We start from the raw sequence: 144,179 nt of genomic DNA, 5'->3' as shown, positions 1-144,179 counted from the left end.
TAAAAATATACTCAGACATTGCCAAGTGGTCCCTTGAGGAGAAAAATCACCCCCAGCTGAGAACCACCACCTTACACAGTACTGCCTAGAATAGCACATGGCACATTTCCCTTACATAGCATTTGCATATACTGTCCCCTCTTCCTGGCTTGGTCTTCTTCAGATACACAGACACATGCACACACACACACACATAAATGTTTCTTTCAGAACAATTTTTTAAATGGGAAATGTTAAAATTTGAAGGTTATATTTTCTTATTTTAATATAAAAATCATTTACTAAGTACTTATTACATGCAGAGCAATGTGCAATACATTAAATAAGTTCTAAAGATAAAAGAGGAACACTTCCTTCCAAAAAAAGTTTGTAATCTGTAAAGAGAGATCCAAATTATTAGAACACATTGCAGAGTAAATTAACACCATTAGAGAGGACAAATGGTGAGGAAATTAAAAGAAGATATGACACCTAGGCATATTGGTCAAATAAATTTCTTAAGGCTCTTTGCAAGAAACAGCCTTGCTCTCTTTCTTGAAGACATGTTTAAAAGTCCCTGAATTTAAATTTGTCCCCTAAAACCTCCTTCTCCTTTCTAGGAATGTTAGGAGACTTTAGTTAGAAGAACCATGAATTTCTCTCAAGTGATGTTAAATTTCAAGGCACTTAATCAGAGGTGTCTGTTTATTCATCAGACACCTGAGAGAATTACTAGCTTCATTTTGTAGGGAGAAATTAAAGACCCAGAAAATCTCACTGAGTTTTCAAAATTACTCTGAGAAATAACTTTATATCCTTATTTTAAAATGTGCTATTGTTAGCTTTAATGTGGTTTAAGTTATATCCTACTGAGCTTGAATTACAGCTGACAGTAGCTTGAAGCAGAACCTGGTTTGGCTATGAGCTAAAAAGTCATGTAACATTATTATTAAGAGAACTGGGACAGAAAAGTTTCATGCATAAACCTTGTCTATAAATATCTTTAGTAACCGAAGTTTTAATTTCAAAAGCAAAGCTCTGTATCAGAAAATTGATAATTAGAAAAAGCGCTTAATTATTTCTTCCATTTTTCTAATAGGAAGAGCAAAGAAGTTAGGTAGAACATATAAGAAATCTGCTAGCTGATCTTCGAAACTAGGAATGTCAATGAGGTAAACCACATCATTTCTTTAGCTAATAGACTAAGCAAGAAGAACAGAAAAGCAAACAAATTGTCATATTTTGCAAGTATGCCACAAAAAACTTCTGAAACATGATAAAGATCCACAATTGGTTTATATACTGTACCTCACAGTTGCTGACATGGTAAATTCTAGACTAGTAATATTCATTATAGCCACTTAAGCCTAGATATAGACAATGCTAAGACTAATCAAAGGTGAATAATAAAGGATGGCTAATGTTTAAATAAATCTCTTAATCTGGTAGTCTGTTTAAGCTAATGATGGCATTAATGTTTATTATTAGAGGTTTTAATTAAAGATTATTAATTTTTTACTAATGTTTTATTACTAATGTGAAGCCCCACCTGTTGGTTCAGATCACAAGGCAGTAATCATCTTGTCACTGTACACATTAATTTAAAGGTGGGGTAAATATGCAGGAGAAATGAAATAGTTCCCAACATGTTGACATTATACCAGGTCATAAAGTGTCAGTAAGTAAAGTATTCTAATAGAAAAATCGTCAAAAAAGACAAGGCCCACATCTATGTAATTACCATGGAAAATGAGATCTGGGGCAGTGGATAACCCTAGGTTGTTTTGGTACCATGATAGCAACAATGAAGGTATTTAAAAGATTTTTTTAATTTTTGAAATAATTTTAGACTTACAGAAAGTTGGAAAAACACTACAGAGAATTCTCACTTCACCCAGTATGCCCTAATGTTAACATTTCATATAATTATGAATAATTTTATAAATAATATTGATACAATACTATTAAGCTGCAGACATTGTAGCTCATTAACTTTCTCTCTATTGTTCTTTTTCTGGACCAGGAGCCTACATTTCATTTGGCTGTTATGTCTTCCCAATATCCTCCAACCTGTGACAGTTCCTTCGTCTTTCTTTGTCTTTCATGACCTTCACACATTTGAGGAGCATTTGTTAGCTATTTTGTCCCTTAAAAATCCTTTAATTTGGGGTTGTCTCATGTTTGCTTATGATTATATTGAGGTCGCTTTTTTGGCAAGAATACTATAAAACTGATGTTATATCTTTCTCTGAGCATTGTATTAGGAAATAAATGAATAAATGATAATGTATCTCATTACTAGTGATACTAAATTTGGTCACTTGGTCAACAGTATGTTTGCCAGATTTGTCCACTATGAAGGTACAAGAACCTTCAGAAGGAACACTGCTCTACTGACACGTTAGTTTTAGCCCAGTGAATACCTTTTGAACTTCTTACATCCATAACCAGAAGGAAATAAACTTGGTGTTTTTAAACCACTGAGTTTGTGGTAATTTGTTACAGTAGCAATAGGAAACTAATACAGCACCCATTTTATTATTTAAAATAAAAACATTCAATTTGTCAGATATTTCTGAAAGAAAAGCGTTTGCATTAATCAGGATTTATATCTTGCAAAAAATAATTTGACTTGCTACTCTTGAAAATGAGGAAGGCTTAATTTCATAGACCACAATTGGTTGGAAACAGGAGATTTTGATTCAAAAATACCAGCTTTATATTTGCTTTCAATTCCAGGTCTAGTGTCTAGTGTACTCTAGGATCAGCAGAACCACTGTACTTCTTCAAAGAGATAAAACTCAGGAAAATTCTTTCAAGTAGGTTGGGTATATGAGTGAAATGGAGAGTACATCAAGTAACACCCAGAGTTCAAATCAACTATTTAATTTTAGTTAGATAAAATATTATCTAACTAAATATTTTGACTTGGTATTTTACTAAATATAATCTGTGTACGTTTGGCTTTTCTGTAATCAAATATGTGTGGTTGCATGCGTGTATGTGCCTATGTATTCACATGTCCCTCTTCATAGTGGATTAACCATAGAATTAATAATTTTATTTCATTGAAATTACAGGTATTCCACAAGTATTTTCTATTGTTCATGGGGAACACGATGTTGATAATGATGAGAAAAATATTTACACTATTTTTTTTTCTTAGACCACTGCAAGCATTTTTTAAAGTCAGTTTGATTTTCCCTGGGTTAATTCTTCAGAAAGATTGACTTATTTTCCCCAGCTTTACTGATGTATAATAGACTTGTAACATTGTGTATGTTAAGTTATACAAAGGGATGATTTAATATAGGTATATAATGAAAATGATTATCACAAGGGTAGTTAACATATGTACAGCTCACATAGTTATTATATTAATTTGTGGTGAGAACATTTAAGATTTACTTTCTTAGAAATTTTAAAGTATACAACATAGTATTATTAACTATAATCACCATTCAATATATAACACCCCCAGAACTTATTCAATTTATAACTGAAAATCTGTACACTTTGATCAACATCTCCCTATTTCCTCCACACCCCAGCCCCTAGCAACCACCAATCTACCTCCTGTTTGGCTTTTTTGGATTCCACGTGCAGGTGAGATCATACAGCATTTGTCTTTATCTGACTTATTTCACTTAGCATAATACTTTCATTGTTCATCCATGATGTTGCAAATAGCAGGAGTTCTTTATTTTTTTTTTAAAATTTTATTGGAGTATAGTTGATTTACAATGTTGTGATAGTTTCAGGTCTGCAACAAAATGATTCAGTTATACATATATATATCTATTCTTTTTTAAATTTTTTTATTTCATATTGGAGTATAGTTGATTAACAATGTTGTGCTAGTTTCAGGTGTACAGCAAAGTGATTCAGTTATACATATACATGTATCTATTCTTTTTCAAATTATTTTCCCACTTAAATCTTCCTTTTCATGTACGAATAACTTCCATTATACATATGTATTACACACTTTTTTAATCCATTAATTCATTGATGGACACTTAGGTTGTTTCCATGCCTTGGCTATTATGAATAATGCTGCAATAAACATAGAGGTACAGATATCTCTTCAAGATGGTGTTTTCATTTCTTCTGGATATACACCTAGAAGTGGAATTGCTGGATGATGTGATAATTCTATTTTTAATTTCTTGGGAAACTTCCATACTGATTTCTATAGTGGTTGAACCAATTTAAATTCCCACCAACAGTTCATAAGGGTTCCCTTTTCTCCATCACATTATTCTTAAACATGCATACACTTTTGTAGCTTTTCTTGGATATTACCTGAAAAAGCCACATACTGCTCTTGTGGTCACAGGAGCAGTATTTTCACCTTGACTGGACACATTTCTTCTTATTTCAATTTTGCTCTCCTACTTAATTGGGGAATGAAATCAAAGTTTGATTTTTTTTTATTGACCACTTCTGATAAAAGAACCATTACTCTTCCAAGTTTAATTTTTTTGAATTGTTGTTATTGTCTAAATTGTCTAAATTCTGAAAGTACTCCCAAGTAGTTAAGTCATTTTAGTAAAATAAATTTGATTTCTATAATACTGTTTAAATTTAGAAAATTCTAAATGGTGTCTATGACATTTGAACTACATATAGTTTCTTCATATGACTTGATTTGTTTCAATTTATTTCTTTAAAAAAAATCTACAGTGCAGAACAGAAGTTAAAATGAAATCAGATGATAAAAGTGATGATTCAGATAAATCTTATAAGTCCTACTTCATATGGGAATATTATCAAATCAAGAAACACTCTTATTTTTCATCAGTTCCTAAGACTCAATTAAAAAACAAGAATTTTTAAAATAATTTTCTAGAATTTAAACAAATCTTCTTTATTTGAAAAACTTACTTTGTTTCTCAGAACACAGTGCAAGAAAGATTAGTTTTTAAGGTTTATATTATTTTATACAAAAAAGATCATGATAAATCTATACTAATTTTTCTTATCATTCACTGGAAAGAACATTTCTGAGCACCTACTGTGTGCATGACATTGTGCTGTAGTGATAAACATAACTAATATTTTAAAATAAACAATAGAATACTGAGAAGCTAACTGGAAGTATTATTAAGCTTTGGCTAGATTTTGCTTGGGGCAACTCGGGCCAAGAATGGGAATAATAAAACTATATTGAGGCAGCCCAGGATGTCAGGCTGAAGCCTGATGAATGAGATGGAAACATGGGGCATTAATGATTGGTTTTGCTTTCACTGATTTAAGTGTAAGAGATGAAACTTGGAAAAGTAAAAGTATTCCTTAGGCAGGGAAAGAGATGCATGAGTGCTTCTCCAGGGGATGGGCAGCTGCCAGTCTATAGAACAAGCTAAGCAGTGTACAAGTCACAGCCAAGAGAGCCAGGAAGATCTGCCAGGCAGGCAAGAATGATTAATATTCAACCGTTTATCCCCCCACCGGGACACTTTCACACTTCAGACAGCAAAGGTCGAGCACAAAAAGCAATTTCTCCCCTTGAAGGATTTTGTGATGGCTTGATTGCTAACTAGCTGTCTTAGTGGTCACTGTGATTAAATTACCCATATGGTCGACATTTTCTTTATCCTAACATTCTGGAAATATGCAGTTATTGTTGGTGATTTGTTTCCTGCTAAATATTCTGTATTGCATACTGAAGATTTTAGAACCCTGTAGTGCCTTCACATGTTTCTTGTTATAAATTAACTTAGAAAACTAACTGGAAGCACAACTCTCTTAGAAGCTCAGGAACAACACCTTTGTTTTTCCCAACACTAATGATAAAACTGGGATCCAAAATGACAGCAACACATTCAGAGCTCAATCAAAGGTGATTGGGGACCTTCACTTATTTATTATGCTACCTTTCCTGTGTCCTATTTGTTTAATGTTGCTCTATTTTTACTAGGGCCCCTGCAGTTGGGTAAAAAGAAGTCATAACTAGTATTAATAAGTTCCCTTTTGGGTAAGAGGACTCATAGGTGAGTCTATCACAGATTAAGCCTTCCAAAAGAGTCTAATTTGAGTGTTATTTATTCTGTCACTACTCCTTATCAATTATTTAACATAATCTTTGATCACCAGCTTATTTCAACATCTAAAAATATTAAGATACAGTTAGGAGAGGTCTTTTTGAAATTAGCTCCTATACTTTCTGGAAACAAGTATGCTTCTAGGGAACTAAAGGAAGAAAAAGCCAAGATTATCTTGCTCATATAATTTGGAACTTAAAATGCCTATCTCTATTCCTGTAGCATAATTCATTCACTGAAGTTCATGACATAATAAGGCTCACAAGACTACAGCAGAGACAAGAGGGGTAACCAGGGCTTTCTACTCTCCAGACACCATGTTGCGAGGGAAGGAGATGGTGGAGATTACAAAGGGGCCAGTGAATAACACCTTTCTTTTCCTTAATCAGTCTCTGAATCTGTCAAAAATAAGACAGAAGAATCAGTACATGGAAGCAAAAAATTGTCCTTACAACTGGTAAACTGCATAGGAGTATGTAGCAAGATAGTGGGCTTCCTAATACTACATCATAGAATTAGACCAACTTGCCCATGCATTAACAACCAGGGCTGGAAATTTGCAGACCTCCCAATGGAGAGGCACACCTTGTAAAATTTAATAAAATCCAAGGGCAGACCAGAGCCCATCTTTCTTACAGGTACCTTGGCTCCCAAGAGGAAAGAGTGGCTTAGCCATGCATGCCTTCTTCATGCAAACATCAAGCAAAACTCATCCCAGCTATTCTCATTTCCAAAGGTGGTGGGGAAAAAGTGGTAGTCAGGTCTACTTAGGGAAAATGTCTTATTGGTAAAAGTTAAAGAATTGAAGACTAAGCATCCTTTTCAAGTGAGTTTCTACTCCTGTCTGAATGGAGTGGGCTCTGCCAATAGAAATGTAATCAGGTCTTAGAAGAAAGACCAAAGTCCTCAGATGAACCCAGCCTCATCCCAGCTCTCCCTCTACACCTTAGAAACTCCTGCCCTCAGGAAAATGAATAGAAAGGAGTGGTGATTTGGAAAGGGAAAGGCAAATTAGTCCCAGATAAGATGGGTATCAATAGGACATTGCTCACATTTCATCAGAGCAAATACAAAGTTTGGACAAATATGCCTGTATCTGAGAGATAAATGAACAGTAATGCCATGGCAATTTTGCAAACATACGATAAACGCATTTGAAAGAATGAACAAAGGAATAAAAACAACAAATGAGATGTACAGAAGGGAGACAAAGAGCTCAGTATGGGAGAAAATATCACCTAAGAAATAAAAGCAACACTATACAAGTGCTACAGAAGAATGTAAAAAAAATCGACACAACATAAAAAGAGCTCACAATTACATAATTAAAAAATTAGAATGAGATGAAAACATACTGTAACATTAAGAGAACAGATGTAGGAATAAATAACTCCAATACAGACATATTGCTTAAGTGAAAAAATAGTGAGGGACAGAATAGAGGTGGATTAATAAGAAAAAAATTTGACACATTCATAATGAGTAAAAAAAAGGCAAGAATAGGAATAACTAGTGAGGAGATGAAATTATATAGAACAGGAAAAAATGATCCAAAATAAAGATAGTATCTTTGAGATAATGAATATAAAATATGAAGCATAAAAATATTCAGAATATAGGAAAATGGGTTTGAAATGTAGAAAGACATGACTTGTCAGATTAAGTATGTATAATATCTCATGGAAAAGTGATCAAAACAAGTATATCAAGATAAATTTTGACCTATTGAACTATAAAGAAAAAGGAAGGCTTTTGACATCGTTACAAAAAGTAAATCACTTACAGTATGAAAGATTAAATCTAGACTGATCTCATACTGCACAGCAACATCAATGCCAGAAGATATGGAATACATTCTAAAAAAATTCTAGGAAAGATATTTTCACTCAGCAACATACCTACACAAATTCTCCTTCAAGTTAGATGAAACTAGGAAAAAAAACACTGAAAACCTGAACTAATTCAGGTAATAAAGTAAATATTAAAACAATTCTAAATGATAGAAATCTATCTATATTTATCAAGAAATAAATCATAATCGAATGATAACATGGAAAAAAATGGGTGGTATGGTTTGGGATGATATGCTGAAACATTATTTTCTTCTGCTTTTTATGGTTTCAGTTTAATCAAGCATGGATCATTTTAATAAAAATCATTGTCTGTACTTTTCAAGAACAAGTAATATAATTCCATTTAGGTAAAATTTTTTAAACAGTCAAAATTAATTTATAGTACAGAAATAAATCAACATTTGACTGGATCCAAGAGTAGGAGATTTACCTAGGAAGGCACATGGGGGGACATTTCTGTAATGTAAATGTCTACATCTTGACTGTTGTCCTGCTTACACAGGTGCATAAATTTATCAAAATTCATATAATGTTTTACTGAAAATAAGAGTGTCTTATCATAATTAAATTATACTTCAATAAACTTGATTTAAAATGCAATATGAGTAACTGATGACAAATAATCTGGTGGCATGGTGATTATTAGTCATATACAAAATACACACACACACACACACACACACATACTTTATACTGAGTGGCTATGATTACTTTCCTATTAAATGTGATCAAACAATAGAATTTTTATCCTAGAATTTAGGTAAAGAGGTTAAACGAAACTCCAAGACCCTTAAATTAGTGGTCCTTTGTGAGGTCCACAAAGATCCCCATAAGAGGCTGCTCTCTCTAATGTTGTTTGCCCTGCCCAGTCATCTAATGCATGTCCTCATCCATCCACAGTGATTTTATACTTTTCAGAAAAAATATCCAAAATTATTTACCAATTTTCCCATTAGACTCTGGATTCAACATATTGTGATACAGAACACGCTATCTCCAATTCAATCTACAATCCAATTTGATTTCTTTCATTCTGAAATACAATTTCAGTGAAATATAAATTGGTCATTATTTTTAACAGTTAATTATATATTTAACAGCTGTTCAGAACATTTTAATCCTAAATGCAAGCTATTTTAATGCTCCATGAATTATGATACATATGACTTTTACATTAATAAATATTTATGTTTTACTCCATACATCTATGTATATAAGTACGTTTAGATAGATGAGATGTTAGAAATAGATGATGGATTGATGGATGATAGATGGGTAGATAGATACATAGATAGATAGGGAACTAGGTAGATAGATATTAGATTGACTTTTTTTTTTCTATACATCTCCCAAATCCACATACCCTTTCCAATTTGGGGAAACCATTCTCAGGGTAAGATTGAGTGTGAAACCAGTGAAGCTCCAGCTCTGTGCACCATGACTCACAGGAACCTCTATGAGTGCTAGAAGTTGTCACGGGGTTACCTTAGTTTACTGCTTTGAGATTTTTCAGGTAGCAGCACAGAGATGTGGAGCCCTGGTGGAACTCAGTGTACTTCCTTAGTTGAGGAGACAGAGCTGAGAGTGTGAGGACACCAAGGCAGAAGAGATCACAGGGCAGAGTACCAAAGAAGGAAAAGCTACACAGAGAGAAAACGCAGAAGGTCTGTACTGGATCCACCTCAAATATTCAGCAGAGTACGGATCAACATATGTCTGTGAGGAAACTACACAAAGCTGAGGAAAGGGCCATCCTAAATGAATAGAGGGGCAGTCACCAATGCTCAAGGAAGGCCAGGAATAATTCCACTTCTCAGCAGCCAGATTTGAAAACCTTATGATCATAGGACACTATGAATGGAGTACTCAGAAGTGTCCTGCACTATTAGTGGGGAATAATTAGCCCTAGACTAAATATTGCCCTTATCCAGTGCAACAAATCATAAAAGGATCAAACTGTTTCTAAGAAACTTGACTGTATCCTACAACAAAGCTCAAAAATTTTCGTAGAAATAAAATACAACTAGAACTCAACAAATAAAAATTAATAATGCTTGGCATCCAAACAAATGTTATGATGTATGCAAAGAAGCAGGAAAACATGATTCTACTGAGGGAAAAAAAAATCTAGCACTATGTTAAACATATACTGAAAGCTCAATAAATGTTTGCTGAATGAGTGACTGACTGAATGAATCATAGAAAACAAATTTGTCTCAATGTTCTTGCCCAGTAAGAATATTTGTTTTCCCAAGTATTTTTCTTCAGCTAAAATTCTTGTCATATTATTTCTTATGTGTCTTTCAAAAGGTAAAACTCCCTATGAGATGCTGGACAGATGTTTCAGCATTGATCACAGATCTGGACCAAATTGAACAGAAAATATTTATTAAATGAGCAAATGAAGGAAGGAGAAAAATACGGAACAAAACATAAAATATTTTAAATGCTGGGGTTCACAACAAATTATCGATTCACCTTTATTATATACAACCTTTTCATCACTTCAACAGCATTTTCTTCTCTAACTGAAGATGAGTTCTGGGATTTAAATGATACCTGAGTTTGTGCATTTTGGACCAAAAATAATAGAGCTTTAGACTAATGATCTTGACAATCTAGAAAAGGATATAATTTTCTTTCTCACTGTTTCCAAACTTTCACTGCATATCATTTTTTTTAACTACATGTCAAATTATAACTCCATCTTACAAGTAACTATTTAGTTAATTACTAATAAAAATAACAGTTTTTCTGGAGTCATTAGGATTTAAATAATTTACCAACATATTAATTTAAGCTTGCTTTTTTTAAAAAAGTTTAGCTGTTGTTACTTTAGTTCCAGGATTGAAACACAATTCTTTTTTTTTTTTTTTTTTGAATTTTTGAATTTTATTTAATTTATTTTTTTATACAGCAGGATCTTATTAGTCATCAATTTTATACACATCAGTGTATACACGTCGATCCCAATCGCCCAATTCATCACACCACCCCTACCACCCTCCCGCTGCTTTCCCCCCTTGGTGTCCATACGTTTGTTCTCTACATCTATGTCTCAATTTCTGCCCTGCAAACCGGTTCATCTGTACAAGTTTTAGAGGTTCCACATATATGCGTTAATATATGATATTTGTTTTTCTTTTTCTGACTTACTTCACTCTGTATGACAGTCTCTAGATCCATCCACTTCTCTACAAATGACCCAATTTCGTTCCTTTTTATGGCTGAGTAATATTCCATTGTATATATGTACCACAACTTCTTTATCCATTCATCTGATGATGGGCACTTAGGTTGCTTCCATGACCTGGCTATTGTAAATAGTGCTGCAATGAACATTGGGGTGCATGTGTCTTTTTGAATTATGGTTTTCTCTGGGTATATGCCCAGTAGTGAGATTGCTGGATCATATGGTAATTTTATTTTTAGTTTTTTAAGGAACCTCCATACTGTTCTCCAGAGTGGCTGTATCAATTTACATTCTCACCAACAGTGCAAGAGGGTTCCCTTTTCTCCACACCCTCTCCAGCATTTGTTGTTTGTAGATTTTCTGATGACACCCATTCTAACTGGTGTGTGGTGGTACCTCATTGTAGTTTTGATTTGCATTTCTCTAATAATTAAGGATGTTGAGCAGCTTTTCATCTGCATCTTGGCCATCTGTATGTCTTCTTTGGAGAAATGTCTATTTAGGTCTTCTGCCCATTTTTGGATTGGGTTGTTTGTTTTTTTTATTATTGAGCTGCGTGAGCTGTTTATATATTTTGGAGATTAATTCTTTGTCCGTCGATTCGCTTGAAAATATTTTCTCCCATTCTGAGGGTTGTCTTTTTGTCTTGTTTATGGTTTCCTTTGCTGTGCAAAAGCTTTGAAGTTTCATTAGGTCCCATTTGTTTATTTTTGTTTTTATTTCCATTACTCTAGGAGGTGGATCAAATAAGATCTTGCTGTGATATATGTCAAAGAGTGTTCTTCCTATGTTTTCCTCTAAGAGTTTTATAGTGTCCGGTCTTACATTTAGGTCTCTAATCCATTTTGAGTTTATTTTTGTGTATGGTGTTAGGGAGTGTTCTAATTTCATTCTTTTACATATAGCTGTCCAGTATTCCCAGCACCACTTATTGAAGAGACTGTCTTTTCTCCATTGTATATCCTTGCCTCCTTTGTCATAGATTAGTTGACCATAGGTGCATGGGTTTACCTCTGGGCTTTCTATCTTGTTGCATTGATCTATGTTTCTGGTTTTGTGCCCGTACCATATGGTCTTGATTACTGCAGCTTTGTAGTATAGTCTGAAGTCAGGGAGTCTGATTCCTCCAGCTCCATTTTTTTGCCTCAAGACTGCTTTGGCTATTCAGGGTATTTTGTGTCTCCATGCAAATTTTAAGATTTTTTTTTTCTAGTTCCATAAAAAATGCCATTGGTAAATTGATAGGGATTGCATTGAATCTGTAGATTGCTTTGGGTAGTATAGTCATTTTCACAATATTGATTCTTCCAATCCAAGAACAGGGTATGTCTCTCTATCTGTTGGTATCATCTTTAATTACTTTCATCAGTGTCTTATAGTTTTCTGCCTACAGGTCTTTTGTCTCCCTAGGTAGATTTATTGCTAGGTATTTTATTCTTTTTGTTGCAGTAAATGGGAGTAAATGGGAGTGTTTCCTTCATTTCTCTTTCAGATTTTTAATCATTAGTGTATAGGAATGCAAGAGATTTCTGTGCATTAATTTTGTATCCTGCAACTTTACCAAATTCATTGATTAGCTCTATAGCTTTCTGGTGGCATATTTAGGATTCTCTATGTATAATATCATGTCATCTGTAAACAGTGAGAGTTTTACTTCTTTTCCAATTTTTCTTGTTTTATTTCTTTTTCTTCTCTGATTGCCATGGCTAGGATTTCCAAAACTATGTGTAATAATAGTGGTGAGAGTGGACATCCTTGTCTCATTCCTGATCTTGGAGGAAATGCTTTCAGTTTTTGACCATTGAAAATGATGTTTGCTGTTGGTTTGTCGTATATTCCCTTTATTATGTTGAGGTAGCTTCCCTCTATGCCCACTTTCTGAAGAGTTTTTATCATAAATGGGTGTTGAATTTTGTCAAAAGCTTTTCCTGCATCTATTGAGAAGATCATATGGTTTTATTCTTCAATTTGTTAATAAGGTGTATCACATTGATTGATTTACATATATTGAAGAAACCTTGCATCCCTGGGATAAATCTCACTTGATCATGGTGTATGATCCTTTTAATGTGTTGTTGGATTCTGTTTGGTAGTATTTTGTTGAGGATTTTTGTGTCTATATTCATCAGATATATGGCCTGTAATTTTCTATTTTTGTAGTATCTTTGTCTGGTTTTGGTATCAGGGTGATGCTGGCCTCATAGAATGAGTTTGGGAGTGTTCCTTCCTCCACAATTTTTTGGAAGAGTTTGAGAAGGATGGGTGTTAGCTCTTCTCTAAATGTTTGAAAGAATTCACCTGTGAAGCCATCTGGTCCTGGACTTTTGTTTGTTGGCAGATTTTTAATCTCAGTATCAATTTCATTACTTGTGATTGGTCTGTTCATATTTTCTACTTCTTCCTGATTCAGTCTTGGAAGATTATACCTTTCTAAGAATTTTGTCCAGTTCTTCCAGGTTGTCCATTTTATTGGCATAGAATTGCTTGTAGTAGTCTCTTATGATGCTTTGTATTTCTGCGGTGTCCATTGTAACTTCTTTTTCATTTCTAATTTTATTGATTTGAGTCCTCTCCCTCTTTTTCTTGATGAGTCTGCCTAATGGTTTATCAATTTTGTTTATCTTCTGAAAGAACCAGCTTTTAGTTTTAATGATCTTTGCTATTGCTTTCTCTGTTTCTATTTCATTTATTTCTGCTATGATCTTTATGATTTCTTTCCTTCTGCTAACTTTAGGTTTTGTTTGTTCTTCTTTCTCTGGTTCTTTCAGGTTTAAGGTTAGATTGTTTATTTGAGATTTTTCTTGTTTCTTGAGGTAGGTATGTATAGCTATAAACTTCCCTCTTAGAACTGCTTTTGCTGCATCCCATAGGTTTTGGATCATCGTGTTTTCATTGTCATTTGTCTCCAGTTATTTTTTGAACTCCTCTTTGATTTCTTCAGTGATCTCTTGGTTTTTTAGTAAATTATTGTTTAGCCTCCATGTGTTTCTGTTTTTTATGTGTTTTTCCCTGTCATTGATAGCTAATCTCTGTTTTTTATGTGCTTTTCCCTGTCATTGATAGCTAATCTCATAGCATTGTGGTCAGAAATGATACTTGATACGATTTCAATTTTCTTAAATTTACTGCAGCTAGATTTGTGACCTAAGATGTGATCTATCCTGGAGAATGTTCCATGTGCACTTTAGAAGAAAGTGCAATCTGCTGTTTTTGGATGGAATGTCCTATAAATATCAATTAAATCTCTCTGGTCTATTGTGTCATTTAAAGCTTCTGTTTCCTTATTAATTTTTGGTCTGGATGATCTGTCTATTAGTGTAAGTGAGGTGTTAAAGTCCCTCACTATTATTGTGTTACTGTCAATTTCCCCTTTTATAGCTGTTACCAGTTGCCTTATGTATTGAGGTGTTCCCATATTGGGTGCATATATACTTATAATTGTTATATCTTCTTCTTGGATTGATCCCTTGATCATTATGTAGTGTCCTTCCTTGTCTCTTATAACAATCTTTATTTTAAAGTCTATTTTATCTGATATGAATATTGTTACTCCAGCTTTCTTTTGATTTCCATTTGCATGGAATATCTCTTTCCATCCTCTCACTTTCAGTCTGTATGTGTCCCTAGATCTGAAGTGAATATCTTGTAGACAACATGTATATGGGTCTTGGTTTTGTATCCCTTCAGCAACCCTTTGTCTTTTCATTGGAGCTTTTAATCCATTCACGTTTAAGGTAATTATCGATATGTATGTTCCTATGACCATTTTCTTAATTGTTTTGTGTTTGTTTTTCTAGGTCCTTTTCTTCTCTTGTGTTTTCCACTTAGAGAAGTTCCTTTAGCATTTGTTGTAGAGCTGGTTTGGTGGTGCTGTATTCTCTTAGCTTTTGTTTGTCTGTAAAGCTTTTGATTTCTCCATCGACTCTGAATGAGATCCTTGCTGGGTAGAGTAATCTTGGTTGTAGGTCCTCCCCTTTCATCACTTTAAGTATATAATGCCACTCCCTTCTGGCTTGTAGAGTTTCTGCTGAGAAATCAGCTGTTCACCTTATGGGAGTTCCCTTTTATGTTATTTGTCATTTTTCCCTTGCTGCTTTCAAAAATTTTTCTTTGTCTTTAATTTTTGCCAATTTGATTCCTGTGTGTCTCGGTGTGTTTCTCCTTGGGTTTATCCTGTATGGGACTGTCTGTGCTTCCTGGACTTGGGTGGTTATTTCCTTTCCCATGTTAGGGAAGTTTTCAACTATAATCTCTTCAAATATTTTCTCAGGTCCTTTCTCTCTCTCTTCTCCTTCTAGGACCCCTATAACACAAATGTTGCTGCGTTTAATGTTGTCCCAGTGGTCTCTTAGGCTGTCTTCATTTCTTTTCATTCTTTTTTCTTTATTCTCTTCTGCAGCAGTGAATTCCACCATTCTGTCTTCCAGATCACTTATCTGTTTTTCTGCCTTAGTTATTCTGCTATTGATTCCTTCTAGTGTAGTTTTCATTTCAGTTATTGTGTTGTTCATCTCTGTTTGTTTGTTGTTTAATTCTTCTAGGTCTTTGTTAAACATTTCTTGCATCTTCTTGATCTTTGCCTCCATTCTTTTTCCGAGGTCCTGGATCATCTTCACTATCATTATTCTGAATTCGTTTTCTGTAAGGTTGCCTATCTCCACTTCATTTATTTGTTTTTCTGGGGTTTTATCTTGTTCTTTCATCTGGTACATAGCTCTCTGCCTTTTCATCTTGTCTATCTTTCTGTGAATGTGGTTTTTATTCCACAGGCTGCAGGATGGTAGTTTTTCTTACTTCTGCTCCCTGCCTTGTGGTCTAAAACACAGTTCTTATTCCAAAGGTCTTGTTCTTTCCTGCCACAATATTATAGGGTCTTCCATCACTGAGAGCCACTAAGCATCTGAAACAACAATAAAATACCTGTCTCAAGAAGTTTTAATATTCACTACAATTTTAGATTGAACTTTACAATAAAAAGTTATTCAAAAATAGTTTTATCTCTTCTCATATGACATGCCTTACAAGTCTTACTTAGGGTTCTGTTGAGTCCTAGTGACAGTATATAGTGATAGAAGAAAGAAACAATGGAGATAAACACAATGGATATTTTAAAAATAATATTCTTACTTGTATATTAGAATTAAATGTGTCTCTATCTTAAATTGGACTGTTTATTCTCTTTTAAAATCAAATTTTATTTTCTTAAATCTCTATATGATGTTCACTTAGTTTCCTATTTTTTTCTTTAAACTATGGAACATTCTTTGATGTAAAATATATGATTTAAATATTTTGATTTGTACTTTATCCAAACAGCATTTACTCCATACTTAGAGAGATTTTTTTTTTTTTAAGTTGTCCAGTTCTTTTTATGTTTAATAACACTTAAGTGGCCACAGAATTTTATCAAAACCATAGTTTTGATAAACACAATTTCACTTTCTCAGCTTTAAAAACAATGAGAATTACATACTGGTGCCATGAGAGGGAACAATGAACAATACTATTTTATTTTAATTATAACTACTGCTTTTAAGGAAAATAATGCATTTTAATATTTTACATAAACTTTCACTGCTATTATTTTTCTGTTTCTTTACTCACTGAAGTCTGTTTCAAATTACTAATATATTGTGTCATTTAAAAAATTCAGCAGGAGTCTTAATTATTACTTAATTTTGTTTGTCAATTACTGAATGCATTGTTCTTCTTAAAGAGTTATTCAACATAAGATTTTCTTTCCAATTTGAAAAGCACAGAAATTTCTGAAGTTGTATAGGTCATAGACCTTTCAAACACTGTGAAAGAATATATCTTGCTCCTCAATCTTGATGACATTTTATACTTTTATGTGGCTTTTAGAGTGAAGGCATAACAGAGGAACACAGGAATTGTTTGTCCAAAGGTATGAAAAATTGCTAGAAGTTATTTTGTTAAAGGCCAATATAAATTCCTAAGACTTGGTCAATAAAATAGGTAGGGCTGTTGTATGAAATCACATATTGCTTTAAGCATTACAAGAAAGATAAATCAATATTATCAGAAATTCTTTAGTTACATTACTAACGTTTCAAATGAATACTTATTTAGAAGAGAGATATATATAAAAAACTTTATTTTTTCTGTACATTAAATATGGTCTTGTATCCAATCTTGGAGTATATTTATGTTGAAAATTTGAATATCCAGAGGCAGGCAGTGGGGGTTGGGAAAAACAGGTGAAGGGCATTAAAAGGTAATAAGAAAAATACTGTAGTTGATGTAAAAAAAGGAATAGAAATTTTGAATCATATTTAAAATACTGATTTTATATATATGTATATATATATATGTTTATGTATATGCTAAATAATTAACTCTATTTTATTTTATTAAAAAAAATTAAAATATTTTTGGAGCATGAACCAATCAAAAAATGAATTAAATAATTTAAAATGGATAACCAACAAGAACTTACTGTATAACACAGGGAACTGTGCTCAATATTTGTGACAACCTAAGTGGGAAAAGAATTTGAAAAAGAAGAGATACATGTATATGTATAACTGAATCACTTTGCTGTACACCTGAAACTATCACAACATTGTTAATCAACTGTACTCCAATATAAAATAAAAAGTTAAAAAAATAAATAAAAATAACTTTTAAAAAGGTGGTCTTGTCACCAATTTTGGAGTATATTTATGTTAAGTTTGGAATATCTTTTTATCTCATTTCATTTGTTTTAAGAAAAAAGTTTAGTGAATCTCTTCAGACAATATTTCAGAGAAATTCATCAGTATCTATTTCCCAGGCAGGGGCTGGAAGGTTAGAACCAATCGTACTTAGTCATCTCCACAATTGTTACTATTCACTATGTCCAAATCATTTGTGCACAGATCCACATTATCAGGTTTAGAAGGGCCAAAGTGAATGGACAGAATTTCGGTCATGTAGTTAACTTGTATAGATGTATCCTCAGGCTTCTGAGCACCTCTGCCCTTTGTGGGTCATTCTCAATTGGTCTGAAGGCGTATTTCCTGACAGGAATTACCAAACCTCATGGTGTCATCTTTAATGAACTTGCGTTAGTCATTCACCACCCCTTTCCCACTTGCCATTACCAGAACAAGTATGCTCTGTAAACCTCATCCAAATTTTTTTTTATTTTTAGAAGTGCCTTAAAAATGAAAATGTACGGCTGAAGCGTCATTGGAGTAAGGATATAGTTTAATCTTTATATGTAGGGAATTTGTATATTGAACGCTAAGCTTTTAAGATGAGATCATTGAAATTTCCATATTAACAGATGTTCCAAATAATCTAGTATTCTGAATCCATACATGGTTTAAAAGAGATGCTTACAAGGAAAATAGAGGTGAGATATATAAATGCTATCTTAAAAATAAACAAGGGAAAGTTTTCATAAGAGAACAGTTTGTCCTGAAAATTTTAATGTTTCATTATTCACTATCTCACCTTATTCTTTAATGCTATAAATATTCTTACTATTTTTTTCTATCTCCAGCATTTTCCACTGACGCTGGTTTTCACATGGTAAGAAGATTATTTTGGAAGATTTTAATATTGCTCGTTGAGTTATAGCCAACTCTAATGACTGTAAGTTCCCAGAGTTGTGAGCACAGTGTGGTGGTGAGGAAGGCTGTGGTGTCAGAGTGCTTGGGTTTGCTTGGGCTTCACCACATGCTAACTGTGGGACCTAGAGCAGCTTGTTTTAGTTCCTCTGTTCCTCCATAGCTTCATTTGTAAACTGTGACTAATAACAGTACTTAAAATATGGGCTGTTTTGAGGTTAAATGAGATAATGCCATGCTTTGCAATAGTAAATATTCATATATCATTGTTATTGATACTATTACAAATAGTTTCATTAGTCTCTGCTTCTTCTCTTGCCCACCTCCAATCTATGCATCCCACAGCAGCAGGAGGAATCCATTTAAAACTTAAAACAAACAATGCCACCACTGTGCTTGACCTCTCCAGGAGCTTCCTGTACATTTAGAAAAAAGTTCCATACCCCTTACCAAGACCTAAAAGGTCATGGTGATCTGTCCCCAGACTGTTTCTGTTCCCACCTCCTAATGCTTAGTTCTGTAGCCTCAATGGCCTTCAACTTGCACCTTTAGCACACCAAGGCCTTCTTACCACAGCGCTTTGCAATAAGTCTTCTCTTAGAGCACAAGATCCGTGTGTGACTCACCCTTTATTTTTCCTTCGGCCTCAGCTCTGGTTTTAGAGAAATCTTCCGTAATTACTATATTGCTCTGGGTTCTTTTCTTCGTAGAATTTGACACTAGCTAAAATTACCTCCTTTATCTATTTATTATGTATTTTCTTTCTTTCTCAGGAGACTGAAAGGTCCACAGGTGTAGGGACATTTTCTATCTTATTTTCTATCTCCAATGTCACAACTGCACTTGATAAATATTTGCTTAATGACTAAATATATAATTATAGTTCAATTCAAAGACGATGCCATTCATGATAATTTTGTCAAAACTCACACCAGAGTAAAAATCTCTGTGGCAGAAGGAGCTGGTTTCCAGGCTAGAATAGGAATGATTTATTTCATTTAAATTTTATAATTCTTTTCTATCAGGGCTGTACAAACCAGGGTTGTTATTGTTTTTTTAAACCACATGTGATTATATAAAACTCAAAACCAAGTTTCAAGTCAAGAAGAATGTGAATATATGTAAACACTATAAGATGGCAGAACTTTTATGAAGAAAAACCTAGATACAGCTAAAAAGAAGTTTCTCTAAATAAAACTTTCCACTCTTTCATAATTACTCTTTCCATCCAGAATCCATATCTGTCTCACTCTACTCAATAGCTTTGAAGCTTTGTTGTTCCTTCCTTTAATTTCTTCTAGTTTTGAACTTTTACTTATCGTTTATGATACTGATATTGGCATGAAACATGACACATTCAAAATTGGAAAATTGAGGAAAGGTTAATAGGGGAACTCTTTTCTAAAGAGCAGGAGAGCTGGTGCATATGTTGTAGCTTTTAACTGTGCTGACACTTCACAATTCCTATCCTTTATAGTATAAGGGAAGGAAGCAGTTACCAGAACCCAGAGAGTTAAATGCCTGGGAAAGACAGTCAGACCACAGCTAGCTTTAGAGGCATTCAGCCAACTGGCTGCACCCTAATAAGCAGGGAACCAGGGAGAACATCGCTTCTCACTTATGCAACCTCTGGACGTCTCCTGCTGGTGCGTCCCATTGGTCTACAGAAGCAACCCATAAAAGTAATCTCTCCCTTCCTCCCCTCCTCCAACAGGAAGGATGTAAATGAGAGAATACAGTAGAGTTGAAGATACCAAAAGAGAAGACATACATCGCCTCTTCTCATTCTGTCCCTTCTATAGTTTGGACCAACTTCTGACCAATTAGAAATGATACATAATCTTGCACAGGTTTTGCTGTTCTTCAGTAGTCTTTTTAAGACCCCCTTGTGTTCTGACTACTACACATTCTCTGCACTTCCCACTCTCCACTCTGCAGATCATCAGTGCTTCTTCCTCATAGGTTGTGTCCTTTCTACAGGAACATATGCTAAACTCAACCCAGAGAGAATGAAGAAGCAAAAAGTGCAGTACATCTTAAAGTGCTTCTACTTTTTCTCTTTTTTTCCATACTCTTCAGGGAAGTAATCTAGTACTTTTGCTCCTATCTTCTTATCATATTCTCTATTCTTCACCCTGCCAATCTAACATTTTTCCACTAAATTCTCACTCACTAAAATTACTTTAAGTTCAACTTACCTCTAAACAAATCACATGATATTTTCTCAATTTCCCATCCCTCTTTCTCTGTCTCCAAAAGCATTTTAATCTTCAGGATTCCTCCCTCTGCAATATTTCTATGTACTATGTTTCAATTTTTTTTTTTTTTTTAACCTCTGGATAGTTTCAGGTCTTATTTTTTCTCTTTATTCAATTCTTAAGTTATTTAGTATCGTGACTTCAAATACTTTTATTTATTATCTTGCATTTTTTACCCAACTAAATAATTATTTCCCTCCATTTGATCTGTTCTCAAACCTATTTACTTATCTTAGTTTATACTTTGGCTATCCTTCTAGTGTCATGGGAGAAAAAAAATTACCTCACTATTTATTTGGCCAACCAATTGGTAGCCAAGTCCTATTACATTTTCTTTTGCACTTTCTCTACTATTGGTTTTTATTATCACCAACCTACTAGATGTAAGCTTTAATATTTATTGCTTAGACTTTTGAGGCTACCCAATATGTTTCCTTGCATTCAAATTCTTCCCCAACAAAACCACCCTTCTTACCACTGTTCAGAAACCGTCTTATAGAATCACAGAACCTCGAAAGTAATTCCTTTGAAGACAAATTTTCAATGGAGCTTCCATGGCATTCTGAATAACTCCAGTACTAATACATATAAATAATTTCCTAGAGAACCTGTAACCATCTAGTTGATATTTTTTTTTTTTTATTGAATGCAAACTAAGACCACTTGACTGTTACTGAAATGAATAGCCCAGTTTGCTTTTTTTTTTTTTTTAAAGAAATTCACGTTCTTTTATTTATTTATTTATGACTGTGTTGAGTCTTCGTTTCTGTGTGAGGGCTTTCTCCAGTTGCGGCAAGTGGGGACCACTCTTCATCACGGTGCGCGGGCCTCTCACCATCGTGGCCTCTCTTGTTGCGGAGCACAGGCTCCAGACGCGCAGGCTCAGTAATTGTGGCTCACGGGCCCAGTTGCTCCGTGGCATGTGGGATCTTCCCAGACCAGGGCTCGAACCCGTGTCCCCTGCATTGGCAGGCAGACTCCCAACCACTGCGCCACCAGGGAAGCCCAAGTTGATATTTAATGTTTATTTGACATAAAAATTCTGAAGAATAAAACTTAACATTATATCAGTTAAAATGCAGCTATTATTAATTTTACAAAGTCCCTGAGAAGAAAATCATTTTCTGTAATGTTTTAGCCTGATATTTTAATTGTCCTCATGACACACTTTTTAAATTTTGCTGGATGTGGGGGAGAGAGGGAAGCACTGAAATTCCCAAGGACTTATGAAAATTTCATATTAAAATATTTCCCTCTTGTCAGTAATTAATTTTATGTTAACTGTTTAATTACACATCTTTTTAGGTTTATTGCAAGATGTAGCTTTCCAAGTACGTTGAGGATTTTAACTGCAAAATTACATCTTACTTTTCTTGTATTGTGGATAATGTTGATTAAAAGTGCAATAGAGAATGAATATAATTTTGATATTTATTGTAAATAATAGAATGACCCTTATAACAGCTCTACAGAGAACCTAGCTACTTTCATGCAGAATTAATTGTACTTCAGAAAAAGTTAAAAATTATTTCAAAATGAAACAACAGAGTACAACAACTTAACAGTAAAACGTAGTGGAGATTATATGAAAAGGCATTTGAAACTATCTATCTTAAGAGAGACTCCACATGGATAAATGAGTTAAATAATTTTTATTATTAGAATGAAATTTATAATGTATAAAACTAATTACATGCTTATCACTACAAACACTATTAGAAGTTTCTAACTATGACTTAATACTGCACACTTTTGAACAATTACCATCTACTGCTTTGACGTATATAGAGTTTAATAGTACAGTGTATATTCTCCTCAGTTTATTGTTTGAGCAGAAAAAATATACTGAATTTAATGTTCTTGAAAAAAATCAGTTATTTTCCAGGTAAAATGGTAGCTGTAAGAAAAAAATCTTATTTTTGTTTTATTTAGCAGGCATAGCACACTGACCTACCACATTACAGAGAGACATACTCTTAGATGTCTAAAGCATAGAAGGGCCAAAAAATCCATAAAAATCACTGTTCTAACATGTTAAGTGTAATCCTTGAAGTTACTGATATTTAGAGATGAGTAAGAGAAAAAGCCCATTTCTTAAAATGTCAATTGTGCAGTTTGTGCTGATGTGAAGCATCTTAAAATTGCAAAATATCCCCTATCAAACATTATGAAGAAGCTTCACCTTCCGAGGAGGATGGGAGGAACGGATTTTTGAAAACTAACCACTTTTATAACATTTCTCCATAGTGTTGAAGTGTTGAGTGAATTTGATGTAAATACATTCTCATTTTGACATAATTTATTACCTAATTTATCAAGATCAATATTTTAAACTCTATATATAGCTTTTAATTTGTATTTATCTCTAATATGGCAATTTATAATTAAATAAAGAGATGAATGGATAAATTTTTCATATAATTTAAATCTAGAAATGTATGTCAGACGATTTTCACAGGAAATTTTCTAGCTTCTCAACTAAATATATATGTCTAGCTTTTCAGGAGAAAACACCAGGAGAATTCTCCTGAAATCTCTTCAGTGTGAGTGTGTATATAATGTGCAACTGCCTCCATTTCATAACACCCCTACCTTCCTGAAGTTCTCTATCCTCCCTGACATTTTCATTGAAATAGCAATTTTGACTCGTAGGAAAAATCACACATCCAACAGCACAGGAAAATATGGGTAACAGTTGATCATGTAACAGAATCCAGGCAGAGTTTCCACAAACTATGGTATCGGTGGGCTGGATTTAAAAATTGAATTAGTGTCATGTCATGTCTTTCTTACTCTAAATATATTATGTAGTAAATTAAATTATCATTCCCTTTAATATCTAGTTAAATTGCTTATTTACATAGAATATCTTACCGTGCTTTGTACCTATTCTAACTTGGAAAAAAAAAAAAAAAGGAATGTCAGAATGCAGGTAGTTTTCCAGTAAATGTTATTTATTTTGTGTAACTGAGACTCAATAAAAGTTTTAGTTCTTGGATTACAAAACGAAAGTTACAGTTCAGTTTCTAACCTAAAGCATTGTTTGATTTCATATTGTAAAATTACTGCTTAAATTCATATACATACTAAATTAAATCTTGAAAATTAAACATCCATTTCTGTTATAGATCAATTAGAATTACTTTTGGCTAGATGATTAATTGTGCTTCTGTGCTTATAGTACACAAGAAACTGCCTGAAGATTAGCTAAATGTTCTCCCCCAAATCTATTAGTAACTTAATCATCTTGGCTACCAAACAATTAAATTTTAATCGTTCTACAGCTGGTTTAAGGTAAGTTTCCCTAATAAAGTATACATGTACTACTTGGTCTGGTTGATTTTTTTCTTTAACTTTCCAGAATATTCTTCCTATAAGGTATGGAAGAAAATGAAAGAAATATTCTTCAAAACTTTCAACATTCTTCAAAGGCTTGATCTTTGTAGCAAGAAAATAACTCAGCATTTCACAAAGGATGAACTAAAGTGGCATCCTGCCATTTAAGTACACTTCTGTATTAGCCTGACCCAGTCTGTACACATTGATTGTAACATTGTGCTGTGTGTTCTTTATAAATGGCTCAGAACAAATGACCCTGCTGTGCAACAGTCATTACAAGACAATTTAACTAGTGCTTACCATTCTTTGGTTGTTGAAAGAAAAGACGGAGATTATCCAGAACTAATAAGGTGGCACTGACATTCAGTAGATCAAGATAAAAAGCAAGCAGATAAAAAAGAAAAGAAAAGGAAGAAAGACATGCAAGGGAATTGGCAAATCTTCCTATTTCATGAGTTAAGACTGATTTTGAACCACAAAATAATTTCTCAGGTCATTTCTGTGGAAAATGTTACCATCGAATACAAATATATTTATTTGTATACACATCTGAATTTACATCATAATTAGTTAGGGAACTAAGAAGATAAATCAGGATAGTAGCAATGAACAATTATAAAACAACAAAAAGAAGAACATGTGTTTATTTTTTTTTTTGGGGGGGGCGAACAATTTTATTTTATTTTATTTTTTATTTTTAAAAAATCTTTATTGGAGTATAATTGCTTTACAATGGTGTGGTAGTTTCTGCTTTATAAAAAAGTGAATCAGTTATACATATACATATATCCCCATATCTCTTCCCTCTTGCATCTCCCTCCCTCCCACCCTCCCTGTCCCACCTCTCTAGGTGGTCACAAAGCACAGAGCTGATCTCCCTGTGCTATGCGACTGCTTCCCACTAGCTATCTATTTTACATTTGGTAGTGTATATATGTCCATGCCACTCTCTCACTTTGTCCCAGCTTACGCTTCCCCCTCCCCATATCCTCAAGTCCATTCTCTAGTAGGTCTGGGTCTTTATTCACGTCTTGCCACTAGGTTCTTCATGACCATTTTTTTTGTTTGTTTTTTAGATGCCATATATATGTGTTAGCATATGGTATTTGTTTTCCTCTTTCTGACTTACTTCACTCTGTATGACAGACTCTAGGTCCATCCACCTCACTACAAATAACTCAATTTCATTTCTTTATATGGCTGAGTAAGATTCCATTGTATATATGTGCCACATCTCCTTTATCCATTCATCTGTTGATGGACACTTAGGTTGCTTCCATGTCCTGGTTATTGTAAATAGAGCTGCAATGAACATTTTGGTACATGACTCTTTTTGAATTATGGTTTCCTCAGGGTATATGTCGAGTAGTGGGGTTGCTGGGTTATATTGTAGCTCTATTTTTCGTTTTTTAAGGAACCTCCATACTGTTCTCCATAGTGGCTGTATCAATTTACATTCCCACCAACAGTGCAAGAGGGCTCCATTTTCTCCACACCCTCTCCAGCATTTATTGTTTGTAGGTTTTTTGATGATGGCCATTCTGACTGATGAGAGATGATATCTCATTGTAGTTTTGATTTGCATTTCTCTAATGATTAATGATGTTGAGCATTCTTTCATGTGTTTGTTGGCAATCTGTATATCTTCTTTGGAGAAATGTCTATTGAGGTCTTCTGCCCATTTTTGGATTGGGTTGTTTGTTTTTTTGATATTGAGCTGCATGAGCTGCTTGCAAATTTTGGAGATTAATCCTTTGTCAGTTGCTTCATTTGCAAATATTTTCTCCCATTCTGAGGACTGTCTTTTCATCTTGCTTATAGTTTCCTTTGCTGTGCAAAAGCTTTTAAGTTTCATTAAGTCTCATTTGTTTATTTTTGTGTTTATTTCCATTTCTCTAGGAGGTGGGTCAAAAAGGATCTTGCTGTGATTTATGTCATAGAGTGTTCTGCCTATGTTTTCCTCTAAGAGTTTTGTAGTGTCTGGTCTTACATTTAGGTCTTTAATCCATTCTGAGTTTATTTTTGTGTATGGTGTTAGGAAGTGTTCTAATTTCATTGTTTTACATGTAGCTGTCCAGTTTTCCCAGCACCACCTATTGAAGAGGCTGTCTTCTCTCCATTTTATATTCTTGCCTCCTTTATCAAAGGTAAGGTGACCATATGTGTATGCGTTTGTCTCTGGGCTTTCTATCCTGTTCCATTGATCTATGTTTCTGTTTTTGTGCCAGTACCATACTGTCTTGATTATTGTAGCTTTGTAGTATAGTCTGAAGTCAGGGAGCCTGATTTCTCCAGCTCTGTTTTTCTTTCTCAAGATTGCTTTGGCTATTCGGGTTCTTTTGTGTTTCCACACAATTTATGAAATTTTTTGTTCAGAACATGTGTATTTTTATTCATGATAAAAAAAACAAGCCAGAATAAGAGACCCTAAATTGAATGAATACCTGGGTAAGTAGAAGCTCTGAAAATTGTGATGGCAAAAATCCTGGGCCTCAGTAAATAATACAGGGTTCAATACATCAAACCATTATACCATCATCTGTGATAATCTAATAGTACAACGGAGGTGTAGTGTAGTAAGTGTTCCCAGAGTTGACTTCTCCTCACTACAATTTCTAAAAATAAGGGTATCAGAATGACTCTAAAAACAGTTGAGGAGTATGGCTGTTACTGGGCCTGGTATCAATAATGTAAATTAAATTTCATATTATTTTGGGTTTTCATAGAGGGGATCTTTCTGGTCACAAGGAAACGTCACTTTGTTTTGTTTTACTTTTCATAATAATAATAATAATAGGAGACTATGTGCTTCTTTGAATCATAGACTTATGCACTCAATATACTTTTCAAAATATCTAAGAGTTACACTGGGCTCATTTGAGTACATGGGGGAGAGTTGGAGTCAATAAATATGAGAGGTACATAGGGACATAAATTGCATGGAGATAACATTCTAACTGTCCCCATCTGTTCTCAATTGCAAGTTGGTAAATGTGTGTGTTGAGTGGGTTTATAATGGATAGAATGGGCTCTTTTAAAAGGGCTAGAAAATGTTCCTCAAATGGCATAGTTGATTTCATAGAAGTGAGTTACAAGATACTAATAGGAAATGTTGATTATACGGTTGCTTTTAATGCAATGTGGCCACATCCATTTATGAGAATCATGTATCACTACATTGTGGTACCTGTGGTACCCCCACTGTGTCTTCAGGGTCACTGACTTCTGTCACAATCCCTGATGCCACTGTTTCACACAAATGATTTAGTTCACAAGTTTCTAAATAAGTTTTTCAGTTCCTCTGCATCTGGGAAAATTCCAATACATCCCCAAAAAACCAGAAGCTCACTATATGACATTAAATCTCAAGGAGGTGGGATGCATTCTCCTTCTGAGGAGATGTCAAAGATTCTGATAGTGGATTAATTAGAAAAGATCCTGCAGGTGATCCTACAGATGATCTCCCCATTTCCATTATTGCTCTTTTGCAAGCCATTTCCCATATAGGACCAGAGTGATCAACTTAAAACATAAATTAAATCATATCACCCTACATAGAACTTTTCAATGATTTCACAATGCACTGGGGTGGGAGTTGAGGTGGGGAGAAGAAATGCATTACCTTTTATACAGTTCTTGAGTCCCTGTGCTAATTGCCCCTGCCTGACCTTCTTTCAGTTCTTCAAGATCCCATAGGTTCTTTCCTTGCTTTTCTGCTTAAAACTCTTTTCCTTGACTTTTTGCTTGCTAATATCACTCTTCCTTCAGATAGCATCTTAAAATAATTACCTTTCCTGAGACGACTCCCAATATAAATTAAGATCTTCTGTAATATTTCTATAGAAATATGGACTTATCATAGTGCTCATCAATTTAATAATTATATTGTAAAGACATTGTTTATTGCTTGCATTCCCCGTTAGTAGGTTTCTGATAGCTGGGATGATGTTTGTTGGTTCATCACTCTATATTCAGAATGTAGTATAATGCCAAGTATATAGTAGATACTCAGTAAATTGATGAAAGAGTAAATGAATGTATAATGGTGTTTTTAAGGTGTCAACACTGCCAGGTTACAATACCCATTAATTCAAAAAAGCACAACCAAAGTGTTGCTGTGAAGATATTTTGCAAATACAATTAAAGGTTAATCTGTTGACTTAAAGAAAGGGAGTTTATCCTGGATAATCAATTGGAAGTCTTTAAAACCTGGGCTGGGATTCCCCTCAAGGGAAAAGAAACTCCACCTGTGTCTATGGTTGAACTCTGACTGGTAGAGAAGGAGTGAATGAATGGGTACTATCTGTGCCACCTTACTGACCTTCTGAGCAAGTCACTTATTTACTCCATGTAAAATACGCAGAATGCAAAATTATAGTGCCTATCTCACAGAGCGGTTGATAGAATTACAAATGTAATGGTTATAAAAAATATGGCACAATGTTTAGTATGTAGTTCGATAAATAGTTGTTATAATTATTATGAAATACTTATAAAACATGCTTTAATTAAAATAGATGTACTACTTTCTTATCAAATATATGCAGTATCTTTAAATATTATTCTCGAATTGTCGCCAGGTATATGATTCAATGAAAACAAAGTAACACACCATTTAAATAAAGAAAAGTAGAAATTACTGACTCAGAAAAGAATAAATATTGAGAAATTGAAGCAAAGTATCTCCTCCTGGTTCACTTCTGTAATACATATATTTCTCTTTTTTTAACATCTTTATTGGAGTATTATGCATTACAATGGTGTGTTAGTTTCTGCTTTATAACAAAGTGAATCAGCTATACATATACATATACCCCCATATCTCCGCCCCCTTGCATCTCCCTCTCACCCTCTCTATCCCACCCTTCTAGGTGGTCACAAAGGACTGAGCTGATCTCCCTGCGTAATGTGGCTGCTTCCCACTAGCTATCTGTTTTACACTTGGTGGTGTATATATGTGCATGCCACTCTCTCACTTCACCCCAGCTTACCCTTCCCCCTCCCCATGTCCTCAAGTCCATTCTCTATGTCTGCATTTTTATTCCTGTCCTGCCCCTAGGTTCTTCAGAACCTTTTTTTTTTTTTTTTTAGATTCCATATATATGTGTTAGCATACAGTATTTGCTTTTCACTTTGTGACTTACTTCACTCTGTATGACAGACTCTAGGTCCATCCACCTCACTACAAATAACTCAGTTTTGTTTCTTTTTATGGCTGAGTATTATTCCATTCTATATATGTGCCACGTCTTCTTTATCCATTCATCTGTCGATGGACATATAGGTTATTTCCATGTCCTGGCTATTGTAAATAGTGCTGCAATGAACATTGTGGTACATGACTCGTTTTGAATTACAGTTTCCCACAGTGTCGAGTAGTGGGATTGCTGGGTCATATGGTAGCTCTATTTTTAGTTTTTTAAGGAACCTCCATACTGTTCTCCATAGTGGCTGTATCAAATTACATTCCCACCAACAGTGTAAGAGGGTTCCCTTTTCTCTACACCCCCTCCAGCATTTAATGTTTGTAGATTTCTTGATGATGGCCATTCTGACTGGTGTGAGGTGATACCTCTTTGTAGCTTTGATTTACATTTCTCTAATGATTAGTGATGTTGAGAATTCTTTCATGTGTTTGTTGGCAATCTATTTATCTTCTTTGGAGAAATGTCTATTAAGGTCTTCCATCCATTTTGGGATTGGGTTTTTTGTTTTATTGATATTGAGCTGCATGAGCATCTTGTTAATTTTGGAGATTAATCCTCTGTCAGTTGCTTCATTTGCAAATATATTCTCCCATTCTGAGGGTTGTCTTTTCGTCTTGTTTATGGTTTCCTTTGCTGTGCAAAAGCTTTTAGGTTTCTTTAGGTCCCATTTGTTTATTTTTGTGTTTATTTCCATTTCTCTAGGAGGTGGGTCAAAAAGGATCTTGCTGTGATTTATGTCATAGAGTGTTCTGCCTCTATTTTCCTCTAAGAGTTTAATGGTGTCTGGCCTTACATTTAGGTCTTTAATCCATTTTGAGTTTATTTTTGTGTATGGTGTTAGGGAGTGTCCCAATTTCATTCTTTTAACATGTAGCTGTCCAGTTTTCCCAGCACCACTTATTGAAGAGGCTGTCTTTTCTCCACTGTATATTCTTGCCTCCTTTATCAAAAATAAGTTGACCATATGTGCTTGGTTTTGTCTTTGGGCTTTCTCTCCTGTTCCATTGATCTGTATTTCTGTTTTTGTGCCAGTACCATACTGTCTTGATTACTGTAGCTTTGTAGTATAGTCTGAAGTCCAGGAACCTGATTCCTCCAGCTCTTTTTTTCTTTCTCGAGATTACTTTGGCTATTCTGGGTCTTTTGTGTTTCCATGGAAATTGTGAAACTTTTTGTTCTTGTTCTGTGGAAAATGCCATTGGGAATTTGATAGGGATTGCATTAATACTGTAGATTGCTATGGGTAATATCATCATTTTCACAATGTTGATTCTTCCAATTCAAGAACATGGTATATCTCTCCATCTATTTGTATCATCTTTAATTCTTTCATCAGTGTCTTATAGTTTTCTGCATGCAGGTCATTTGTCTTCTTAGGTAGGTTTATTCCTAGGTATTTTATTCTTTGTGTTTCCGTGGTACATGGGATTGTTTCCTTAATTTCCCTTTCATATTTTTCATTATAAGTGTATAGGAATGCAAGAGATTTCTGTGCATTGATTTTGTATCCTGCTACTTTACCAAATTCATTGATTAGCTCTAGTAGCTTTCTGGTAGCATCTTTACAATTCTCTCTGTATAGTATCATGTCATCTGCAAACAATTAGAGCTTTACTTCTTCTTTTCCATTCTGATTGCTTTTATTTCTTTTCCTTCTCTGATTGCTGTGGCTAAAATTTCCAAAACTATGTTAAATAATAGTGGTGAGAGTGGACAACCTTCTCTTGTTCCTGACCTTAGAGGAAATGGTTTCAGATTTTCCCCTTTGAGAACAATATTAGCTGTGGGTTTGTCATAAATGGCCTTTATTATGTTGAGGTAAGTTCCGTCTATGCCTACTTTCTGGAGGGTTTGTATCATAATTGGGTGTTGAATTTTTTCGAAAGCCTTTTCTGCATCTATTGAGATAATCATACGTTTTTTTCTCCTTTTATTTGTTAATATGGTTTATCACATTGATTGATTTGTGTATATTGAAAAATCCTTACATTCCTGGGATAAAACCCACTTGATCATGCTGTATGATCCTTTTAATGTGCTCTTGGATTCTGTTTGCTTGTATTTTGTTGAGGATTTTTGCATCTATGTTCATCAGTGATATTGGCCTGTAGTTTTCTTTCTTTGTGACATCTTTGTCTGGTTTTGCTATAGGGTGACAGTGGCCTCATAGACAGAGTTTGGGAGTGTTCTTCCCTCTGCTATATTTTGGAAGAGCTTGAGAAGGATAGGTGTTAGCTCTTCTCTAAATGTTTGATAGAATTCACCTGTGAAGCCATCTGGTCCTGGACTTTTGTTTGTTGGAAGATTTTTAATCACAGTCTCAATTTCAGTGCTTGTCATTGGTCTGTTTATATTTTCTATTTATTCCTGGTTCAGTCTTGGAAGGTTGTGCATTTCTAAATATTTGTCCATTTCTTCCAGGTTGTCCAGTTTATTGGCATTTAGTTGCTTGTAGTAATCTCTCATGATCCTTTGTATTTCTGCAGTGTCAGTTGTTACTTCTCCTTTTTCATTTCTAATTCTATTGATTTGTGTCTTCTCCCTTTTTTTCTTGATGAGTCTGGCTAATGGTTTATCAAATTTTTTTTTTTTTTTTATCTTCTCAAAGCATGAGCTTTTAGTTATATTGATATTTGCTATTTTTTCCTTCATTTCTTTTTCATTTATTTCTAATCTGATCTTTGTGATTTCTTGCCTTCTGCTAACTTCGGGGTTTATTTTTTTTTTTCCTTCTTTCTCTATTTGCCGTAGGTGTAAGTTTAGGTTGTTTATTTGAGATGTTTCTTGTTTCTTGAGGTAGGATTGTATTGCTATAAAGTTCCCTCTTAGAACTGCTGTTGCTGCATATTATAGGCTTTGGGTATTAATTTATTTCTATATATTGTTTATATACTCTTTGATTTCTTCAGTGATCTCTTAGTTATTTAGTAGCACACTGCCTAGCCTCCAAGTGTTTGTATTTTTTACAGATTTCTTCCTGTAATTGATATCTAGTCTCATAGTGTTGTGTTTGGAAAAGATACTTGATACAATTTCAAATTTCTTCAATTTTCCAAGGTTTGATTTGTGACCCCAGATATGATCTATCCTGGAGAATGTTCCATGAGCACTTGAGAAGAAAGTGTATTCTGTTGTTTTTGGATAGAATGTCCTCTAAATATCAATTAAGTCAACCTTGTTTAATGTATCATTTACAGCTTTTGTTTCCTTATTTATTTTCATTTTGGAATATCTGTCCATCGGTGAAAGTGGGGTGTTAAAGTCCCCTACTATGATTGTGTTACTGTCGATTTCCCCTTTTATGGCTGTTGGTATTTGCCTTATGTATTGAGGTGCTCCTATGTTGGGTGCATAAATATTTACAATTGTTATATCTTCTTCTTGGATTGATCCCTTGATCATTATGTAGTGTCCTTGTCTCTTATAATAGTCTTTGTTTTAAAGTCTGTTTTGTCTGATATGAGAATTGTTACTCCAGCTTTCTTTTGATTTCCATTTGCATGGAATATCTTTTTCCATCCTCTGACTTTCAGTCTGTATGTGTCCCTAGGTCTGAAGTGGGTCTCTTGTAGACAGCATATCTATAGCTCTTGTTTTTGTATCCATTTAGCCAGTCTATATCTTTTGGTTGGAGCATTTAATCCATTTACATTTAAGGTAGCTGTCATTATGTATGTTCCTATTACCATTTTCCTAATTGTTTTGGGCTTGCTATTGTAGGTCTTTTCCTTCTCTGGTGTTTCCTGCCTAGAGAAGTTCCTTTAGCATCTGTTGTAAAGCTGGTTTTGTGGTGTTGAATTCTCTTAGCTTTTTCTTGTCTGTAAAGATTTTAATTTCTCCGTCAAATCTGAAGGAGATCCTTGCTGGGTAGAGTAATCTTGGTTGTAGGTTTTTCCCTTTCATCACTTTAAATATGTCCTGCCACTCCCTTCTGGATTGCAGAGTTTCTGCTGAACGAGCAGCTGTTAACCTTATGGGGATTCCCTTGTATGTTATTTGTTGCTTTTCTCTTGCTGCTTTTAATAATTTTTCTTTGTATTTAATTTTGATAATTTGGTTAATATATGTCTTGGTGTGTTTCTCCTTGGATTTTTCCTGTATGGGATTCTCTGTGCTTCCTCAACTCGATTAACTATTTCTTTTCCCACATTAGGGAAGTTTTCAACTATAATCTCTTCAAATATTTTCTCAGTCCCTTCCTTTTTTTCTTCTTATTCTGGGACCCCTATAATTACAATGTTGTTGTGTTTAATGTTGTCCCAGAAGTCTCTGAAACTGTCCTCAATTCTTTTCATTCTTTTTTCTTTATTCTGCTCTGTGTTAGTTATTTCCACTATTTTATCTTCCAGTTCACTTAACCGTTCTTCTGCCTCAGTTTTTCTGCTATTGATTCCTTCTGGAGAAATTTTAATTTCATTTATTGTGTTGTTCATCATTGTTTGTTTGTTTTTTAGTTCTTCTAGGTCCTTGTTAAACGTTTCTTCTATTTTCTCCATTCTATTTCCAATATTTTGGATCATCTTTGCTATCATTACTTTGAATTCTTTTTCAGGTAGACTGCCTATTTCCTCTTCATTTGTTTGGTCTGGTGGGTTTTAACCTTGCTCTTTCATCCACTGTGTATCTCTGTGTCTTTTCATTTTGCTTAACTTACTGTGCTTGTGGTCTCCTTTTCACTGGCTGCAGGTTCATAGTTCCCATTGTTTTTGGTGTCTGCCTCCAGTGGCTAAGGTTGGTTCAGTGGCTTGTATAGGCTTTCTGGTGGAGGGGACTGGTGCCTGTGTTCTGGTGGATCAGGCTGGACCTTGTCTTTCTGGTGGGCAGGACTGTGTCCAGTGGTGTGTTTTGGGGTGTCTGTGACCTTATTATGATTTTAGGCAGCCTCTCTGCTAATGGGTGGGGTTCTATTCCTGTCTTGCTAGTTGTTTGCCATAGGGTGTCCAGCACTGGAGGTTGCTGGTCATTGAGTGGAGCTGGGTCTTAGCATTGAGATGAGATCTCTGGGAGAGCTTCACTGATTGATATTAGGTGGAGCTGGGAGATCTCTGATGGACCAATGTCCTGAACTCAGCTGTCCCACCTCAGAGACACAGGCCTGACACCCGGGTGGAGCACCAAGACACTGTCAGCCACACGGATTTTCTACAACCTGAATTTTTCACTTGTTCTCAGCCTACTGCTTTTAAAAGTAGATGAATTAATATTGCTGATATTAATTATCTTTCAACTTCATGATTGATAATATTTGGGGGAAAGAATGATATTCTATTCAAATGTCAGGTCAAAAGCTTATCCACACATCAATTTGTCAATCCAGGATCTTAGGAAGTGACAGAATGACTGCAGCTGTACAGGCACCAAGAGTGAGATCACAAAACAAGTTTGTGCTGCCTCCTGGTGGCACCTGATTCATGGGTGCTCAATAAATGGCCATTACTTTCAGTAGTCTGTAAATTCACTGGGGGCTCCTGGGTTTCTTTCTTGGGCAGCCACAATGGAGGTCTGTCTGCATGCTCTGCAGTCTTTGCACAACACAGAAGTGGGGTGACTGCATCCCCTGTGCCACATCCACACAGCACTCTACATCCTTTACACCCCCTTAGCCCGCCCCCCACCCCAGAGACCTTCCACAAGGCTCTAACCCAGGCCTTAGCTGGGCCCTGAACGACAAGGCTGTGAGGATGCCCCCCTGGAGCTAGAAGCTCAGATTTTGCACCATGCTTCCCTGGCCCCAGGCAGCCGTTGTCCTCAGGCTGGAGGAATTGCACGCAGCTGCGAGCCTTCCCTACCTATATTTCTTGAGTCAGTAATTTTCTTCATTTAACTATTGTGTTACTTTTGTTTTCATTGAAAAAAATGATATATATATTCATATATATTATATGTATCTTAAATGTCATATAACTTTGGATCAGGTACTCATTCACATTATGCTTGATTCATATTCAAGTTTCACCTGAGGTTATTAAATAATCAACTTGGATTCTAAATAGATTCTTTTAAACAATAAACTTAAACATTTTAACTTTCAGCAGAGATAGTAATGGAAGTGGAAATGTGAACGTGATTAATTCAAATTTGACAGAGGTTAACAATCAGCCATTCTGTTCAAATAGAGTAATCTGATATAAAATGTGCTTGACTTTACAGTTGGCCTATTTTTAAAGCCTTTGGAAAAAAATTATATCTAAATGATTGTTTGCCTCTGTAATATCAATATGGAAGAGCAGTAAGAAACTCAAAGTTTTAACAATGTTCTTTCACCACAGAACTATATACAGGTGTCTGTCATTTTCAATTAAGATATACAGCAAAAGGCAATAAGACTTTTCTGGGAAAAAATTGTTTGGTATATCTTTAGCTGTGGAGAAAAGCAAAAGGTTCATATTTTCTGTGCGTATTTTTAATTGATCAACATCATTGTCACCACACCTGAAGACTGACAAGACATTTCCTGTACCTTCTTTGCCAGCTTTGCACAGATCAGTTTTAACAAGAATCCTGCTAAGTGGGTTTAGAGAGAATCCCCTACCCTTGACATCTGATCACCCTCACCTGCCTTCAGCAAGAATTCTGTAAGGTCTGTTTAGCAAGAATCCACCCTGCCTTGTTATACCTTCTTAGTACTTTTCCACCCACCAAATCCCCGCCTATTCTTTAGCTACAAATTTTCATTTGTTCTTTTCTGGCTTCAAAATTGAGCCAGTCTTTCTCCACTATTGTGGTAGTCCTGACTAGTCTTCCTTACCATTTTAACAGAATAATTTTTTTCTTTAGCAAGAATCTAAAAGTTAATCAAAAGGAAAGAAGGGGTTTTTTTTGTTTTTTTGTTTTTTGTTTTTTTTTTTGCCTTAAGCTTATTGTGTATCTGCCTGCATGTGGAGCAATTCAATAATATAAGAAAAAAAGTTCAGTGAAATCATGAGTTTTTTAAAAAGATGACATAAGAGGGTAACCATACACAGTTTCTGCATTCTATCTTTCTTCTTCCCAATATCTCTCTCTTTCTCTTCATGGTTACATTGAAATGCAAATGAATCTCTTTATAAGATTTAACATTTGAAACAAACCATTTTAGTATTTTGCATTTCAATTGAAATAACAAAGAGTATAAAGATAACCCCATCAATGTTGTTTCAAAAACAAATTCATCCTACAGATAATAGTCCTGAAAAATGTTTTAATGTAAATTGACAGACAAAACCTTTGCACTGGAAATATGAGTTACATTTTTTCTTATCTGCATTATGTTAAAGATTTACGGATGGAATTATTTGGATTGAAAAACAGCTAAATCTCCTTTACCTTGAAAAGTGTAAAAAGAGAGAAAAATTGGATAGTTTGGAAAAGTAGGCTTGGTAATTAATATTTCATTCATTCTACCTATGAATAGGAGAGAATTTTTAAAATTTCCCCACAAATCCTGTATACAAACTCTCATATTTCATGTTACTTTGAATCTTAAAATTTTATATCTGAAAAGCAGGGCCATCTGGTATAAAAGTAGAACTCACAATACTATAACATTTTCAATTAAAAATAATTATATATGATAAGCTTTTCCTTGAGGAATAATCATCTTTTTATGAAATAATCATATCAGAGACACATGACTATTTAAAAGAATTTTTTTAATGTGCTAAAAGTTTAGAATAGAGATACCAAAATGTCTTTCTGCCTTTGGGTACCTTAAATAGGCACTTTGAAACCAATTGTTTGTAACCCAAAACATTTTCAGATTTTAACAACTAGTTAATTTAAGTCCCTCTGATAATAAATAGGTACCAGACAGGTATTGGGGAGGGGAGGCACAATAGAAAAAAAATTGCCTTTCATTTTCATGAATTTCTAATTTTTCAAAAATTTAATAAACTTTATTTTTTTAGAGTATTTTAAGATTTATAAAATTGAGCAGTTAAGTACAAAGAGTTCCCTGTGTATCAGCTCTCTCCCCATCCCATATATGATTTCCCCTATTATTAACGTTTTGCATTAGTGTGGTACATTTGCTATAATCAATGAGTCAATATTGATACATTATTATTAAATTAAGCCCATGACTTACATTAGGATTCACTCTTTGTGTTGTACCAGATAGGTAATTTTGATTATTAAATAAAATCTTTCACCATTTAAACACTACTGATAACAAATTGGCTATAAAGTAAAAATTGGTGGGAAGACAAGTTCAAATAATCAATGATAATACTTTATGTAATCACATAATGGCCTCCATCTTTTCTGATACTTGCACTCTAAATTGGAATTAGAAAGGGACAGGAGAGATCCCTGAATACCAAACCCAATCTCAGGTTTCTAATTGGGAACTAAATCTCTTTGTTCTTTTTTTATTTTCCACCGATATCTCAGATGCTCAGAGCAGATTTAATTTTTATTTATAAGCCAAAAAAATGAAGAGAGTGGCACCATTTAATATCCATAAGTCCAAAAATTTAAGGTTCAATATTAATTTGTTTTGTAGGAGAGCTAAATTTGCCACCCCAAAATATGTCTCTTTGGCATGTAGATTATTTTTAGCTGAAGACAATCAAGGCCCAAAAGGAAGAAACTTTGACATCCTCTCTGACTGCCTAAAAGAATTTAGATAGAGGATCTGTTCCAGGAATAGCGCTATCACCATAGATAACTATAGTATGAACTAGGTCTGTAGACAGGAAGGAACCTAGAAAAGTCTGTTTGCTAAAATTCCTCTCTGCATGGACCAGCAAACATTTGTTTACCAAACGTTTGGTCTTCCATCTTCATGTGTATTGCCTTCATCCCCTTTGAAGTCCCAAACCACTACCTCCAACATTATCCTTTGTCTTTAAATACTATATCCATAGTATTTAAAGTGATGGTTTCAACCATTTCAGTGTTACTCAGTTTTCCTGTCTCTGTCCCATGAATACATGTTATTAAACTTTTGTTTGATTTCCTCCTGTTAATCTGTCTATGTCAATTTAATTCTTAGACCAGTCTTAAGAATCTAGGAGAGTAGGGGAAAATTCCTTCCTCCCTGACAGCTTATTCACCGTAAGATGAGTGTTCCTCCTTTAAACATGATTACTTATCAAAGGGTTTCAAGCAGATGCTCAACTAAATGATGAATCCATTATTGTTGCAGTATTTGATCTATACTGGACAATATGTTTAAATCAGTTCAGGTATAGCTTTATCATATAAAAGTGGTTCTCAATGCAATGCAAATAATAATGGCCATATAACTGTGTGACCTGTTTTCTTTGCTTAAACCAACAAATAGATTAACAGAGACAGACTATCAGGAATAAACCCATGTTAAAGGCAATGGAAAATTTAGAACTGTCATTTCTCTGCAAGTAAATCAAACTCAACAATTAAAAATCTGTTTAAATATATAATCAAATAACTTACACAGCCACTATAATATTTTTTTAACTAATTCAGAAATTCTCTTGGGTTTGGTGTGAATGTGTGCATGCTATGTGCATACGTATGGGTATCAAGTGCATGTGAATATTACATGTGTATATTGTGTGTGCACACATGAGTGTATTGTGTGTATGTGTGCATTTTAAGAAACAATTTTGTGGTCAGCCCAGATTTATGCCAATTTAAATTAGAATGAGCTTAATTATAATTATATTAGTTAATCTTCAGAAATAAGGGCTAGGGAAGAGACAGTGATGTACTTGGACTTTTAAGAACAGTTTAGATCAAATGCTATAAAAGATTAATAAATGACATCTTCAAGGAGATCTATAATATATCCCTAAAGTTAGCTATGAAACTAGATAGCAGGCCTGTTATTTGCTTCTATGTGATTATGAAAGAACTAAAACATCTCACACTAATAATCCAAATTACACTGTACCACTTGAACCACTTAAGTCTTTTCTCTGTACAATAAACACTAAACACACACCTAGTAACTGGCAACCAGTTCCAGTTTCCAAATTGAAATAACAGTAACCACACCTTTCTTCACCCATAATACACAGTAACACACAGACCACACAGCTGGCATCAATTAACTCTGATTTAAAATATTATAGTTGATTTGGCATCAGAGCTTTCATTCCCAGCCCTTCCGCTCAGCACTGTGTCACTTAGCCAATTTTATTTACATCAATTGAAAACTAGCATAAAAAGGATTAGGCACACTGCAATCTAATAAAACACAAACGAATATTAAAACTTCAACCACTTTTTTTTCCTATTTCAGTTCTAGTTGGGGTATAGCCAAATGGAAACCATTTAGAATGTTAAAGGTGTTTTAAGATTTTTTGATAAGCTTATTTAAATGGACTAGCTCCAAAGTAACTACACTATATCTATGAAAAAACACTGTAAAAGAACAGTGCTTATTCAATAGCAAGATAATTAGAAGCAAATGGGAAATTATCTCAAAATGTAAAACGTTTCACGTTATGTCCCATTTTAACATGAGCAGAACACTTCGTTTGTCAAAGGCCCTTGCTTTGAAAGAGTACTATAAAAATGTACACACCTGCTTGGAGCTCATTGTAGCATTAACTACCTGAATTGCAAACGGTAATAGGCAACTGTGTACATTAGGAATAATTTGAGCCAGTAACTAGATGGACATTTTTCTGGGAATTATTTAACAAAGATGGCTTTGTAATCTTAAGCCTAAGGTTATTTACAAAGGTTCAGCCAATGTGTAAAATAAAATTTTAGGAGATTCATTTAAAATAAACGTTTTCTATTTAAAAGTTCTTTTCTTAAATAAAAGATAGAATTTAGCTATCATGCAATCTGTATCTAAATTTTATTGAATATAATTTATATATTTTTAAAAATTTTATTGTCTATACTTTCACAGAGAGAATATTCAAAAATCACAAATGTGATCTTGACTTCCTTGCATAAAATTCTTCAAATTGCTCCCTGTTGCTCTGATGATCAAGTCCAAAGTCCCTAATATGACCTTACATTTCGTCATAAAAGCACCTTCACTTACCACTACACCCTTACTCTCTCTTTCACCCCCATCCCCAGATCTTGGCACATGTAGTCTTTGTTTTAGTCATACATTATTGTTTTAATTTCCTGTATGTTCCTGGCTCTCTCTTGCCTCTAGGCACTGAATGTGATATTTTCTTTGCATATGATATTTTCTCATCCTACAACACTCACCCCCATCTCATCCTTCTTCGATTTAATTCTCTGTGTAGGAGTCGCTTCCCCTGGAAGTCTCTCCCAGGCTCACCAAGTCTGTGTTGATGTCTAGACTGTATGCTGCAGAGCAGCATCTACTGCCTCTATCAAAAGACATTCAAATTGCCTTCTTACTTGTCCACGTCCTCATTGACTAAGTTCAATGATATAAGCAGTCATGTCTGTCTTATCTGATATTTTATCCCTAACCCTGGTACACAATAGAAGTCAATACATGTATACTGACCAAGTGAATGAATGACAAAATCTGCAAAAATTGATGATGGCATTAGTTGAAAGAGAAAAGAATGACTGCACTTTTAGGATTGAGAGTCTCTGAGAGCTAAGATTAAGTGAAGGACTGAATAAGTCTTGTTTTCTTCCTAATGTCCCCCAGAAAGTTATTTCACCTTTGTATGATGAGGTTAAATGGGGACAATGATAACAGTGCCTATTTCATAGGGTTTCCTTGAATTTAAATTAATTAACATACAAAGGCACTTAGAACTATGCCTGAGTTCTAAGTTCTAAGCACTGACTTCTTAAGTGCTTTATTCGTGATTTGTATTATAAAAGAAAATTGCACCAGACTAGTTAAAAAAACAAAGAAGACTTTGTTCAAGATTATTGCAGTAGGGAAAGAGACAATTGCAATAGCAGAAAGATATTGAGCTTAACTCCATTGAAACAAAAGGCAGAAGTGTTTTTAAGTACCGGAAGATATTAGGGGTCACATGTGATTAGGACATCTGTGTTTGCTGATTGGTGCCTATTAAGTTAGGCTCCTACCTTCCCACAGAGAATGGAAGACAGGGGCACTATTTTTTTTTTTTTTTTTTTTTTTTTTTTTTGTGATTACATTTCAAAGAGATTGTTCCCAGATCCTTGAGAAACGCATTCCTGGGTTGTAGAAGATTTACATCTCAAAGAGGCAGAGAAAGAATTTAAAATTGCAAGTTTTCTAACTTAAATGAAAAGGGAGGTCAGAAAGAAACCTGGCTAAAATTTAGTCAAGCTCAGGGGAACTCTTTAAGACTACCTTGGCCAGTATCAAATATTTTACTGTAATTAAATAGTAGGGGTGAGGGTAAACTGATTTTGATATTTTTTAAATGTTACTGAATATCTTCTTTTATGTTTCCAATATCTGTTGCACACACCAAATAAGGTCAACATTTTTTAAATTAAAATGTCATTTTATGCTGCTAAAGTCTTTGTTAGCTCCATAAAATATGTCATAGAGTCAGAATGGGAGCTAATGAGAACACAATGAGATATCCCTTCAGACAGTGGCAAAAGACAAGAGAAGGGTACCAACGTATTAACTAATAGATGATAGGCCATACCAAATGCACATCACTTAACTCCAGGCTAGATATCATAGATTTTTAATCTACAAACCATGAAATTTCTACCATTATAAAATGTATTATACTTCCTAGGGAGGAGTGTTTCACATTCTAAAAGTTATTTGAGTATTTGAATAGACCTGTCTGAGAAGCTATTAATCACCTTCAACTCACCGAATTTTAATCATCAACATATCAAATCATTCAATATGTTTCCAATTTTACTAAAAATGTTATACATTTTATATCATAACACAGACAACTACTATTTAATCAGAGAGTAATGGGCTAAAATATGACACCTGCTGACTAAACTTACTAATGTAATTTCAACCTTCAAAAGCAGCTTTTGTGTAGTATTCATACTTAAGAGAAGCAAACATGACTGAACTAATACATTATATTCAGCTACAACTGCAGTGAATACCTTCTAATTATCTTAATGGCTCCTTAATAGGTCACTAATTACAGACGGGGAAGAACAGAGGAAATTCAAGGCATGACTGAAAAATAACAGACTCTACTCTGGATTAACTCCACATAAGAAAAAGAATAATGTGATAACATCAGTCAGTGATAACAAGGAGCTTGGACATTACATGCCTTGTACGTCTTACCTCTTCATTCCTCAATTTTCCATGTATATACTAAAAGCACCACGCCTTTACTGCCAATGTAGGCATGACTTTGTAAACTTCCAAGACTACAATACAAATTCTAATCTCTTACTTCTTCTAATCCCTCTCTCTTGCTCCAATCTCATGCATCTAATATACCTAGAAATCTCTAGGATTAAGTTTTCTCTTTTTCCCCATTGAACTGGAAGCTGAGACTCACATTTGACCCTTTTTTTTGTTGTTTTTTAATCTCAACCCACAATAAAAGCCAAGGCCATGCATTTTAGGCCATGCAATATATAGAAAATATATTTTCTATAATATATTTTAGTGCTTCTACTCCCCAATGCCCTATAAAATGAGAAAAAAATCCACAAGCTTATCTGTCCTTCTCTCTTTTGGAAGGTCAATCGTTAGAACTGAGATCAAACAGAAAAATTATATTCAAGGTACTTCCCTTTCAAAACGTTTTAAAGCATGGTAGGACCATCTTAATACGTTTACAGAGAAGTAAGAATAAATGAAGGTAAGACATGCTCTTAACTTAAGTCCATTCTGTGGTCACTTAATGATTCTCTCTTTTTCAATGATGTTACTTTTCTCGGTCAGGCTGACACATATAATACAGTTGGAGTAATGCAAATTGGATTGTATTATGTTGACTGATCTGAGCACTTAAATAAAATTTGACATCCTTGATTAATTTTTATGTCTTGAATTACTACTACCTAAAAAAAACTAGTATCTATTCAATGGTAAAATGTGTAAAATATCAACCCTATAGGAAAGTAAGACTCCCAGTTTGTCAAAAAAAAAAAAAAAAAAAATTTACTAAGCACTAGTAACATAATGAAAAGTGATATAGGAGTAGTTCTTACTTTTGTGGAAACTGTAGGTTTGTGAAGAAGACAACACTAATCAAATGACTATAAATGCATGAGGGCTGTCATAGTAAAGTATAACGGAAGTCAAAGCCTTCCAGAAAGAAGTGAGATTTATGCAAAGATTTGAAAGATGACTAGCAATTAGTTCAGTGAAATGTGTCAGTGTAGAATTTCTACTGAATTAGGCCAAATGGTCATTTAACATTATGCCTCTGGTCCTCAGAAGAGAGCAGTGGTTAGAAATCATAAATTAGAGAATCATCAGCACTGAAATGTTCATCTAAGCTATGAAAATGAATGAGCTCACCAAAGGAAGGAGTATACTTGGAAAGAAAGTTGTGGACAATAAAAAAAAAAAAAAAGCACATGTACATAACAAATACTTGAGGTGTTATTAGAAGGCCTGTTACATATAGAGAACCATAAAAATTAGCGCCATATCTCTGTGGTGCTTTCTACTCAGATAATGTAGACAACATCTGCTTTCTGAATTCCCGAATCACTTTATCTCTAATTTCTCTTTTGTCTTTGATTCCAACAAAAGTTTCTTCTCAATAATCCATCTCAAGCTTGTCTATCTCAAATGTACTCAGAGTGATAACCATTGTCCATCTAATGGCTGAGAAGGTTCCATATGATCTTGTACTCCATTACCTGTTGATCCCATCTCCTTCTCCTCATTCTCATTCTTTTTCAGCTACACTGGCCTCCTTTCTGTTTCTTGACAACACCAGACACACTCTCTTGTTAGAGTTTCGTACAAGCCATTCCCTACGTCTCAAAATGCTGTTCCTCCAGATTTGCACACAGCTAACTCTCCCCCTTCAATTGTCTTCAACCGTTACCTTATCTAAAATTGCCACAATCACAACTTACCTAACCTGCCCTATTTTTTCATTTCCTCATAGTACTTTGTATATTAATATTTTCCAATTACTGAGATCATTCAATGTGTCCTTAATAAGTAATTGTAGGATAAATGAATGAATGGATTTTGTATATGAATGAATAGATGAATATGCAAAGAACCAATTTTTTCCAAATTTAAGCAATATAGAAGTAGATGAGCCCATATATATTTCATGGGCTATAAAAAAGCAGTTAATACTGTTTCTAGATAATGTACAACTTAACCAAAGTGCTTGTATACTGATAAAGTAACTTAGAGCAGATTGTCTATAAAAGAAGTTAAATCTTTGCATATCTTGCCAGAATGACTATGGATTAGATATGTATAATCAATAGACACTGAAAGGAACAGCTCCTAAATTTGAAACCTTTGCTCAGTGCCTCTCAATGCACCTGATTCAAAGAGTTATTTCTGAAATTGTAGAAGACTAAAATATCATGTATTAATGCATATATGTGGAATCTAGGAAAATGGTACAGATGAACCTATTTACATGGCAGGAATAGAGACACAGACTTAGAGAATGAACATGTGGACATGGGAGGGGGATGAATTGGGAGATTGGGATTGACGTTTGTGCACTGCCATGTGTAAAACAGATAGCTAGTGAGAACCTGCTGTATGGAGCAGGGAGCTCAGCTCGGTGCTCTGTGGTGACCTAGATGGGTGGGATGGGAATGGGGGGTGGGAGGGAGGTCCATGAGGGAGGGGATATATATGTATACATATAGCTGATTCACTTCATTTTGCAGCAGAAACTAACACAACATTGTAAAGCAACTATACCCCAATTAAAAAAAAAAAGGGGGACACTTCCAAATTAAAAAGCAGAGTATGCTGATATATTAATGAATTTTTGTCCTAAAACATAATACACTTCCTAAATGGGACTCTGTTCCTTTACCTGTGGTTTAAAATGGAGAACTAAGTAGACTTTGAGTTATTAAAAGTTATTCATTAGCTCCAATAAGCATAGGAAATAATAAGAAAAACATTCATAAGTCCACAAATATTGTACATGTGTGTAGAAGTACTCCTTAATAAAAATCAATTTCCAGTCCCATGTTAAATGTGCACAAGAGGCTAGAAAAACCCAGTTTTAATAAAAATTATGCTTTTAGGTATCCTCTCCAGGTTTTCTAAAGACAAATTATTTTCAGTTTTCAAATCAACAGAATAATAAATGTAACAGAATCAAATTCTAAATTAGAGGTTATTTTTATACCATATATTTTTCATTTGGGAAATCATAATCTGAGGTTTAGGAAATGAAACTATAGTGAATATAATGTAGCAATGCTTGTCTTCTTTCTGTTTTGTCCTAAAATAGAGGGTTATCTGTTCTGTTGCCAAATCAATCATTTGCCTTCTATGGATTCAATTCTGGATTTAATGCCACTTTTAGTTGTAAAGATACTTTCTTGGCTGAGGTGGAAAGGCACAGCATTATAGAGACACTATAAAGTTCAATAACTTACTTTGATGTGGAGAGTTTGTAACCATAATTCTTATTCTAATGACATTGCCATTATAAATGGTTTGATAAATTATTATACCTTATTCAGAGAGACACCATTGTGTTCTATTAAAATTTAATTGCATAAGTATACAACAAACTGCTTTCAAATCCTGTAAGGCTTGGTTTAAATTAACCAAGTAGGGGGACCTTCAAGATGGCAGAGGAGTAAGATGTGGAAATCAACTTCCTCCCCACAAATACATCAGAAATACAACTACATGTGGAACAACTCCTATAGAACACATACTGAATGCTGACAGAAGACTTCAGACTTCCCAACAGGCAAGAAATTCCCCACGCACCTGGCCGTGTAGGTGACAAGGTCTTGCTGATCTGACCAGGTGTCAGGCCTCAGCCTCTGAGGTGGGAGAGTCAAGTTGAGGACCTTGGTCCGCCAAACACCTCCTAGCCCCACATAATATCAAACAGCAAAAGCACTCCGAGATCTCTATCTCAATGCTAAGACACAGCTTCATAGTAAGAGCAAACAAACAATAATGAACAACACAATAAATGAAATTAAAAATTCTCTACAAGGAATCAGTAGCAGAATAACTGAGGCAGAAGAACGGATAAGCGAACTGGAAGATAAAAGAGTGGAAATAACAACCACAGAACAGAATAAAGAAAAAAGAATGAAAAGAATTCAGGACAGTCTCAGAGACCTCTGGGACAACATTAAATGCACCAATATTCGAATTACAGGGATCCCAGAAGATGAAGAGAAAAAGGAGGGGACTGAGAAAATAGTTGAAGAGATTATAGTTGAAAACTTCCCTAATATAGGAAATGAAATAGACAATCAAGTTGAGGAAGCACAGAGTCCATTCAGGATAAATCCAAGGAGAAACACACCAAGACACATTAATCAAACTATCAAAAATTAAATACAAAGAAAAAATATTAAAAGCAAAAAGGGAAAAACAACAAATAACGTACAAGGGAATCCCCATAAGGTTAACAGCTGCTCGTTCAGCAGAAACTCTGCAAGCCAGAAGGGAGAGGCAGAACATATTTAAAGTGATGAAAGGGAAAAACCTACAACCATGACTACTCTACCGAGCAAGGATCTCATTCAGATTTGACAGAGAAATTAAAACCTTTACAGACAAGAAAAAGCTAAGAGAGTTCAGCACGACCAAACCAGATTTACAACAAATGCTAAAGGAACTTCTCTAGGTAGGAAAAACAAGAGAAGGAAAAGACCTACAATAACAAACCCAAAACAATTAAGAAAATGGTAATAGGAACACACATATCGATAACTAACTTAAATGTAAATGTATTAAATGCTCCCACGAAAAGACATAGACTAGCTGAATGGATACAAAACCAACACCTGTAGATATGCTGTCTACAAGAGACCCACTTCAGACCTAGGGACACATACAGACTGAAAGTGAGGGGATGGAAAAAGATATTCCATGCAAGTGGAAATCAAAAGAAAGCTGGAGTAACAATTCTCATATCAGACAAAATAGACTTTAAAATAAAGACTATTACAAGAGATAAAAAAGGACACAATATAATGATCAAGGGATCAATTCAAGAAGAAGACATACCAATTGTAAATATTTATGCACCCAACATAGGAGCACCTCAATACATAAGGCAAATGCTAAAAGCCATAAAAGGGGAAAATGACAGACACAATAATAGTAAGGAACTTTGACACCTGGCTTTCACCAATGGACATATCACCCAAAATGAAAATAAATAAGGAAACACAAGCTTTAAATGACACATTAAACAAGATGAACTTAATTGATATTTATAGGACATTCTAACCAAAAACAACAAAATACACTTTCTTCTCAAGTGCTCATGGAACATTCTCCAGGATAGATCATATCTTGGGTCACAAATCAAGCCTTGGTAAATTTAAGAAAATTGAAATCATATCAAGTATCTTTTCCAACCACAATGCTATGAGACTAGATATCAATTACAGGAAAAAAATCTGTAAAAACACACAAATGCATGAAGGCTAAACAATACAGTACTTAAAAACCAAGAGATCACTGAAGAAATCAAAGAGGAAATCAGAAAATACCTAGAAACAAAGGACAATGAAAACACGATGATCCAAAACCTATGGGATGCAGCAAAAGCAGTTCTAAGAGGGAAGTTTATAGCAATACAATCTACCTCAAGAAACAAGAAACATCTCAAATAAATAACCTAACCTTACACCTAAAGCAACTAGAGAAAGAAGAACAAAAAAACCCCAAAGTTAGCAGAAGGAAAGAAATCATAAAGATCAGATCAGAAATAAGTGAAAGAGAAATGAAGGAAATGATAGCAAAGATCAATAAAACTAAAAGCTTGTTCTTTGAGAAGATAAACAAAATTGATAAACCATTAGCCAGACCCATCAAGAAAAAAGGAACAAGACACATAACAATAGAATTAGAAATGAAAAAGGAGAAGTAACAACTGACCCTGCAGAAATACAAAGGATCATGAGAGCTTACTACAAGCAACTATATGCCAATAAAATGGACAACCTGGAAGAAATGGACAAATTCTTAGAAAAGCACAACCTTCCGAGACTGAACCAGGAAGAAATAGAAAATATAAACAGACCAATGACAAGCACTGAAATTGAGACTGTGATTAAAAATCTTCCAACAAACAAAAGTCCAGGACCAGATGGCTTCACAGGCGAATTCTATCAAACATTTAGAGAAGAGCTAACACCTATCCTTCTCAAACTCTTCCAAAATATAGCAGAAGGAGGAACACTCCCAAACTCATTCTATGAGACCACTGTCACCATGATACCAAAACCAGACAAAGATGTCACAAAGAAAGACAACTACAGGCCAAATCACTAATGAACATAGATACAAATATCCTCAACAAAATACTAACAAACAGAATCCAAGAGCACATTACAAGGATCATACACCATGATCAAGTGGGGTTTATCCCAGGAATGCAAGGATTCTTCAATATACGCAAATCAATCCGTGTGATAAACCATATTAACAAATTGATGGAGAAAAACCATGTGAGCATCTCAATAGATGTTGAAAAAGCTTTTGACAATATTCAAGACCTATTTATGATAAAAACCCTCCAGAATGTAGGCATAGAGGGAACTTACCTCAACATAATAAAGGCCTTATATGACAAACCCACAGCCAACGTCATTTCCAATGGGGAAAATCTGAAACCATTTCCTCTAACATCAGGAACAAGACAAGGTTGTCCACTCCCACCACTATTATTCAACATAGTTTTAGAAGTTTTAGCCACAGCATTCAGAGAAGAAAAAGAAATAAAAGGAATCCAAATGGGAAAAGAAGACGTAAAGCTGTCACTGTTTGCAGATGACATGATACTATACATAGAGAATCTTAAAGCTGCTACCAGGAAACTACTAGAGTTAATCAATGAATTTGGCAAAGTAGCAGGTTACAAAATTAATGAACAGAAATCTCTTGCATTCCTATACACTAATGAGGAAAAATCTGAAAGAGAAATTAAGGAAACACTCCCATTTACCATTGCAACAGAAGGAATAAAATACCTAGGAATAAACCTACCTAAGGAGACAAAAGACCTGTATGCAGAAACTATAAGACACTGATGAAAGAAATTAAACATGATACAAACAGATGGAGAGATATACCATGTTCTTGGATTGGAAAAATCAACATTTGAAAATGACTCTACTACCCAAAGCAATCTACAGATTTAATGCAATGCCTATTAAACTACCAATGGCATTTTTCATGGAACTAGAACAAAAAAAAGTCACAATTTGTATGGAAATACAAAAGACCCCGAATAGCCAAAGCAATCTTGAGAAAGAAAAACAGAGCTGGAGAAATCAGGCTCCCCGACTTCAGACTATACTACAAAGCTACAGTAATCAAGACAGTATGGTACTGGCACAAAAACAGAAATATAGATCAATGGAACAGGATAGAAAGCCCAGAGATAAACCCAGGCACATATGGTCACCTTATCTTTGATAAAGGAGGCAAGAATATACAATGGAGAAAAGACAACCTCTTCAGTAAGTGGTACTGAGAAAACTGGACAGCTACATGTAAAAGCATGAAATTGGAACACTCCCTAACACCATACACAATAGTAAACTCAAAATGGATTAAAGACCTAAATGTAAGGCCAGACACTATCAAACTCTTAGAGGAAAACATAGGCAGAACACTCTATAACATAAATCATAGCAAGATCCTTTTGACCCACTTCCTAGAGAAATGGAAATAAAAACAAAAATAAACAGATAAGACCTAATGAAATTTAAAAGCTTTTGCACAGCAAAGGAAACTATAAACAAGATGAAAAGACAATCCTCAGAATGGGAGAAAATATTTGCAAATGAAGCAACTGACAAAGGATTTTTCTCCAAAATTTACAAGCAGCTCATGCAGCTCAATATCAAAAAAACAAACAACCCAATCCAAAAATGGGCAGAAGACCTAAATAGACATTTCTCCAAAGAAGATATACAGATTGCCAACAAACACGTGAAAGAATGCTCAACATCACTAATCATTAGAGAAATGCAAATCAAAACTACAAAGAGGTATTATTTCACACCGGTCAGAATGGCCTTCATCAAAATATCTACAAACAATAATTGCTGGTGAGGGTTTGGAGAAAAGGGAACCCTCTTTCACTGTTGGTGCAAATGTAAATTGATACAGCCACTATGGAGAACAGTATGGACGTTCCTTTAAAAACTAAAAATAGAACTACCATACGACCCAGCATTCCCACTACTGGGCATATACCCTGAGAAAACCATATTTCAAAAAGAGTCATGTGCCACAATGTTCATTGCAGATCTATTTACAATAGCCACAACATGGAAGCAAGCTATACGTCCATTGACATATGAATGGATAAAGAAAATGTGGCACATATATACTATGGAATATTACTCAGCCATAAAAAGAAACGAAATTGAGTTATTTGTAGTGATGTGGATGGACGTAGAGTGTGTCATACAGAGTGAAGTAAGTCACAAAGAGAAAAACCAATACCATATGCTAACACATATATATGGAATCTAAAAAAAAAAAAAAAAAAAAAATGGTTCTGAGACCCTAGGGGCAGGACCAGAATAAAGACACAGACTTAAAGAATGGGCTTGAGGACACAGAGATGGGGAAGGGTAAGCTGGGACGAAGTGAGAGAGTGGCATGGACATATATACACTACGAAATGTAAAATAGATAGCTAGTGGTAAGCAGCCACATAGCACAGGGAGATCAGCTCGGTGGTTTGTGACCACCTAGAAGGGTGGGATAGGGAGTGTGGGAGGGAGATGCAAGATGGAGGAGATATGGAGATATATGTATATGTATAGCTGATTCACTTTGTTATAAAGCAGAAATTAACACACAATTGAAAAGCAATTATACTCCAATAAAGATGTTTTTAAAAAAAGTAAGAAAAAAACATAAATATTACAGAAGTGAAAGTCAGGAATCAAAACAGTTTTGAATAATCAATGACCCTGAATCTGTATGAATGGTGGTGGTGACAGTGGTCTGTGTGTCTGAGTAAACACAGAGAAATAAAGACTAGAAAAAATAGAGTGAAACATTAACTAAAATTATCTCTCCTTAATACAGAGTTATTGAATACTTGTTTCAAGTTCCTTTGACGTTTTTCACAGATTGCTAAACTGGAAGAGTTTCTAGGAGATCAGTTGCAGGTTTCTATTTTTATTCCCAAACAAGCTGCATAAAATAGAGTGCATTAAACTAGGCTATTAGTTCTGTTCCACTACTTTGTTGCTAAAAATCGACTTAGGCAGTTTGTCATAAAACTGAACTAACTGAACACATCCTCATGGTTCTGCTTACTATTATAATGAACTCTGAACAAACATTTATTTTCTAAATGCTAACGAATATTTCAATATATATTTATAAGTTTGCCTGAATCTTTCGTTTGTGCACATTATATGTAGCCAACTAATCACAAATTCTTTGCAATTAGTATGGTTCAGTCCATTGACTCTAATTCTATTTCTATTCTATTTTGATACTTTTGACACTTACTAAAGTTATGATTTTAAGCAAAACAGCCTCTCTGGATCTCAATTTCCTCATCTCTGTGGCATACATGTATTTGTTCTTTTTTTTTTTTTTGGCTGTGTTGGGTCTTCGTCTCTGTGCGACGGCTTTCCCTAGTTGTGGCAAGTGGGGGCCACTCTTCATCGCGGTGCGCAGGCGTCTTCACTATCGCGACCTCTCTTGTTGCGGAGCACAGGCTCCAGACGCGCAGGCTCAGTAGTTGTGGCTCAAGGGCCTAGCTGCTCTGCGGCATGTGGGTTCTTCCCAGACCAGGGCTCGAACTCGTGTCCCCTGCATTAGCAGGCAGATTCTCAACCACTGCGCCACCAGGGAAGCCCCTATTTGTTCTTAAAATCATTTAATTTTTGTTATTCAACATCTTATAAAGGATTTGGTATAAGGGTATTAGAATAGCACCAAGGAAGTAGACAAAAAAGAGAGTTTCCCATTTTTTTTTTTAGAGAGACCAAATAGCAACACCTCACACACACACACACACACACACACAAATATCAAATTCACTTATATACAATACATACAATCTTACACATATATTATTAAGACTACGTAGACATAAACTGGGAAAAACAAGTAAAACTGATTCTCCTGAATATCAGAAAATAATTCTTAAATAAAGAGTATGCACAAAACATTCTTGGATGGAAAGACTTCCAGTGTACAGTTGTCAATGCCTATATATTAAATTTTAAATGTAGTGATTATAAATAGAAATTACAAAACAATATTATTTAAACTGAAAAAAGCATTCCTCATTTTTTCTGAAAAGATAATTACAGAAAAACAGAAATATGAAAAAGAGAAATATTGTTGCTGAATATGAAAGGGTACTCTAAAGCTAAAATAATTGAAACATAATGTTGGCACAAGAAATTGATGAAAACATAAAGCAGAATAGATAATTCAGGAACATATATAAATATGTTTTAACGTATTAGGTAATAAAGTGTGATATCAAATAACTGGGTAGTGGATGAACAAAGTAGTAAATGGTTGTTTTGTCACCTAAACATTTGGGATTAAAATAATAAATTACTTAATAACACCAATCAACAAAATTATTTCAGATAAATTAAAGAGCTAAAGAAAAATATAAACCTTCAGGGTTCTGGATAAAAAAATTAAGTGGCTAATTACATATACTTGGTGTAGGAAAGGTCTTAACACCTCCAGAAGAAACCATAAGGAAAAGATTGTTTGACCAAACTATAGAAAACATAAACTACTGCGCTTAAAGAAAATCATGTCATAAAAAAATTAAATGACAAAAGCGAACTGGGAGAAATTAGTTTCAACATATTTGACAGAAAACAAATGATAGCTTTACTAAGTTGTTTTTGCATATCAATAAGAAAATACGAACACCATTAGAAAAACAGGTAAAGGACATAACTAGGTGATCACAAAAGAAAAAAAAAACAAATGATTGCAGACACAATAAATGTTCAGTCTGTAGTAGAAAAAGATATAGAAATTTTGCCAAATTGAAATTTTGCCAAAATTTTGCTACTAAAACTAGTAGCCCTCAATGTTTGAAATAAACATTTCATGTGTATTTTTATATTTTGCTATTAGCAATGTTAATTGTGTAAACATCTGCAAAAATATGGTGATATACATCTAGAACCCTACGAAAGCACATATCTTTCCATACAGTGTGAAAATTCATTATAAGACAGTGACTTTAGAATTCAATCCAAAATCAGGGTGGTAGAAACAGTACATCCAGGACACAGGCAATAAGGACGTGCATTCTGTGTAGAGAATTTGCAACAATAATAAAGCAGACTAAAAGCCAGTTTGCTTTTATTATCACCATGCACAGGCAATTTGAAACAATATCAGTGATTTAAATACTCCTTCCCACCAGGTTGGCTTCTGTTGCCTAAACTTGGTACTCTACTGTTCTGAGAAATAAAAAATGTGTGCAAAATGTGTGCAAAAATATTTCATGAATGATATTCATCACCCTATTTATTTTAATATTAAAAGAAAAGAACTCTCCTAAATGCCTAATATTATAGGATTAGTAAAATAAAGCATGGAACATTCATATTTCCAATATCAGTGTTATTCTGTATTTGTTCATCCATGTTGTATTGTTAAATCAAATGAAATACACAACAAAAATTCTACTCACAATCTGTTTTTAAATGTATTTATATCATATTATATTCAATAAAAGGTTACCAAACAATAGTTTTAGTCACAATCTTATTTTAAGTGTATTTTTGTTATAATGTAGGAGAGAAATTCCAGTAAATATAAACAGATCTATAACATCTGCTCCTCCCAAAACACACACACACACACACACACACACACACACACACAGTTTTTACTAGAGCAGTTGTTTTCAAACTTGACTACACATTAGAATATCCTGGGGAGTTTTTAAAATCATAATACCCAGGATACATCCATATAAAATCAGAATCCCAGATTGGGACAGGGAGGGACTGAGCATCTGTATTTTTTAAAATTTCCCACTGGGTCCAATGTTGAGCCAAATTAAGAACCAATCAGCTACAGCCTTGCTGCTCACATGTGGTCCATGAACCTGCATGCAGCAGTGGCAACCACCAGGAGCTGGTTAGAAAGGCAGAATCTTGGGCCCCACTCACATCACAATAGTCATTATAACAAGATTCTCAGGTGATTTCATTAAAGTCCAAGAAGCACTGATAGAGACCTGTTTTCATCTCTCCAAGATAGGATTTTATTGGAGTAAAGAGTTCTGAGGTTCAAGATACAGAGATTTGTTGGAAACAGGTTTAGAAAGTTATGTATCTCCTTGCTCTTGGGGGAAAAAAAAATGCATCAGGATTTTTCCTCTTTTGTCTAAAAGAAAAAGAAATTTCCAGACTTTGAGTTCAATATTAACTTTCTTGATTGTCTTTTTGAAGAGACATATTATCCAAGTAAATTCATGAGCTGAACTTTAACAAATTTACCAAGTTTCTAGAGGAATTAGATAATATATCTCTTGTCCAGATCAAAAGAAAATTTGAGTGACTCCTATACGTCATTCTAATCCCAGCTGTTGTTTAAGAAACAAATTGCAAATGAGTGAAGTTAATAAAAGAAAAAAAAAAACAAAACCGGAGCTTGGGGAGGGGTATTTAAATGAGACAAACTTTTAAATTGAAAAAGCAATTGCCATACAAAGTATTTTGTGCAGGGAATAAATTTACATAATGGAAATTCAAGGCAACCTGAATCAATTCAAATAACCCAATACAATAACAACTTTATTTAGATAACAGCTATATACACATAGAAAATAAAGGCATTTTCCTCAGCCTTGAAATGGTATTCTTGTAACGGAAACCAGCATTATAAACGTTCAGTAACAGAAAAAAATTGGCTGATACACTGATGTTTCTTGTGTTAACATAGTAATGCAAACTCAGTCTCTTAACAGTTTCTGCTATAAACATCAACACTGTTCTATATGGTGGATGAAAGTTAAAATTGAATTCTGTATCATAAATTTTGATTAGTGCTTCAGAGCTTTTAAAGAATTTTCTCTCTCCTTATTCATTGAATCCTCATCAAAACTCTGTAATGGATTTATATCCCCAGTTTAGAGGTAAACTAAAAGTTGGAAGAGTTCTATAGCATACCCAAGAACACATGTCTGCAAGTGATAGAATGTACACTCAGACCTAGAGCTTTCATTCTAAGTTTCTCCCATATCACAGCTTCTTTCCAAATAATTTAAATAATTCTATTTCTTTCAATATTTATTTTGTTCATTATGTTTTTTGAGAGTACACAAACACATACACATATATGCCTGTACTTGCATACACACACACACTTTGGGGTAATTCTGGCCAAAATCCAGGTCACAGGTATCCTGTTGTCAAATAAAGTCATGTAAATTGACATTTTCAGATTCTGATGCCACCTGCCCTTTTCCTGGAAACTCAATATGAAGAAATAAGGTCTTCTTTGGTTTCACCCATTATTCTGAGAGTCAGAATTAAATTCTACCTCTTACGCAGATTATTCTCAGTCACACTTAACCAAATTAGCAAGGGAATGGTTAAGAAGAAAATATCATTATGCAAAGTTAATTCTTAATTAAATTCTACTTTTTTTTAAGAAATGTCATTCACTTCTCTTCAAACGTGCCTGAACACTTCCTATTACTCACTCTGTTTTATTTTCAATGTTACTTTTTTAGTTTAAAAGCTATCAAGTGTATTTTCACGGTGCAAACACAAGACATGGTAAACTGGTATATAAATGTCTAGAAGACAGATTAGAGTTTGTTTATTTAAATGTAACGGATAGTCACAAAATTTCTCACTTCATATTTCTATAGCTCATTTGGATTTCTTCTAATTCATGCTAGTTCACTTGATTATTTCTTTTTATGTGCCTGTGGTAAGCATTCCCTTGTATTTTTTCAAAGTGAAAGAAAATTTTTAGGAATTCTAATCAATCTTGATGTTAATATTCTATTTAATAGTTCTGGATTTACTGAAGTCTTCACAGAAATAAGAAAACCCAAGGAGAAAATGGAAATAGATCTAAAATGATTTAATAATACCAAATGCAATATAAACAATCAACCCTCAATTCCAAATAATTTCTATTCTAAAGAATTTATAATGATTTCTCCAATTCCATTTTATTTTCATTCAGCCAGCAGTATAATTCCAATATAAATAGAGATATCCTTTGGGATATTTGTTTATTAGTATAGGACAAGATGTCTTCCTTATTCTTTGAAGGTAATTGTATGCATTGTATAATATAGAACTGAAAATTGAGAAAACAAATCTTAATTAAAATACCTAGTTATTTGAATATTCAGATATTTTTCTTAATTATACATTCTCACCAGTGGTATGAATGTACATATTTCAATTTCAGATCAAACTAAATTTTCAATCCAGCTCATACTAAGTGGTGTGTCTTAGTAAAGATTAAATAAATATTTCTCATGTACATTATTAGAGTTAGAAAATCATATATTAGCCAACTAATTTTAAAAGGAAAAAAACAAGGTATTAAATGTAAGGAAACATGTTAATTGTAACAGGAAGAAATTTATTTTTGTGTAGTAGTAGTCTCCAAATGTGGATCCCCCAATAAATCATGACTCCCAGTATTTACTCCCTTATATAGATAACCTTATCGTCTTGAGTATGGGCTGACACAACAATCTGCTTTTGAGATGGTTGTGTGCTTCTGTGTTATTTCCAAGGTTCGATCATAAGAAGCCTAGTAGATTACACATAGATCTCTTGAAATGCTTGGGCTAGGGGAAACCAGCCACTTGGTAAGAAGCCCTGCACCTTCAAGCCATCATGCTGTGAGGAACCAAAAACAAACCACATGGAGAGAGAGAGAGAGAGAAAGAGGAAGAGAGAGGTACTTGACTAGCTCCCAGTTATTTAAGCCACCCAAGACCAAGCACCAGAAGTGTGAGTGAAATCTGATTGAAGAAACACTCTTGGATATTTCAGTCCCAGGACATCTCATGTGGAGAAGAACCCAGGAATCAGGCTGACAGACAGAACTGAGGCTCCAGATATAAGACTCCAGTTGACTCATCTAACCCCCTCTAACCAGATGAGTGCTCAGACAACAAAGAGCAGACATGAGCCATTCTCACTATATCTGACATATGTTCTGACCATCAGAATTTTAAGCATAACTGTCATATAAATGAGCCAGAAAGATGGCCTCTGTGTTTTGGCCCTTAGGTTGTTTTATTCTTCACTACAGACTGAGACCTGTTAGTTCAAAATCCCTCCAGTGCCAAGTTCAAATTCTTACAAAACCAATTGCTTTAAAAGTAGCTTAAACAAGCAGATTTTTAAACATTTAGAGCCTGCCTGCTTTGCATACCCCCTGAGAAATCTCACCCAACATCTGCCAGCCGTAAGTAAGATAAGCCTGTGGTTAAAAGACTCAAAGATGCCACTGTTCTTCAGAGCTTTCTGACTCAAAGACCTTCCACTGTACTGCTTGTACAACATCACCTAGATACTCTAGATACATAACCCCCCTCAGTAGCTTCTGGACAGACTCCTGCTGTGAGGGATTTCCCCCAAGTTTGAACCTGTCAAAGCACAGCCCAATAACGCATGTATAGACCTCTCTCACCTCTTATCCTTTGATCAGCCTCCAAATCCCTTAAACTCCCTACAGTAATAAAATGACTTTTGTTTTATCAGACTAAATTTTGGGTCTTTTTGTTATGCAGCAGTGAGAAATAATAGAAGCAATTTAAACCATTTCCCTAAGGCATCCAAAGCCAGTTGTAAAATAACAACTAACTGCACTGAGAAATTTACTAATGTTGTATTTTATGCATTATTCAAGTTAATTCATAAAAACTATGGTCCAAGGCTGAGGCGGTAATGTTCTTGAAATGATATTACTTTTCATGGTCCATTATATCCTTATGAGGAACACCATGAGATGATAAAATATTTTAGTAAGAACAGGAGCAATTTTCCCCAAATTTAACTGTTACCAATGTGCAATGTAAAATCACAACCTTAACAATCTTGTTCATAAAAAAAAGCAGTTTTGGAACTAATCAACTGTTCCTAAATTGTTAATATTAATGTTATTTTCTTATTTGTTTTCATTTAGTTTTTGCCATTTATTAACATTCATTAACAGGTAAGTTGTAGCCAGAAGTTTATAGAAAATATTGAAGCAAAAATAAAACTTGGAAAATTAACAATTGATATCTGTAAATGCTTATAAATAAGAAAAAACTTCTTTATAACTAAGAAAATTAACCTTCTTGAAAATTAGAAATAGACTGCCATATCATTTTTTGGCAATATAACATTCTGATCTGCTTGCTGAACATATGTGTTCTGTGTCAGCATCATCTGAGAACACTGATGTGGAAATGTTCTATAACACATTTTTGTCTTCCAAAATAAAGAAGAATTAAATAGTAAGCCCTCTATTATTTAATGCATTTGGCTAAATCATGTTTGAAGTTAATGAAAATTTTTAAGCTGGTCTCTGAACACTTGCATGAGAACTGAGCACATTTTCCTCAGCACTGGGTTAGGAGCACCCCACAAATTCATAGTGATTGATGTATGCATATGACTCCACTCTACTTGGCCATGTGAGAAAGCATTCCAAAGATCAGAGAAATTGAACTAGGGAAACCTAGGTTTTATTTCTGACTTTGCTAGTTACTTGTAGGGTGATTTCACGCAAATTATATAATGAAATCGAGCCTTCATTTACTCATTTATAAAATCATATTAATCTCAAACGGTCATTTTGAGAGTACATTATAATGCATCTGTTTTAAGTAACGTTATTTTCATGGATTATTATAAAAGTCAGAACAATATTACATAGGTTTGAGGAGGAACAATGATCTCTTTCTATTTAACTTACCAAGAAATTTTGTCACATGACCTAACACTTTCAGGAGAAGTCTTATATTCAGCTTATTGCATTTATATGCCACTTATGGCATAATATGGCAAGATGCACTGACTGGCAAAGACATTGGCAAAGTAGACTGCAATGTCCATTTAGAAGCTTTGGAAGCAAAGAAAACATAACATCAATGTGACATAAATCACCATACCCAATAAAAAATATCAAATTCCATTCAACTTTCAGATAATAATTATTAATCATTAATTAATTATGGTTTAATTTTATCTCAGTCTTCTTAAAAGCACACACAATAATTCTTTCCTTCATTTACCAATAAGGATATTGAGGTATCAGAGAAGTGACAGAGTCAAATCTCTGAACCCTCTCCAACTTCTCTCGATAAAAATTCGATTTCTGCATGTGAACTCCTGTAGGAAGGTACAGTTGGCTAGCATTCACTTAAAAAGGGGAAATAAAGTGGATTAAGGTGATGATTCTCGATTAGCTTAATATATTACCATGTGTGGAGATACTTGACTTTTTTGGAAGAGAACAATCGTTTACCTAAAGTTATTAAACACTTATTGTGGAATGTCAAGCATTAGGGACAGTCTAGTCATGCACTTCCATGTCTCAGCTGGCATGGTTACTGTGCCAAAGTTCAAAAGACCCAGGAAAACCTGGAGGGGCACTAGGCACGGTTGATGGGTTCAGTGAACCAAGGCATGAAAAACAGAAGCCAAAAGTAGGTCAAACTGGGAATTGATATTCAAAGGTACAAGATACACACAAGTGCTGCAACCAAGTAAAATAGAACATTTAAGCTGAAATGGAGGGATGGAGTCTTAGGCAAACACAATGGCAAGGTTGCCTCATGGTATGACAAGTAAAGGTATGAATTGAAAGGAACAGAAGATACCAAAATGCCAGAAGTAAGTGGACAGATTATAGTAGTAGAAGCGATATGTGAATCTATTTCATAAACTATAAAGCACCATAAAATTTTAGAAATTATTAGGTATTATTTGTCAATTAAATTCTACATTATGGCCCCAAATTCATCTCATCTATTTATGAAAGCTCTCCTTTGCTCCATATTTACACTAATTTCTTCCCACCCAAATCCTTTTAGAGATTAGTTAACACTTAGTTTGCGAATTTTCTGAATCTCCTTTCACTATTCAACCCACTCCTATCTAGTTTGCAACACCATGACCCTACTGTGACAATTCTCCATGGGGTTACTTTTGACTTCTAAGCGACTTAAATCAATGGGCATCTTTAGCCCTGATCTTACATGAGTGGCACCAATACTAAACCCATTTGACCACTCTTTGTATAAACACTCTCCTCGTTAACATCTATGATATCGTGTGTCCCTTATTTTTCTGGCTGCTCCTTCTCTTTCTTCTTTGCTGACTCAGTTTTCTCAACACAATCCTTAGATGTCAAATCCCCTTCCAGGCACATTCTTCTGTCCTTTCCTCTTTTCACTCTATACTCTCCTTGTGCAGTTCCACTCATCCCATGGTCTTCAGTTACCAGACATATTTTTGTGACTTTTACATATAAAACAGTAGTCCAGGACTCTTAGGTCCAGGTTGATATATCCAGTTCACATTGTCCTCACTTGCATGTTCCAGAGATACCCTAAACAGCCAGTTCAAAGCCAAACCCCTGAGCGTCTCCCCGTCTGCTCCCCTTCCATTGTTCCCTATTGAACAGCACTCTCGTCCATCCAGTTCTTCAAGCCAGAAACTCATGGGTCATCCTTGGCTCTCTCCTCTTTCTCCATAGCCAATCCATCACTAAATGTTGTTTATTTTACCTCATAATTTTAAATCTATCTATCTTTACCTAGTTCAAGTCTCTCGTGTGGATGCAATGCCATAGCTTCCTGACAGGGGCTTCTTCAAACTGCAGCAAAAGCATTTTTTAAAGCAATCTGTCCAGGTACTTCTTCTGTTTGAATCTCTTGAGAAAATGTACAACATCTGTAACTAGCTCATAGGGTTTTGGGTGATCTACTCCCTAAGGCCATCTCTGGCCTCTCACATTCCTCTCCTCTGCAATCTGTTCACCAGCCACACTGCATTGTTTCCACTGCATGAATAAGCCATGCACCCACCTGCCATAGCCTTGTGCCTAGTGCACTCTTCCCATTCCCTGCCATTGCCTAAATTAACTCCAATTTATCTTTGGATCTCAGCCCCAAACTCGCTTCCTCAGAAAGTCTTTCCTGGCATGTTCCTCCCAGGTTCCTCCAAAAGAGTCCCCTATATACTCTCATTACACCCTGAACATTTCACACATAGTATCTTTCACAGTGTGCAAATGTAGTTATTTGTATGACTGTAAACCTGGGAGTAAGGAATGATGCTGGTCTTTGATCACGCTGCAAGCCCAATGCAGAGTAGAGGTGCAGCATTATCTGTTGAATAATTAAGTGAATGGATTGAACTAGCCAGGTGAATACCTTCTCATCTTTTCAAGGCTCTATCATGTCTTCCTCAAATGAAATATTTCCAACTTTGTGCTCGTAATTGACTGTTCATGTTCATATCATATTTATCACACTGATGATATATTTGTATCTTTTTTCCAATACAGGTTGTGAGTTCTTTAGTGGCCTGAGTTTAGAAATCATGTCTTGTTCACTGTTGTACACTGAGGTCTCTCACAGCACTGGGCATATCACAGGCTCTCAGGAGTGGAAGGAACTGAAATAGAGAAAAAGATGAACTCTGCTGGTTTGAAGATTTCAATTGGCCTTGCTTCTGGAATAAATCCATTTTCACACAGGAGGTGAAGCCAAGCATTACTGAGGAAAATTGCTTAATCTGCTCTATATATTACAGATAATGTCCTGAATCTGCTTTCAGGCCCTGCCAACCTGCTGAATTTCAGAAAAATTCAAAGCTTTCTTCTGTTTTTTCTCTTTCTCCTTCTTCTTCTTTCTCCCCCTTCATGGTAATTTCATGTTTTTTTTGAAAAGGATAGACTTTAAATCTGAAATAGCATTTTTTGGTTTTTTTAACAATGAAAATAAAGCATTAGTTTACAAAGCAAGTGACCAAGTTTTAAAGCTTATTACCCAGAGATAAGATGACAGAGACAGGAAGTAAGAATGAACTTTATTCTTAAAATGGTTGTATTTATGAGTAATAAAGTCTTGAATTTTTACTAAGACAAACAATGTAATTAACCTTTAAAATTCACATTAAAAAGAAAAATTGTGTCCTCTCATGACCTGTCTGTTGAGGTATTTTTTGTCAACATAAATTCTCTAAGCGGGTCATTGTTTCTCACCAAGGTTGTCAATTCCTAGTTTATGTCCTCTGTTAAATATAACTGATAAATACATACTGAATTTTGCTTTTAATAACTGGCAATCTCTCACACAGTTTAATATGTGTGAGAGATTGCCAGTTATTAAAAGCAAAATATATATATATATATTTATATATTTATATATATATATATATATATATATATATATATAAAACAGTAATTTGTTCCTTGCTTTCCAAACCTGAAAGATTAACATTATCCAAGTGAAAAGTGTTGTATTCACTATGTAGGGAAATTTGGGGCACTACACATGACATAGATAATGAGTCCACTTTAAAAAAGATAGGAATATGAAACGTTAATATTTTTAGATAATAATCTCCTAAATAAGGAAAGAGTGACTATCTTTACCTATATTTAACAACTAAGCAAGTCATCAAAGCAAGAATACACTAGAAGGAATGCCATGTATATGATTCAATGGGTAATATTTTAAAATAAACATTATACTGATTTCTCATTTATATGTATCAGATAATGTGCTTATTAGGTGTAAGTAAGTTTATTGGAAAGAATATTTCCAAAAGATCTTGTCTTCACCAGCCTGGGTTAACAGATTTCACACATTTAACTGAAGATTATGATATAAATAGAAGATATTAATATACTGATATCAACTACTCTGTAGAATTTTGCACTTGTTAAAATCACATATAGAAAATTACATTTATAATTTTTATTTCATCTCTATTGAAATTCAATATGCATATAATAAAATGCCTCTTTTTTTAATATAAAGTTCAATGAGTTTTAGCAAGTTTATACAACATGAAACATCTGCTTTAATGAAGATATAGAATATATGAATATACAATTTGTTTATCCGTTCATCTGTTGATAAACATTTGGGTTATTTTCAGTTTGGAGCTATTATGATCAAAGCTATGAAGAATGTTTATGTATAAGCTTTCTGTGGACCTTTTATTCCTTTTTTTTTTTTTTTTTGATAAATACTGAGAGGAATTGCTGAATCATACAGAAGGTATATACTAAACTTTATAAGAAACTGCCAATCTAAAAAACATATTTTAATAATAACATTCAACAGTATCAAGAGGGCTTTAATAAATATTAAGTAATCATCTATTATATGGCAAGCACAAGTTTGTGCATTGGGTATATAGAATTTAACAAGACACAGTCCCTGCCCTAAGGACATTCAGAGAGTATTGGAAACAACTCTTCCTTATGCGTGTAACAACAAAAAAAAAAACAAAAAAACACCCTGTATGCAACTTATTTGAGGAGACAATTCCTGTATAATTAGATATGCTAAGCCCTAGGTCTGGCTCTGCTATCAACTAGTTATTTAACTTTGAGAAGACTCTTAATCTCTCTGAGATTTATTATCTCTAAAAAGACAAGATTTAAATAATCACTTATTTTCAAACACTAAAATAAATCTATAATTTATAATGAAAGTAACACAGCAACAATTTTCCAAATTTAACTCTAAATAAAGTTGATAACTTAAAGTTTCAAATTTTGAAGTAGTTGGTACTTTTATTAGAGCTTGAGTAATAGGTTACTTTCTAATAAATATGAGAAACATGAATTATTTCTTAAGGCATAATAGTTCATTGACTGAGCATTAGAACATCTATTGTATGAGAAATCATATCAATGAGAAACCTGAAAATCGACTGCCCATTGAATCTCAACCAATCTAAAGTCTAGAAATAAAGACAAATTTTAACCAAACATAACAGAACAGTGAACTGAAAAAGAAAAACACTAAGCTTCCACTGGCTCCCAACATCATAATCTCCAGATGTCACATTTTAATGCTCTAGATACCAAATAAGCTGAAAACTGGTTTGTCCAGCATGTGTTAGTGAGATCTCTCCCTGCAAACAGTTCAAAAATTGACTACCTTAGAAAATCAACAGAGGGCAAGTAGCCAAACTTATGTAAGACATAAAAGTATAACAGTCCTTGTCCATCATTATGAAAAATTTTCAATTAATTCTTTCAGATTTACAGGGAGGAAATTTCTTTTTTTTTTTTTTTCATAAGAATTTAAACACCTTGAATGAAGAAAAGAGCTTGGTCTTATTTGTTTTGCTTTGTCCTGCTGATAACATCTTCATCTGTCATCAATCTCTGCCACCATGTTCACACTAAGACTAATTCCTAGAGGGCACTTGATAATTGTCTTCCCCCACATCCCAAGCAAAAAAGACACCAATTCTTTAAGAAAGCCAAGGATTCTGTCAAGAGCAAAAACACCAGGTGAAAAAGATTCATTAGAGGAAAAGATGAAGAATGGAAACTATCTTCCTCCCAGCATTTGAATAAGTATGCAAGTCAACACATTAGTTAGATGATTACCAAACAATGAAGAATAAAATGATGACTGTCTGCCTTGGAGGTCTTAGAGTATTAGTTAAGATCATGAAATCAGAGCAGTACCCAGAGTCAGAACCAGATGAGTTATTAGTCTGTGTAATCAGAGGCAAGTCAATTATCATTTTTCTATGCCTTATTTTCCCTATCAGAATAATAATGCTTGTTTTTTCACTCAGGTTTATAATAGTTAACAGAAAAGTCATGAAGAAATATTAATCTTTATGTAACATAAACTTTAGAAAATGATAACACATAGAGATATTTTATATATTTTATGCCACATTACTGTGTAAATGTAAAATAATCATTACTGTTATAATTTTAAATATAGATGCTATTTAAGATTTCTGAGTAGGATCAGCGAGTACTTCTTAGAGTAAGAGAAGTTTTTCATGAATTCTTGAACTTCAGATTGAGCCCCCAAATGAGGCTAATTTTCCATCAGTGCTGGGTAGGCCTCATAAAATGATCCCAAAGTTCTTCTTTCTCTTTGTGAAAAAGAAGAACAAAAAACGTTTCTCACCAAACAATTCCACAAGGGTTAAGTCATAACCCATTGAGGTTGTCTACTGACAGCTCACCTTGAGAAGAATCAGGATGAACAACAGGATGAGGTGCTCTGTGCTTTGGAAAAACAAGCCCTTAGATTGTTAGAAGCACATCTCAGGAGAATTTCAATGACTCCGGATTCTTGAATCTTCCCATACATAAGAAAGCACTAAAATCATTAACTTGAGATGTCTGTTATTTGTGATTAGCTGTAATCTTTTACCAAGATGTATGCTTGACTGCATGTATTCCCTATCCAAAAATCATATATAGACTGGCTTCTGGCTTCTCCAGAAAACTTCTGGGGCAGTTTTCTCAGAGCTGGCTGAGCAACTGTTTCCCAGGCTATAGTCCTCAGTAAGACCCTGTATAAAGCTTAAATTCACAACTCTTATGTTGTGCATCTTTCTTTAAGTTGACAACCTATAAAGCAACTGTAAAAAGCATATGAGATATAATCATCACATGCATATCATGAAAACAAATCTACTCTTGGATATGACCCTGAATCCATTATGTTACATCTATTTTCCCTGTGATCAACACTGGGGCAATTTCTACCTTGGAAAGATTCATCCACCCAAAACATTAAATGAACCTTGTTTTCATACACTAATTGGTCAAGAATCATAGTAGAATGCCTACGAGACTGAAGAGGAAGTTGATTAGTTCCCCTCTTGCTCTCAGTTCTGTATTTAAGTACTGAAGAATTTGGGTCAATTTTTTTTTTTTTTTTTTTTTAATTCTTGGTGTTCAATTTTACCATAGATTATTTAAGTCCATCCTCTGTCATCAACCTTATAATCCTCCAGTGTGGAAACTAGGAGTAAGAGGAGGCCTTACTAGAATGAATATGCAGTGACTGTCAGTCTTAAGACTAACATAAACAGTTGCATCATCTAGTTTGAAAACAAAAACCATGAATCTGTATGCCATCTGGTGTCTTCTTACATTCAGGGATAACATTAAGCCCATGGCTCACTATGGTTAGCTGAGGCTAAGTATAGCCACACTATCTTTCCTTTACCCACTAGCCTCTCATGAATAATAAATACCCAGTGCTGCTAGTAACCTTCTCTTTCACATATAAAATCTTTTCCCTTTTGCTTCAACCTTTCTTGACTTTTTATCTTTAATGAAAAATAAATAAAGTATAATTCTTTAATAGTAATCCATGGTAGGTAGTTATTAAATTGAGTGAATTGCTTGACCCTTTCTAGGTTTGGATAAATTTTTTAAAAAATCAAGTTGAAACTTGCAGAAACCTTTAACCAATAAAGGAGGGAGGAGTGGGGACATCACTGGCATTCAAAGGTAAAAATTATGGACTGTAAAAAGAACAAATGAGGGTTAAAAATGTGTTTGTACAGTGTCTCCAAACAGCATGGAGCCAAATGATTTTAAAAAGATTTATTGTTTATTAAGCAGAGATGCCAATGAATAATAGTTAAGATTTGGAAGATTTTTTTAAAAAAGGGAAGTAGCATTTTACTCTCTTTCTGCAATAATGCTGCATTATTTGGCTGATTTGGGATATTTCTGAAGTCAATTTTTGGCCTTCTTCCTGGTAATAGATCATTTCCTTTAGGTACTATACAGACATCCAGTGAAATTTAAATAGTAACATGACAAAAAAAAAAAAAAAAGTAACACGACATAAAAGTAGAGGTCTTCAAAAACATAATCTATTTATTTGTGTTTCAAAGTATATAAAAATGGAAATGAAAAATACATAGAATTTATATATAGTATTAAATGATACATCCTATTTAAATATATAGTCGAACAATATTTTTTAGAAAAATTTCACAAATAGAAACATGGTCCTATAATTACACAACTACTTTCTTTTGGAGAAGGGCATGATCTATTTTTACTATCTCCAGAACTTTCTGGCAGTCACTACCAAAACTGCATCGGCTTCACTTGATAAGGATTTTGTTAAAAGGTGCATTACTAAGAAACAGTGAGTCACAAGTGGATGAATTTACCTTGAAGGCACAGAAAATTTATACAAAAAAGACTACAAGAACAATGGAATCTGGTTTCTTTGGTTTCAGAGCTGACTCTCTTATAGCAAGAAAGAGTTTGACCTCAGGATAAGCTGCCTAAGAGAAAGTGGAGGAAAAATAAGATGGTGGATACCAGATATCAGGGAAGAAATATGAAAGAGCTAAATGGAACTATGCTCTGAAAATATGCTGTACATTTTTAAAGTATACTTTTCCTTAATATACTAGAGGAAAAATTTAGGAAATAAAGTGCCACAGTTTATAAAATTAAGGTTATTTTCCTACATTTAAAATAAGTTGCAGGGGGCTTCCCTGGTGGTGCAGTGATTAAGAATCCACCTGCCAATGCAAGGGACACGGGTTTGAGCTCTGATCCCAGAAGATCCCACATGTTGCAGAGCAACTAAGCCTGTGCACCACAGTTAGTGACCCTGCACTCTAGAGCCCATGAGCCACAACTACTGAGCCTGGGTGCCACAACTGCTGACGCCTGTGTGCCTAGAGCCTGTACTCCACAAAAAGAGAAGCCACCACAATGAGAAGCCCGTGCACTGCGATGAAGAGCAACCTCAGCTCCTCGCAACTAGAGAAAGCCCGTGCACAGCAACGAAGACCCAATGCAGCCAAAAATAATAAATAAAATAAATAATTTTTTTTTAAAGTTGCAAATCAAAAGTATAATTCCAGTTCAACATGCCAACTTTATGGCTGAGTTTCTAAAATTTTCTTAAAATAAGTACAAAAAGTAAATAAGTAAATAGTTGTTATGAGTTTGCTAAAAGGAAGAAACATCGCAAGTTGGCTAAATGTGACATAATTACTGGCAATTTTGCTACTCCAGTATTCAAATAAAATAAAATTCTAAGTTCTGGGAAATAAAGTTTTGTCTGGTTTTAGATTAAAAGCTTAGAAATGCATGAGCAAAAAAAAAAAAAAAATTCAGGAATCTTTCCAAGGAAACTATTAACTTGTTTATTAGACTAATATAACCTGAAATAATTGCTAGGGGAAAATGGTGTGCTGGACTGATAGACAGGCAGAGCAAAAGGCTGGGCTTCCACTTAAATTACACTTGTGGTCAGACTCAAATCCAAGTGGTGAGACTAGCAGGAAATATTAAAATCATCTACATTCTACTACAAATCTGTGTTCAACCTATGTCTCTTTGTAACATCCTACGTAAATAAGTTTGAATATCTTAAAGACCCAAGAGAGATATGGAAAGAATCTTGTGAAGGGATAAGAGGAAAGTCATGAAATGGGAGGACAACCTGACACTTTCTGGAGGACCCTAATCCATCACACCAAAGTTCAGCGTCAAAAAGATATCAAATTAATCCTTTATATCCCCTTTTCTTTTTCTCCTTTTTTTCCTATTGCCTTTCTCATCTTCTTGTCCTCTCCATGTCAGCATTAATGTTATTGTCAGCAAAGGGGGTTTTCAAAGAGTGCTAAAGCTTTAGTAGTAAATTATAATCAGGTAAATTGAACTTTTTGTTGAATTAACAGCAACAACATCATCATATCATATCATAGTACCTTTATCTTCATCACAGTACTTTACAACATGCAATAATTTAATATTTTTGTAGTATTTATAGACTCTTCTACCTGTACATTATCTGAGTATCAGAGTAGTATTGCACTGAATGACATAAATAAATAGCTATGTGTGTTTATAAGTGTGTTGTATTAGAAATATCCATACTCAACATGAGGGACAGAAGTTTTCAAATCCTCCATGTGATAACTAATATTTGGTATAAAGAGATAGCTATAACCCAAAGATAAATATCTTGGCATTTTTACATAATAGCTTTCCTTAGTATCTCATTAATTGTTTTAGAGTGTATCTGCTGTTTCCTTATCCATAGTATCCCTGGCATGTTATAGGAATCCAATTTCACTTATCTCATGCATAAATTATAGGCAACTTGGAATCAGCAAGGCACAACGTTGGACTTAAATAAAGGAAAGTGAGAGAATGTAAGAGATCGTGAAATGGCTAGACGTTGAGGCTGAATTGTAACGGAGTATACCACTAAATATTTAAAAGAATGAAGTAGATGGAAAAGAGAGAGAATCATCTAAATATCCTTCTGTATATTTCATATGATATATGGGGAGTAGGCTCAACTGAGAGAAAACTGGAATAGCTATTATGATTGTTGTCTCTATAAAACATTTTGAAAGTTTGCCATCTAGAGTCAGACTTGGTACAAGTCCTCACCTGTTTTATTCTCACAGAAATCTTGATACTTCTCCCATTTGTTGTTTCCTCATCTCAGTAAATGGTATCATCATCCATCAAATTTTAAAAAAAGAAAAGTCACCATTGAATTTTGCCTTTACATCAACCCTCAGAGATAATCCATTACCAAAGTCTGTCAGTTCTACTTTATTTTTTAATTCATTTTTATGGGACTATAGTTGATTTACAATGTTATGTTAGTTTCTGCTGTACAGCAAAGTGAATCAGTTAAAGTTATACCTATATCCACTCTTTTTTAGATTACTTTCCCATATAGGTATTGATTAGAGTATTGAGTAGAGTTCCCAATGCTATACAGTGTGTTCTTTTTAATTATCTATTTTACATATAGTAGTGTATATATGTCAATCCTAATCTCCCAATTTATCCCCACCCCCTTCCCCCTTGGTAACCATAAGTTTGTTTTCTATGTCTGTGACTTTATTTCAGTTTTGTAAATAAGTTCATTTGTACTATTTTTTTAGATTCCACATATAAGTGATATCATATGATATTTATCTTTCTCTGTCTGACTCTACTATACAATATATCTCAAATCTATTTTCTTTTCTTCCTATCCATTACCACCACCCCAGTCCAGGCTCTCCTAGGAGTTCAATATTAGCAGATAACCAGTCTTATGTACTCTACTCTTGCCCACAATGAAATCATTCTTGTCACAGTAGGATAATTTACTTTTAAAAAAGTAAATCAGCACTCATCAGTCCCCTGACTGAAATTCTTCAGTGACCTTCTGCAGCCTGAATAAAAACATTTTCCAAACTACAACTTTCAGTGTCCTGAATGATTTATTTCTACTTATTTCTCCCATTTCTTCTGTTACCTCAGTCTAAGACCACCTGTTTCATTACTTATTTCTGTCCTCTTACTTGAATGTAGGTTTCAAGTTCATAGTAATTGAAACATGTTATGTAATTATATATACATATATACATAATTTATATATATCTTATACATATTATTGATATATGATAAATGAGCAAATGATTCCATGCAAGTCAGTTCTCTGCCTTCTCTACAGTTCCTTATGACACTAAGGGACCAGCCTCAGTGACTCCAAGGGAAGTGCCCTAAAACCACTTTTCAGTGACAACCACTTGTTCAGCTGGGACTCCAACCCAAAACTCTCCAAGCAAGACTGGACTGTGCTCTGCACTCATTCCACTCTTGTACTTAAGAGTTTTATTATCATAATTGGCCTGGAATATGGCAGAGACTATGTATCATTCTCTTATTTTAAGAGATGAGGCAACAAATCTAAAAAGTATATTAGCATAAAGTGACACACTTTTGAAATATGGAGCTAATACATTGTTGAAAGTATACCTATTCATTCATTCCATTGTCATTTATTATCTTATCAGGCTGTTTCAGGTTTTGTGGGGCCTGAGGTATACAAAATTGAAGGTGAGGGATTCCTTTAATAAATACAAAAATTACTTTTTCAAGTTCCACTAAAGAGTGTGACTGTAAGAACACATGTCTAGGGTTTCTTCCTACTGTTTATGCAAATGAGGGGCCTGAAGTTTAACTGTAATATGCTTGATGGCAAATGGTGATCAGAGAGCCAACAAAACATTGTACCAGTCACTGGAATCAGTCGTGAAAGATGTCCCAGCTCTGAAGGAGGTGGTCAAAGGTGCAGAATTATAATAAATATCAAAATCGCTGGGGTCAAGTTAAGCCCAGGGTGTTTGGAAAGCACTAGGAAAGTGGAGGACAGCTTGGGGAAGGCATTATGGAAGAAGTAACATTGTGACTGAGTGTTTTAGGTAAGACTTGTCCTGGCCAGGAAAATGGTACTGGGAGCAGAGGGGAGAGGATGGTGTTAATGAAAATAAGATACAGCAGTACATCAGACAGGGGCGATAGACTTTGCAGAAGTATCAAGATATAGAAGAGGTTGGTAGACATGTGAACTGTAAGTGCTTGGGTATCTGAGGAAGAAACATCAAGCAGTGATGAAATGATAGCAGAGAGCAGACATTGGTACAAAAGAAACTTTCATGTCACACTAAGGAGTCTGTTTTCTCCTGAAAGCCATTGAAGATGTTTAAACAGGGAAATGGTGTGAGAAATACAAATCTTAATAAGATTATTCCTTTGGTAATGTAGAAAATTGGTTGAAGCAGGGCAAGATTGAAAGCAAGGGGAATAGATGAAATGCTATTGTTGTAACCAATGAAGAGGAAAATGATAAAGACCTTGAAATAAGGGGTTGAGAGGATACCTACTTCCAGTTCATGTTTTTCATTCAAAGATGAATCATTTAAAGAATACAAAATGTAGTGGGAATTTTTTCCTCATTAATAACAGGAACATTGGTAAATTGAGTATCCTGGCTAGTTGTCTCTGATCTGCTCCTACTGTGCCAGCCTTGACAGTTAATTAAACCTCAGTTTTTTAGTCTGAGAGACGGTAGAACTGACCTAGATCATCTTTGAAGTTGCTTTGCAGTTCTAAAATTCTATGGACTACACAGTTTTCCCCATTTCTATTATAGAGCTGTTATTTATTCCTCTTTTCTCTAAGTTAGGAAAAGAAAATGAGCTCATCAACTTGGAATTAATCCTCCAGTTCTGCTGCCTTATATCTAGAATGCCAGGCATTGAGGTGGACTTTTTACAAATAGTAATTAAAACTCAGTTATCTTTATTGGAAAAGGTTATTCAAAAGAAGAGTATAATTTAAATATAAATTCTAATTTAAAGAGTTAGTTGTGTTTTCTCCTATGCCATAACAGTAGAAACTGTCTCTCTCTCTTTCAACATATCATATATTATTTATCTTAAAATAGCATAAATTAATACTTATGTACAGCTAAGCTCCTCAACATCCCATGCTTTTAGTTATAAATTCAGTTTAGGCTGCTTTAAATAATTCTACTAATTAATTCCAACTACAGTTTTGCTGAGGTGCTCCCATTGTGCACTTGAATCAGAAACCTGGTATCAAGTAAGTGCTTATGCATTATTTACTAAGTGGACACAGGTAAGTAAGCCATTCAAGCCCTCTAACCCACATATACTCAAAATAATGCATTTTATTTTACATATAAGGTGGAAACATATGGAATGAAATTGCATATGGTTGAATGCATTTGACTCCAATGCAGCAATTTCATATGGTTCATCTAATATGTGAGAGATATTTCATATGGTTTATACTAATATATGAGTTATTAAAAATAATTTCTATTTTCAAGAACTTTAATTAATTATAGACATTTTATGGAACATTAAGATATAAAGTACAGGATATAAAGCCCAAAGCAAAGCAAGCTTCATTGAGAAAAGGTCACATTTTCAAATATACTAGAAGCAAAATCTAAATAGAAAACTGAAATTCTGGACTTGGTGTCCCCTCAACTGAAGGATCACAAGAACTAGAAGCTCTGTATTGAGTTTTTCCAAATTATCTATGGAAGGAAAGGGAAAAGCACACATGTTAAGGCTTCTACAGAGGTGACCTGGAACTCCAACTGCAAAGTATATGCCTTTGAAACAGCCATACTAGAAATATATACTTCACAGGTGGCAGCAATGTCAGATGGAGGAGGAGCCTAGTACATTTAGGAAAATAAACTAAAAATTGTTTTGAGGGACTCTTGTTAAAGTGCATTAGCAAGATTGGAGGATTCGAATTGACATGGTATGGTTGTAAGCCTGTTTTATTCTAGTAAGATATTGGGGAAAGTAAAATAAGATAAGAACTTAGGAGCGGAGCATATCCTTTTTCATATTTTCTCTTTGGATTAATGTCCTTGGAAAAGACTATTTCAAAAATATGAACACTCAGTGTTTGGGTTTTCAGTGCTAATTTAGGGTGATTGTACCCCCCCAAAAAAATCTGTCCCATGGCACATCTGGTAAAAATTAATTATGACAAAGTAAACCCTGTTACAGACTAGTGTCAGCCAAAGGGAAACTTTAAAAAATATAGAGAAAAATAAATTGTTCAATAATATTATTATATTAGAACAGAACAAAGTTAGGTAGCAACTCATGTTACTTTGAGTTGACCTGGAGGAGAGATTTGGAACCCCTGAATAAATTTTGTATCCTCTGAGTAATATATAAAGCCACAAGTAATTTCTGGCAATCAATCAAAAAAAAAAAAAAAAAAAAAGACAGACAATTCGGTAGAAAATGAATAAAAATGACAACAAAACAATAACTGTTTAACCTCACTAGTAATTAAGAAATGTCAACTAAAACAACATACTACTTTACATTCATCTAATTGAAAAATTAGGAATTCAGGTAACATGAAGAGCTGGTAAGGATATAGGAAAACTGGACCCCTCATCAGCTGAGAATGGGAGAATACACTATTGTAGTCACTGAAGAGAGAAATCTGAAAGTATTTAGTGAAATTCAGTATGTGTATACAGTGTGACATATGATCAATTCCAGTTATGGATATAAATGCACAGATACAACACAAAACATATTCAGGGACTGTCCAAGAAAGGGTTAGTAAGGGAAAAGCAGCCTCAATGTCCATCCTTGTCAAATGGAGATAAAAATCATGGAGGTTCAGAAGGACTGAATGAGATATTTCTAGAGCAGTGTGGACAGAGCTCCATAATTAGTCTAAAAAACAGCAAGAAAGAGAATGAGATTTATAATGTAATGCTATTACTTATTTTTAATTTTTTGTTAAAACAGTACACATATAATAGTTTCAGGTGTGCAACATAGTGATTAAACATTTATGTACATTACAAATTGATAACCACATAAATCTAATAACCATCTGTCACCATACAAAGTTACTGAAATATTATTGACTATACCCCAAATGCTGTACCTTACATCCCTGTGATTTACTTATGGCAGGAAGTTTGCTCCTCTTAATTCCTTATAACTATTTTATGCAACTGCTGACCCTCATCCCCTCTAGTGACCACCACTTTGTTCTCTATATTTATGAGTCTGCTTCTGCTTTGTTTTGTTTACTATTTCTCTTGATTTTAGATTCCACATATAAGTGAAATCATATGGTATTTCTCTTTCTCTGATTTATTTCACTTAGCATAATACCCTCTAGGTGTACTCATGTTGACACAAATGGCAAGATTTCATTCTTTTTTATAGCTGACTAATATTTCCATATATATATATATACACATGCATATAATATATATATCTTCTGTATCTATTCATCTAACTTGGGCTGTTTAATATCACTTTCTGTCTGTGTGTGTCCTTAGATCTGAAGAGAGTCTCTTGCAGGTAACACGTATATGGGTATTTCTTTTTTATCCATTCAGGCACTCTGTGTCTTTTGATTGAAGCATTTAGTCCATATACATTTAAAGTAATCATAGGTATGCACTTATTGCTATTTTTTTCATTGTTTTCTGGTTGTTTTTGTAGTTCTCTGTTCCTTTCTTCTTCTCTTGTTCTCTTCCGTTGTGATTTGGTAATATTCTTTAGTGTTATGTTTGTATTACTTTCTCCTTATTGTTTGTGTATCTATTATAGGTTTTTGGTTCTGGTTACCATGAGGTTCATATATAACAAACTATGTATATAGCAGTCTATTTTAAGTTGATACTCATTTAAGTCTGAGTGCATTCTAAAAGCACTACATTTTTACTCTGCCTTCTCCATTTTTATGTTATATTTTATATTCATTTATTTTGTGTATCCCTTAAAAAATTATTTTGGATATAGATGATTTTGCTACATTACTGTATTTGCCTTTATACTAGCTTTATAGCTGACTGATCCACTACCTATACTATATGTTTTCCTTTACCAATGAGATTTTTTTCTTTTATAATTTTCTTATTTCTAGTTATGGTCTTTCTTTTCCATTTTTTCTGTTTTTAAAAATTTTTTTATTGGAGTATAGTTGATATACAATATTGTGTCAGTTTCAGGTGTACAGCAAAGTGAATCAGTTACACATATACATATATCCACTCTTTTTTAGATTCTTGTTCCATATAGTCCATTACAGAGAATTAAGTAGAGTTCCCTGTGCTATATGGTAGGTCCTTATTATCTCTTATATATATGGTACAGTGGATATGTCAATCTCAATCTCCCAATTTATCCCTCCCCCCACTTTACACCCTGGTAACAATAAGTTTGTTTTCTACATCTGTGACTTTATTTCTGTTTTGTAGATAGGTTCATTTGTACATTCTATGTATAAGCAATATCAGATGACATCTGTCTTTCTCTGTCTGACTTACTTCACACAGTATGACTATATCTAGGTCCATCAATGTTGCTGCAAATGGCCTTATTTCATTATTTTTTATGGCTGATTCATATGACATTGTAAATATGTGCCACATATTATTTGTCCATTCCTCTGTTGATGAACATTTAAGTTGTTTCTATGTCCTGTCCTGGATATTGCAAATAGTGCTGCAATGAACATTGGGGTACATGTATCTTTTTGAATTATGGTTTTCTCCAGGTATATGCCAAGGAGTGGGATTGCTGAATCATATGGCAGCTCTATTTTTAGTTTTTTAAGGAACCTCCATACTGTTTTCCATAGTGGCTGTACCAATTTACATTCCCACAGTGTAGGATGGTTCCCACCCTCTCCAGCATTTACTGTTTGTAGATTTTTTTGATGATGGTCATTCTGACCGGCATAAGGTGATAACTCATTGTAGTTTTGATTTGCATTTTTCTAACAAATAGTGATGTTGAGCATCTTTTTTTTAGTCATCTGTATGTCTTCTTTGGGGAAATGTTTATTTAGATCTTCTGCTCATTTTTTGACTGGGCTGTTCATTTTTTTGAAACTGAGCTGCATGAACCGTTTATATATTTTGGAGATTAATTCCTTGTTGGTTGCTTCATTTGCAAATATTTTCTCCCATTCTGAGGGTTGTCTTTTCATTTTGTTTATGGTTCCCTTTGCTATGCAAAAGCTCTTAAGTTTCATTAGGTCCCATCTGTTTATTTTTGTTTTTATTTTATTACTCTAAGAGGTGGATCAAAAAATATCTTGCTGCGATTTATATCAAAGAGTGTTCTGCCTATGTTTTCCTCTAAGAATTTTATTGTATCCAGTGTTACATTTAGGTCTTTAATTCATTTTGAGTTTATTTTTGTGTATGGTGTTAGGGTGTGTTCTAGTTTCATTCTTTTACATATAGCTGTCCAGTTTTACCAGCACCACACATTGAAGAGACAGTTTTTTCTCCATTGTATATTCTTGCCTCCTTTGTCATAGATTAAGTGACCATAGGTGCATGGGTTTATCTCTGAAATTTGTATCCTGTTCCATTGAACTATATTTCTGTTTTTGTGCCAGTACTATACTGTCTTGATTACTGTAGCTTTGTAGTATAATCTGAAGTCAGGGAGCCTGATTCCTCCAGCTCAGTTTTTCTTTCTTAAGATTTCTTTGGCTATTTGAGATCTTTTGTGTTTCCATACAAATTGTAAAATATTTTGTTCTAATTCTCTGAAAAATGCCATTGGTAATTTGATAGGGATTGCAACAAATCTGTAGATTGCTTTGGATTGTATAGTCATTTTCACAATATCGTTTCTTCCAATCCAACAACATGGTATGTCTCTCCATCTGTTTGTGTCATCTTTGATTTCTTTCATCGGTATCTTATAGTTTTCTAAGTACAGGATTTTTTCCTCTTTAGGTAGGTTTATTCATAGGTATTTTATTATTTATTATGTGATGGTAAATGGGTTTGTTTCCTTGATTTCTCTTTTTGAACTTTTGTTGTTAGTTTATAGGAGTGCAAGAGATTTCTGTTCATTAATTTTGTATCCTGCAACTTTACCAAATTCATTGATTAGCTCTAGTAGTTTTCTAGTAGCCTCTTCAGGATTTTGTATGTATAGTATCAAGTCATCTGCAGTGACAGTTTTACTTCTTCTTTTCCAGTTTGGATTCTTTTTATTTCTTTTTCTTCTCTGATTTCTGTGGCTAGGACTTTCAAAACTTTGTTGAATAATAGTAACAAGAGTGGACATCCTTGTCTTGGTCCTAAACTTAGAGGAAATGCTTTCAGTTTTTCACCACTGAGAATGATGTTTGCTGTAAGTTTGTCACATATGGTCTTTATCATGTTGAGGTAGGTTCCCTCTATGCCCACTTTCTGGAGTGTTTTTATCATAAATGGGTGTCGAATTTTGTCAAAACCTTTTTCCGTATCCACTGAGATGATCATATGGTTCTTATTCCTCAATTTGTTCATGTGGTATCTCAAACTGATTGATTTGTGGATATTGAAAAATCCTTGCATCCCTGGGATAAATCCCACTTGATCATGGTGTACGATCTTTTTAATGTGTTGTTGGATTCAGTTTGCTAGTATTCTGTTGAGGATATTTGCATCTATGTTCATCAGTGTTATTGGCCTGTAATTTTCTTTTTTTGTGATATCTTTGTCGGTTTTGGGATAAGAGTGATGGTGGCCACACAGAACGAGCTTGGGAATGTTCCTTCCTCTGCAATTTTTTTGGAATGTTTTGAGAAAAAATTGTGTGAATTCTTCTCTAAATGTGTCATAGAATTCACCTGTGAAGTTCTATGGTCCTGGATTTTTATTTGTTGAAAGATTTTAATCACAGTTTCAACTTCAGTACTTGTGATTGCTCTGTTCATATTTTCTATTTCTTCCTGGTTCAGTCTTGGAATGTTGTGCCTTTCAAAGAATTTGTCCATTTCTTCTAGGTTATCCATTTTATTGGTGTATAGGTACCTGTAGTAGTCTCTTATGATCCTTTGTATTTCTGTGTTGACAGTTGTAACTTCTCCTTTTTCATTTCTAATTTTATTGATTTGAGTCCTCTCCCTTTTTTCTTGATGAGTCTGGCTAAAAGTTCATCAATTTTGTTTATCTTTTCAAAAAAGCAGCTTTTAGTCTAATTGATATTTTCTATTATGTTCTTTGTTTCTAGTCCATTTGTTTCTTCTCTGTTCTTTATGATTTCTTTCCTTCTACTAATTTTGGGTTCTGGTTGTTCTTCTTTCTCTAGTTGCTTTAGTTGTAAAGTTAGGTTGTTTATTTGAGATTCTTCTTATTTCTTGAGGTAAGATTTTATTCCTATAAACTTCCCTCTTAGAACTGCTTTTGATGTGTCCCATAGCTTTTCGATCGTGGTGTTTTCATTGTCATTTGTCTCTGGGTACTTTTTGATTTCCTCTTTGATTTCTTCAGTGATCCATTGGTTATTTAATAACATAGTGTTTAGCTTTCATGTGTTTGTGTTCTTTACAGTTTTATTTCCTGAAATTGATTTCTAATCTCATAGCTTTGTAATCAGAAAAGATGCTTGATATGATTTCCATTTTGTTATATTTACTGAGGCTTGATGTTTGGCCCCAGATGTAATCTACCCTGGAGAATGTTCCAGGTGCCCTTGAGAAAAAAGCGTATTCTGCTGCTTTCACATGGAATGTATATAGTTATCAATAAAGTCTTTCGGTTCTAATGTGTCATTTAAGGCTTGTGTTTCCTTATTAATTTTTGTCTGTATAATCTGTCCATTGATGAAAGTGGGGTGTTAAAGTCCCTCACTATTATTGAGTTACTGTCAATTTCCCCTTTTATGGCTGTTAGTATTTGCCATCTGTACTGAGGTGCTCCTATGTGGGATGCATATATATTTACAATAATTAAAACTTCTTCTTGGATTAATTCCTCGATCATTATATAGTGTCATTCCTTTTTTATATAACAGTCTTTATTTTAAAATGTATTTTGTTTGATATGAGTATTACTACTCCAGCTTTCTTTTGATATCCAATTGCATGGAATACCTTTTTAAATCCACTCACTTTTTTTTTTTTAACATCTTTATTGGAGTATAATTGCTTTACAATGGAGTGGTAGTTTCTGCTTTACAACAAAGTGAATCAGTTATACATTTACATAAGTTCCCATATCCCTTCCCTCTTGCGTCTCTCTCCCTCCCACCCTCCCTATCCCACCCATCTAGGTGGTCACAAACGAACGAGCTGACCTCCCTGTGCTATGCGGCTGCTTCCCACTAGCTATCTATGTTATGTTTGGTAGTGTATACATGTCCATACCACTCTCTCACACTGTCACAGCTTACCCTTCCCTCTCCCCACATCCTCAAGTCCATTCTCTAGTAGGTCTGTGTCTTTATTCCCGTCTTGCCACTAGGTTCTTCATGACTTTTTATTTTTTCTTTTCTTAGATTCCGTATATATGTGTTAGCATACCGTAGTTGTTTTTCTCTTTCTGACTTACTTCACTCTGTATGACAGACTCTAACTCCATCCACCTCACTACAAATAACTCAGTTTCGTTTCTCTTTATGGCTGAGTAATATTCCATTGTATATATGTGCCACATCTTCTTTATCCATGCATCTGTAGATGGACACTTATGTTGCTTCCATGTCCTGGCTATTGTAAATAGAGCTGCAATGGACATTTTGGTACATGACTCTTTTTGAATTATGGTTTTCTCAGGGTATATGCCCAGTAGTGGGATTGCTGGGTCGTATGGTAATTCTATTTTTAGTTTTTTAAGGAACCTCCATACTGTTCTCCATAGTGGCTGTATCAATTTGCATTCCCACCAACAGTGTAAGAGTCTTCCCTCTTCTCCACACCCTCTCCAACATTTATTGTTACTAGATTTTTTGATGATAGCAATTCTGACCGGTGTGAGATGATATCTCATTGTAGTTTTGATTTGCATTTCTCTAATGATTAATGATGTTGAGCATTCTTTCATGTGTTTGTTGGCAATCTATATATCTTCTTTGGAGAAATGTCTATTTAGGTCTGCTGTCCATTTTTGGATTGGGTTGTTTGTTTTTTTGTTATTGAGCTGCATGAGCTGCTTGTAAATTTTGGAGATTAATCCTTTGTCAGTTACCTCATTTGCAAATATTTTCTCCCATTCTGAGGATTGTCTTTTGGTCTTGCTTATGGTTTCCTTTGCTGTGCAAAAGCTTCTAAGTTTCATTAGGACCCATTTGTTTATTTTTGTTTTCATTTCCATTGTTCTAGAAGGTGGGTGAAAAAGGATCTTGCCGTGATTTATGTCATAGAGTGTTCTGCCTATGTTTTCCTCTAAGAGTTTGATAGTGTCTGGCCTTACATTTAGGTCTTTAATCCATTTTGAGTTTATTTTTGTGTATGATGTTAGGGAGTGTTCTAATTTCAGACTTTTACATGTACCTGTCCAGTTTTCCCAGCACCACTTATTGAAGAGGCTGTCTTTTCTCCACTGTATTTTCTTGCCTCCTTTATCAAAGATAAGATGTCCATATGTGCGTGGGCTTATCTCTGGGCTTTCTATCCTGTTCCATTGATGTATATTTCTGTTTTTTGCCAGTACCATACTGTCTTGATTACTGTAGCTTTGTAGTATAGTCTGAAGTCAGGGAGCCTGATTCCTCCAGCTCCATTTTTCGTTCTCGAGATTGCTTTAGGTATTCGGGGTCTTTTGTGTTTCCATACAAATTGTGAAAGTCCTTCTTCTAGTTGTGTGAAAAATGCCAGTGGTAGGTTGATAGTGATTGTGTTGAATCTGTAGATTGCTTTGGGTAATATCGTCATTTTCACAATGTTGATTCTTCCAATCCAAGAATATGGTATATCTCTCCATCTATTTGTATCATCTTTAATTTCTTTCATCAGTGTCTTATAATTTTCTGCATACAGGTCTTTTGTCTCCTTAGGTAGGTTTATTCCTATATATTTTATTCTTTTGTTGCAACAGTAAATGAGAGTGTTTTCTTAATTTCATTTTCAGATTTTTCGTCATTAGTGTATAAGAATGCCAGAGATTTCTGTGCATTAATTTTGTATCCTGTTACTTTACCAAATTCATGGATTAGCTCTAGTAGTTTTCTGATAGCATCTTTAGGATTCTCTATGTGTAGTATCATGTCATCTGCAAACAGTGACAGCTTTACTTCTTCTTTTCCAATTTGGATTCCTTTTATTGCTTTTTCTTCTCTGATTGCTGTGGCTAAAACTTCCAAACCTATGTTGAATAATAGTGCTGAGAGTGGGCAACCTTGTCTTGTTCCTGATCTTAGTGGAAATGGTTTCAGTTTTTCACCATTGAGGACGATGTTGACTGTGGGTTTGTCATATATGGCCTTTATTATGTTGAGGAAACTTCCCTCTATGCCTGCTTTCTGCAGGTTTTTTATCATAAATGGGTGTTGAATTTTGTCGAAAGCTTTCTCTGCACCTATTGAGATGATCATATGGTTTTTTCTCCTTCAATTTGTTAATATGGTGTATCACATTGATTGATTTGCATATATTGAAGAATCCTTGCATTCCTGGAATAAACCCCACTTGATCATGGTGTATGATCCTTTTAATGTGCTGTTGGATTCTCTTTGCTAGTATTTTGTTGAGGATTTTTGCATCTATGTTCATCAGTGATATTGGCCTGTAGTTTTCTTTCTTTGTGACCTCTTTGTCTGTTTTTGGTATCAGGGTGATGGTGGCCTCTTAGAATGAGTTTGGGAGTGTTCCTCCCTCTGCTATATTTTGGAAGAGTTTGAGAAGGATAGGCGTTAGCTCTTCTCTAAATGTTTGATAGAATTTGCCTGTGAAGCCATCTGGTCCTGGGCTTTTGTTTGTTGGAAGATTTTTAATCACAGTTTCAATTTCAGTGCTTGTGATTGGTCTGTTCATATTTTCTATTTCTTCCTGGTTCAGTCTCAGCAGGTTGTGCATGTCTAAGAATTTGTCCATTTCTTCGAGGTTGTCCATTTTATTGGCATATAGTTGCTTGTACTAATCTCTCATGATCCTTTGTATTTCTTCAGTGTCAATTGTTATTTCTCCTTTTTCATTTCTAATTCCATTGATTTGAGTCTTCTCCATTATTTTGTTGATGAGTCTGGTTAATGGTTTATCATTTTTGTTTATCTTCTCAAAGAACCAGCTTTTAGTTTTATTGATCTTTGCTATCATTTCCTTCATTTCTCTTTCACTTATTTCATGATTTCTTTCCTTCTGCTAACTTTGGGGTCATTTTGTTCTTCTTTCTCTAGTTGCTTTAGGTGCAAGGTTAGGTTGTTTACTTAGGATGTTTCCTGTTTCTTAAGGTAGGATTGTATTGCTATAAACCTCTCTTAGAACTGCTTTTGCTGCATCCCATAGGTTTTGGGTCGTTGTGTTTTCATTGTCATTTGTTTCTAGGTATTTTTTTGATTTCCTCTTTGATTTCTTCAGTGATCTCTTGGTTATTAAGTAGTGTATTGTGTAGCCTCCATGTGTTTGTATTTTTTACAGATCTTTTCCTGTAATTGATATCTGGTCTCATAGTGTTGTGTTTGGAAAAGATGCTTGATACGATTTCAATTTTCTTAAATTTACCAAGGCTTGACTTGTGACCCAAGATATGATCTATCCTGGAGAATGTTCCATGAGCACTTGAGAAAAATGTGTATTCTGTTGTTTTTGGTTGGAATGTCCTATAAATATCAATTAAGTCCATCTAGTTCAATGTATCATTTAAAGCCTGTGTTTCCTTATTTATTTTCATTTTGGATGATCCGTCCATTGGTGAGAGTGGATTAAAATCCCCTACTATGATTGTGTTACTGTCAATTTCCCCTTTTAAGGCTGTTAGCATTTGCCTTATGTATTGAGGTGCTCCTATGTTGGGTGCATAAATATTTACAATTGCTATATCTTCTTCTTGGTTCGATCCCTTGATCATTATGTAGTGTCCTTCTTTGTCTCTTGTAATAGTCTTTATTTTAAAGTCTATTTTGTCTGATATGAGAATTGCTACTCCAGCTTTCTTTTGATTTCCATTTGCATGGAATACGTTTTTTGATCCCTTCACTTTTAGTTTGTATGTGCCCCTAGGTCTGAAGTGGGACTCTTGTAGACAGCATATATGCAGGTCTTGTTTTTGTATCCATTCAGCCAGCCTATGTCTTTTGGTTGGAGCATTTAACCCGTTTACATTTAAAGTAATTATCAACATGTATGTTGATATTTTTATTGCTATTTTCTTAATTGTTTTAGGGTTTTTTGTAGATCTTTTTTCTTCCCTTTCTCTTTTGTTCTCTTCTCTTGTGGTTTGATGAGCATCTTTAGTGTTGTGTTTGGGTTACTTTTTCTTTTTTGTGTGTGTATCTATTGTAGATTTTTTTGTTTGTATTTCCCATTTCCCTTTCCTAGAGAAGTTCCTTTAGCATTTGTTGTAAAGCTGGTTTGGTACTGCTGAATTCTCTTTGTTTTTGCTTGTTGTAAAGCTTTTGATTTCTCTGTTCAATCTGAATGAGTGCCTTGCTGGGTAGAGTAATCTTGGTTGTAGGTTTTTTCCCTTTCATCACTTTAAATATATCATGCCACTCCCTTCTGGCCTGCAGAGTTTCTGCTGAAAAATGAGCTGATAACCTTATGGGGATTCCCTATCATGTTATTTGTTCTTTTCTCTTGTTGCTTAAAACAAATTTTTTTGCATTTAATTTTTGCTAATTTGATTAATATCTGTCTCAGCATGTTTCTCCTTGGGTTTATCCTGTATGGGACTCTCTGCACTTCCTGGACTTGGGTTTCTATTTCCTTTCCCATGTTTGGAAATTTTTTTTACTATAATTTCTTCAAACATTTTCTCAGGCTCTTTCTCTTTTTCTTCTCCTTCTGGTACCCCTATAATTCAAATGTTGAGGTGTTTCATGTTGTCCCAGAGATGTCTGAGGCCGTCCTTATTTCTTTTCATGTTTTTTTTCTTTATTCTGTTTCACAGCAGTGATTTCCACCATTCTGTCTTCTAGCTCACTTATCCATTCTTCTACCTCAGTTATTTTGCTGTCGTTTTCTTCTAGTGTATTTTTCCTTTTTAGTTATTGTATGTTCATCTCTGATTGTTTGTTCTTTACTTCATCTTGGTCTTCATTAAACATTTCTTGTATCTTCTCAATTCGTGCCTCCATTCTTCTTCCAAGATCTTGGATCATTTTTACTATCATTACTCTGAATACATTTTAAGGTACATTGCCTATCTCCTCTTCATTTAGTTGTTATTGTAGGTTTTTATCTTGCCTCTTTGTCTGCAACATATTCCTTTGTCACCTCATTTTATCAGATTTTCTGTGTTTGTGGTCTCCTTTCTGCAGGCTACAGGATCGCAATTTCTCTTGCTGCTGGTGTCTGCTCCCTGGTGGATGAGGTTGGTCTAGAGGCCTGTGCCATTATCCCCTTGATAGAAGGTTTGACTGGTGTTGTGATGCTCAGAGCCTGCCCTGGATATTGAGCAAGGCCTCCCCTTTGCCGTGTGATTGCTACTGCCCTGTCAGGGGTGGGGTCTGCTCCTTAGTTATTGGCGTAGAGGCCCCCACATCTGTTTCTTAGCTGCGTTTCTGATCTGTGGTGCGAGGTAGATGGGATTGGAGCACACCCAACTGGAAGGGAATCCACTGGGTATTCCTCCTCTGGAGTTGTTCACCTGTGAATGTGCTCTGTTGTGTCCGCTTTTAGCCATTACATGGGCTCACAAAGTACACTGTTGTTAACATTGCTCTTGGTCCCACCTTAAATGTGGGCATGTTGGCAATTGGTAATGGTGTCTCTCAGGCATTGTTTTCACCAGGCCACCAGTGCAGATCCACTGAGGTCAGGTCCCAAGACTAGTAGTTGTGCACCTGGACCCGTTGTGGGAGTTATGGAGGCAACTCAGACATCTGGCCCAACCACCATGTGTATGTGCCCACAAAGCCCGCAGCTGCTAAAGCCAGACCTATCTCAGCTGCAGGAGTGCTTGTTGTCCATTTGGACATTCTGCAGATGCTGAATTTAGGAAGCCATAGGCAGAGGTGTAATTTCATGGTTTGTGCAGCTGTGAGGAGGAATTTCAGCTCTTCTTCTTTAGTCACACAGCCCCTGGGGCTCAACTGTGGTTTCAGCCCCACCTGCAATTTTTATTGCATCATAGTTGATTCACAATGTTGTGTTAGGTTCTGCTGTACAGCAAAGTGAATCAGTTTTACATATATATACATAACCACTCTTTTTTAGATTCTATTCCCATATAGGTCACGACAGATTATTGAATAGAGTTTCCTGTGCTATACTTGGATTCTTATTAGTTAGATGTTTCATATATAGTAGTAAGTATATGTCAATACAAATCTCTCAGTTTATCTCTCCTCACATCCTTTCCCCCTTGGTAACCACAAGTTAGTTTCTTACATCTGTGACTCTATTTCTGTTTTGTCAAAAGGCTCATTTGTATGATTTTTTTAGATTCCACATATAAGCAATATCATATGATATTTGTCATTCTATGTCTGACTTACTTCACTCAGTATGACAGTCCCTAGCTTTATCCATTTTGCTGCAAATAGCTTTATTTCATTCTTTGTTATGGCTGAGTAATATTCAATTGTATACATGTACCATGTCTTCTTTATCTGCTCCTATGTTGATGGACATTTAAGTTGCTTCCATGTCTTGGCTGGTGTAAATGGTGCTGCAAAGAATATTTAGGTACATGTATCTTTTAGAATTATGGCTTTCTCCATGTTTGTAGAGGTTTGATGATGGTCATTCTGACTGGTGTGAGGTGACACATTATTTTAGTTTTGATTTGCATTTCTCTGATAGTTAGTGATGTTGAGATCATTTCATGTGCCTCTTGTCCATTGGACTGTCTTTTTTGGAGAAATGTCTATTTAGATCTTCCACCCATTGTTTTGATTGGGTTGTTGGTTTTTATGATATTGAGCTGCATGAGTTGTTTGTATATTTTGATTAATCCCTTGTTGATCACTTTGTTTCCAAATATTTTCTCCCATTCTGAGGATTGTCTTTTCATTTTGTTTATGGTTCCCTTTGCTGTGCAAAAGCCTTTAAGTTTCATTGGGTCCCATTTGTTTATTTTTGTTTTTATTTTCATTACTCTAGGAGGTGGATCTCTTTCTGCGATTTATGTCAGAGAGGGTTCTGCCCTTGTTTTCTTCTAAGAGTTTTATAGTATCCAGTCTTACCTTTAGGTCTTTAATCCAATTTGAGTTTATTTTTGTGTATGGTGTTAGGGTGTGTTTTAATTTCATTCTTTTACATGTAGCTGTCCAGTTTTCCCAGCACCACACATTGAAGAGACTGTCTTGTCTCCATTGTATATTCTTGCCTCCTTTGTCATAGATTAAGTGGCCATAGGTGCATGGATTTATCTCTGGTCTTTCTATCCTATTTCTAGCCACTGATCTATATTTCTATTTTTGTACCATACTGTTTTGATTACTGTAGCTTTGTAATATAGTCTGAAGTCAGGGAGCCTGATTCCTCCAGCTCCTTTTTTTTTTTTTTTTTAACATCTTTATTGGAGCATAATTTCTTTACAGTGGTGTGTTAGTTTCTGCTTTATAACAAAGTGAATCAGCTATACATATACCTATATCTCCATATCTCTTCCTTCTTGCGTCTCCCTCCCTCCCACCCTCCCTATCCCACCTCTCTAGGTGGTCACAAAGCACCGAGCTGATCTCCCTGTGCTATGCGGCTGCTTCCCACTAGCTATTGATTTTACATTTGGTAGTGTATGTATGTCCACGCCACTCTCTCACTTTGTCCCAGCTTACCCTTCCCCCTCCCCATGTCCTCAAGTCCATTCTCTAGTAGGTCTGCGTCTATTCCCATCCTGCCCCTAGGTTCTTCATAACATTTTTTTTTTTTTTTAGATTCCATATATATGTGTTAGCATACGGTATTTGTGTTTTCTCTTTCTGACTTACTTCACTCTGTATGACAGACTCTAGGTCCATCCACCTCACTACAAATAACTCAATTTTGTTCCTTTTTATGGCTGAGTAATATTACATTGTATATATGTGCCACATCTTCTTTATCAGTTCATCTGTTGATGGACACTTAGGTTGCTTCCATGTCCTGGCTATTGTAAATAGATACAGCTCCGTTTTTCTTTCTCAAGATTGCTTTGACTATTTGGCATCTTTTATGTTTCCATACAAGTTGTGAAATATTTTGTTTTAATTCTGTGAAAAATGCCATTGGTAATTTGATAGGGATTGCAATGAATCTGTAGATTACTTTGGATAGTATTGTCATTTTGACAGTATTGATTCTTCCAATCCAAGAACATGTCATATCTCTCCATCTGTTTGTGTTCTTTTATTTCTTTCATCAATATCTTTTAGTTTTTAGAGTACAGGTCTTTTGCTTCCTTAGGTACGTTTATTCTTAGGTATTTTATACTTTTTTGTGCAATGGTAAATGGGATTGTTTCCTTAAATTCTCTTTTTGGTCTTTCGTTGTAGTGTATAGGAAGGCAAGAGATCTCTGTGTATTAACTTTGTATCCTGCAACTTTAACAAATTCATTGATGAGGTCTAGTAGTTTTCTGGTAGGATCTTTAGGATTTTCTATGTATAGTATCATATCATCTGCAAACAGTAACAGTTTAAATTCTTTTTTTTTCAATTTGGATTCATTTTATTTCTTTTTCATCTCAGATTGCTGTGGCTAGGACTTCCAAAACTATGTTGAATAAAAGTGGAGACAGTGGACAGCTTTATCTTGTTCCTGATCTTAGAGGAAATGCTTTCAGTTTTTCACCACTGAGAATGATGTTTGCTGTGTGTTTGTCATATATGGCCTTTATTATATTGAGGTATGTTCCCTCTATGCCCACTTTCTGGAGGTTTTTATCATAAATCGGTGTTGAGTATTGTCAAAAGCTTTTTCTGCATCTATAGAGATGACCATACCCTTTTTTTTTTTTTAAAACATCTTTACTGGAGTATAATTGCTTTACAATGGTGTGTTAGTTTCTGCTTTATAACCGTCTCATACTGGTCAGAATGGCCATCATCAAAATATCTACAAACAATAATTGCTGGAGAGAGTGTGGAGAAAAGGGAACCTTCTTGCATTGTTGGTGGGAATGTAAATTGATACAGCCACTATGGAGAGCAGTATGGAGGTTCCTTTAAAAACTAAAAATAGAATTACCATATGACTCAGCAATCCCACTACTGGACATATACCCTGAGAAATCCATAATTCAAAAAGAGTCGTGTACCAACATGTTCACTGAAGCTCTATTTACAATAGCCAGGACATGGAAGCAACCTAAGTGTCCATCTACAGATGCATGGATAAAGAAGATGTGGCACATATATACAATGGAATATTACTCAGTGATAAAAAGAAACGAAATTGAGTTATTTGTACTGAGGTGGATGGAGTTAGAGTCTGTCATACAGAGTGAAGTAAGTCAGAAAGAGAAAAACAAATAGCATATGCTAACACATACATATGGAATCCAAAAACAAACAAACAAAACATATCCTTTTCACTCTTCAGTTTCTTAATGTGGTGTATCACATTGTTTGATTTACATACATTGAAGAATCCTTGCATACCTGGGATAAATCCAACTTCATAATGGTGTATGGTCCTTTTAATGTGTTGTTGGATTTGGTTTGCTAGTATTTTGTTGAGGATTTTTGTATCTACCTTCATCAGTGATATTGACCTGTAATTTTTGTTTTTGTGTGATATCTCTGTCTCCTATTGGTATCAGGGTACTGGTGGACTTGTGGAGTGAGCTTGGGAGTGTTCCTTCCTCTATAATTGTTTAGAATACTTTGAGAAGGAATGGTGTTAACTTGTCTCTAAAGGTTTAATAGAATTCACCTGTGAAGCCATCTTGTTCTGGACTTTTGTTTGTTGGAAATTTTTTAATCACAGTTTCATTTTCAGTACTTGTGTTTACTCTGTTCCAATTTTCTATACTTCATGGTTTAGTCTAGGAAAGTTGTACCTTTCTAAGAATTTCCCCATTTCTTCTAGGTTTTCCATTTTATTTGTGTATATTTGGTTGTACCAGTCTTTTATGATCCTTTGTATTTCTGTGTGTCCATTGTAACTTCTCCTTTATCATTTCTAATTTGATTGATTTGAGTCCTCTCCCTTTTTTTCTTGATGAGTCTGGCCAACGGTGTATCAATTTTGTTTATCTTCTCAAAGAACCAGCTTTTCATTTCATTGATCATTGCTATTCTTTTCGTCATTTCTATTTCATTTTTTTCTGCTCTGTTCTTTATGATTTCTTTTCTTCTATTACCTATTGGTTTTGTTTGTTCTTTCTCTATTTGCTTTAGTTGTAAGGTTAGGTTGTTTATTAGAGCATTTTCATATTCCCTGAGGTAAGATTGTATTGCTAAAAACTTCCCTCTTAGTACTGCTCTTGCTGTATCCCATAGGTTTTGGATCATCATGATTTCATGGTCATTTGTGTCTAGGTATTTTTTGACCTCATCTTTAATTTCTTCAGTGATCCATTGGTGTTTAGTAACATTCTGTTTAGCCTTCTTATGTTTCTGGTTTTTAAAGCTTTTTTTTTCTGCAGTTGATTTCTAATCTCATAGCCCTGTGGTCAGAAAATATGCTTGATATAATTTCCATTTTCTGAAATATACCAAGGCTTAATTTGTGGCCCTAGATGTGATCTATCCTGGAGAATGTTCCAGGTGCCCTTGAGAAAAAAGTGTATTCTGCTGCTTTCACATGGAATGTCCTATAGTTATCAATAAAGCCTTTCTGGTCTAATGTGTCATTTAAGGCTTGTGTTTCCTTATTATTTTCTGTATGATCTGTCCATTGATGAAAGTAGGGTGTTAAAATCCCCCACTATTATTGTGTTACTGTCGATTTCCCCTTTTACGGCTGTTAGCATTTACCTTACGTATTGAGGTGCTCCTATGTTGGATGCATATCTATTTACAATTGTTATATCTTCTTCTTGGATTGATCCCTTGAAGGACATTATGTAGTGTCCTTCTTTGTCCCTTGTAATAGTCTTTATTTTAAAGTCTATTTTGTCTGATATGAAAATTGCTACTCCAGTTTTCTTTTGATTTCCATTTGCATGGAATATCTTTTTCCATCCCCTCACTTTCAGTCTGCATATGTCCCTAGGTCTGAAGTGGGTCTCTTGTAGACAGCATATCTACAGGTCTTGTTTTTGTATCCATTCAGTTAGTCTATGTCTTTTGGTTGGGGCATTTAATCCATTTACACTTCAGGTAGTTATTGATATGTATGTTCCTATTGCCATTTTCTTAACTGTATTGGGGTTTTTTTGTAGGTCTTTTTTCTTCCCTTCCTCTTTTGTTCTCTTCTCTTGTGTTGTAAAGCTGGTTTGGTAGTGCTGAGTTCTCTTAGTTTTTGCTTGTCTATAAAGTTTTGATTTCTCTCTTGAAGCTGAATGAGAGCCTTCCTCGGTAATCTTGTTTGTAGATTTTTCCCTTTCATCACTTTAAATATATCATGCCTCTTCCTTCTGACCTGCAGAGTTTCTGCTGAAAAATCAGCTGATAGCCTTATGGGGTCCCTTTGTATGTTATTTGTTGCTTTTCCCTTGTTGCTTTTATATTTTTTCACTGTCTTTAATTTTTATCAGTTTTATTAATATGTGTCTCAGCATGTTCCTACTTGGGTTCATCCTGTGTGGGATTGTCTGTGCGTCCTGGACTGGAGTATTTCCTTTCTCATGTTAGGGAAGTTTTCAGTTATAATATCTTCAAATATTTTTCAGGCCCTTTCTCTTTCTCTTCGCCTTCTGGGACCCCTATAATGTGAATGGTGGTGTGTTTTAATATTGTCCCAGTTGTCTCTGAGACTGTCCTCATTTCTTTTCATCCTTTTTTTTTTTTTTTTTTAATTCTCTTCTGTGGCAGCGATTTCCACCACTTTGTCTTCCCGCTCACTTATCTGTTCTTCTGCCTCAGTTATTCTGTTATTGATTCCTTTTAGTGTATTTTTTAATTTCAGTTATTGTATTGTTCATCTCCGTTTGTTTTTTCTTTAAATCTTGTAGTTCCTTTTTAAACATTTTTTGTACCTTCTCAATCTGTGCCTCCTTTATTTTTTGGAGACTTTTGATCATCTTTATGTCAACTACAAATTGGCACTTGCCATGGGCACTTGCCATCTAACTATACAAGGATTAAATTTTGTGCCAATGCAGATGCTGACTTTCAACACCCCCTGGAAGGAATTCAGGGTGGAGATCAGGAATGAGGCACCCTGTGCTCTGAGAAAAACTGGCAGAACATGTCTTCAGATAGATATTTTCAGGAGCTGATTTTATGCACCCAATTCTTGCATCTCCTCATATCTAGAAAAGCATTAAATTCCTTCATGGTGACGTCTGCTCCTCATGACTAGCAGAAATCCTCATGAGACCTTCTGCAAAAAATATGTGTTTGATTGCATGTACTCCATCTCCACTAAAATCACATATATGCTGACCTTCCCCCCTACCTCTTTCAAGCAGTTTCTCAGAGTTATCCGAAATGCTGTCTCTAAGGCTATAGTCCTCATTTTGCCTCAAATAAAACTTAACTCACAACTCTCATGTTGTGCATTTTTTTAAGTCTGAATGTATTATCATTACTCTGAATAGTTTTTCAAGTAGATTGACTATCTTCTCTTCATTTATTTGTTCCTGTGGGTTTTTATCTTGATCCTTCTTTTGCAACATATTTTTTGTCATCTCATTTTGTCTTTTTACTGTGTTTGTGGTCTCCTTTCCACAGGCTACAGGATTGCAGTTCCTCTTGCTTCTGGCATCTGCCCCCTGGTGGGTGAGTTTGGACCAGGTACTTGTGCAGGGTTCCTGGTGGGAGGGACTTGTGCCTGCCCTCTGTTTGGTGGAGCTGGGTCTTGTCCCTCTGATGGGCAGGGCCACATCAAAGGGTGTGTTTTTTGTTGCCTGTGAATTGTGTACACCTTTAGGCAGCCTATCTTCTGCTGGGTGAGGCTGTGTTGCTATCTTGGTGGCTGTTTGGTCTGAGTCTTTCCAACACTGGAAACTGCAGGTTGTTGGGTAGGGCTGGGTCTTGGTGCCAAAATGTGGATCTCTAGGAGAGCTCACCCTGATCAATATTGCCTGGGACTTACACTCCCAGTGTCCTTGTCATCACAGTGAGCTATAGTTGAACTTTGCCTCCTCAGGACACCCTCCAAGACCCATAGGTAGGAGTAGTCCGGGTTCCTATGGATGTACTGCTTTGTGCTGGGTCCCAGTGCACATGAAACCTTTGTGTCCTCCAAGAGTGGAGTCTCTATTTCCCCCTGTCCTGTGGAGCTCCTGCACTCAACCCATGCTGACCTTGAAGGCTAAATGCTCTCGGGGTTCTTCCATCAATGCCAGACTCTCAGACCGTCTTGGAGGGCTATTTTTATGTGGGAGCGTCTCTCTGTGTAGTCTCGGTGTGTTTAACATTTTCTGGTGCAAGAGCTGTTTTTAGTATAGATATCTGCCATCTCTTTCCTCAGTGTATGCAGGCCATTATCCCTTTTATAGGAGGTGTGACTGATGCTGTGACCAGAGCCTGCACTGGATATTGAGCAGGGCCTCCCTTTTGCTCTGTGGTTGTCACTGTCAGAGGTGTGTTCTGCTCCCTAGTTGTTGTAGTAGAGGTCCCCAGATCTGTTTCTTCACTGTGTTTCTTATCTGTTGTGTGAGGTACATGGGATTGGAGCACTCCCACTGGTAGAGAAGCCACTGAGTATTCCTATTCTTGAGCTGTTCACCTGTGGATGTGCTCTGTTGTGTCACCTTTCATCTGTTGGGAGAGCTATCAGATTACACTGCTCTCAACCCAAGCTTAACTGTGGGTATGCCAACAATTGACCCTGGTGTCTCTCAGATGTTGTTTTCACCAGGCCACCAGCATAGATCCACTGCAGTCAGGTTCTAGGGTTGCAGTAATCATGGATCTGGACCCACTGTGGGTGATATTGAGGTATCTCAGAATCTGGCCTGGCCCAACCCCCACACGTATGTTACCACAAAGTCTACAGCTGCTAAAGCTAGACCTACTGTGAGAGCACTTGTTGTCCATTCAGATGTTCTGTAGCTATTGAGTTTACAAAGCTGGTCATGAGGGTGTCAATTTGCAGTTTGCACAGCTGCAAGGAGAGATTTCAGCTTTTCTTCCTTGGTTGCATAGCCCCTGGTGGTCAGCTGTGGCTTCAGCCCCACCTCTGTGTGTGGGACACCCACAGGTGTCTGCTCCTGAGGCTGCCTTGGAGCACACAAGTCTGGCCTGGCAAGGAATGGGTGCAGAGACAGCAGTGGCCGGGGTCACAGGAGTCCCAGTGAGAACAGGGCTCACATGGTATCTGGCGGCTGTGGGCACAAGAAAGCCAGCACTGATGAGGGCCCTTCCTAGTTCCCAGGTGCAGGTGTGAGACTCATGAATGTCTTTTTATTGGCACATTTAGTCTGTTTATATTTAAAGTAATTATTCATGGGTATGCAATTATTGCCATTTTGATAATTGTCTTAGGATTGTTTTTGTAGTTCTTTTTTGTTTTTTCTTCTTCTTTTGCTCTCTTCCTTTGTGATTTGATTACGATCTTTACTGTTATGTTTGAATTCTTTTCTCTTTTATGTGTGTGTATCTATTATAGATTTTTGGTTTGTGGTTACCATGAGGTTTGTATATAGCAATCTGTATATATACATGATTATTTTAAGTCACTGATTTCTAAAGTTCAAACACATTTTAACAAACTTAATTTTTAATCCCACTCTTACATTTAATTTTTGACATCATATTTGCATCTTTTTGCTTTGTGTATTCCTTAACTACTTATTGTGAATATAGATGATTTTACTACTTGGCTTTTATCTTTCCTACTAGCTTTATAAGTGGTTGAACTTTGCTATATACTTGCCTTTACCAGTGAGATTTTTCCTTTTGTAATTTTCTTATTTCTAGTTCTGGTCTTTTCTTTTCCACTTAGAGATGTCTTTTTAACATTTCATGTAAAGCCAGTTTAGTGGTTCTGAACTCTTTTAGCTTTTGTCTGTAAAACTCTTTATCTCTCTTTCAAATATGAATGATAGCCTTACTGCATATTCTTGGTTGTAGGTTTTTTTCTTATTATTATTTTAAATATATTGTGCCATTCCTTTCTGTCCTGCAGAGTTTGCTGAAATGTCAGTTCATAGTCTTATGGGAGTTCCCCTGTACATAACTACTTGCTTTTCTTTTTGGAACTTTTAATATACTCTCTTAATCTTAAATTTTTGTTATTTTAATTACAGTGTGTCTAGGTGCTGACCTCTTTAGGCTGATCTTGTTTTAGTCTCTCTGTGCTTCCCAGACTTGGATGTCTGTTTCCTTTCCCAGGTTAGCGAATTTTTCAACTTTATGTCTTTAAATAAGTTCTCTGTAGCTTTCACTCTCTCTTTTCATTCTTGCATCCCCTGTAATGAAAATGTTGCACCTGACAACACTTGATGTTGTCCCAGTGGTCTCTTAAACTGTCTTCATTTTTTTAAATACCTTTTTCCTGTTGTTCAGTTTGAGTGATTTCCACTACCTTGTGTTCACTGATCCATTTATCTGTATCACCTAATCTATTATTGATTCCATATAGTGTATTTTTTATTTCAGTTATTGCAGTATTCAGCTCTGTTAGCTTCTCCTTATACTTTCTAACTCCTTTTCAAACTTCGCACTGTGTTCATTCATTCTTCTCCTTAGTTCATTGAACATCTTTACGGTCAGTTCATTGAACATCTTTATGGTCATTATCTTTATCCATTACCTTGGATAGATTGTTATCTCCATTTCCCTTAGATTTTCTACTGGGGCTTTATCTTGTTCCTTTATCTCAAAATATTCCTCTGTTGCCTCATTTTGCCTGAGTCTCTTTTTCATCTCTATGTATTAGTTAGGTTGGTTATGTTTCCTGATCTCAGAAAAGGGGGCGTATGTAGAAGGTATCTTATGTGCCCCAGCATCACACTCCTCTCTGTTCACCAGAGCTATACGCTCTAGTTATATCCCCTATGATGTGGCCTGCATGGGCCCTTCTGTTGTAGAGAGGCTAACTACCATGGGTGTGCTGATGGGTATGGCTGGCCCCTACCTGGTTGGTTGCCAGACCCTGCCTAATTCAGAGGCTGCTGATCACTGGTGAGCAGGTCTAAGTCCTGGCACAGCTGGCTCTAGGGTCTGAGAGATTCTAGGGCTGGTGTGTGAATTGAGTTCATGCATTCTTCTCCTGAGTTTTGTGACCATCTTTATGACTATTCCTTTAAATCCTTAATCTGGTAAATTGTTTGTCTCCGTTTTGTTTAGTTATTTCCAGAGGTTTTGTTGTATTCTTTCATTTGGAAGGTGTTCCTTTTTCTCTTCATTTTTGAATAATTCTCTGTGTTAATTTCTGTATATTAGGTATATCAGCTATGTTTCAAGGTCTTTGAAGAGTAGTCTCATGTGAAAGGTGTCCTGTGGGGCCCAGTGATGCAATCCTTCCAGTCACCAGAATCAAGTGCTCCAGGGATATCCCCTCTGTGAGCGGTATGTGCTCTTCTATTGTGGTTGGACTACAATTGATTTGGCACTCTGGTGGGTGTGTTTGGTCCCCAGGGCAGCTGGCTGTGAGGCTTAGGTACAACTGCTGTGGACACCCTGGTGGGTGAGGCTGGTCCCCCACACTTGAAGCTTCTTTGAAGGATGCCTGTGCCAGGACCATTAACTTATTTTTAAAATGCACTTAATACTATTAGAATTTTCACAGATTGAGACAAATGCAAATAATTATGTAAAAGGGGGATTGGAAAGACTAACTTAAAATCTAACAGTCTATGGGAAGAGGAACCATGAAAGGAGTTGAGCATGAGAGCTGAAGGTGAAAATTAAACAAAGAAAACTATATAAAATAGATTATGCAAGGAGAAATGATATATTAGTGTTATTATTGAGGGACATAGTTAACTCAATTCTATATTTCTGGTAAAATTAGAATAAAAACAAGAATAAAACAGTTCCCTTTCAGTCCCCTTTCTAAACTTACTTGGAGTATATTTGTAAATTCCCTTCCTCAATATCTTGCATATTTTTTTTTTCTTTTTTACTATGCAAATTCCTGTGTTACTTCAAAATAAACTGTTGTAGTTAAGCTTAGATAAAAGTCTAATGTTTCCAAAGTTTGTAAGCCTCTGCTTCCTACATATAATAGTAACTGGGATAGAAAAACTGAGTATTAAATGAAAGAATACACGTACAACAATATTTATATGTGTAATATGGAGGGAGAACCCATCTTGGTGTGAAGCAAAGGTATGCAGAGCCTAGTGCTACAAGAAGCTGATTTTGAGTTTCAACATTGTCCTCTCTGAGTTTTAGCCTGCTCTAATCCATTCTCCTAAAACAAGAGCCTTCAACCCCTTAGCAGCAAAATCGTTTGTTTTAAAAAAGTAAACCTGGAGATGGAGACAAGTTCATGGAACAGAAGGACGTAAGCTCACCTCTTCTTATAAAAACACCAAAATCACAACTAACTGCTGAACAACCATAGACAAACAAACAAAAAGAAAACTGCTGGTACCTACCAAAAAAGATATCCTATGTCAAAAAACAAAGAAGAGGCCACAACGAGACAATGGGGGGCCTGCCATCATGATAAAATCGAACTGTAAAATAATTATATCACAGATGTTCTCTCACAGGAGTGAAAGTTCTGAGCCCCCACATCAGGCTTTCCAGCCGGGAAGTCTGGCAATGGGAGGAGGATCTCCCAGAGAAACTGGTTTTGAAGGCCAGCAGGATTTGATCACAGGAATTCCACAGGACTGGGGGAAACAGAAACTCAAGTCTTGGAGGGCACACACAAGGTCTCATGTGCACCAAGAACTCATAAGAGACTGGGCCAGACTTACTAGACTGGGCTAGTATTAGAGGGTCTCCTTGCAGAGGGAGGGGCGGCTGTGGCTCATTGCAGGTACAAAGACACTGGTAGCAATAGTTCTGGGGAGTACTCTTTGGCGTGAGCCCTCCTGGAGACTGACATTTTCTCACCAAGTTCTGGTCCCACCCACAGCCACAAGGCTCCAGTGCTGGGACACCTCAGGCCAAACAACCAACAGGGCGGGAACTCAGACACACCCATCAGTATGCAGGCTGCTTAAAGTCTTCCTGAGCAAACAGCAGCCCAGTGAACACAACCCTTGACACAGCCCTGCCCACTAGAGGAACAAGATCCAGCTCCACCCGACAGTTAGCAAGGATCAGTCCCTCCCACCATTAGGCCCACACAAGCCTCTTACATAGCCTCATCCACCAGCAGATAGACAGCAGAAGCAAGAAGAACTACAACTCTGCAGCCGGTGGAACGGAAACCACAATCACAGAAATTTAGACAAAATGAGACGGCAGAGGAATATATCCCTTTTCTTGAAGAAACAAGATAAATACCCGGAAGAACAACTAAGTGAAGTAGAGATAGGCAATCTATCCAAAAAGGAATTCAGAGTAATGATAATAAAGATGATGCAAGACCTTGCAAAAAGAATGGAGGCACAGACCTACCTAGAAGATAAAAGAAATGTTTAATAAAGACCTAGAAGAACTAAAGAACAAACAAACAGAGATGAATAATAAAATAAATGAAATGAAAAATACACTAGAAGGAATCAATTGCAGAATGACTGAGGCAGAAGAATGGATAAGTTAACTAGAAGACAGAATGGTGGAAATCATTGCCATGGAACAGAATAAAGAAAAAAGAATGAAAAGAAATGAAGACAGTCTAAGAGACCTCTGGGACAACATTAAATGCACCAACATTTGCATTATAGGGGTCCCAGAAGGAGGAGAGAAAGAGAAAGGACCTGAAATAATATTTAATAAGATAATAGCTGAAAACTTCCGTAACTTGGGAAAAGAAACAGTCAGTCAAGTCCAGGAAGTGCAGAGTCACAGGGAGGATAAACCCAAGGAGGAATATGCCGAGGCATATATTAATCAAACTAACAAAAATTAAATACAAGGAAAAAATATTAATCAACAAGGGAAAAGCAACAAATAACATAATAGGGAATTCCCATAAGGCTATCAGCAGATTTTTCAGCAGAAACTCTGCAGGCCAGAAGGGAGCGGCATGATATGTTTAAAATGATGACAGGGAAAAACTTACAAACAAGATTACTCTACCCAGCAGGGCTCTCATTCAGATTCAATGGAGAAATCAAAAGCTTTACAGACAAGCAAAGCTAAGAGAATTCAGCACCACCAGACCACCTTTGCAACAAATGCTAATGGAACTTCCCTAGGTGGAAAACAAAAGGCCACAATGAGAAACAATAAAATTATGAATGGAAAAGCTCACCAGGAAAGGCAAACATACTGTAAAAATAGGAAATCATCCACACACAAATATGATATCAAAACCAGAAAACTTGAGAAGATAGTACAAATGTAGCATATTGGAAATGCATTTGAAAATAAAAGAACTGCCACTTAAATTTTGTTTATATATAGACTGGTATAACAAAACTTCATGGTAACCACAAATCAAACATCTAAAATAGATAAACACACACACAAAAGAGAAAGGAATCTGAACACAACACTAAAGTTAATCAGGAAATCAAAAGAGAAGAGAATGAAAGATGAAGGGAAGAAAAAAGAACAAAGACAAAAACTCAAACAATTAAAAGAATGGCAATAAGAACGTACATATCAATAATTACCTCAAAGGTAAACAGATTAAATGTTCCAACCATAAGACATGGACAGGTTGAATGGATTTAAAAAAAAATCCATATATATGCTGTCTACAAGAGAATTACTTCAGATCTAGGGACACATACAGACTGAAAGTGAGGGGATGGAAAACGTATTCCATGCAAATGGAAATCAAAAGAAAGCTGGAGTAGCAATTTTCATATCAGACAAAATAGACTTTAAAAAAGAAAAAATAAAATCTCTTACAAGAGACAAAGAAAAACACTACATAATGATTAAGGGATCAATCTAAGAAAAAGATATAACAATTGTAAATATACATGCACCAAAAAAAGGGGCACTCCAATATATAAGGCAAATATTAACAACCATGAAAGGAGAAATCAACAGTAACACAATAATAGTGGAGGATTTTAATATCCCATTTTCATCAATGGACAGATCATCCAGACAGAAAATCAATAAGTAAACACAAGCATTAAATGATACATTAAACTAGATAGAGTTAATTGATATTTATACAGCATTGTATCCAAAAGCAGCAGAATAAATGTTCTTCTCACGTGCACATGGAACATTCTCCAGGACTGATCACATCTTGGGCCACAAAGCAAGCCTCGGTAAATTTAAGAAAACAAATCATTTCAAGCATCTTTTCCAACCAAAACACTATGAGATTAGAAATCAACTACAAGGACAATAAAACTGTAAAAGCACAAACACGTGGAGGCTAAACAATATGCTACTAAACAAACAATGAAACACTGAAGAAATCAAAGAGGAAATAAAAAAAATACTGAGACAAATGAAAACTAAAGCACAATGATCCAAAACCTACGGGACACAGCAAAAGCAGTTCTAAGATGGAAGTTTATAGCAATAAAATCTTTACTTCAGGAAACAAGAAAAATGTGAAATAAACAACACACCTAAAGCAGCTAGAGAAAGAACAGCAAGCAAAACCAAAGTTAGTAGAAGGAAAAAAAATCATAAAGATCAGAAAAGAAATAAATGAAATAGAGATGATGAAAGCAACAGCAAAGATCAATGAAACTAAAAGCTGGGTCTTTGAGAAGATAAACAAAATTGATAAATCTTTAGCCAGACACATCAAGAAATAAAGAGAAAAAGCTCAATTCAATAAAATTAGTAGTGAAAAACGAGAAGCTGGACTTCCCTGGTAGCGCAGTGGTTAAGGTTCTGCCTGCCAATGCAGGGACACAGGTTCACGCCCTGGTCCTGGAAGATCCCCCATGCTGCGGAGCAACCAAGCTCATGCACCACAACTACCAAGCCTGCGCTCTAGAGCCTGCAGGCTACAACGACTGAGCCTGTGGGCCACAACTACTGAAGCCCACTTGCCTAGAGCCCATGCTCCACAACAAGAGAAACCACAGCAATGAGAAGCCAACACACCACAATGAAGAGCAGTCCCCCCTCTCTGAATTAAAGAAAGCCCATGTGCAGCAATGAAGACCCAATGCAGGCAAAAATAAATAAATTAATTAAAAAAAAAAAAGTTACAACAGACACCACAGAAGTACAAAGGATCATGAGGGACTACCACAAGCAACTATATGTCAATAAAATGGGCAACCTGGAAGAAATGTATAAATTCTTAGAAAGGTACAATCTGCCTGGACCAAACCAAGGAGAAATAGAAAATATGAAAAGATCAATCACAAGTACTGAAATTGAAACTGTGATTTAAAAACTCCCAACAAACAAAACCCAGGACCAGATGGCTTCACAGGCAAATTCTATCAAAGTTTTAAAGAAGAGTTAACACCTATCCGTCTGAAACTATTATGAAAAATTGCCAAGGAAGGAACACACCCAAACTCACTCTATGAGTGACCTTCACCCTGATACTAGAACCAGGCAAAGATACCACAAAAGAAGAAAATTGCAGGCCAATATCACTAATGAACATAGAGGAAAAAATACTCAACAAAATAGTAGCAAACCAAATCCAAAAGCACATTAAAAGGATTATCATGGTCAAGTGGGATTTATCCCAGGGATGCAAGGATTTTTCAATATCTGCAAAGCAATCAATGTGATACATATGACAACAAACTGAAGAATAAAAACCATATGACCATCTCAATAGATGCAGAAAAATCTTCTGACAAAGTTTAACACCAATTTATGATAAATAGTCTCCAGAAAGTGGACATAGAGGGAACATACATCAACATAATAAATACCATATATGACAAACCTACATCTAGCCTCATACTCAATGTGGAAAAGCTGAAAGCATTTCCTCTACAATCAGGAACTAGACAAGGATGTCCACACTCTCCACTTTTACTCAACACATTATTGGAAGTCTTTGCCAGGACAAACAGAGAAAAAGATATAAAGGGAATGCAAATTGGAAAAGAAGACATAAAACTGTCACTGTATGCAGATGACATGATAATATATGCAGAAAATCCTAAAGATGCTACCAGAAAACTACTAGAGCTCATCAATGAATTCGGTAATGTTACAGGGTACAATATGAGCACACAGACATCTATTACATTTCTATACACTAACAACAAAAGAACAGAAAGAGAAATTAAGGAAACAATCGCATTTATCATCACATAAAAAAGAATAAAATACCTAGGAATAAACCTACTTAAGGAGGCAAAAGACCTGTACTTAGAAAACTATAAGATACCAGTGAAAGAAATCAAAGATGACACACACAGATGGAGAGACATACCATGTTCTTGGATTGGAAGAAATGATATTGTGAAAATGACTCTACTATCCAAAGCAATCTACAGATTTGTTGCAATCCCTATCAAATTTCCAAAGGTATTTTTCACAGAAGTAGAACAAAAAAAAAAAAATCTTAAAATTTATATGGAGACACAAAAGACCCCAAATAGCCAAAGCAATCTTGAGAAAGAAAAACAGCTGGAGGAATCAGGCTCCCTGGCTTCAGACTATACTACAAAGCTACAGTCATCAACACAGTATGGTACTGGCACAAAAACAGATCAATGGAACAGGATAGAAAACCCAGAGATAAACCCACACACCTGTGGTCAATTAATCTACAACAAAGGAGACAAGATTATACAATAGTTGAAAGACAGTCTCTTCAATAAATAGTGCTGGGAAAACTGGACAGCTACATGTAAAAAAATGAAATTAGAACCTTCTTTAATACCATACACATAAACAAACTCAAAATTGATTAAAGACCTAAATGCAAGACTGGATACTATAAAACTCTTAGAGAAAAACATAGGCTGAACACTCTCTGACATAAATCACAGCAATCATTTTTGAGCCACTTCCTAGAGTAATGGAAATAAAAACAAAATAAACAAATGGGACCTAATGAAACTTAAAAGATTTTTCACAGCAAAGGAAACCATAAACAAAACAAAAGACAACCCACAGAATTGGAGAAAATATTTGCAAATGTTGAGACTGACAAGGGATTAATCTCAAAATTTACATCAGGTCATGCAGCTCAATATCAAAAAACCAAAAAACCCAATCAAAAAATGGGCAGAAGACCTAAATAGACATTTCTCCAAAGAAGACATACAGATGGCTAAAAAACATATGAAAAGAAGCTCAACATCACTAATTATTAGAAAAATGCAAATCAAAGTCACAATGATGCATCACCTTACTACGGTCAGAATGGCCATGATCATATAATCTACAAATGATAAATGCTGGATTAGGTGTATAGAAAAGAGAATCCTCCTACACTGTCGGTGGGAATATAAATTGGTACAGCCACTATAGAGAACAGTATGGAGCTTCCTTAATAAACTAAAGATAAAGCTATCATATGATCCAGCAATCCCACTCCTGGGCATATATCTGGAGAAAACCATGGTTTGAATGGATACATGCACCTCAATGTTCATTGCAGCACTGTTTCTAATAACCAAGACATGGAAGCAACCGAAATGTTCATCAACAGAGGAATGGATAAAGAAGATGTGGTACATATATACAATGGAATATTACTCAGCCATTAAAAAAGAATGAAATAATGCCATTTGCACCAACATGGATGGACCTGGAGATTATCATACTAAGTGAAGTAAGTCAGACAAAGACAAATATCATATGATATTGCTCATATGCAGAATCTTAAAAATATGATACAAGTGAACTTATTTACAAAACAGAAACAAACTCACAGACTTAAAGAACAAATTACTAAGGACAAAAGCGACAAGATTAAATGAGTCTGAGTTGGGGATGAAGACATCCACCAGGTCCAATAAACACAATGGAAATGAGGCGAAGTACCAGACGCCTAGTGGCTAGGGGAACTTTGAGGAGATAAGTGAGAATTTTTCTATGCCCTTAACTCACTTCCTTCCTTAGACCTCCAGAGTATAGCCTTTGTTGGAAGCAACAGTAGCTACTAAAAAGAGGAAAAAATGAACAAAATTAGTGATAAATGGCAACAAATGAAACAGATTAAGCAGTATTAAAATAATTATTAGCAAATTCATATAGCAGAGACAGTAGTAAGAACCTGGAGAAGGTTCAGAGGTAATAAGAAAAAGATCAATATGAAGAAGAAAGAAGGAAGAAAAGGAGCTATTATTTATTAAAAACTGAGTACATTACACATACAAATTTAAAAAATTATTTATATTAGAGTATAGTTGATTAACAATGTTGTACAAATTTCAGGTGTACAGCAAAGTGATTCAGTTATACATATATGTGTATCTATTCATTATTAATTTCTTTTTCCATGTAAGTTATTGCAGAATATTGAACAGAGTTCCCTGTGATATACAATAGGTCCCTGTTGGTTACCCATTTTAAATATAGCAGTGTGTCTATGTCAATCCCAAATCCTAATCTATCCCTCCCCCCTCACCCTTCCCCCTTGGTAACCATAAGTTTGTTCTTTAAGTCTGTGAGTTTGTTTCTGTTTTGTAAATAAGTTCACTTGTATCATATTTTTAAGATATCTATCTATATATAGATATAAACAAAATTTAAGTGGCAGTTCTTTTATTTTCAAATGCATTTCCAATATGCTACATTTGTACTATCTTCTCAAGTTTTCTGGTTTTGATATCATATTTGTGTGTGGATGATTTCCTATTTTTACAGTATGTTTGCCTTTCCTGGTGAGCTTTTCCATTCATAATTTTATTGTTTCTCATTGTGGCCTTTTGTTTTCCACCTAGGGAAGTTCCATTAGCATTTGTTGCAAAGGTGGTCTGGTGGTGCTGAATTCTCTTAGCTTTGCTTGTCTGTAAAGCTTTTGATTTCTCCATTGAATCTGAATGAGAGCCCTGCTGGGTAGAGTAATCTTGTTTGTAAGTTTTTCCCTGTCATCATTTTAAACATATCATGCCGCTCCCTTCTGGCCTGCAGAGTTTCTGCTGAAAAATCTGCTGATAGCCTTATGGGAATTCCCTATTATGTTATTTGTTGCTTTTCCCTTGTTGATTAATATTTTTTCCTTGTATTTAATTTTTGTTAGTTTGATTAATATATGCCTCGGCATATTCCTCCTTGGGTTTATCCTCCCTGTGACTCTGCACTTCCTGGACTTGACTGACTGTTTCTTTTCCCAAGTTACGGAAGTTTTCAGCTATTATCTTATTAAATATTATTTCAGGTCCTTTCTCTTTCTCTCCTCCTTCTGGGACCCCTATAATGCAAATGTTGGTGCATTTAATGTTGTCCCAGAGGTCTCTTAGACTGTCTTCATTTCTTTTCATTCTTTTTTCTTTATTCTGTTCCATGGCAATGATTTCCACCATTCTGTCTTCTAGTTAACTTATCCATTCTTCTGCCTCAGTCATTCTGCAATTGATTCCTTCTAGTGTATTTTTCATTTCATTTATTTTATTATTCATCTCTGTTTGTTTGTTCTTTAGTTCTTCTAGGTCTTTATTAAACATTTCTTTTATCTTCTAGGTAGGTCTGTGCCTCCATTCTTTTTGCAAGGTCTTGCATCATCTTTATTATCATTACTCTGAATTCCTTTTTGGATAGATTGCCTATCTCTACTTCACTTAGTTGTTCTTCCGGGTATTTATCTTGTTTCTTCAAGAAAAGGGATATATTCCTCTGCCGTCTCATTTTGTCTAAATTTCTGTGATTGTGGTTTCCGTTCCACCGGCTGCAGAGTTGTAGTTCTTCTTGCTTCTGCTGTCTATCTGCTGGTGGATGAGGCTATGTAAGAGGCTTGTGTGGGCCTAATGGTGGGAGGGACTGATCCTTGCTAACTGTCGGGTGGAGCTGGATCTTGTTCCTCTAGTGGGCAGGGCTGTGTCAAGGGTTGTGTTCACTGGGCTGCTGTTTGCTCAGGAAGACTTTAAGCAGCCTGCATACTGATGGGTGTGTCTGAGTTCCCGCCCTGTTGGTTGTTTGGCCTGAGGTGTCCCAGCACTGGAGCCTTGTGGCTGTGGGTGGGACCAGAACTTGGTGAGAAAATGTCAGTCTCCAGGAGGGCTCACGCCAAAGAGTACTCCCCAGAACTATTGCTACCAGTGTCTTTGTACCTGCAATGAGCCACAGCCGCCCCTCCCTCTGCAAGGAGACCCTCTAATACTAGCCCAGTCTAGTAAGTCTGGCCCAGTCTCTTATGAGTTCTTGGTGCACATGAGACCTTGTGTGTGCCCTCCAAGACTTGAGTTTCTGTTTCCCCCAGTCCTGTGGAATTCCTGTGATCAAATCCTGCTGGCCTTCAAAACCAGTTTCTCTGGGAGATCCTCCTCCCATTGCCAGACTTCCCGGCTGGAAAGCCTGATGTGGGGGCTCAGAACTTTCACTCCTGTGAGAGAACATCTGTGATATAATTATTTTACAGTTCGATTTTATCATGATGGCAGGCCCCCCATTGTCTCGTTGTGGCCTCTTCTTTGTTTTTTGACATAGGATATCTTTTTTGGTAGGTACCAGCAGTTTTCTTTTTGTTTGTTTGTCTATGGTTGTTCAGCAGTTAGTTGTGATTTTGGTGTTTTTATAAGAAGAGGTGAGCTTACGTCCTTCTGTTCCATGAACTTGTCTCCATCTCCAGGTTTACTTTTTTAAAACAAACGATTTTGCTGCTAAGGGGTTGAAGGCTCTTGTTTTAGGAGAATGGATTAGAGCAGGCTAAAACTCAGAGAGGACAATGTTGAAACTCAAAATCAGCTTCTTGTAGCACTAGGCTCTGCATACCTTTGCTTCACACCAAGATGGGTTCTCCCTCCATATTACACATATAAATATTGTTGTACGTGTATTCTTTCATTTAATACTCAGTTTTTCTATCCCAGTTACTATTATATGTAGGAAGCAGAGGCTTACAAACTTTGGAAACATTAGACTTTTATCTAAGCTTAACTACAACAGTTTATTTTGAAGTAACACAGGAATTTGCATAGTAAAAAAGAAAAAAAAAATATGCAAGATATTGAGGAAGGGAATTTACAAATATACTCCAAGTAAGTTTAGAAAGGGGACTGAAAGGGAACTGTTTTATTCTTGTTTTTATTCTAATTTTACCAGAAATATAGAATTGAGTTAACTATGTCCCTCAATAATAACACTAATATATCATTTCTCCTTGCATAATCTATTTTATATAGTTTTCTTTGTTTAATTTTCACCTTCAGCTCTCATGCTCAACTCCTTTCATGGTTCCTCTTCCCATAGACTGTTAGATTTTAAGTTAGTCTTTCCAATCCCCCTTTTACATAATTATTTGCATTTGTCTCAATCTGTGAAAATTCTAATAGTATTAAGTGCATTTTAAAAATAAGTTAATGGTCCTGGCACAGGCATCCTTCAAAGAAGCTTCAAGTGTGGGGGACCAGCCTCACCCACCAGGGTGTCCACAGCAGTTGTACCTAAGCCTCACAGCCAGCTGCCCTGGGGACCAAACACACCCACCAGAGTGCCAAATCAATTGTAGTCCAACCACAATAGAAGAGCACATACCGCTCACAGAGGGGATATCCCTGGAGCACTTGATTCTGGTGACTGGAAGGATTGCATCACTGGGCCCCACAGGACACCTTTCACATGAGACTACTCTTCAAAGACCTTGAAACATAGCTGATATACCTAATATACAGAAATTAACACAGAGAATTATTCAAAAATGAAGAGAAAAAGGAACACCTTCCAAATGAAAGAATACAACAAAACCTCTGGAAATAACTAAACAAAACGGAGACAAACAATTTACCAGATTAAGGATTTAAAGGAATAGTCATAAAGATGGTCACAAAACTCAGGAGAAGAATGCATGAACTCAATTCACACACCAGCCCTAGAATCTCTCAGACCCTAGAGCCAGCTGTGCCAGGACTTAGACCTGCTCACCAGTGATCAGCAGCCTCTGAATTAGGCAGGGTCTGGCAACCAACCAGGTAGGGGCCAGCCATACCCATCAGCACACCCATGGTAGTTAGCCTCTCTACAACAGAAGGGCCCATGCAGGCCACATCATAGGGGATATAACTAGAGCGTATAGCTCTGGTGAACAGAGAGGAGTGTGATGCTGGGGCACATAAGATACCTTCTACATACGCCCCCTTTTCTGAGATCAGGAAACATAACCAACCTAACTAATACATAGAGATGAAAAAGAGACTCAGGCAAAATGAGGCAACAGAGGAATATTTTGAGATAAAGGAACAAGATAAAGCCCCAGTAGAAAATCTAAGGGAAATGGAGATAACAATCTATCCAAGGTAATGGATAAAGATAATGACCATAAAGATGTTCAATGAACTGACCGTAAAGATGTTCAATGAACTAAGGAGAAGAATGAATGAACACAGTGCGAAGTTTGAAAAGGAGTTAGAAAGTATAAGGAGAAGCTAACAGAGCTGAATACTGCAATAACTGAAATAAAAAATACACTATATGGAATCAATAATAGATTAGGTGATACAGATAAATGGATCAGTGAACACAAGGTAGTGGAAATCACTCAAACTGAACAACAGGAAAAAGGTATTTAAAAAAATGAAGACAGTTTAAGAGACCACTGGGACAACATCAAGTGTTGTCAGGTGCAACATTTTCATTACAGGGGATGCAAGAATGAAAAGAGAGAGTGAAAGCTACAGAGAACTTATTTAAAGACATAAAGTTGAAAAATTCGCTAACCTGGGAAAGGAAACAGACATCCAAGTCTGGGAAGCACAGAGAGACTAAAACAAGATCAGCCTAAAGAGGTCAGCACCTAGACACACTGTAATTAAAATAACAAAAATTTAAGATTAAGAGAGTATATTAAAAGTTCCAAAAAGAAAAGCAAGTAGTTATGTACAGGGGAACTCCCATAAGACTATGAACTGACATTTCAGCAAACTCTGCAGGACAGAAAGGAATGGCACAATATATTTAAAATAATAATAAGAAAAAAACCTACAACCAAGAATATGCAGTAAGGCTATCATTCATATTTGAAAGAGAGATAAAGAGTTTTACAGACAAAAGCTAAAAGAGTTCAGAACCACTAAACTGGCTTTACATGAAATGTTAAAAAGACATCTCTAAGTGGAAAAGAAAAGACCAGAACTAGAAATAAGAAAATTACAAAAGGAAAAATCTCACTGGTAAAGGCAAGTATATAGCAAAGTTCAACCACTTATAAAGCTAGTAGGAAAGATAAAAGCCAAGTAGTAAAATCATCTATATTCACAATAAGTAGTTAAGGAATACACAAAGCAAAAAGATGCAAATATGATGTCAAAAATTAAATGTAAGAGTGGGATTAAAAATTAAGTTTGTTAAAATGTGTTTGAACTTTAGAAATCAGTGACTTAAAATAATCATGTATATATACAGATTGCTATATACAAACCTCATGGTAACCACAAACCAAAAATCTATAATAGATACACACACATAAAAGAGAAAAGAATTCAAACATAACAGTAAAGATCGTAATCAAATCACAAAGGAAGAGAGCAAAAGAAGAAGAAAAAACAAAAAAGAACTACAAAAACAATCCTAAGACAATTATCAAAATGGCAATAATTGCATACCCATGAATAATTACTTTAAATATAAACAGACTAAATGTGCCAATAAAAAGACATTCATGAGTCTCACACCTGCACCTGGGAACTAGGAAGGGCCCTCATCAGTGCTGGCTTTCTTGTGCCCACAGCCGCCAGATACCATGTGAGCCCTGTTCTCACTGGGACTCCTGTGACCCCGGCCACTGCTGTCTCTGCACCCATTCCTTGCCAGGCCAGACTTGTGTGCTCCAAGGCAGCCTCAGGAGCAGACACCTGTGGGTGTCCCACACACAGAGGTGGGGCTGAAGCCACAGCTGACCACCAGGGGCTATGCAACCAAGGAAGAAAAGCTGAAATCTCTCCTTGCAGCTGTGCAAACTGCAAATTGACACCCTCATGACCAGCTTTGTAAACTCAATAGCTACAGAACATCTGAATGGACAACAAGTGCTCTCACAGTAGGTCTAGCTTTAGCAGCTGTAGACTTTGTGGTAACATACGTGTGGGGGTTGGGCCAGGCCAGATTCTGAGATACCTCAATATCACCCACAGTGGGTCCAGATCCATGATTACTGCAACCCTAGAACCTGACTGCAGTGGATCTATGCTGGTGGCCTGGTGAAAACAACATCTGAGAGACACCAGGGTCAATTGTTGGCATACCCACAGTTAAGCTTGGGTTGAGAGCAGTGTAATCTGATAGCTCTCCCAACAGATGAAAGGTGACACAACAGAGCACATCCACAGGTGAACAGCTCAAGAATAGGAATACTCAGTGGCTTCTCTACCAGTGGGAGTGCTCCAATCCCATGTACCTCACACAACAGATAAGAAACACAGTGAAGAAACAGATCTGGGGACCTCTACTACAACAACTAGGGAGCAGAACACACCTCTGACAGTGACAACCACAGAGCAAAAGGGAGGCCCTGCTCAATATCCAGTGCAGGCTCTGGTCACAGCATCAGTCACACCTCCTATAAAAGGGATAATGGCCTGCATACACTGAGGAAAGAGATGGCAGATATCTATACTAAAAACAGCTCTTGCACCAGAAAATGTTAAACACACCGAGACTACACAGAGAGACGCTCCCACATAAAAATAGCCCTCCAAGACGGTCTGAGAGTCTGGCATTGATGGAAGAACCCCGAGAGCATTTAGCCTTCAAGGTCAGCATGGGTTGAGTGCAGGAGCTCCACAGGACAGGGGGAAATAGAGACTCCACTCTTGGAGGACACAAAGGTTTCATGTGCACTGGGACCCAGCACAAAGCAGTACATCCATAGGAACCCGGACTACTCCTACCTATGGGTCTTGGAGGGTGTCCTGAGGAGGCAAAGTTCAACTATAGCTCACTGTGATGACAAGGACACTGGGAGTGTAAGTCCCAGGCAATATTGATCAGGGTGAGCTCTCCTAGAGATCCACATTTTGGCACCAAGACCCAGCCCTACCCAACAACCTGCAGTTTCCAGTGTTGGAAAGACTCAGACCAAACAGCCACCAAGATAGCAACACAGCCTCACCCAGCAGAAGATAGGCTGCCTAAAGGTGTACACAATTCACAGGCAACAAAAAACACACCCTTTGATGTGGCCCTGCCCATCAGAGGGACAAGACCCAGCTCCACCAAACAGAGGGCAGGCACAAGTCCCTCCCACCAGGAACCCTGCACAAGTACCTGGTCCAAACTCACCCACCAGGGGGCAGATGCCAGAAGCAAGAGGAACTGCAATCCTGTAGCCTGTGGAAAGGAGACCACAAACACAGTAAAAAGACAAAATGAGATGACAAAAAATATGTTGCAAAAGAAGGATCAAGATAAAAACCCACAGGAACAAATAAATGAAGAGAAGATAGTCAATCTACTTGAAAAACTATTCAGAGTAATGATAATACATTCAGACTTAAAAAAATGCACAACATGAGAGTTGTGAGTTAAGTTTTATTTGAGGCAAAATGAGGACTATAGCCTTAGAGACAGCATTTCGGATAACTCTGAGAAACTGCTTGAAAGAGGTAGGGGGGAAGGTCAGCATATATGTGATTTTAGTGGAGATGGAGTACATGCAATCAAACACATATTTTTTGCAGAAGGTCTCATGAGGATTTCTGCTAGTCATGAGGAGCAGACGTCACCATGAAGGAATTTAATGCTTTTCTAGATATGAGGAGATGCAAGAATTGGGTGCATAAAATCAGCTCCTGAAAATATCTATCTGAAGACATGTTCTGCCAGTTTTTCTCAGAGCACAGGGTGCCTCATTCCTGATCTCCACCCTGAATTCCTTCCAGGGGGTGTTGAAAGTCAGCATCTGCATTGGCACAAAATTTAATCCTTGTATAGTTAGATGGCAAGTGCCCATGGCAAGTGCCAATTTGTAGTTGACATAAAGATGATCAAAAGTCTCCAAAAAATAAAGGAGGCACAGATTGAGAAGGTACAAAAAATGTTTAAAAAGGAACTACAAGATTTAAAGAAAAAACAAACGGAGATGAACAATACAATAACTGAAATTAAAAAATACACTAAAAGGAATCAATAACAGAATAACTGAGGCAGAAGAACAGATAAGTGAGCGGGAAGACAAAGTGGTGGAAATCGCTGCCACAGAAGAGAATTAAAAAAAAAAAAAAAAAAGGATGAAAAGAAATGAGGACAGTCTCAGAGACAACTGGGACAATATTAAAACACACCACCATTCACATTATAGGGGTCCCAGAAGGCGAAGAGAAAGAGAAAGGGCCTGAAAAATATTTGAAGATATTATAACTGAAAACTTCCCTAACATGAGAAAGGAAATACTCCAGTCCAGGACGCACAGACAATCCCACACAGGATGAACCCAAGTAGGAACATGCTGAGACACATATTAATAAAACTGATAAAAATTAAAGACAGTGAAAAAATATAAAAGCAACAAGGGAAAAGCAACAAATAACATACAAAGGGACCCCATAAGGCTATCAGCTGATTTTTCAGCAGAAACTCTGCAGGTCAGAAGGAAGAGGCATGATATATTTAAAGTGATGAAAGGGAAAAATCTACAAACAAGATTACCGAGGAAGGCTCTCATTCAGCTTCAAGAGAGAAATCAAAACTTTATAGACAAGCAAAAACTAAGAGAACTCAGCACTACCAAACCAGCTTTACAACACAAGAGAAGAGAACAAAAGAGGAAGGGAAGAAAAAAGACCTACAAAAAAACCCCAATACAGTTAAGAAAATGGCAATAGGAACATACATATCAATAACTACCTGAAGTGTAAATGGATTAAATGCCCCAACCAAAAGACATAGACTAACTGAATGGATACAAAAACAAGACCTGTAGATATGCTGTCTACAAGAGACCCACTTCAGACCTAGGGACATATGCAGACTGAAAGTGAGGGGATGGAAAAAGATATTCCATGCAAATGGAAATCAAAAGAAAACTGGAGTAGCAATTTTCATATCAGACAAAATAGACTTTAAAATAAAGACTATTACAAGGGACAAAGAAGGACACTACATAATGTCCTTCAAGGGATCAATCCAAGAAGAAGATATAACAATTGTAAATAGATATGCATCCAACATAGGAGCACCTCAATACGTAAGGTAAATGCTAACAGCCGTAAAAGGGGAAATCGACAGTAACACAATAATAGTGGGGGATTTTAACACCCTACTTTCATCAATGGACAGATCATACAGAAAATAATAAGGAAACACAAGCCTTAAATGACACATTAGACCAGAAAGGCTTTATTGATAACTATAGGACATTCCATGTGAAAGCAGCAGAATACACTTTTTTCTCAAGGGCACCTGGAACATTCTCCAGGATAGATCACATCTAGGGCCACAAATTAAGCCTTGGTATATTTCAGAAAATGGAAATTATATCAAGCATATTTTCTGACCACAGGGCTATGAGATTAGAAATCAACTGCAGAAAAAAAAAGCTTTAAAAACCAGAAACATAAGAAGGCTAAACAGAATGTTACTAAACACCAATGGATCACTGAAGAAATTAAAGATGAGGTCAAAAAATACCTAGACACAAATGACCATGAAATCATGATGATCCAAAACCTATGGGATACAGCAAGAGCAGTACTAAGAGGGAAGTTTTTAGCAATACAATCTTACCTCAGGGAATATGAAAATGCTCTAATAAACAACCTAACCTTACAACTAAAGCAAATAGAGAAAGAACAAACAAAACCAATAGGTAATAGAAGAAAAGAAATCATAAAGAACAGAGCAGAAAAAAATGAAATAGAAATGACGAAAAGAATAGCAATGATCAATGAAATGAAAAGCTGGTTCTTTGAGAAGATAAACAAAATTGATACACCGTTGGCCAGACTCATCAAGAAAAAAAGGGAGAGGACTCAAATCAATCAAATTAGAAATGATAAAGGAGAAGTTACAATGGACACACAGAAATACAAAGGATCATAAAAGACTGGTACAACCAAATATACACAAATAAAATGGAAAACCTAGAAGAAATGGGGAAATTCTTAGAAAGGTACAACTTTCCTAGACTAAACCATGAAGTATAGAAAATTGGAACAGAGTAAACACAAGTACTGAAAATGAAACTGTGATTAAAAAATTTCCAACAAACAAAAGTCCAGAACAAGATGGCTTCACAGGTGAATTCTATTAAACCTTTAGAGACAAGTTAACACCATTCCTTCTCAAAGTATTCTAAACAATTATAGAGGAAGGAACACTCCCAAGCTCACTCCACAAGTCCACCAGTACCCTGATACCAATAGGAGACAGAGATATCACACAAAAACAAAAATTACAGGTCAATATCACTGATGAAGGTAGATACAAAAATCCTCAACAAAATACTAGCAAACCAAATCCAACAACACATTAAAAGGACCATACACCATTATGAAGTTGGATTTATCCCAGGTATACAAGGATTCTTCAATGTATGTAAATCAAACAATGTGATACACCACATTAAGAAACTGAAGAGTGAAAAGGATATGTTTTGTTTGTTTGTTTTTGGATTCCATATGTATGTGTTAGCATATGCTATTTGTTTTTCTCTTTCTGACTTACTTCACTCTGTATGACAGACTCTAACTCCATCCACCTCAGTACAAATAACTCAATTTCGTTTCTTTTTATCACTGAGTAATATTCCATTGTATATATGTGCCACATCTTCTTTATCCATGCATCTGTAGATGGACACTTAGGTTGCTTCCATGTCCTGGCTATTGTAAATAGAGCTTCAGTGAACATGTTGGTACACGACTCTTTTTGAATTATGGATTTCTCAGGGTATATGTCCAGTAGTGGGATTGCTGAGTCATATGGTAATTCTATTTTTAGTTTTTAAAGGAACCTCCATACTGCTCTCCATAGTGGCTGTATCAATTTACATTCCCACCAACAATGCAAGAAGGTTCCCTTTTCTCCACACTCTCTCCAGCAATTATTGTTTGTAGATATTTTGATGATGGCCATTCTGACCAGTATGAGACGGTTATAAAGCAGAAACTAACACACCATTGTAAAGCAATTATACTCCAGTAAAGATGTTTTAAAAAAAAAAAAAGGGTATGGTCATCTCTATAGATGCAGAAAAAGCTTTTGACAATACTCAACACCGATTTATGATAAAAACCTCCAGAAAGTGGGCATAGAGGGAACATACCTCAATATAATAAAGGCCATATATGACAAACACACAGCAAACATCATTCTCAGTGGTGAAAAACTGAAAGCATTTCCTCTAAGATCAGGAACAAGATAAAGCTGTCCACTGTCTCCACTTTTATTCAACATAGTTTTGGAAGTCCTAGCCACAGCAATCTGAGATGAAAAAGAAATAAAATGAATCCAAATTGAAAAAAAAAGAATTTAAACTGTTACTGTTTGCAGATGATATGATACTATACATAGAAAATCCTAAAGATCCTACCAGAAAACTACTAGACCTCATCAATGAATTTGTTAAAGTTGCAGGATACAAAGTTAATACACAGAGATCTCTTGCCTTCCTATACACTACAACGAAAGACCAAAAAGAGAATTTAAGGAAACAATCCCATTTACCATTGCACAAAAAAGTATAAAATACCTAAGAATAAACGTACCTAAGGAAGCAAAAGACCTGTACTCTAAAAACTAAAAGATATTGATGAAAGAAATAAAAGAACACAAACAGATGGAGAGATATGACATGTTCTTGGATTGGAAGAATCAATACTGTCAAAATGACAATACTATCCAAAGTAATCTACAGATTCATTGCAATCCCTATCAAATTACCAATGGCATTTTTCACAGAATTAAAACAAAATATTTCACAACTTGTATGGAAACATAAAAGATGCCAAATAGTCAAAGCAATCTTGAGAAAGAAAAACGGAGCTGTATCTATTTACAATAGCCAGGACATGGAAGCAACCTAAGTGTCCATCAACAGATGAACTGATAAAGAAGATGTGGCACATATATACAATGTAATATTACTCAGCCATAAAAAGGAACAAAATTGAGTTATTTGTAGTGAGGTGGATGGACCTAGAGTCTGTCATACAGAGTGAAGTAAGTCAGAAAGAGAAAACACAAATACCGTATGCTAACACATATATATGGAATCTAAAAAAAAAAAAAAATGTTATGAAGAACCTAGGGGCAGGATGGGAATAGACGCAGACCTACTAGAGAATGGACTTGAGGACATGGGGAGGGGGAAGGGTAAGCTGGGACAAAGTGAGAGAGTGGCGTGGACATACATACACTACCAAATGTAAAATCAATAGCTAGTGGGAAGCAGCCGCATAGCACAGGGAGATCAGCTCGGTGCTTTGTGACCACCTAGAGAGGTGGGATAGGGAGGGTGGGAGGGAGGGAGACGCAAGAAGGAAGAGATATGGAGATATAGGTATATGTATAGCTGATTCACTTTGTTATAAAGCAGAAACTAACACACCACTGTAAAGAAATTATGCTCCAATAAAGATGTTAAAAAAAAAAAAAAAAAGGAGCTGGAGGAATCAGGCTCCCTGACTTCAGACTATATTACAAAGCTACAGTAATCAAAACAGTATGGTACAAAAATAGAAATATAGATCAGTGGCTAGAAATAGGATAGAAAGACCAGAGATAAATCCATGCACCTATGGCCACTTAATCTATGACAAAGGAGGCAAGAATATACAATGGAGACAAGACAGTCTCTTCAATGTGTGGTGCTGGGAAAACTGGACAGCTACATGTAAAAGAATGAAATTAAAACACACCCTAACACCATACACAAAAATAAACTCAAATTGGATTAAAGACCTAAAGGTAAGACTGGATACTATAAAACTCTTAGAAGAAAACAAGGGCAGAACCCTCTCTGACATAAATCGCAGAAAGAGATCCACCTCCTAGAGTAATGAAAATAAAAACAAAAATAAACAAATGGGACCCAATGAAACTTAAAGGCTTTTGCACAGCAAAGGGAACCATAAACAAAATGAAAAGACAATCCTCAGAATGGGAGAAAATATTTGGAAACAAAGTGATCAACAAGGGATTAATCAAAATATACAAACAACTCATGCAGCTCAATATCATAAAAACCAACAACCCAATCAAAACAATGGGTGGAAGATCTAAATAGACATTTCTCCAAAAAAGACAGTCCAATGGACAAGAGGCACATGAAATGATCTCAACATCACTAACTATCAGAGAAATGCAAATCAAAACTAAAATAATGTGTCACCTCACACCAGTCAGAATGACCATCATCAAACCTCTACAAACATGGAGAAAGCCATAATTCTAAAAGATACATGTACCTAAATATTCTTTGCAGCACCATTTACACCAGCCAAGACATGGAAGCAACTTAAATGTCCATCAACATAGGAGCAGATAAAGAAGACATGGTACATGTATACAATTGAATATTACTCAGCCATAACAAAGAATGAAATAAAGCTATTTGCAGCAAAATGGATAAAGCTAGGGACTGTCATACTGAGTGAAGTAAGTCAGACATAGAATGACAAATATCATATGATATTGCTTATATGTGGAATCTAAAAAAATCATACAAATGAGCCTTTTGACAAAACAGAAATAGAGTCACAGATGTAAGAAACTAACTTGTGGTTACCAAGGGGGAAAGGATGTGAGGAGAGATAAACTGAGAGATTTGTATTGACATATACTTACTACTATATATGAAACATCTAACTAATAAGAATCCAAGTATAGCACAGGAAACTCTATTCAATAATCTGTCGTGACCTATATGGGAATAGAATCTAAAAAAGAGTGGTTATGTATATATATGTAAAACTGATTCACTTTGCTGTACAGCAGAACCTAACACAACATTGTGAATCAACTATGATGCAATAAAAATTGCAGGTGGGGCTGAAACCACAGTTGAGCCCCAGGGGCTGTGTGACTAAAGAAGAAGAGCTGAAATTCCTCCTCACAGCTGCACAAACCATGAAATTACACCTCTGCCTATGGCTTCCTAAATTCAGCATCTGCAGAATGTCCAAATGGACAACAAGCACTCCTGCAGCTGAGATAGGTCTGGCTTTAGCAGCTGCGGGCTTTGTGGGCACATACACATGGTGGTTGGGCCAGATGTCTGAGTTGCCTCCATAACTCCCACAACGGGTCCAGGTGCACAACTACTAGTCTTGGGACCTGACCTCAGTGGATCTGCACTGGTGGCCTGGTGAAAACAATGCCTGAGAGACACCATTACCAATTGCCAACATGCCCACATTTAAGGTGGGACCAAGAGCAATGTTAACAACAGTGTACTTTGTGAGCCCATGCAATGGCTAAAAGCGGACACAACAGAGCACATTCACAGGTGAACAACTCCAGAGGAGGAATACCCAGTGGATTCCCTTCCAGTTGGGTGTGCTCCAATCCCATCTACCTCGCACCACAGATCAGAAACGCAGCTAAGAAACAGATGTGGGGGCCTCTACGCCAATAACTAAGGAGCAGACCCCACCCCTGACAGGGCAGTAGCAATCACACGGCAAAGGGGAGGCCTTGCTCAATATCCAGGGCAGGCTCTGAGCATCACAACACCAGTCAAACCTTCTATCAAGGGGATAATGGCACAGGCCTCTAGACCAACCTCATCCACCAGGGAGCAGACACCAGCAGCAAGAGAAATTGCGATCCTGTAGCCTGCAGAAAGGAGACCACAAACACAGAAAATCTGATAAAATGAGGTGACAAAGGAATATGTTGCAGACAAAGAGGCAAGATAAAAACCTACAATAACAACTAAATGAAGAGGAGATAGGCAATGTACCTTAAAATGTATTCAGAGTAATGATAGTAAAAATGATCCAAGATCTTGGAAGAAGAATGGAGGCACGAATTGAGAAGATACAAGAAATGTTTAATGAAGACCAAGATGAAGTAAAGAACAAACAATCAGAGATGAACATACAATAACTAAAAAGGAAAAATACACTAGAAGAAAACGACAGCAAAATAACTGAGGTAGAAGAATGGATAAGTGAGCTAGAAGACAGAATGGTGGAAATCACTGCTGTGAAACAGAATAAAGAAAAAAAACATGAAAAGAAATAAGGACGGCCTCAGACATCTCTGGGACAACATGAAACACCTCAACATTTGAATTATAGGGGTACCAGAAGGAGAAGAAAAAGAGAAAGAGCCTGAGAAAATGTTTGAAGAAATTATAGTAAAAAAAATTTCCAAACATGGGAAAGGAAATAGAAACCCAAGTCCAGGAAGTGCAGAGAGTCCCATACAGGATAAACCCAAGGAGAAACATGCTGAGACAGATATTAATCAAATTAGCAAAAATTAAATGCAAAAAAATTTGTTTTAAGCAACAAGAGAAAAGAACAAATAACATGATAGGGAATCCCCATAAGGTTATCAGCTCATTTTTCAGCAGAAACTCTGCAGGCCAGAAGGGAGTGGCATGATATATTTAAAGTGATGAAAGGGAAAAAACCTACAACCAAGATTACTCTACCCAGCAAGGCACTCATTCAGATTGAACAGAGAAATCAAAAGCTTTACAACAAGCAAAAACAAAGAGAATTCAGCAGTACCAAACCAGCTTTACAACAAATGCTAAAGGAACTTCTCTAGGAAAGGGAAATGGGAAATACAAACAAAAAAATCTACAATAGATACACACACAAAAAAGAAAAAGTAACCCAAACACAACACTAAAGATGCTCATCAAACCACAAGAGAAGAGAACAAAAGAGAAAGGGAAGAAAAAAGATCTACAAAAAACCCTAAAACAATTAAGAAAATAGCAATAAAAATATCAACATACATGTTGATAATTACTTTAAATGTAAACGGGTTAAATGCTCCAACCAAAAGACATAGGCTGGCTGAATGGATACAAAAACAAGACCTGCATATATGCTGTCTACAAGAGTCCCACTTCAGACCTAGGGGCACATACAAACTAAAAGTGAAGGGATCAAAAAACGTATTCCATGCAAATGGAAATCAAAAGAAAGCTGGAGTAGCAATTCTCATATCAGACAAAATAGACTTTAAAATAAAGACTATTACAAGAGACAAAGAAGGACACTACATAATGATCAAGGGATCGAACCAAGAAGAAGATATAGCAATTGTAAATATTTATGCACCCAACATAGGAGCACCTCAATACATAAGGCAAATGCTAACAGCCTTAAAAGGGGAAATTGACAGTAACACAATCATAGTAGGGGATTTTAATCCACTCTCACCAATGGACGGATCATCCAAAATGAAAATAAATAAGGAAACACAGGCTTTAAATGATACATTGAACTAGATGGACTTAATTGATATTTATAGGACATTCCAACCAAAAACAACAGAATACACATTTTTCTCAAGTGCTCATGGAACATTCTCCAGGATAGATCATATCTTGGGTCACAAGTCAAGCCTTGGTAAATTTAAGAAAATTGAAATCGTATCAAGCATCTTTTCCAAACACAACACTATGAGACCAGATATCAATTACAGGAAAAGATCTGTAAAAAATACAAACACATGGAGGCTACACAATACACTACTTAATAACCAAGAGATCACTGAAGAAATCAAAGAGGAAATCAAAAAAATACCTAGAAACAAATGACAATGAAAACACAACGACCCAAAACCTATGGGATGCAGCAAAAGCAGTTCTAAGAGAGGTTTATAGCAATACAATCCTACCTTAAGAAACAGGAAACATCCTAAGTAAACAACCTAACCTTGCACCTAAAGCAACTAGAGAAAGAAGAACAAAATGACCCCAAAGTTAGCAGAAGGAAAGAAATCATGAAATAAGTGAAAGAGAAATGAAGGAAATGATAGCAAAGATCAATAAAACTAAAAGCTGGTTCTTTGAGAAGATAAACAAAAATGATAAACCATTAACCAGACTCATCAACAAAATAATGGAGAAGACTCAAATCAATGGAATTAGAAATGAAAAAGGAGAAATAACAATTGACACTGAAGAAATACAAAGGATCATGAGAGATTAGTACAAGCAACTATATGCCAATAAAATGGACAACCTCGAAGAAATGGACAAATTCTTAGACATGCACAACCTGCTGAGACTGAACCAGGAAGAAATAGAAAATATGAACAGACCAATCACAAGCACTGAAATTGAAACTGTGATTAAAAATCTTCCAACAAACAAAAGCCCAGGACCAGATGGCTTCACAGGCAAATTCTATCAAACATTTAGAGAAGAGCTAACGCCTATCCTTCTCAAACTCTTCCAAAATATAGCAGAGGGAGGAACACTCCCAAACTCATTCTAAGAGGCCACCATCACCCTGATACCAAAAACAGACAAAGAGGTCACAAAGAAAGAAAACTACAGGCCAATATCACTGATGAACATAGATGCAAAAATCCTCAACAAAATACTAGCAAAGAGAATCCAACAGCACATTAAAAGGATCATACACCATGATCAAGTGGGGTTTATTCCAGGAATGCAAGGATTCTTCAATATATGCAAATCAATCAATGTGATACACCATATTAACAAATTGAAGGAGAAAAAACCATATGATCATCTCAATAGGTGCAGAGAAAGCTTTCGACAAAATTCAACACCCATTTATGATAAAAAACCTGCAGAAAGCAGGCATAGAGGGAAGTTTCCTCAACATAATAAAGGCCATATATGACAAACCCACAGTCAACATCGTCCTCAATGGTGAAAAACTGAAACCATTTCCACTAAGATCAGGAACAAGACAAGGTTGCCCACTCTCAGCACTATTATTCAACATAGGTTTGGAAGTTTTAGCCACAGCAATCAGAGAAGAAAAAGCAATAAAAGGAATCCAAATTGGAAAAGAAGAAGTAAAGCTGTCACTGTTTGCAGATGACATGATACTACACATAGAGAATCCTAAAGATGCTATCAGAAAACTACTAGAGCTAATCCATGAATTTGGTAAAGTAACAGGATACAAAATTAATGCACAGAAATCTCTGGCATTCTTATACACTAATGACGAAAAATCTGAAAATGAAATTAAGAAAACACTCTCATTTACTGTTGCAACAAAAGAATAAAATATATAGGAATAAACCTACCTAAGGAGACAAAAGACCTGTATGCAGAAAATTATAAGACACTGATGAAAGAAATTAAAGATGATACAAATAGATGGAGAGATATACCATATTCTTGGATTGGAAGAATCAACATTGTGAAAATGACGATATTACCCAAAGCAATCTACAGATTCAACACAATCACTATCAACCTACCACTGGCATTTTTCACACAACTAGAAGAAGGACTTTCACAATTTGTATGGAAACACAAAAGACCCCGAATACCTAAAGCAATCTCGAGAACGAAAAATGGAGCTGGAGGAATCAGGCTCCCTGACTTCAGACTATACTACAAAGCTACAGTAATCAAGACAGTATGGTACTGGCAAAAAACAGAAATATACATCAATGGAACAGGATAGAAAGCCCAGAGATAAGCCCACGCACATATGGACATCTTATCTTTGATAAAGGAGGCAAGAAAATACAGTGGAGAAAAGACAGCCTCTTCAATAAGTGGTGCTGGGAAAACTGGACAGGTACATGTAAAAGTCTGAAATTAGAACACTCCCTAACATCATACACAAAAATAAACTCAAAATGGATTAAAGACCTAAATGTAAGGCCAGACACTATCAAACTCTTAGAGGAAAACATAGGCAGAACACTCTATGACATAAATCACGGCAAGATCCTTTTTCACCCACCTTCTAGAACAATGGAAATGAAAACAAAAATAAACAAATGGGTCCTAATGAAACTTAGAAGCTTTTGCACAGCAAAGGAAACCATAAGCAAGACCAAAAGACAATCCTCAGAATGGGAGAAAATATTTGCAAATGAGGTAACTGACAAAGGATTAATCTCCAAAATTTACAAGCAGCTCATGCAGCTCAATAACAAAAAAACAAACAACCCAATCCAAAAATGGACAGCAGACCTAAATAGACATTTCTCCAAAGAAGATATATAGATTGCCAACAAACACATGAAAGAATGCTCAACATCATTAATCATTAGAGAAATGCAAATCAAAACTACAATGAGATATCATCTCACACCGGTCAGAATTGCTATCATCAAAAAATCTAGTAACAATAAATGTTGGAGAGGGTGTGGAGAAGAGGGAAGACTCTTACACTGTTGGTGGGAATGCAAATTGATACAGCCACTATGGAGAACAGTATGGAGGTTCCTTAAAAAACTAAAAATAGAATTACCATACGACCCAGCAATCCCACTACTGGGCATATACCCTGAGAAAACCATAATTCAAAAAGAGTCATGTACCAAAATGTCCATTGCAGCTCTATTTACAATAGCCAGGACATGGAAGCAACATAAGTGTCCATCTACAGATGCATGGATAAAGAAGATGTGGCACATATATACAATGGAATATTACTCAGCCATAAAGAGAAACGAAACTGAGTTATTTGTAGTGAGGTGGATGGAGTTAGAGTCTGTCATACAGAGTGAAGTAAGTCAGAAAGAGAAAAACAACTACGGTATGCTAACACATATATACGGAATCTAAGAAAAGAAAAAATAAAAAGTCATGAAGAACCTAGTGGCAAGACGGGAATAAAGACACAGACCTACTAGAGAATGGACTTGAGGATGTGGGGAGAGGGAAGGGTAAGCTGTGACAGTGTGAGAGAGTGGTATGGACATGTATACACTACCAAACATAACATAGATAGCTAGTGGGAAGCAGCCGCATAGCACAGGGAGGTCAGCTCGTTCGTTTGTGACCACCTAGATGGGTGGGATAGGGAGGGTGGGAGGGAGAGAGACGCAAGAGGGAAGGGATATGGGAACTTATGTAAATGTATAACTGATTCACTTTGTTGTAAAGCAGAAACTACCACTCCATTGTAAAGCAATTATACTCCAATAAAGATGTTAAAAAAAAAAAAGTGAGTGGATTTAAAAAGGTATTCCATGCAATTGGAAATGAAAAGAAAGCTGGAGTAGCAAAATAAGAATATACCCTTAAAACAAATTCAATGTTATGTGTCAATTATATTTCAATTTAAAAAGAAAGGGAAAACTTAGAGGTCAATCTAATAGCTAAATAGTAAAACTTGTCACCAATAAAGAAACACATTTTTTGAAATATGTATGTGGATATTTATAAACATTGTCCCTGTTTTAATTAGGCCACAGAAGTCTCAACAAATTCCATATTCTCTGATCACAATGTAATGTAGTTGAAAGTCAATAACAATATCTGAAATGATGAATATAGTGATACACTAATCATCAGGGAAATGCAAATCAAAACCACAATGAAATATCACTTCACACAGGTCAGAATGGCTGTTATCAAAAAGATAACAAGTAATAAATGTTAGTGAGGATGTGGAGAAAACAGGACTCTTGTGCACTATTGGTGGGAATATAAATTGGTGCAGCCACTATGGACAAAAGTATGGAGGTTCCTCAGAAAAAATTAAAAATAGAACTATCATATGATCCAGCAATTCCACTCCTGGGTACTTATCCAAAGAAAGTGAAAACACTAAATCAAAAATATATATGCACCATATATTTATTACACCATTATTTATAATAACCAAGATATGGATGCAACCAAAGTCTCCATCAATAGATGAATGGACTAAGAAGATGTGATATATATGTACAATGAAATATTACTCAACCATAAAAAAAGAATGAAATCTTACTATTTGTGACAAAATGGATGGATCTGGGGAGTATTATGCTAAGTGAAATAATTCAGATCGAAAAAGATAAATACAAAGAAAGATTTCACTTTTATGTGGAATCTAAAAAACAAAAAAATGAACTAACAAAACAAAACAGAAACAGAGTCATAAACACAGAGAATAAACAGTGGTTGCCAGAGGGATGTGAGTATGGGGATGAGTGAAATAGATGAGGGAAACTAAGAGGTACAAACTCTGAGTTATCAAATAAATGAGTCACAGGAATAAAATATAAAATGTGGGGAATATAGTCAATAATAATGTAATATCTTTGTATGATGACAAAGGTGATCAAAGGTACAAACTTCCAGCTATAAGATAAAATAAGCACTAGGCATGTAATCACTGGAAATAAAAAAGGCAATAACAAAATATATAGCTCAAAGAAACCTATTCATTTAGAAGTAAAAATTACAAATATAGCACTGACCAATAATCATAATGAAAATATTATATATTAAAAGATGAAATGTGGCTAAGGAGTAAAAGTTATAGCCCAAGTAAGATATTTTTAATATTTAAAAGTATACACCAAACAATTTGGTTTGAAAAGTTGAATAAAATCACATGAGATTAAAAGGAAATCAAGATTAATACGGAAATGTTTTTAAATTACTGAAATATAAAAAATAAAAAAGGATCAGCCAAAACCAAAATCCTTTTTCTATGAAAAGGTTAATAAAATATATCAAGCCTCAGGTACGACTGATTAAGAGGGAAGTCAAGGATTAACAATATTAGCAATGAAAAAGGTATAGATCACAAACATAGTGGAGATTTTTTAAATTCTTAATTACTTTAAACAAATTTATAATAAAATTTGAAAATGTAAGTACAAACAACACTGAATATAGAAGACCCAGAAACAGGTAAATGATCATTCAATACATGGACATCCAAGTCAGAAATCCCTCTTCCCCACAATAAAAGACCACAATACAAGGTTATATTTTTGACTTCTAACAACCTCTAATGTAAAAAAAAAATGTATGAATTTCACAAAGTGTTCTAAAATCTAGAAAAATAAACATCTTAATTAATTTATGGGTCATTTTAACCCTGATTCATATTAAAAACAAAAACAAGACAAAAATTTGGAAAAAAAAGTATGTCAATTTCACTTTTTTATTGTTAGATACAAAAATCTTAAATTAACTTTTCACTTAGAAGTTCAACAAGTTTCTCTAAGGAAAGATTCATCATAAGATTAAATGATCAAGGTATTTGTCATTTTCTGAAACCTCACTTTAAAGAATTCCCAAGCAAATGAATGTAACTGTCAGTCTTTAGATCGGAGGGATGATAAAAAGTCCTTTGCCTTCAGCTCTTTACTCCTAATCACATACAAGTTACATTTAATTTTTTTGAGCTACTTTTTTATTGGAGTATAATTGCTTTACAATGTTGTGTTAGTTTCTGCTGTACAATGAAATGAATCTGTTATATGTGTACATACATCCCCTACCTCTTGGACCTCCCTCCCATCCCCCCCATCCCACCCATATAGGTCATCACAGAGCACTGAGCCGAGCTCCCTGAAAGGTTTTTCTTGTAGATTTATGTGATTGTAGTTAGCAACTATTGGAAGGTCTTGGAACATATTTCATTGTCAAAAAGAGACACAGATAGGGCTTCCCTGGTGGTGCAGTGGTTAAGAATCCGCCTGCCAATGCAGGGGACATGGGTTTGAGCCCTGGTCCGGGAAAATCCCACATGCCACTGAGCAACTAAGCCTGTGCGCCACAACTACTGAGCCTGCGCTCTAGAGTCCGCGAGCTACAACTACTGAAGCTCGCATGCCTAGAGACAGTGCTCTGCAACAAGAGAAGCCACCGCAATGAGAAGCCAATGCACTGCAACGAAGAGTAGCCCCCTCTCGCTACAACTAAAGAAAGCCCATGTGGCAATGAAGACCCAACGGAGCCCCCCCCAAAAAAAAAATTCCTAAAAAAAAAAAAAGAGACACAGATAGCCTTGAGGGAAGTGAGGAAGAGAGTTTCTCACTCTGGGTAGTAAGTGAACTCATGGTTGTATTTCTGCTCTCTGCCCAAATTAGAAATGACAAAAGAAAGATTTAATTAAAAGTAAAACCACAGCATTTGTAATTCATTAAGTGAAAAAAGCAGACTATCAGGTGAACATGCATAGAATAACCTGGTTTTATGTTTTTAAAACTCCTATATAAAGTTATTCATATATACTTATGACAACAGACATCAAGGGAAAAATTGGAAAAAATACACACCCATATATTAGTAGTGATTATTTTTAGAAAATTTGCTTGGTGACATGAAATGGATAGTTTCACTTCCTCCTTACAAGTTATTTTTACTTTTCATATTTTTCAATATTTTCAAATAAAACACATCAAAGACAAAATGCAAAAGGAGAGGTACTCTTTGGCTGAAAAAGAGAAAGAGGACAGGGAAAGCTAGAAAATAAGAGAGCAAGAGAGGATAATTCTTACAAACTGAGAAATTTAAGTATATAATAGGAACATTATATAATGTTATATAGATGTATATATAAATATATATATAGAGAGAGAGAATAGAAACATTACAAAATTTCTAAAACATCTAAAGCAGATGGTGAAATAAGGTACATTTCATAATCCCACAACCGAGTTTGGGCAATGAAATGAGTACTGATTTCCACAAAGACAATAAAGGGGGTGAGGAATCATAGTCAGCAATTTCTGAGAATGGAAGTAAGAGCTGAAAAAATCATAGGTAACTCGTGAGAGACATTCTGCACAAACCAGTCTTGTCCAGTGTCTGGCAGCTGTGTCCTATCCCCAGGCCACAGCTGAGAAGTTTTCTATTTAAGAAGTGGGAGATATTTGGGGGTTTTGGGTCAACTGACAAATATCAACTTGGAGAAAAAGCAACTCACTTAATAACTTTGATGATGTAGCAATAACAAATTGTATTTTAACCATAAATTGAAATCACCAATTATTCAAAAAGAATGATAAGAATACTTCATGAATGCACTTACAGGATTCAGCCAAAAGAATGTCCAATGTAGATGTTATAGCATTTTGTTTGTTAGAAAACAAGAATGAGTATAAAGTAATTGAGAATGCAACTCATAAAAGTTAAAGAACAATAGAATAAACATTAAGAAAGCAAATGGATGAAGGAATTGAGATACATCGGAAATTAATAAAATAGAAAACAACAAAACCAAGTGATTCAATAAGTAAAACCAAAAGTAAGCTCTCTAAAAACACCATTAAAAAAATGCAACATTCTGGCAAGTCTGATAAAGAAAATTGAATCCAGATGCAAGAATATAAAGATGTTCTGAAATTAGGAAACACGTAATAAAGAAGAAAAATTATAACTTCCATATATGTCCAGAAATTGTTTAATAAAATTTAGTTTTTATTCCAAATAAAATTCTTAGTAAGATAGCATTAAAAGAATGCTTTCTGGACTTATGAAATTGTATCTGTCAGAAAGGAACAGCAAAATATCATGTTTTGCAAAAATAAAATCAGGAACAGAAATATCACCACAATTACTCAATAATTTTTTCTGGAGATCTCAGCTAGAAGATTTAGATTTTAAAAGTGAAATGCTATATGAATATTAGAAGAAGCTAAATTGTCCTTATTTTTTGATGAATCATTTTCTTCCTAGCAAAGCCAAGCAAATCAACTGAAAAAATTTTAGATCTAGGCTGTCGAAGTTAACATCTCCAAGGATTTGATATTGGAAATGAGATCTGTATGGTAAGAAGCTGATTCTACAAAGACAAGTGGTATCTCTGTGTGTGCATGTGTGTGTGTGTGTGTGTGTGTGTCCATGTATCTGTGTATATGTCTGCATCTTTTTGAGTGTCTGTATATGTGTTTGTCTCTGTATCCATGTATGCCTATATCTACATACACATATTCATATGTAGATATGTATGTCTGTGATTTTGTGTGTGTTGGTAGATAGAGGAGTAGGAAACATTCCCTGCAAGAAGAAACAAGAAACTCAAAGGCCTTGAGATAGGAGTAAATGTGGTGTTCCTGGAGAACAGAGAGGGCTCCAGAAAGTTGGAGGTTGTTGATCCAGGGAAATTAGTAGAACATGGGGTCTGAGAGGCAGGCAGAGGTCAGGTCATGTAGAATCCTGTAAGGCATAAAAGGAATCTGGATTTTGTTCAAAGTGAAGCCACTGATGAATTGTTAGCAGGAGAGTGACATATCCAATTTACAGTTTTAGAACATAGCTTTTACCATGACTATGGTACAGGTAATAAATTATTGTCCTGGAATCAGGGAAACTACTTAGGAAATTTCTGTGGTTGTTCATATGAGAGCTGTGGTGGCCTCAGTTGGATGGTAGCTGAGATAATGGAGAAAAATAACGGATCTGAGATACATTTTGGGAATGAAACTGACTCAACATTGTTAGTGAAATGAATGTGGGGGTTCAGGTAAAGGGGGTTTCAATGATACAATGGCAATTAACTGGGTGGATTATATTGTTGCCACTAACTGGGTTAAGGAATATTGGGCTAAAACCATGTAAGTGGGGATGATGAGAGGGGTAATTTAGAGATTAATTTTTGTTGAAATATATTAGGATGCTGATTAGAAGTCCAAATGGAGATGTCAACACTGACAGTTGAAGAAATTGTCTGTAGTTCAGAGGAGAGGTCTAAGTTAGAGATACGAATTAGAAAAATCAATATTTAAGTGTTTTATAAAGCTATATAGCAAAATGAAACCATCCAGAGAGGTATAGAGGGAAAATAAAGAGGAACAAGACTAATCCCAGAGACACTGCAACATTTATACACCTTTCAGATAAAAAGGTGAGAAAAAAAGGAAACAAAAAAGTAGAAGGAAAAGCAGACAAATGAACCAGCACAAAAAGCAAGAGAAGAAAGTGATTCAAAATGGAAAGGGACTTAATTAGGTCAAACTATGCTAAAAATTTGAGCTAGATGAATTTGACAAGAAGAAACCAAGGTCAGATTGTAATGTGCTGGAAAGGAAACGGAACATAAGAAATTGGCTAGATACAGCTAGAGTAAGCGATACTACCGAGAAGTTTTGCTACTGAAAAATTCGACAATAGCAGGAGCATGAAATTCAGTGTTTCTAACACTTTATTGTGCATCCAAATCACCTGGGACTCTCATTGCAACTCAGTTTAAGATTCTGTAGCTTTGAGATTCTACATGTCTAAGAAATTCCTCCTTGAGATCCATGATACAGGTCAACACATCTAAGTACCAAGAGTATATACTGTTCAGTGAAAAATGAAAGTTTCACAAGTATATGTCCAAGTAGGTACACAGGATAAGACTACCAAATCAGACTCACAGGGATCGGAAATATTCCCTAGTGTCAATCTTTACTATAATTTCAAAAAATACTCAAGTTAAAAAAGCAAATGAAGCAACTGACAAGGGATTCATCTCCAAAATACACAAACAGCTCATGCAGCTCAATATCAAAAATAAGAACAACCCAATCAAAAAATGGGCAGAAGACATAAATAGACATTTCTCCAAAGAAGGCACACAGATGGCCAACAAGCACATGATAAGGTGCTCAACATCACTAATTATTACAGAAATGCAAATTAAAACTACAATGAGGGAGAGGATTAACCAAGATGGTGGAGTAGAAGGACGTGCTCTCACTCCCTCTTGCGAGAGCACCAGAATCACAACTGGCTGCTGGACAATCATTGACAGGAAGACCCTGGACTCACCAAGGAGGATACCCCACATCCAAGGACAGAGGAGAAGCCACAGTGAGACGGTAGGAGGGGCGCAATCAGAGTAAAATCAAATCCCATAACTGCTGGGTGGGTGACTCACAGACTGGCAAACACTTATACCACAGAAGTCCATCCACTGGAGTGAAGGTTCTGAGCCCCACGTCAGGCTTCCCAACCTGGGGGTCCGGCAACGGGAGGAGGAATTCATAGAGAATCAGACTTTGAAGCCTAGTGGGAATTGATTGCAGGACTTTGACAGGACTGGGGGAAACAGAGACCCCACTCTTGGAGAGCACACACAAAGTAAAGTGTGCATCGGGACCCAGGGGAAGGAGCAGTGACCCTGGGGGAGACTGAACCAGACCTACCTGCTGGTGTTGGGGGTTCTCCTGCAGAGGTGGGTGGTGGCTCTGTTTCACCGTGGGGATAAGGACACTGGCAGCAGAGGTTCTGGGAAGTTCTCCTTGGTGTGAGCCCTCCCAGAGTCTGCCATTAACCCCACCAAAGAGCACGGGTAGGCTCCAGTGTTGGGTTGCCTCAGGCAAAACAACCAACCGGGAAGGAACACAGCCCCACCCATCAACAGTCAAGTGGATTAAGGTTTTACTGAGCTCTGACCGCCACAGCAATAGTCAGCTCTACCCACCAGCAGAGCCTCCCATCAAGCCTCTTAGATAGCCTCAACCACCAGAGGGCAGACAGCAGAAGCAAGAAAAACTACAATCCTGCGGCCTGTGGACCAAAAACCAGTTACAGAAAGATAGAGAAGATGAAAAGGCAGAGGGCTATGTACCAGATGAAGGAACAAGAAAAAACCCCAGAAAAACAACTAAATGAAGTGGAGATAGGCAACCTTCCAGAAAAAGAATTCAGAATAATGATAGTGAAGATGATCCAGGACCTCGGAATAAGTATGGAGACAAAGATTGAGAAGATGCAAGAAATGATTAACAAAGACCTAGAAGAATTAAAGAACAAACAAACAGAGATGACCAATAAAATAACTGAAATGAAAACTACACTAGAAGGAATCAATAGCAGAATAATTGAGGCAGAAGAACGGATAAGTGACCTGGAAGACAGAATGGTGGAATTCACTGCTGTGGAACAGACTAAAGAAAAAAGAATGAAAAGAAATGAAGACAGCCTAAGAGACCTCTGGGGCAACATTAAACGCAACAACATTCGCATTATAGGGGTCCCAGAAGGTGAAGAGAGAGCGAAAGGACCAGAGAAAATATTTGAAGAGATTATAGTCGAAAACTTCCCTAACATGGTAAAGGCAATAGCCACCCAAGTCCAGGAAGCGCAGAGAGTCCCATACAGGATAAACCCAAGGAGAAACACGCCGAGACACATAGTAATCAAAGTGGCAAAAATTAAAGACAAAGAAAAATTATTGAAAGCAGCAAGGGAAAAACGACAAATAACATACAAGGGAACTCCCATAAGGTTAACAGCTGATTTCTCAGCAGAAACTCTGCAAGCCAGAAGGGAGTGGCATGATATATTTAAAGTGATGAAAGGGAAGAACCTACAACCAAGATTACTCTACTCGGCAAGGATCTCATTTAGATTTGATGGAGAAATCAAAAGCTTTACAGACAAGCAAAAGCTAAGAGAATTCAGCACCACAAAACCAGCTCTACAACAAATGCTAAAGGAACTTCTCTAAGTGAGAAACACAAGAGAAGAAAAGGACCTACAAAAACAAACCCAAAACAATTAAGAAAATGGTCATAGGAACATACATATCGATAATTACCTTAAACGTGAATGGATTAAATGCCCCAACCAAAAGACATAGAATGGCTGAATGGATACAAAAACAAGACCCATATATATGCTGTCTACAAGAGACCCACGTTAGACCTAGGGACACATACAGACTGAAAGTGAGGGGATGGAAAAAGATATTCCATGCAAATGGAAATCAAAAGAAAGCTGGAGTAGCTATACTCATATCAGATAAAATAGACTTTAAAATAAAGAATGTTACAAGAGACAAGGAAGGACACTACATAATGATACAGGGATCAATCCAAGAAGAAGATATAACAATTATAAATATATATGCACCCAACATAGGAGCACCTCAATACATAAGGCAACTGCTAACAGCTATAAAAGAGGAAATCGACAGTAACACAATAATAGTGGGGGACTTTAAGACCTCACTTACACCAATGGACAGATCATCCAAAATGAAAATAAATAAGGAAACAGAAGCTTTAAATGACACAATAGACCAGATAGATTTAATTGATATATATAGGACATTCCATCCCAAAACAGCAGATTACACGTTCTTCTCAAGTGCGCACGGAACATTCTCCAGGATAGATCACATTTTGGGTCACAAATCAAGCCTCAGTAAATTTAAGAAAATTGAAATCATATCGAGCATCTTTTCTGACCACAACGCTATGAGATTAGAAATGAATTACAGGGAAAATAACGTAAAAAAGACAAACACATGGAGGCTAAACAATACGTTACTAAATAACCAAGAGATCACTGAAGAAATCAAAGAGGAAATAAAAAAATACCTAGAGACAAATGACAATGAAAACACGACGACCCAAAACCTATGGGATGCAGCAAAAGCAGTTCTAAGAGGGAAGTTTATAGCTATACAAGCCTATCTCAAGAAACAAGAAAAATCTCAAGTAAACAATCTAACCTTACACCTAAAGAAACTAGAGAAAGAAGAACAAACAAAACCCAAAGTTAGCAGAAGGAAAGAAATCATAAAGATCAGAGCAGAAATAAATGAAATAGAAACAAAGAAAACAATAGCAAAGATCAATAAAACTAAAAGTTGGTTCTTTGAGAAGATAAACAAAATTGATAAGCCATTAGCCAGACTCATCAAGAAAAAGAGGGAGAGGACTCAAATCAATAAAATCAGAAATGAAAAAGGAGAAGTTACAACAGACACCGCAGAAATACAAAGCCTCCTAAGAGACTACTACAAGCAACTTTATGCCAATAAAATGGACAACCTGGAAGAAATGGACAAATTCTTAGAAAGGTATAACCTTCCAAGACTGAACCAGGAAGAAACAGAAAATATGAACAGACCAATCACAAGTAATGAAATTAAAACTGTGCTTAAAAATCTTCCAACAAACAAAAGTCCAGGACCAGATGGCTTCACAGGTGAATTCTATCAAACATTTAGAGAAGAGCTAACACCCATCATCCTCAAACTCTTCCAAAAAATTGCAGAGGAAGGAACACTCCCAAACTCATTCTATGAGGCCACCATCACCCTGATACCAAAACCAGACAAAGACATTACAAAAAAAGAAAATTACACACCAATATCACTGATGAATATAGATGCAAAAATCCTCAACAAAATACTAGCAAACAGAATCCAACAACACATTAAAATGATCATACACCACGATCAAGTGGGATTTATCCCAGGGATGCAAGGATTCTTCAATATACACAAATCAATCAATGTGATACACCATATTAACAAGTTGAAGAATAAAAACCATATGATCATCTCAATAGATGCAGAAAAAGCTTTTGACAAAATTCAACACCCATTTCTGATAAAAACTCTCCAGAAAGTGGGCATAGAGGGAACCTACCTCAACATAATAAAGGCCATATATGACAAACCCACAGCAAACATCATTCTCAATGGTGAAAAACTGAAAGCCTTTCCTCTAAGATCAGGAATGAGACAAGGATGTCCACTCTCACCACTATTATTCAACATAGTTCTGGAAGTCCTAGCCACGGCAATCAGAGAAGAAAAAGAAATAAAAGGAATACAAATTGGAAAAGAAGAAGTAAAACTGTCACTGTTTGCGGATGACATGATACTATACATAGAGAATCCTAAAACTGCCACCAAAAAACTGCTAGAGCTAATCAATGAATATGGTAAAGTTGCAGGATACAAAATTAATGCACAGAAATCTCTTGCATTCCTATACACTAATGATGAAAAATCTGAAAGAGAAATTATGGTAACACTACCATTTACCATTGCAACAAAAAGAATAAAATACCTAGGAATAAACCTACCTAGGGAGACAAAAGACCTGTATGCAGAAATCTATAAGACACTGATGAAAGAAATTAAAGGTGATACCAACAGATGGAGAGATATACCATGTTCTTAGATTGGAAGAATCAACATTGTGGAAATGAGTATACTACCCAAAGCAATCTACAGATTCAATGCAATCCCTATCAAATTACCAATGGCATTTTTTACAGAGCTAGAACAAATCATCTTAAAATTTGTATGGAGACACAAAAGACCCCGAATAGCCAAAGCAGTCTTGAGGGAAAAAAATGGAGCTGGAGGAATCAGACTCCCTGACTTCAGACTATACTACAAAGCTACAGTAATCAAGACAATATGGTACTGGCACAAAAACAGAAACATAGATCAATGGAACAAGATAGAAAGCCCAGAGATTAACCCACGCACCTATGGTCAACTAATCTATGACAAAGGAGGCAAAGATATACAATGGAGAAAAGACAGTCTCTTCAATAAGTGGTGCTGGGAAAACTGGACAGCTACGTTTAAAAGAATGAAATTAGAATACTCCCTAACACCATACACAAAAATAAACTCAAAATGGATTAGAGACCTAAATATAAGACTGGATGCTATAAAACTCTTAGAGGAAAACATAGGAAGAACACTCTTTGACATAAATCACAGCAAGATCTTTTTTGATCCACCTCCTAGAGTAATGGAAATAAAAACAAAAATAAACAAGTGGGACCTAATGAAACTTCAAAGCTTTTGCACAGCAAAGGAAACCATAAACAAGACGAAAAGACAACCCTCAGAATGGGAGAAAATATTTGCAAATGAATCAACAGACAAAGGATTAATCTCCAAATATATAAACAGCTCATTCAGCTCAATATTAAAGAAACAAACACCCCAATCCAAAAATGGGCAGAAGACCTAAATAGACATTTCTCCAAAGAAGACATACAGACGGCCACGAAGCACATGAAAAGATGCTCAACATCACTAATTATTAGAAAAATGCAAATCAAAACTACAATGAGGTATCACCTCACTCCTGTTAGAATGGGCATCATCAGAAAATCTACAAACAACAAATGCTGGAGAGGGTGTGGAGAAAAGGGAACCCTCTTGCACTGTTGGTGGGAATATAAATTGATATAGCCACTATGGAGGACAATATGGATGTTCTTAAAAAACTAAAAATAGAATTACCATATGACCCAGCAATCCCACTACTGGGCATATACCCAGAGAAAACCATAATTCAAAAAGACACATGCACCCCAATGTTCATTGCAGCACTATTTACAATAGCCAGGTCTTGGAAGCAACCTAAATGCCCATCAACAGATGAACGGATAAAGAAGTTGTGGTACATATATACAATGGAATATTACTCAGCCATAAAAAGGAACGAAATTGAATCATTTGTTGAGACGTGGATGGATCTAGAGCCTGTCATACAGAGTGAAGTAAGTCAGAAAGAGAAAAACAAATATCGTATATTAATGCATGTATGTGGAACCTAGAAAAATGGTACAGATGAGCCAGTTTGCAGGGCAGAAGTTGAGACACAGATGTAGAGAATGGACATATGGACACCAAGGGGGGAAAACTGCAGTGGGGTGGGGATGGTGGTGTGCTGAATTGGGCGATTGGGATTGACATGTATACACTGATGTGTATAAAATTGATGCCTAATAAGAACCTGCAGTATAAAAAAACAAACAGAACAACTAATACTAAACTTTCATTGGGTTATTTGTATGGAAATATGCTAATATAAATGTTTCAGACATTACATGAAATTTCTAAAAATCTTATATTTGTATTTGTATGGAAATATGTATGGAAATATGTTAATATAAATGTTTCAGACATTACATGAAATTTCTAAAAATCTTATATGTTCTGGTATAATGTTATAAGTAATAATCCTAGTTATTACTTTAAAATGTATATCTCAGAAATAACTAATTTCCTTGTCAACTGCATTATTATGAACTTTCATCAAATCTTTAACCGTGGTCATTTTTAAGTCTTTTGTCATTTACAGACAGTTCTGGGTGTACTCTGATGATTTTGCAAATATGTTCCTATAAAAGGGTTTCATCTTCAAGAAATTCATGGAAAAGACTCTGACAAGTACAGGTTTCTGGTAACTGACTGTACTACTGAACTGAATGAATAAGCATTTTCAGAACTCTAATGAAAAACTGATGAACTCATAAAAGTGCTAGCAAAAGATCAAGATGAAAAAAAAAATTAATTACATGGGACTGAGTGAACTGATGAGGATGAGTATAATTTTTGTGACTTTCTGTCTGAATTAAAAAAAAAAAATCCCACAAGGACTCAGAGGCAAAGAATATACAAATCAATTTTCACTGCAAAGTAAAGGAGCTGTTACAGTGGAGGATTACTGGACTGAAGGTCAATATTATGACATAGTATGAGTGTGTTTCATGTTTGGTAATTGCAATCATTGTTGCTTTTGTTGTGGTCATCCATGTACAATGCTTGGTGTCAGTCTATTTATCTCTTGTAAAAATAAAATACAGTGTGTGTGTGTGTGAAAAAAAAAAAAAAAACTACAATGAGATATCACCTCACACTGGTCAGAATGGCCATCATCAAAAAATCTACAAACAATAAATGTTGGAGAGGGTGTGGAGAAAAGGGAACCCTCTTGCACTGATGGTGGGAATGTAAATTGATACAGTCATTATGGAGAAAAGTACGGAGGTTCCTTAAACACTAAAAATAGAACTACCATATGACCCAGCAATCCCACTCCTGGGCATATACCCTGAGAAAACCATAATTCAAAAAGACACATGCACCACAATGTTCATTGCAGCACTATTTACAACAGCCAGGACATGGAAACAACCTAAATATCCATTGACAGATGAATGGATAAAGAAGATGTGGTACATATATACAATTGAATATTACTCAGCCATTAAAAGAAATGAAATTGGATCATTTTTAGAGACGTGGATGGACCTAGAGTGTCATACAGAGTGAAGTAAGTCAGAAAGAGAAAAACAAATATTGTATATTAACACAAATATGTGGAATCTAGAAAAATGGTACAGATGAACCTATTTGCAAAGCAGAAATAGAGACACAGAAGTAGAGAACAAACGTATGGACACCAAAGTGGGGAAGAGGGGGTGGGATGAATTGGGAGATTGGGATTGACATATATACACTACTATGTATAAAACAGGTAACTAATGAGAACCTGCTGTATAGGACAGGGAACTCTACTCAGTGCTGTGCAGTGACCTAAATGGGAAGGATATCCAAAAAAGAGGGGATATATGTATGCATATTGCTGATTCACTTCACTGCACAGTGGAAACTAGCACAACATTGTAAAGCAACTCTATCCTAATTAAAAAAAGAAAGCATAGTGAATGCTGGGACATGTCCCACGACTCTTCGGGTTCTTCCTTGCCACATGGAACACATGCTCTCTGGAACAGAATAATAGATGAGCCCTGTAAGTGGGAATGTATGGGTTATTACCACTCTGCTGAGAGATTTTAAATTATGAAACATCTCTATCTCATACTTAGAGAGTTATGTAGCTTACATGATATTCTCCAGGGAACTATGTCTTATAAACCCAAACATTCCGGATTTATTAACAGTAGGAAATCCTTTAGCCAGGGACATCCTGTTGATAGCATTCTATCGACAAGGTCACTTCCTCCTAGCAAATATCATCAGTCTATTTGTCTGGAGGTCTAGCTGACAAGTTGATTAGACCGTCACTTGTTTTCTTGTCCTTCCCCTAAGGTCATTACTCCCCAAGAGAAGGGAGTGAAAGGTTCACAGGACAGCTGCCTTTATTCACTATCCCTGGCATGGTTATGATGAAACCCTCATTCTCCATCCTCATTCTCCATCCTACATAGAGGACAGGAAACTTCTTTATACTCTCTAGGGAGCAATATGGAAATAAACACTTCCTCTGCTCTATCCTCTCTATCCTTGTTATGTTCTCTAGAAAAGGTGTGATTGTCTGGTGAGACAGGGGAGAGCCTTCTATTTGCTGGATATCATCACAAGCTAGTGTAGTCAGTTGTTAACTAAGTCTGAAAAGCTCTTTACTCCCTCATTGTGCCTGGCTCAAGCTTAGCCAGGTTTTCTTCTCCTGGTTTTCTGTCTAAGCCAGTTTTGCTTTCAGAACAAAATCTCCCCACAGCAAAAAGGTGGCCTACACCATTTGGGTAAATTTATTTCAGGTGGAAATTTGAAGGCCCTGAGAGAGCTCAAGAAGAGAAGGAACAAGGCCTCTGAAGAAAAGTTATGCTCCTAATTTGTCTCCTTGAATTCTCATACAGAACTGGACTGAACAGTGGATGAGTGTAAAATTTCCCCTCTTAACCTCAAGCATATTGTTTCTAAATAGTATGGTGTGGTGGGGGGAAAAGATGGGCAGGAGGCTGAGGAGAGGGACCTAATCTTTTATGTACATACAGAAATTTTTGGAAGACTGCATTCTTAATTGTTAATGGTTTTCTTAGGGAAGTATGGGATGAATGCAATTTTCCCATTTTATTATATATAGATTTTTGTTATTTAATTTTTTAAATGTGCATGTATTATTGATATCTTCAGAAGTTTCAAAGTGTATAGATACCAAGAAAGAAAGGGACTTAAGTAAATGTCATTCCAGAAACATGGTCTCCACCTAAGGAAGCTGACCCAGCCTTCAAGCCCAATACCAATTCTACCTCTTCTGAAAACTGTCTCTGCTCAGTTGTCAGGGATCTCACCACCCTTTGAGCCCATTAGCACACATCTATAAACTTACCTGGACATTCTCATTTTTGTTTGCATGCTCTGTTTCTTCATGTTTATGCCTTATGCTCCTGTAAGCCACTGAGGGTAGAGACAGAGCATTTTGTACATCTTCGGTTTGCCTGTTTGAAACTACCCCTTGCATGTGATAGGCACTCTAAAAATACTGGTTGATTAACTAACAAATGTTTCCTCTAGTGAGAGTCATGGAAAGACCTTTGCTCCATCTTTGTAATTCTTCAGAGGACCTGGCCCAAGTGCAGAGGGCCATGTTGGCAATGTCAGTGAGACCTGAGGGGAAAGCAGCTACATCTCCTAGACATAAGACACTCATTTATCTCAGGTGCACTCCTTGGGATCATAGAAATTAATAAAATAATAAAGAAAGCATATGACTAAATCACTGGCCCATGTGTAGTAGAAGAAGCAAATGACTAGCTCCAAGTTCCTGAAGATCTTAATCTAGTTTAATTTCAGGCTCATCTCTTTGAGCTTTTTACAAGCATAAATTTTTATTATGAAAAATAATATATTAATCCAATAATATGCTTATGTATCTTGCACACTGTTCTCCCTAGGCAACAAGCATCAGGTCCTGGGACTGGAAAATTGCCTGCCTCCATGATCCAACGTGGACAACCCTCATTCCCATCTTTGGTGCTAATCAAAGGAAAGTAATATTGGCACCTCAAAGCATTTATCATCCTAATATTTCTGGTGCCTCTTTCGTTGGGGATGATGAGGAAAAAAAAGTACTCCCTGTTGAGAAGGCAGAATAGCTGCTAGGCTTCTACTGAGTTCTTGCTGAGTCCTCACCTTCATTTTTCTTCTCCCTGAGTCCCCTATAACTCTAACTTCTTCCAAAAGGAGGGTCTCTGTTTACTATGTTTCATATACCTGTGTGAGGAAATTCAATCTGAGGTTCATAAAAATATAGCAGGAGAAAAGAAACCCATTAAAGAGCTAAGTTGGTTAAAGATGGTAGAATAAAATGAAATCACTTGTTTCACAGGAAATAATGAACTAGAGTATTTACCACACTATCAAACCATTCAATAATTTTTAATGGCAGAAGAGAAGAGAAAACCTTCAAAATTCAAAATTACTAAAATAATATACTCATGTATGCATCTCACAATTACTTTGGTTATGGAATTGACAGGAAAGAAAAAGTGAAAAACGGGAAAATATACTTAAATCAATAGAAAACACTGGTCCAAAAATACGAATAATCTATGAGCAGTTGAATACTTAACACAGAATATGCATAATATGGAATACTAGTCCATAAATTTTTAAAATGTCACCTATATGTGTACTAAAGTGGAAAGATGCTCACAGTATAAGTGAAAATGCAAGCTATACAACACAGTGTATTAAAGGCTAGAGTTATTTTTTTTAATTCCATGGGAGGGTGTACATAAGAATATTTAAAAAAAAATGTTTACAAACATGTATAGGAAAAAAAACAAGGAAGAATATGCAATAAATTGTCAACAGCAGTTACCTTTGAAAAGTAATAAGGAGTATCTGGAGAAGTTAGACTTAAACTTTTTTCCTTTATATGCTTTTGTTTTAAATTAGAGAGAACAGTTGGAAAACACATTACCATACATGGATATATTTTCCTTCATTTAATCTGAGCTAGGAATTTTTTCCCAGTCTTTTTTTATTGAAGTATAGTTAATCTACAATATTATGTTAGCTTCAGGCATATAGCATAGTGATTCAGGATTTTTACATATTGTAATCCATTAAGAGTTAATGTAAGATAATGGCTATAATTCCCTGTGCTATAGAGTATATCCTTATTGCTTGTCTATTTTATACACATTAGTTTTTATCTCTTAATCCCATACCCCTATTTTGCCCCTCCCCTCTTTCATCTCCCCGTTGGTACACTAGTTTGTTCTCTATATCCATGAGTGTGTTTTTGTTTTACTATGTACACTCATTTGTATTATTTTTTAGATTCCACATACAAGGGATATCATAAAATATTTGTCTTTTTCTGTCTGACTTATGTCACTAAGCAAAATATTCCCTATTCACATTGCTGCAAATGGCAGAATTTAAGGCTAGAGTTAAATTCTATTATATATATATATATATATATATATATATATATATATATATATATATATATATATATATATGGCACATCTTCTTTATCCATTTGTCTGTTGATAGACATTTGGATTTCTTCCAAATCCTGGCTATTATAAATAGTGTTGCTATGAATCTTGGGGTGCATGTATCTTTTCAAATTAGTGTTTTTGCCTTTTCTGGATATATACCCAGGAGTGGAATTGCTGGATCATATGGTAGTTCTATTTTTAGTTTTTTGAGGAATCTCCATACTGTTTTCCATAGTGGCTGCACCAATTTACATTCCCAGCAGTGTACAAGGGCTCCCTTTTCTCCACATCTTCTCCAACATTTGTTATTTGTAGACTTTTTGATAATAGCCATTCTAATATGTGTAAGGTGATACCTCATTGTTGTTTTGTTTTGCATTTCTTTTCATGTGCCTGTTAACCATCTGTATGTCTTCCTTGGAAAATTGTCTATTCAGATCTTCTCCCCATTTTTTTGATAAGGTTATTTGTTTTTTGATATTGAGTTGTATCAGCTATTTATATATTAAATCTTTGTCAGTCATATCATTTGCAAATATTTTCTTCCCTTCTGTATGTTGTTTATTCATGTAGTTGATGATTGCCTCTGCTGGGCAAAAGTTTTTTAGTTTAATTAGACCACAATTGTTTATTTTTGCTTTTATTTCCTTTGCCTTAGGAGACAGATCAAAAAAAACTTTGCTATTATTTATGTCAAGGGGTATTCTGCCTATGTCCTCTTCTAGGAGTTTTATGGTTTAGGGTTTTACATTTAGGCTTTTTAATCTATTTTGAGTTGATTTTTGTATATGATCTGAGAAACTGTTCTAATCTTATTATTTGACATGCAGTTGTCCAGTTTTCCAAGCACCATTTCTAGAAGAGACAGTCTTTGCTCCATTGTACATTCTTACCTACTTTGTTGTAGATTAATTGCCTATGGATACATGGATTTATTTCTGGGCTCTCTATTCTGTTCCATTGATCTGTGTGTCTGTTTTTCACAAGTACCATGTAATTTTGATTACTGTAGCTTTGTAGTATATTTTGAAGTCTGGGAGGGTTAATTTTCCAGCTTAGCTGTTGTTCTCAGATTGCTCTGGCAGTTTGGGGTCTTTTGTGGCTCCATATGAATTTTAGGATTATTTATTCTAGTTCTATAAAAAAAAATCATGGATATTTTACAGGGAGTGTATTACATCTGTAGATTGCTTTGGGTAGTCTGGCCATTTTAACAATATTAATTTTTCCAATCTAAAAGCATGGGTTATCTTTCCATATCTTTGTATCATCTTTAATTTCCTTCATCAGTGTTTTATAGACTTCAGAGTATAGGTCTTTCATGTCCTTGGTTAAGTTTATTTCTAGGTATTTTATTCTTTTTGATGTGATTTTAAAATGGATTTTTTTTTTACTTTCTCTTCCTAATAGTTCATTATTAGTGTTTAGAAAAACAGCAGATTTCTGTATATTAATCTTGTATCCTGCAACATTGCTGAATTCACTTATTCATTTTAATAGTTTTTGGGTGGAAACTTTAGGGTTTTCTATATAAAGTATCATGTCATCTACAAATAGTGAGTTTTACCTCTTTCTCTTCCAATTTGGATGCATTTTATTTCTTTTTCCTGTCTGATTGCTATGACTAGGACTTCCAATACTATTTTAAATAAATGTGCCAAAAGTGGTCATCCTTGCCTTGTTCCTGAATTTAGGTGGAAGACTTTCAGCTTTTTACCATTGAGTTTTATGTTAGCTATGAGTTTGTCATAAATGACCTTTATTATGTTGAGATATGTTCTCTCTGTACCAACTTTGATGAGAGTTTTTATCATGAATGGATGTTGAATTTTGTCAAAAGCTTTTTCTGCATCTATTGAGATGATCATATTGCTTTGTCTTTCCTTTTGTTAATGTGGTGTATTACATTGATTTGTGAACTTTGAACCAGCCTTGCATCCCTGGAATAAATCCAACTTGATCATGATATATGATCCTTTTTATATATTGTTGGATTCAGTTTGCTAATATTTTGTTGAGGATTTTTGCATCTATATTCACCAAAGCTGTTGGCCTTTAATTTTTTTTTTTTTTTGTACTGTCTTTGGTTTTGGTATCAGGGTAATGGTGGCCTCATTGAATGATTTCGGGAGTGTTCTCTCCTGTTCAGTTTTTTGGAATAGTTTGAGAAGGGTAGGTAATAGTTCTTCTTTATATGTTTGGTAGAATTCCCCAGTGAAGCCATCAGGTAATGGACTTTTGTTCGCTCAGAGTTTTTGTTTTTTTTTTTTAAATTATTACAAATTCAGTTTCACTATTAGTGATCAGTCTATTCAGATTGAATATTTCTTCCAGATTCAGCCCTAGAAGGTTGTATGTTTCTAGAAATTTGTGATTTCCTCTAGTTATCCAATTTGCTAGTATATAACTATTTATAGTATTCCCTTATTTTTTTTTTTCTTTGTATCTCTGTGATATTTGTTGTTCTTTCTCCTCTTTCATTTCTTATTTTGTTTATTTGGGTCCTCTCCTTTTCTTTCTTGGTGGGCCTGGCTAAAGACTTATCAATTCTGTTTATCTTTGCAAAAAAAAAAGATAAAATTTTATTAATATTTTCTATTTTTCTTTTGATCTCTATTTTATTTATTTCCTCTCTGATCTTTATTATTTCCTTCATTCTGCTGACTTTGTGCTTTGTTTGATCTTTTTCTAATTCCTTTAGGTGGAAGTTAGGTTGTTTATTTCAGATTTCTCTTGTTTCTTGAAGAAGGTCTATATCACTATAAATTTCCCTCTTAGAACTGCTTTTTTTCCTGCATCCTACAGAATTTGGAGTA

At 35.5% G+C, this 144,179-nt stretch overlaps 1 long non-coding RNA gene across 1 annotated transcript; it reads right to left on the bottom strand.

Annotated features, from left to right (window-relative positions):
* Positions 1-24,903: 24,903 nt before the first annotated feature.
* LOC309615744 lies at positions 24,904-141,329 on the bottom strand. Its single transcript, XR_014237041.1, has 2 exons — positions 136,145-141,329; positions 24,904-26,250 (listed from the first exon to the last, which is right to left on the bottom strand). It is a non-coding gene; the product is annotated as an uncharacterized lncRNA (long non-coding RNA).
* Between the last annotated feature and the right edge of the window lie 2,850 nt (positions 141,330-144,179).

The sequence above is a fragment of the Balaenoptera borealis genome (genome assembly GCF_965194805.1).
Source record: "Balaenoptera borealis genome assembly, chromosome: 18".
In the NCBI taxonomy this organism is placed as follows: Eukaryota; Metazoa; Chordata; class Mammalia; order Artiodactyla; family Balaenopteridae; genus Balaenoptera; species Balaenoptera borealis.
This window is presented reverse-complemented; position numbering and strand designations above follow the sequence as displayed.